At 41.7% G+C, this 144,179-nt stretch overlaps 1 protein-coding gene across 1 annotated transcript; it reads right to left on the reverse strand.

The window, feature by feature from the left end:
* Positions 1-50,765: 50,765 nt before the first annotated feature.
* On the reverse strand, positions 50,766-96,470 carry LOC148016324 (Exostosin family protein). Its single transcript, XM_087664302.1, has 9 exons — positions 95,770-96,470; positions 95,063-95,236; positions 86,456-86,613; positions 86,228-86,375; positions 85,243-85,358; positions 85,012-85,150; positions 84,721-84,831; positions 51,092-51,160; positions 50,766-51,005 (listed from the first exon to the last, which is right to left on the reverse strand). The coding sequence occupies exons 1-9, from the start codon at positions 96,277-96,279 to the stop codon at positions 50,880-50,882; spliced, it is 1,551 nt and encodes a 516-aa protein (XP_087520428.1). The 5' UTR covers positions 96,280-96,470; the 3' UTR covers positions 50,766-50,879.
* Between the last annotated feature and the right edge of the window lie 47,709 nt (positions 96,471-144,179).

Below are 144,179 nucleotides of genomic sequence, written 5' to 3' on the forward strand. Positions count from 1 at the left end.
ATAAAAAATATTTTCTTACTAAAGACACATACGATATTAATATTAATGATTATATTAACAAAAGTGTCAATATCATGAGTTGACCCATTTATGAATCGGTGAGAAAACCTAACCTAAAATATTGAGAATGTTGAAGCAAAAACAACAATAAAATACTCGACAACCCTGAAACTATCAGTATCAGAAAATTAAATAAATATCGAAGGTCTATTGGACTTATTGGACATTAATAAGAATTTGTCAATACAAATTCTAAAGTCTAAACAAGCTTGGAAAAGCATTTAAAATCCTACTAAGTGCGGGTTAGGGCAGGACACCGCATGAATTGCTTGCCATAGGCATAAATGCCCATATTATCTTTTAGGGCGAAAATAACAAATTTTTCATAAGGATAAAATAGACTTCTCATCATTAATCAAATTCACGAAATAACTTCCAAATCCTGAAATAGAGTTGCAAGTAGAAAGTGAAACCCTAAGAATAAGGTGGGACCTTAAAATAGAAACCCTATATTTGGGTGGGGCTATTTCCTATGCTAAAAACTCTTGCTGCTGTTTCTTTTTTATTTGTGCACACATTGATGGTTGCATATGAAAGATTGATTGTGCTTGCAGTAGTTAGATTTGATTGTAAATATATAATCACGATAATAAGTGGAAAGATCATGCTATGTCTCCCCCATGGCTAGACGCGGAACCCTACTCTGAGGAGGGGGGCTGTTTTGTACCACCACGAGGAGCTTTGGACCAGCCTCGACGATGAGAGGTCGCTCGGTGAGGAATCCGTTAGGCAGGAGGAGGCAAGAGTTCTAGGGGGTCTCTGGCCATAAATCTCTCGATCGCTCCTAGGAACTGTGCCTGACCCTCACATAAATTAGGATGGGATCCTAGAGTCCTCGATATACTAGTGAAAGGACTGAAATCTTGGAGGGTTTCTTTTCTTCTGCGCAGACATAAGGGATTTTTTGGTGAACAAAGGTTTATCTTCTGCATAGGAAGAAGGGAAAAATAATTGTAAATAACTTTGCAAAATAATAAATAAATATGTTTTACCAAAAGACTGCTTTCTCCATCTTTGTGTTGTGGCATAAAATTACGTGAAGGAACCTGTTATAACACGTTAATTAATGAAGCTACTTTTATATGCCATAACTTAATGTGATAGGTAATTAGAAAACTTTAGAAAACCATTTGTGGGAAGTGAGTGGGCAAGGTCCCTAACAGTTCCGTCCTATGGATGGGTGGTCCCTGAGTAGGCTAGGAGTTTCTCTCAAGAGATTGAACGAAATGTTAATTAGGAAAATTAGGTAGAGCCAAGCATTGACTTACCTAGGGTCAAGTCTTAAAACCTTGATTAGAAATTATCTTAGGGAAAAGGTGCAGTGGCTGTGCCAGAACTCCGTTAAGGTTCCTTGAATTCTAACCAGACTGGAAAAAAGCATTGCACTCCATGAACCAAGGGTAACTACGATCACTCCAGTCGGACGAGAAGCCCTTGTGGGACACCTGCAATGGATCTAGCTGATGTATCGAGACCTTAGTTGTCAAATTCGAACACCGAGCTTATAGGTTGATCCTCGTGGGGATGGCCAATACCTTCCATTATGGTGTTACTCTAGGAAACCTAGACGATAAACCCTATGCATTCTCATGAGTGTTGGGCGAAGCTGACTAGGATAGTTCCCCGATGAACCACTAAAATGTGCTGCCAATGTTAGGCAGGCACGTTACATAGTTGAAGCTCTCTTTCTTGAGATGAAGTAGAATTGCTGGAGCTCCTTAAATACCTACTCTAATACCAGTTGAAAGGGTGAGTAGGAGTGAGAGTGAGAAGAGCACAAGTGGAAGTAAGAGTTATGGCTATGGAAGTTTGAACTCAAGAGAGCAAGATCAATATGTGGAAACTCCAACATTCACAATATGTGACCTACATTTCCTTTATTATTCTATCATAGTAAAGAATAAAAAATAAAGATGACAATGATGGGTGGCCGCCACCTATAGTGTACAGGTGTGCGAGCACTGAGTATAAGGTAAATATAGGTGGCTAGGCATATGCGGCCTTTAATCCCCAATCATTTATTGGGATGGTATAGAGATGCATAGGCTAATGCTTTGATTGCATTGTCTGTTAAACGTACTTTGGTCCCACATATTCAATTATGTAAGGTAGCTACGGATGCGTGGGATACTCTTGTACATTTATATCAAGGAAAAAATGAGGCTCATATTGCTTACCTACATAAGCAATTAAAAAGTGAACATATGGATGAGGATCACTCCATGGATTTCTTGATAAAGATCAAAGATCTTAAGGAGTAGTTGATTGCTGCAGATGAGATTTTGTCAGATAGTTCACTTACGCAAATTGTTCTCCATGGTCTTCGTGATTCTTATCAAAGTCTTACATCTACTCTTCCTTTGATGATGAAAGATAATCTGAATGATTTGTCATTTCATGAGTTGGTTTTTGTTTTATAGCAATGAGAAAAATCTAGAAAAAATAGGTCCATTATGCATGTTGAGCTTTTATGGCTAGTCAAAAAGGGTCTTCCTTTTCTCCAAGAAAACTTTTTTGACCAAGTCAAGGAAATCAAGCAATATGTGGCAAAGTAGATGAGATAGAGTAGGTAAAAACACAATAGAAAGAATACACATACACACACTCTCTCTCCCTCCCTCTTTTGCTCTCCCTTACATCCACATCCACACACACACACACACACACTCTCTCTCTCTCTCTCTCTCTCTCTCTCTCTCTCTCTCTCTCTCTCTCTCTCTCTCTCTCTCTCTCTCTCTCAACATATCTCAATTTGTGAACACCTCTCTAAATAAATCATTGTAGCTTCATTAAGTAAAGTATTCATCATACATTGACTCTAAAAGGAAGCTTCATTGATGGAAATACCAAGAGAATATTAATAAAAAGATTTTTTTGAAAAGGTCATTCTTGGAAAACTCCATATGAACATCAAGGAACTTGTTTTGCTCAAATATTATTCATGATCTATATAAGATGGTTAAAAATAAATTCAATGTTTTTATCCAATTCACATGGATTCACACAAATCATCCACAAAATCACAACACCTTTATTGTAGCTCTGATAAGTCCACATCAAAGCACGGCTTACTAGCCACTCTTTTCACTATTGCTTCCGCATTTACATGCAACACACTTCCAAGAATACAACAAGAAAGCACAAAATGAGCACCTCTCCATGCCTACCCATCAATCTCTACCATCAGGTCTCTTAGTCCTTGTCATGGTCAGCATATAGAGGTGCACAACACTTTCAATTAGATGCATGCAAAGGGCTTGAAAGAGCGGTGACAAGCCCTCTACTACATATGCATGAGGGCCCATCCCTTGGCATCATACAATGAACAACATTGATAGTGCACACTACAAGAACATGAGGTGTATCAAAACATAAAGGTACTTTGGATATCAAAGAATCCATAAATACAAAAGGAAAACTTCGAGTAGCAAACCTTAGTTTTAGAATTGCTACCAACATCAAAACAATCAAAATGGGGCACATGTTCAACATCACTCAATGCCATATCTCCAAGTTAGAAATACAAGTGTATCTCTCCACCTAGCCAATGCAATCCCTTACACAAAACACAACATATAAGATAAGAAAATTGGGTGTCTCATTCAATATGTTGCAACTATGATACACATGTTTAGTTTAGAAATACAGGTAAATGATGTTATAATCAATAACCAACCACAATCTATCAATGTAGAGGCAACAAGAGAAATCCCAAAGCATACATGCTTGTTTGACAATCGATCCCATGGTCGAAATGGCTCCCCACCATGAAAGATGTCTAATGCCCACAATACCATCTTGCCCTTTTTGACTTGTTGTCTTTCAGTAGATCTCACCTACACCATGTGATCATACACTAGGGTAGATGTGGTATTCTTCACACCCCTAACAAAATCCTTTCCAATGGATACACAATCCCCAACAACAACAATGCTATTATTTCCAAGAGTGGCCATAAAAGCAGGCAGTGCATGCTTCTTTAAGTAGAAGAAGGTTTTGCTCTTTCTAAGTATTTTCCTTCTTGTTGTGGTCACCATATCCTTCTCCACATCCATACTCACTTGAATATTTGCTTCATCATTGAATCTATCTTTACCTTTACCTTCTATAAGATTCACTCCTTTAATACAATTACTCAAATTTCTCTTTCACTACAAGCTCATAAAAGTGAAATGGTCTTTAGTATTTACCTTTTACCACGTACATATCATTGTTTCTTTAGTCCATCTTTATTTTCTTGTAGGTCTCCCCTCTCCCTCTCAAGTGTGTATCTACAGTCTAGATTGATCCATCAAGGATAGCACTACAAATCCCATTTAGATAACTTGTGCATTGGGGGAGGGTACATACAAACCCCATCATTGTCAACCAACATAAACCATTGCCTAGCTTGTATAGGTGCAGCATCAAAGTGTCCTTGCTCCTTTAAAAATTTAAAGTACCCATATCCATGCTTACAATCAAAACATTGTAAGAGACCTACTTAAAGTAGACCTCTTAAGCTTTGGTAAGAATGAAGCCAGTATTACCTATACACAAGCCGCTATCAGGTCATCTAAATCAAGTCTAACTTTCTCAATTCTTTATTGTATTCCCCATTCTCCCTTGAAAATAATCTAAATTCCAAGGGGGAAAAGAACCTTCTACACTCTATCTTTAGCTCTTCAAAGAGATCATCAATTGAGAAACTATTAGGGAGGTTTAATCCACCTAGTGTGTTGGTGAAATCTACAATAACATATCTAGCCCTCACAAGTATCTACTCTAGTATGCCCTCTTGAGACAGAGCCATTTTACATAAAAGAAAAGAGGTTTAGTACATAAAAAACTAATAGCTTGTGGAACTAGTATGAAAAATATAGTATTGAAAGACTTTCAGTAAACTATGCACTCTACTATCACTCTCTGAATGTATGATCACCTCATAGAAGTCTAAACAAGTTTTTTGTGGCCTTAATTGCCTCAAATAGTGAAAGCCAAGTCAACTTTATAGCTATGGGCACCTCATTCAAACCTATCAAATTTAATTTTTCTAGCGTAGTGTAACTATCAAGACCCCACTTTAATGTAAATATACGTTCATGTCACGCCTCCAAGTTTTGGGATGAGAATATTTAGGATCTATAAGGCATAATTCAAGCAAAGGTCTCTAAAAATTTCATGGCTGACTATTGTGCATAATATATGAAGGTTTATGTATCCTTTCCAATTCTATCACCATATCATGTGGCAAGATCTCCCAATTCTTTCTTCTCTAGTGCTCCCAACTACTCCAAAGGCATGTTTGCCCTCAATTGCTCAAGCTTATGATTGAGAGATTGCATGATTTGAACCTATAATTAAATCATGGCCACTTATGAATCATGTTAGGGCATTGATTTATGAATCATCTTGATTGAAAAAGAAAACAGAGACATTCTAATTCAACCATAAGCATACCAACATATATATTGTACACAAGCTTTCCAAGTAGTGTCAAGTAAGTGGATACCAAGATTTGGACACTTTTGTTAATCTAAACAATGAAATTCTAGTCCTTATCTAGTAGCTCATCCATATAATCTTCATGGTTGGTAGAACATACATTTATGACATTTATTATGTGTCAAAGGAGGGTGGGGTCCACCAAAGCATGTGTATTTAAATGCATTAAACATTGTACTCATATATTCATTTTTGAAATATAAACTAAGAAAATGATAAAATAAACTACAAAACTTACTAATTCATTTGTTGGAGACTAGTGAGACGTGCAATCTCATTGAACATTGTGGGATAAATGAGAGTCCAAAGAACCTTGCAATGCTTGGACCTTGTATTGACAAAACTTTTCTATATAGCAATTGACCAAGTGGCTATGCTATAAGTTCCCTTCCAAACATAGAAAATCTTACCTGACAATAATTGAAACTTGTCTCTACCCCTAATCTCACTTTCAAACCCATCCTTTGGTGCATCTACTAGCTCCTCTTTGTGAATATCCAATGGTCAACATATTAGCAACACAAAGTACTTATAGAAAAAACAAGCACAAAACAACACATCAGATTTTCAACAAGAAAAATATGTCATGAACTAATGATTATAGTTATGTAAAAGTAACTATTAGAACCATGTGTTATGATCAAAAGGGAATCCCCTCATTGTAGTATACAACACTAATGGTAATCTAATAGCTCATCCATATAATCTTCATGGTTAGTAGAACATACATTTATGACATTTATTAATGTGTCACGGTGGAGGGTGGGGGCCACCAAAGCATGTGTATTTAAATTACATAAAACATTGTACTCATATATTCATTGTTGAAATATAAACTAAGAAAATGATAAAATAAACTACAAAACTTACTAATTCATTTGTTGGAGATGAGTGAGACGTGCAATCTCATTGAACATTGTGGGGTAAAGGAGAGTGCAAAGAACCTTGCAAGCTTGGACCTTGTATTGACAAAAATTTCTATATAGCAATTGACCAAGTGGCTATCCTATAAGTTCTCTTACCTGACAAGAATTGAAACTCGTCTCTGCCCCTAATCTCACTCTCAAGCCCATCCTTTATCTCCCTCCATATGGCATCCCGTCTCTCATCACACTCACAGCACCGTATTTTCAGTTTCCAGTTCTTAGCTTTTCATTCAGCACTTTTATTTTGGATAGCTGGACCTCATTAGTTGTATCACAGTTTGTCTCATAGGCCAGTTTTGGTCTTTAGAAGACGTTAATATAACTTTCTTTCTTTCTTTCTATAATGTTATCATCCACATTAGTCACTTGATTGGTGCATCTACTTAATGATACAATGAATGATGGGTCTTAGGTACATAGCCCTCCTTAGCAAAAGCTAACTTCAAGGTTGCAATTCAAACTCAACAAAGTCCAAAATTAAATAATCAACCAAGTCATATTATTTCAACAAGGAAACGATAACACAAACTTGAAACATAATCTCAAAGTCCTCTAACATGAGCATAAAGTATAAACCCATAAAGTAGTATGGTGGGGCAATGAAAATAGCTCAATATTTGAGCCTTCTTCATAATGTCTTAACCTTTATGCATGTACAACTTTGCATCATGTGTCTCAATATTGAAGGAGCCAATCTTAGGTTGAAACACGTAAGATACAATTTGTATGTTTGTTTGTCCTAGAGTACCATCATCTTCTTTGTCTTGCACCTCCTCTTGTGACCCATACTCAATGTGCCAACTCTCGGATTCATACCCTTGATCACACAGATCACCATGCTACAAGGATGCCTTCGCCACAATTACTTGATCAATCACCTCATCAGATAAAGCTGATGTCTTCCCTCTCTTCGACTCCATGTTGACTTTGCCTTTGTAAATGGGTTGTTATCACAACAAAATGGTTATGATTGTAAGGAGAGGTATGAGCCATATTACACATCAGTAGATAATAGTTAGTCACCTGGAGGAGGCTGAGCTCCTCTTTGTGAATATCCAATAGTCAACATATTAGCAACACAAAGTACTTATAGAAAAACCAAGCACAAAACAACACGTCAAATTTTCAGCAACAAAAATATGTTATGAACTAATGATTATAGTTATGTAAAAGCAACTATTAGAACTACATGCTATGATCAAAAGGGAATCCCCTCATTATAGTATACAACACTAATGATAATTCTCAAGCTATCAAACCCATAAATGAGGTTTATTGCATTGACCAAATACAATCAAGGTAAATACCCTTTGGACACATTGATTGTTGGGTTTATAGAAAAGTAGATAGTGGGGTCATATGATCATACATGAATAAGCTATGAGAAATTCAATGGTCCAAAAGTGTACTCAACTAATATTCAATACCAAGATCAAAACATTCTCTTCATGTTGTAGCTCTCATTCCTCTTCTATATTGTCTTGTTGCATTTGCACTTTGCAACATCAGACCACTTGACCTTGTTGTCCTATAGGCAAGTCTTGTGACAAGGATGCAATCAATTATGTCACAAGTCAACTATTTAACACCCATGTGGACATGTTAGAGTTCCATTACCCTAGTTTTAGAACCAAGACCTATGCTTATATAACAACTTTACGGGGTAGCTTTCCTTTGTCTAAGATAAGCTGAATTGAAGAGGTAATCATGACATATTATGCCGAGCAAAAAAGTTTAAAAATGTAAGGGTTTTCTAGCACTTTTGTCTTTATTTTGACTAGTTTTCTATGTCAAAAATCATGAAAGGTTTTTCATTTCAAGATCCCATCAATTAATGATAGGTTTCTAGACTTACTTTGTGATAAATATGCTTCTTGTCAAAAGTTATTTATGGTTGATGAATAATAATTGTTGAGTAATGATAGATTACTTTTTGGGTAAAGACTTCTTAGAAGTGTCCATTCTCAAAGCTAATTGTCATTGGTGCCTAATTGTTTACCACAGCACATAGAGGAACAAAAAATGGAGCAGAAGTGCGGAAAAAATGGAAGCTCGGAAATTCGAATGATTTAAATGACGGTGTCGCCTCAAAAAAAGAAAAGAGTAAAAGCATGCCATTAGATATGAAGGCGCTTTCGAATCTTTGTAAAAAATAGTGCCGGGCTCACTCCTGTGCAAATTGTATGCAGTAGTGGAAACAAGATGAGTGGGAACGGTGGGAAATAGGAAAAGAGGGCCTAGGCTAATGGCCAGCCATGTAAAAAAGTGTAGATGACCACCCAAAAGGTAGGCCATGTATATAAAGTTCAAAAGCGAATGAGAAGCTCATTCTTGGGTGTGGCTAAAGCTTCTTCTTCCTCTTCTCTTGCTTCTTACCTTCTTGCTTGTGCTTGAGTGAGGGATTGAGGGAATGTGAGGGAGTGAGGGAGTGAGTGTGTGAGAGTGAGGGATCGTGGAGAAGAAGCTCCCCATCTTCTCTCTTCATCTTTCCTCCCCTTTTTCTCTTCTCTCGTCTCACCCAACTATGGAGGATGGAGCTTGACAGAGAGGGCTTGAGGTTGCTTGAACTTGCTACAAGGATCGTGGAGCTATCGGAGAGAGGAGGGAACTCGATCAAGCATCAAGGTAAGCTCACTACGCACGCACGGTAGGCATTGCATGTTGATTATGTGAGAGGTAGCCTTGGCTGCTCGACTTGAAACGCTTGATCAATAAGCGGTCTGGGGTCAGAGAGCATGATCGCCTATAATCACAAGCAAAAGACTAGGAAACTCCAAGAAGACGTGGATATGTATGAGGCCCAGCGCGTGCTAGCCCTGGCTAGAGAAGCAAAGGTAGGACCAAATGCAGAGAGAGAGTGGGCAGTGGAGGCTGACTTGTCATTAAGTGAACTTGTAGCCAGGTGGCTCATGGACAACACATCCACTGAGCAGGGCGCGGCAGCCTTAGCCACAGCCTTACTCTCAGGATTAGGGGTCACACAAGGGGCAAAGGGGTAATATAGGATCCCTATAGTGGCAAAACAATTGGACAAGTATGAACCTAGCAACAAGCCATATAGCTTTGTGGAGCAGTTCGAACAAGTTTGTGAAGCAAATGACCTCAAAGACCCTGCACAATGCTCCTAAGATTTTGCGTTGTGCTTAGGTGATAAGGGGAGGGTGTGGTACACTAGCCTGGATGCAGCTGAGCGCGGGAACTTTGCCCATCTTAAAGACCACTTTATCAAGAGGTTCTCTAAGGCAGGATACTCCGACAACCTCATCGTCCGCTTGATGAATGCCAGTCAGAGGGAAAAGGAGGACATAAGAGACTACGTCACACATGCACATAGCCTCTTCAAGAGGATCTCGGCCAATGAGCAACCTAACGAGAAGGTTGCGTCTACAGTGTTCATAAATGGAATCTGTAGCGAGGAACTCTACAAGGCCTTGGCTAGTAACTCCACCCTACACAGAGATGTGCTAGCTAGGGTTTTTGATAAAGCAATAAGGGTGGATGACCAACTTAGGGAGCGAAGCATGAGGAACACCAGTCGGGACAATACAGGTCGCCAGAGGGCTTCAGAGCGGCCTACGACTTTGGGTGAGAGAGAGAGCTCTAGCGCACGGGATAAGGGAAAGGGAGTCGACCAGGGCCAGGACCTGGCCGAGGTAAGGATGGAGCTTGCAGGTTTGCAGGAACAAATAAGGAAGCCTACGTGAGCTCATGTGCAATGTATACATTGTGGTGGAAACCACCTTCCAACCGAGTGTCAAGATCCTAGATCTAGGCCGTGTTCGAACTGTGGTAGGTTCGGACATGACACATTGCACTGTAGATTGCCTAGGAGGTTTCCATATGCGCAGTAATACCACCCTCCTTACCTAGGCAACAGGCCATCTAATTTCCTTGGCAAGGGAGCCCAGATGGCACTTCTAGCACCAAACGTCACATGACCAGTCATCCCTAGGCTAGAGATGAACCCAATAGGCATACCCAAACCACCAGGACCCTATGTAACCCAACCACCGAGTGACGCTCCTGTTCACTATGTGGAGGAACCTAGTGAAGAAGAGAGCTACGTAAACCCATACATCTCCTATGACGAGGAAGGCAATCCAGTCCTGATGGATTATCAATCGGTGCCGGTGATGGCGCTGGGCAGAAGAGACAGAGGCTTTGGAGGACCAAGCCAGGACCCAATCTCATGTTGGACCTGCGGTCATCCAGGTCATATCTCATCACGCTGCCCAAAAAGGGAACATTCAAACCAGGACAAGACTGACGCCGAATGTGGGATTAGACACCTGTTTCCTGACTTCCCTAGGTGGAAATCGTCAGCCAGTCCAGCCAACATACCCTTTGTGCCCTTGGGGCTATTTGGAGTGGAGACCTTTGGCGGGGAGAACACACCCATCCCACTGCATGTCATGACGCAAGCGCAAATAAGACAAACAAGCATCTCACTGCCTGGGCCAAGTAACCTGGACGTAGCCTTGCTGGGAAAGAAAAGCCAGAGGAGAAGGAGAAAGAGAGCAGACGCAAGGATCACTCTTAAGACTGAGGAAGCTACAACCTTGGTAGTGGGAAAGGGGGTCACAGATGCCAAGGCAGAGACCTCCGCCCCCAAGATGGTGGAACTAGGTAGTGCCAAGGTGGGGGAATACCCTCATCCCAGATGGCAACTCGAGGCTATCACCAAGGTAAAGGAGTGGGTCAAGGATGCCCAAGAACACCTTAAAGATGTAGAACCCATATTGGAGGATCCGATGGAGGACCTTTCTAGTGCAAGCACCCTCGATTCGCCATCATGACCTCAATCGGGAAATGCGCTAACACCACGAGAGATGCCACAAAGGCAAGACCAATGAGAAGCTTGTCAACAAGCTAGCCACGACATGTGGCCGAAGAGTGGTGACCAAGGAGGAAGCCAACTATCTAGCAACCTCCTCACCACCTTAGTAACCACCCCAGTGACCGTGAGTTTGGGAGACCTGCTTCGGCAGCACCCTCCATTGTGGTAAGAATTGAGGCACTGGGTGGAGGAGAAGGGGGAGCATACTGCCACTAACTTGCACGAGCAAGACGCAATCACTCAAATTTCAAGCCTAACTCTGCACTCAACTCCAAGGTCACTGCACATCAACGCTTTCTAGGAAGGCACAGAGATGCATGCAATCCTACCTGTTTTAGCCTTGGGGGACGCAACACGGAAAGGAATTGTGGACACCGGCGCCGAGGTCAGTGTCTTGAGCCACGCAGTTCTACAGGCCTGGGGAAACCCACCTGTGGAAGCGCCTAGGTTTAATGTTACATTGGCCAACGGAATGAAGGTCAGACCATTCGGGGTCTTAAAAAATTGGCCAGTGAAGGTCGCAGGAGTGCAGTTTTCCGTAAATTTCACTGTCATGAAGGGGGTGGACTACGACATACTGCTAGACCGGCCACGGATGAGGAATGCACGTGGTTGAAGACTGGGAAAATAACCTCATATTCTTGGGGAATAGGACGAAAGCGGTAAGGGTTGAGATGGACACATGGAAGACTACCCCAGCCAACCTCGATGCTATCTCGACCATATTAAAAGGTAATGCCCAGGCGCACAAGCCCTATGGGATGCTGACCAAGTACATTCCCTGCCCTGAGGATGAGAGGGATTGGATGCACATCTTGGCAACCATTGACCTGCCATTCTCAGATGAGGAAGAGTTGTATAAGCAAGTGGCTAAGTCACCAAGCATGCCAGTAGAGGAGCCCACTATGCCACTCTGCATGATGGCGGGAGCTCATCGGATCCAGGGAGACCGGTCCCATTCCACACCCCCACTAACAAGCTCGAGCTTCAGGGAATCGTAGGGCACCTAACCACTAAACTGAAAGGCAACAAGGTGGCTATGGGAGCTTTCGCTCTTTCGCCAAGACCCTCAGACCGCTTATTCTTTCAAGCGTTTCAAGCGAGCTCTAATGGCTATCTCTCACCTAGCCGATGCGCCGTCGATCTTACGAGTGTAGTGAGCTTACCTTGATGCTCGGTCGAGTACCCTCCTCTCTCTTGCACTCCGGTAGCTCCACGATCCTAGATGCTAGCGCAAGCATCCTCAAGCCTCCTCCATCTCCAAGCTCCATCCTCCATAGTCGCGTGTGCAAGAGAAGAGAAGGGAAGAGAAGAGAAGAAGAGGAGAGGAGATGGTGAAGAGCTTCACCCTCTTGATCCCTCACCCTCACACACACTCACTCCCTCACAGTCTCACACTCCCTCTCTCAAGAGCACACACAAGCAAGCAGGAGAGAAGAAGAGAAGAACAAGAGGACTCCTTTTGCCACACACCAAAGAATGAGCTTCTCATTCATTTTTCAACTTTATATACAAAACCCTAAATCCCTTCCGAGCCGTCATCCCCTTTTCCTCTTTTGCATGGCCGGCCGTAGCCTAGGCGCTCTTTCCCATTTCCCACCATTCTAATTTACCCTATTCCCACTAATGCATACACTTTGCACAAGAGCGAGCCTGGCACTCTTTTACACAGATTTGGGGGCGCTCCCATATTTTGATGGTGCGCCTTTTCCTCTTTTATTGCCGTGGCCCCACATTGAAGCCTTTTGAGGGTCGTGTCTAAATATTTGAATTTTTCAGGGATTGGTTGCCAATCAAGGCACCTTTTTTGCTCTTGCGCCTTTTTTGCTCTTTTTCCTTCTTCCCAGTTTCCGCTCCTCTGTGCTGCGGTAACGTGGTCGGAAACATGGTAACATTACCCCCCTCCTAGCCAAGTGCCAGTCCCATGGCACTGCACTGGGACAAGGGCACGTTAGGTCAGCTGATAGGCGGAACAGGTAGGTGGGTGGTTAGGGATGATGACCCGGAGCGAGTCCGACGTATGGTAAGCTCCATGGAGACACTTGGCATCTGTCACATGGATGTAGTCGGTTGTCTTGTGAGTAGGAGAAGCGTTTGAAGCAATGCAATGATGGTGTGGGGGAATTTATTATGGTAAAAACCCCTTAAACTCGGTTTGGCTTGAACCCCGTGGCTTTGGTTGAAGATTTGTGCCTTGGATCTGAAGGTCCTCGGGCCAGTGGAATCAATAAGCTATCTGTGGATCTTGAGGCATAGGGCATGGATCATTGGACGATACATGTCCAAGATCTATGCTAATGGCGGACATACCTTGAGCTAGTTCGATCATAGTGGCCATCAACATCAAGCGGGTGGCTGGAGGCCGACACGCTTTGGGTCCTTAAGGGGTGCCAGGGGTGACAGTCTTTCACGGGTAGCCAGCCCCTGAGAGTCGATATAACCTGCAAAAAAATTGTGCCCTCCCCAAGGGGTGTGCTGCTTGTCGTGTAGTGTGTTGCACTCGTGGCAGTGAAACTGGGAGATGGGTCTAACCTTGGGCAAGCCCTTGGTAACGTTCCATGCTTGAGGACCCAGCTTGTGCTTCGTTGGCGGTGTGGTGCGAGCCTTAGGGTGACAGGTCTGAAAGTCCTACCCTTGATGTGCCCTAGGCGTGAAGTGGGGGAGGGGGCTAGGGAGATCCCTTGGTGCTTTTTTTTTTTTGAAGATGAGACATAGGCCCAAGTATCTTAGTTGGAATGAGGAGGAGAAGGTGGGCGGAGAGACTTGCTCAAAAATTGGCAACTCTGCATGTAATTCTTTAGATTCATGCGGACATGTAGGGAGGTAATGGAGAGGAAGGGGTGGTTGCATCTAGTGAACTGGCTGTCGTTCATGTCCTCTAGGAGGGCTAGGCAAAAAGAAGGGAGGAGGGTAGCCCTCATCATGAGACGAGCCATGGCACAATTAATTATAGCATTAGGGTCGAAGAATAGGGGAGGCAGGCCATGCTCTTGTGGAGTCGAGTCCTGCTTAAGGAGTAGCCTAAGTAGCCTAAGATAGTTACAGGTGGTTATGAAGGCGGGGTCAGGACATGAGGAAAAATCCGCAAGGAAGCGCATCATAGATGACGGGGAAGTCATAGCGCCCGTGGAGGGTGGCATCAAAATCTACGCCTACCCTTCGAGGGTACGCCATATAAGTAGGGTCGTTCCGCTCGAACGGCAAGGTATTACAAAAAGCCATCCAGGCAAGCATGCTTATGTCGCATACTCGTCTCCTCCACAGAGGTTGGTCCCTATAGTTTTACACAGTGTAGGGGATTTCAAAAACTTTATCGTGCCAGTAGTCGTCCGCTTTGGTGCCCCAAGAGGTTGGGGTATTTTCCCACTCTTCCAGCCATCTTTTCCCCAGCCGACCCACTGACTGCAATCACCTCGTCCATCACTTTGTCCAGGACCCTCCGCAGACTGTTGGGCAGGAGGAAACTGAAGGAGAATGGCTCCTTTGCTAGTTCCTGCACCTCCCACACCACCAGTTCTGCATGGAATCCCACCGTGAGATCATCTGGGCACGTAGGGAGAGGCGCGGACGGTAGCACGACTGGTTTGGCTCTCAGCTTCTGTCTGGCCTCCTCTACCAGCTTTTTTCGCCTTTCTTTAGAGATGGCTTTTCTTTCTGCAACAGCTGGGTCTACTTGTGGTGGATCTTGGGCCTGTGGCGAGGGGGGTTGTAGGACCACATCTTCCCTGAAGCGATTCACATCGATTTCCAGCTCGGCTTCTTCTCCTTGCCGTTCTGCGAGTACTGCTTCTTCCCGGAACCCGAGGACATCTATTTCCTGGGGGGTCAGGTCGGCTCTCGTTAGGGATTTCTGATGTTCCTCCACACTCAGCCTCACCTCCGCCGGTAGTGATGGCATCTGCAGTCCAGCGTGTAGAGCTCTTCTCGCCATGCCAAGCTTCCTCTGTACTGCTTCCAGCGACTCTCCTTGTGCTGTGTGGGTGGCGTCCAAGATGGTGTCGAGGAAGATCTTCTGTTGAGCACTAAAGGCCACTTGGGCTGCCTCTGCCTTGCTCTCGGCAATGATTTTCTCTTTTTCTGTTAAAGCAAGGCGGCGTGCCAGTGCCTTCACCTTCCTCTCATTATGCGCAGCCCACTCTTCTGCCCTCTTGTTTATCACTTCCAGGTGTTCCCCTTGTCTCAAGGTCAACATCATGATTTTCTGTCCATAATCCTCTAGTTCGCTAACCAGCCTCTCTTGTTTTGTCATTCATAGGTCAGCTGATCTGTTAGGCGCTTGAGCTCCTCCTCCTGCTCCTCCATGCCTCATTGCCTTTCTTTGTCCCTAGCATTCAGCTCCTCCCTGAGTGCATCCACCTTAGCAACTTTTGCAGCAAGCTCCTCGTACTGCCCTATGAGAAGCTTGTGCCCTCTTTGCATGTTTACTAACTCTTGCGTCTCATTCTCGAGTAACTGCCTCCAATGTTCCTCCCTCTCATCCCTAGCCTTCAGTTCCTGTTTCAGCTACGCAATTCCGCGCTACTGCAAGGCTATCATTCTTGTCTTGTCCAACTGGAAGGCGGCCATGGTTTCCTTCTCAGCTGCCAACTCAGCCACGGCTGTTTTGCGTTCCTCCTTCGCTCTCTCCAACTGGGAGAGCAGCTCGGCAATGTATTCGTCGTAATTAGCTGGTGGCATCATCGTTGCATAAATAGGCGAGGTGGAGGCTTCGACTTTTTGCTTTTTGGGTTCCTGCCTGGATTCTGCAACTGCGGCTGGCCTTTTCTGTCATGTGGCCGTAGTTTCCGTGCTCCACCCCTGGCCCATTTCTTTGTTGTTAAAATATTGCATCCACACCACGAAATTCGACACATTAGCTCTAGTGGGGATCTTGGGGGTGACGGTGGTGAGTTCCACGGGAGGTATCAGGAGGGTAGGGATTGGATGAAGCGGGGCCTTGCCTTTGCCTTTGGAGACTGGGGGTGGCACGAATTTTGGCGCTTGTGTGTTGGATCCAAGCCCCTCCTCTCTGCATGGGCTTAGGTTCCTTAGTTCGTCCGCTCGGCACTGTTGTTCGATGGACCGTCGTGTGGCCTCCGCCAGGTCCTCCTCTTTCCTTGGCAGCTCCTCCTCTTCTTCCTCCGCTTTCCTATTCCTTTCCTCTTGCCTTTTCTTCTGCTCCTCCTGCTTTTTTCCTTTTTGTTATTTTTCCCTCCTTTTCTCTGCTTCAGCTTCTTGTTTGGATGCCTCCTTGGCTTTCTGCAACTCCTCTCTTTCCCTCTACTCCTCTTGCTTTTTCATCCTTTCTCTCTCTTTTGCTTCTTTCGGGGACTCCTTCTTTTCCCTTTCCAAGTCCTCCCTTTCTTTCTTCCTGCCTTCATCACCCTTTTTCTTCCCCTGCGCCGCCTTTTTCTTCGTTGTTCTGATTGCCCTCTTACTAGTTGGTCCTTCCCCTTCTTCTTCTGTCTCTGTTCTGTCGGTGGACCTGTCCTTGTCCTATCGAGGGGGCGACTTCTCTGGCGTTTCTCCTTCTCCCTCCTCCAGCTCTTGTGCTGCCTTTACTGCCTCCTGAATTAGTGCAGTTAAGACTCCTCCGTAGCCGATGAAAGAGGCCTTGGAGGAGGCTTTCTTCCTTTTAGTTACCTTAGAAGCAGGAGAATTTGCTCTTGTTGGTGCACTTCCCAGGGCTAGTGCTTTGGCCGCTTGATCGATAGTCTTCCGCACGTAGTCATTCCAATCCACCTCATCTAGAGTGTGGGCTGCTACATTCTCCAGCATGGGCACACTAATTCGATGCATTAAGGAGTTGTATCGTTGGCTGGAGAAGAGCACGTGCACCAACTTGGCCTGCAGCCTGGCGTCAGTGTTGTCGGGGATATCTTGGATGCTTATGTCATCGTTTGTAAGTACCTCTTCCTTGTTCATTTTTAGCAAGGCGTAAACATCCCTTTTTTGCCACCTTTTTGTCCTAGGTGCCAATCCTAGAGCTTCTTCCACCAGGACTGGGTCCAATCGGACCGGTACCTTCTTTGCGCCCTGTCCTCGGCCTACTGTTACAGTGCCCACTTCCTGGTCCGAATTGTATGTCCTGAGGAATTCCACGCATTTGAAGTGATCAGGCTCCTGCGAGAATTTTTCAATATATTTTGTCAGGTTGCACTGTTCCACCACCCTTCTGGCTGCATCCTCCTTCACCACTACGACTCCGATGTTGTGGATGGTTCGGAACTTCAGCTGGCCGAAGGCGCGGTTTTCCAATTGGATGCAATATAGCTCCCTTTCCTCGTCAATGAATGGGAGCCGATGGGCACGGTCTTGCTGCGACATTTTCTGCTCCTGCCACAATTCATAACTTCCGTTAGTGTTTTCCATATAGCACTTTGTTGTTTTTAAACTCTTAACTAAATTTTTGGAAGCCATTTTTTCCATACTAATGCTTATGTCTTTCACTACTTTTACTTTACCATACCCCCCTTTTTATTCATTTCCTATCTGATTCCCTCCACCGTATTTCCCACTTTTCTTTTCACCGGGTTTTTGCACGTACATACCACCTTTCTTCCGGTTGAGAGAAGAATCCTTCCTAGGATTGGGAGTTAAAGGGTGGCATTGGTGCTATTTGGGTAGGAATTTACATGTGAAGAAGCCACGTGTAGAATCGTGGGTTGTATTCCATTTGCACATGACAATTGAGAGCAGCCGGTTGGATAGAGACCTGGGAGATGTAGGTCAAGACATCATGAAAGAGATCCCCAGTATTAAGGCGGCTGGCGACATGTAATTCCTCTTTGGTGAGGAGTCGGTCAATATAGGGGTGGGCGAGCACATGGTCGTCCAATTGCTAATTGCAGGTAATGGCCAAAACCCTAAATGAGATGGGTGCCACATAAGTGGGGTCGTATTCAATGGTTTTAATTGCCCTGCGTTGCTCAGCATTGGTCATTATTCGGCAACCTTTTTTCTCCCATTGGATTCGCAGAGCAAACCAGTGTTGTAAGAACGTGGAGGGCGAGCTTGCCATCTGCATGAGCTCGTGCATCTCGTGTTCAGGAACAAAGCGAGGAGGCTTTCGATATGAAGTGACTAGGCGTCTGAGCTCCGCTTGCTCCTTTGAGATTTCATCGTTAGCTATGAGTTCTGTAGCGATCTTGGGGGATTTAGTAGTTATAAGTTTGTATTCCTCCCATGTGCATGGTAATGCACGAACCCGCGAAGCAAGGGTTCTGTCAAGGAGGCCGAGGTCTAGCCTCTCATAGCTTCTAGCGAATGTGGTGAAAGTGTCATCCAACATCCTGATGCAGGTTATTAAGTCATCCCAAGAGGTCGCAGCAAGGTCGTTAGCCAAGGAGAGGAAAGGTCGGACTGCGTACGAGGGTCAAAGACCTGCTGGTGGGGATGGTGCAACTGGACTGGACAGTGGTGACTCCTTCCGCAGTGCCACAGGTTAGGCTTTGTACGCAGAAGCACATTGAGGTGCTGCAGGAAGCTCTGGGGGCCTGGGGGTTGGGTTGGGTTCTGAGTGAGCAATCATAGGGCTTTTTAAGCCCTCTGGATTAAGCAGGTTTAAGGCTTGTCTCGTTTGCTTTGGTCGATAGATGAGTTGAGGCTTACTAGCCGTTGCTGGTAATGGCGTGCTGATTATGTGCTGGTTACCCCGTGTGCAAGCCTTCCTTTCTAGGGCGATATCACTTGTAGATGAGCTTTTTAGCCGGCCATTTTTAGGCACCCAAATCCAGGGGTTGCCCTCATAGTATCCATGTGTCTGCAAGAGATCCTTATGAATCCATCACAGCATGGTTGTTTGTCTATGACAATAGCGTCTATACTGCATCCTAGGCCGGAACGGTTGACGTTTCTGGCGGTTAGTGTCCCGTTTGGGTGGTGTACCCGAATGTGGTTCCTGCCGTTTTGGCACCCACATAAGTCTGGGCTCCTTGGCCTTGTGAGCATTCTTGGTGGGTTTGGGCCTTGGGTCGAGTGCATGGCACGAAGCCACAGGTTTCTCCCGTTTAGACTGGGTCTGGGGCGTGGTGCTAGGGGTTTCTACCAGTGGCATCGTGATGGTGGAGGAATCATGACAGCCCTTGCTGAAGGTCGTTACTATACGGGTGCTGTCGATGGCAAGATGAATGCGGTTTAGGTTGTAATCCACATTACAGTGCATTAGCTTCTTAAAGGTGTGACCCAATAGTGACACATTACCGGCTTCTTTAGTGCTAGGCAACACATGGAAGAAGGCTGGTAAACTTTCAGTCTCGATGGAAACAAGTGCCTTGCACTTCCCCAGGAGTGAATAGGCAGCACCCCCAAATGGGGTGAGGTTGGCATTAGTGGGATGTAGCATCGGTTGACCTATGCGTGTCCAATGGTCATGCGTCAAGATGTTGTAATCGGCCTCTCATCAATCAAGGCGTCGAAAGAATACACCACGCCTGTTGTGATTGTGATTCGTAGATACACCGGTGCTACTGCTTCCTCATCCTGATCCGTAAGATCGGTTACAGTTGCCATTCGAATGTTCAACGGGGCTTCTAGCATCGGTGGCTCATGTAATGGATGGGAAGGAGGATAGTACTTCTTTACGCGGCTACCATTAAAAAAGCCTACTCCTTCACCGTCAAGTGTCTCCAACTCAACATTCCCGGTTCTACCAATCATGCGTACTCTAAAAGGGCCTAGCCCTCGGAACTTCATCTTCTGTTTGTGTCCTTTCACTGAGTATAGCAGAACAAGATCTCCTTGTTCGAAGTCTCGCTGCTTGACATGCTTGTCAAACCATATCTTTCGTCAAGCCTTCTCGCAGATGAGCGCGTGGGTGGCTAGAAGACGAGTCTCTGACAGGCGTTCCAACTCGATCAGGCATTGCGTCCATGCTTCCTTCCCTTCCCATCGTTCTTGGAGTGCTATTCTCAGGCTAGGGACAAAGAATTCTACCAATAGAATTGCTTCAGTCCCATAGGTCAGCCTAAAGGGGGTTTGACCGACGGCTGTTTTATAAGTTGTGCGCTAGGCCCACAAGGCTGCCATCAACTTGTTGTCCCAGTCGCTTCTCGAGGCTGAGACCACCTTAGTCAGGATATTAATAAGAATCATGTTAGTCGATTCTACCTGGCCATTAGCCTAAGGGTAGTATGGCGAGGATTTGCGATGGATGATAAGAAAGGTGGATAGGAGATGTGCTATCACCTCGTTGATGAAGTGTGTGCCTTGGTCGCTAACCAATTCGATGGGGCAACTGAAGCGCGAGATCACTTGCTCCCATAAGAACTTGGCAGTCGTTCTAGCGTCGTTTTTTCGTGTTGCTCTTGCCTCTGCCCATTTTGTGAGGTAATCCATGGCCACTACGATGTACTTGGCTTGCGAGTACTGCGCTGCGGGGCTTATTGGTCCTATGAAGTCAATTCCCCATTTTTCGAAGGGTTGGTGAGTAATAATTGGCATTAACTCCATTTGATCCTTACGAATTGGAACTTTTGCCCGCTGGCACTCGTCACAATGCTTGACAAATCGCTTGGCATCGCGGAAAAGTGTGGGCCACCATAGTTGGGACTGCAGCACCTTCCGTGTTGTTGTGTCTCCGCTAAAGTGTCCACCTGCAATGCCGCTATGCGCTTTTGAGAGCACATCATGCATCTCATGTTCACACACACACCTTCGCAGCAATCCGTCTTGCCCCAACCTATAGAGTTGGCCTGCAATCAGCTGGTAGGGCTGGAGCTTCAATATCAAGTGCCTAAGTCGTGCCTTTTCTATAGGTCGCTCAGTAATCTGTGCTTGAGCACTTGGACTATGTCATCTGCCCAGTATGGTGTCAGATCAACCTTAAATAGGTCTCTCTCTCTGGACAGGTGGAATAGGTGGGCGTCACGTAACTTGTCAATGATGCCTTGTCCAGCTGCTTCTCTTGTGGGTATACGGGACATGTGATCAGCCATGTAATGATATTTTCCCTTTCGTACCACCACGGAGAAATCGAATTCTAGGAGCAGGAGGAGCCATCGAGCTATGCGTCCTGTAGCACAAGGTTTGTTTACCAAGTAGAGCAGGGCTTGATGGTCCACGAAGAAAATGAAAGGTGTGGCTAGTAGATAGTGCCAGAATTTCTTCACGGCAAACACCATGGCTAGTCCCTCCCTTTCTGTTGTTGAATAATTCATCTCCATCTCAATGACTTGCCTGCTAGAGAAGCTCACTGGGTAGTCCAAGTTATGCTCACCCGGTTAGCACAACACTGCTCCTACGGCAAACTTAGAGGCGTCAATGTGTACATGGAAGGTAGTGGTCCAGTCTGAGTCTCGTAGAATCGGTGCCATCGTTAGAGCCTTTTTCAATTGTTCGTACGCCCGTTGGCATGCTTCGGTCCACTCGAAGACGATTAGTAGCTTGTACTTCAGTACAAACCGTCGATAGTATCCTATGTGACCTAAAAAGCATTGAACTCCCTTGTAATTACTTGGGGGTGGAAGGTCAACGATAACCCTGACCTTCGAGAAGTTTGTGGCAATGCCGTTCTTTGACACCACGTGTCCTAAGATGCATCCGTGCTTCACCCAAAACTGACATTTCAAGGGGTTCAGGGAGAGGCGATATAAGCAACACCGTTCAAAGATCGTGCGGAGTTTGTCTAGATGTTCAATCTAGGTTGAATGGACACACAGGTCATCAACAAAGACCTCCAACTCCTTACGAAGCATGTCCTTGAATATGATGCACATAAGGCGTTGAAAGGTGGCGGGGACATTGGTTAACCCAAAGGGCATGACTACGTATGCAAAGACGCCCCATTCAGTGGCAAAGGCGGTCTTATGCCTATCTGTAGGATGCACTTGCACCTGGTTGTACCCCGAGAAGCCATCCAGGAAACTGTAGGCTTCCTTACCTGCCACCCTCTCAAGTATGTGCTTTGTGTACGGCAAGGGGTAGTTGTCTCTCTTTGTAGCAGCGTTCACCTTCTTGTAATTGACGCACACTCGAATCTTGCCGTTTTTCTTCATCACAATGACTATGGGTGACACCTAGTCTGTGTGCTCAATTTCGTAAATGAATCCAGCTCTCATCAGCTTGTCGATTTCCTCCTTGACAGCATGGGTGTGCTTTGGATTCATGGGGTACGGTCGCTGCTTGACCGACGTTGCATCCGACGTCATGGGTATGTTGTGAGTCACAACACTCGGATCTACCCCTCATAGCTCATCTAAGGACCAAGCAAATACGTCTATGTACTCCCGCAAAAGAGCGACAAGACTGAACTCCTCTTCAGTAGTCAAGTCCTCGGCAATGAACACCGATCGGGGTACTTCCCCTTCCAGGGCTAGGTTTACCTCCTTGACCTTGGCTGGCCCTTCGATTGGTTCGCTTGTTTGCCCTTGGTGCTTGGCACCTAGCAGAACCACTACCCTATCCCCTTTTTTGAATTTAGTGAAGCGTTTAGGGAGGTCTTGTAGCTTTCTCTGTTCCTCTGATCGTGCATCCTTGGGGCACTTTCCCTCATCCTGTCGTAACCGTCTGCGCCTCAGGTGGACAGGTAAGTCCCCCTTGGTGCGTCTGGTCATGGGTGGCCTAGGGATTTCTGGGTCGCTATCAGAAGTAACTTTCGATTCAGAGTTAAACCCCCCACTTTCACTAGAAGAGGTGGTCCCCCCTGGTGGCCGCAGTTCAGATGGCGATTCAGTTCTAAGCAGTGATGTCGTTCCTGGTTGGGCTAGGCCAGCTTGCTCAAGGTCTACAGCTCCTATGCATTCCAACCAAGCACGATCACATTTCGTACACATGACTCCTCGGTCCATTCTAAGGGCATGCCTCTTCTGCAGCTTGGCGTCTGCCCGTATCTGCTCAATTTCTTGTCCTTCAGTGTCGTACTCTATGGTATCCACTTCACCCTCGCTTTCATCACCGAAGGATTGGCAGTCTTCTTATTCATCACAGGAATCTTTATCGCTCAACTGCTCATCATCTCCCAAGGCTTGCTCTGCCTCGTCTCGATGGTTAGGGACCAAGGCCCAGTTATACATGAGGTTCAGCTCGTGCACCCTGGTCCACTTCCACTCGGACTCCTCCAAGAGGTCCTGGAGCGGCTTGAAGTTGGCAGTTGCATTGCCTGCTAGCTAGTCCGTTAAGTACTCTAGTGTTCCCTGGAGTTCCCTTTTGTTGGAAGGCACTTGGAAGGTAACCGGCTCAGGCCCTCCATGGGGGCTTGCTGCCATCATGTAGAGTGGCGTAGGAAGTGTTCCGTTTGCCTTGCCGACCATTTTGATGGCTTGCTCGTATGCCTCCTGGTTGGAGAATGGCAGGTCAATTGTAGCGAGGACATGCATCCAATCCCGCTCATCCTCTGGGTATGGGATATACTTGGTCAAGGACTCATAGGGCTTCCTGACTTGAGTGTTCCCTTTGAGCATAGCAGAGATGGCGTCCAGGTCGACTGGTGAGGTCTTCCAGGTGTCCATTTCTATTCGTATGGCATTAGTTCTATTGCCAAGGAAGATCAAACCGTTACCCCAATCTTCAATGACTCTGGCATTGCACATCCAGGATCGGCTTAATAGGACATCGTAGTCCACTCCCTTCATGACTATAAAGTCAACGGAGAACTGGACTCCTGCGATCTTCACTAGCCAATTTTTTAGGACCCCGAATGGTTTCACTCTCATACCGTTTGCTAGCGTGACGTTAAACCTAGCAGCTTCAACATGCGGGTTTCCCCAAGTTTGCAGCACCGCCTAGCTAAGCACACTAACCTCGGCTCCCGTGTCTACGATTCCCTTTCTTGTTGCGTCACCCAGGGCTAGGACCGGCAGGACTGCGTGCATCTCAGAGCCTTCCCAAAAGGCATTGACGTGCAAAGATTTAGGTACAGAGTGCAGCGTGAGGCTGGGCAATTGTGTTTCTGCATCCTGGTCTTGAGGGTCTACTGTGACCTGCTCTTGTGAGCCCTCAACCCACTGCTTAAGGTCTTGCCATAGGGCAGGGTGATGCTTAAGCAGATCTCCCAGGCCAAATGTTACAGGGGTGATCACTAGTGTGGTCAGGAGATTGCTAAATACTCGTCCCTCCTTTAACCTGGACTGTCCAGGCCAACGGCCACGACTGATCTGCGGCTCTGTTGCGTCTAGGCTTGGTCTTAGTGGCACTGTTTGTGGCATAGTAGCCTCGGTCGACTTAGGTGGAGGTAGTGACCTTGGCATGCTTATGCTGGAGAGATCATCGATCTCATCCTCCGTGATGGGTTCAGCATCTTTGAGATGTTGTTGAGCCTCCCTCACCCATTCCTTCACCTTTTCTATGGCCTCCAACTGTCGCTTGGGGTGCGGGTATTCCCCTATCTTAGCGCTTCCCTTTTCGGCTGTCTTAGGGGCTGAGGTCTTTGCCTCCGCGTCTGAGACTTTCTTCCCAGCAATTAAAGTCGTAGCACTCTCGGTCTTCAATGCGACCTTAGCGTCCGACCTCTTCTTTTTCCGCCTGCGGCTTTTCTTCCCTATTGAGGCTGCGTTCAGGTTGCTAGGCCCTAGCAAAGAGATGCCAACCTGCTTGGTTTGGACTCGGGTCATAACTTGTAAGGAAATAGGTGTGGCCTCCCCATCGGGGTTTTCAACACCAAATAGCCCTAATGGGACGGATGGCAAATTAGATGTGCTAGAGGACGGCTTCCGCTTTGGGCAATCAACGAAAAGATGGATGATTCCGCACTCTGCGTATCTTTAATCAGCCTTGTCCCTGTTTTGCTGCTCTCTTTCAGGGCAGCGTGATGAGACATGATCGGGGTGTCCGCAAGTCCAACAAGTGACTGGATCATGTGGATGCCCTCCTAGGCCTCTACCCCGTCCTCTTCCCAATGCCATCACCAGCACGGGTCGATAATCCATGAGGACCGCATTACCCTCGTCGTCATGCGAGACATAAGGGTATATGTAGGTCTCTTCATCATTTGGCTCCTCCACGTAATGAACTGCGTCGCTTGGTGGGTGGGTCACATAAGGACCAGGCGGTCTAGGAATGCCGGTGGGATTTATGTCCATTCTAGGGACGGCAGGTTTCATATTGTTAGGCGCGGGTAGAGCCAATGGGGCTCCCCTTCCGAAGAATAGCTGCGGCCTGTTAGCTAGATAAGGCTGGCCGTACGGTTGCGAGTATGAAAACCTTCTTGGTAGTCTGCATTGCGCGGCATCGTGGTCGAACCTCCCACAGTTGGCGCAAGGTCTTGACCTAGGGTCTTGACACTCGGCCGGCAAGTGGTTTCCTCCACAGTACACGAACTGGATGTGCAGGCACGTTGGTCATCTCAGCATGTCCTGTATCTTGGCTAATTCCATCTTGACCTCCTCCAGGCCTTGGTCTGTCTCGGTGGCTTTCCCCTTATCTTGGGGTGATGGGTTCGACCGCTCACTAGAGGCTGGCGTTCTCTCCAAACTCCGCGGGTTGGTTTCTTCTAGATTTGAGCTCCTAAAGCTCCGCTCTTTCAGCTAGTCATCGACTCTGATGGCTTCCTCAAAAACCCTAGCCACCACATCTCGCTGCAAGCTTGAGTAGCCTGCCAATGCCTTATATAATTCCTCATCTCGAATTCCGCTGATGAATACAGTTAATACTGCCCTGTCAGTCGGTCGCTCGCCTAAGGGGATTCTTTTAAAGAGGCTTCTCACGTGGGTCACATAGTCACAGATGCCCTCCTTCTCCTTCTGCTTGACATTCATCAGGTGTACTAGCAGGTTGTCAGAGTATCCGGGCTCGGCAAACCTCTTGACAAAAAGATCCTTGAGGTTATTGAAGTTGGCTCGTTCTATGGCATCCAGGCTTGTATACCACGTCCTACCCTTATCACTTAAGCAAAGTCCGAATGCTTGCGAACGTTGAGTCTGGTCGTTGAGGCCATTGGCTTCGCAAACTTGCTCAAACTGCTCGACAAAGCTGTACGGATCGTCATGTGGCTGGTACTTGTCGAGTTGCTTGGCGACAATCGGTATTTTGACCTGGCTCTTTGAGCCCTGGTTTGCCCCTAACCCTGCAAGCAGTGACGTCATTAGTGCAGTGGCACTCTGCTCTACTGCAGTGTTATTGAGCAGTCGTTTCATGAGGAGCTCGCTCAGCGTCAGATCTCCCTCTAGTGCTCTTTCCTGGTCCTTTCGGTTCCAGCCAGCCAAATTTAGCACTCGATGCACCTCATGCAGCTCCATGCTTTGTCTTAGGCTCCTAGCTTGTTGATCCCTATTATACTCGGCTATGCCTTGTGGGCTAGCCTTCTCTCCTCCTCTAGGTCTGCAATGATTGCATCTACCATTCTGCCACGATGCTCGTACCGGGCATGCGCATCGTAACTGCTCACCATCTGCTATATAGCATCTGGGAATGCACTCCATCGAGCTCCTCGGCAAACCGATGGTCTGAGCCTTTCTCCGCCATGGTAGAATTCTTGCGCCTCGTTGTGCTGTCGATCAGGTTGACTAGTCGTGATAGGTCCTTGTTGTTGGCGCTCCTCGCTTGGTTCTCCTCTACGCTTTGTGTATCTATCTACGTCCTGGGTCCTCTCCTATTGGTGGGTTCCTTGAGCGATTTATCTGAGTGAGTTCCCTTAATTACTAAATACAATTCTCAATTTACCGCCACTCGGTGAGTGTGTTGTTCCTCGTGCACTTGTGCCCAATCGGGCTTTCGGTTTCCTTAAAAGTACTTCAAGTGCAAAATTCAATGTGAGGGCAGCAAGCAATTCCTCGGCGCCCCACTCACTCTCGCTCGTTTCTGGCCTGATAGGCTTGTAGGTCCATTTTTCGGCCGTTTAGTCAAGGTTTAGGGTTCCTTGTTTGTTTCCTTGTTCACTTTTGATCGATCGAGTCTTCGTGGTTCAACGGCTTGCGTTCTAGTCCGTGGATCCCTCAACTATCTACCACCCACCGCTAAGCGGCTGTGTACTACAATTTCTCTTATCCCGGGTGCCAGAATCAAGTTCTGAACGCCCGAAGAATTTCGACAAGTTGTGCTAATGCGCGTTTGCCGGTCGGGTCAAATTTCTGACAACTTTGACAAAAAGCTGCATTCGGACCAAGTGGTCCGAATTGCAGGGTCCGAGTGGGTCACTCGGACGGGCCGAATGGCATGGGGTCAAGGGCCGAATCTCCAAATCTAGCTCGGATGATTTTTACTCGGACGGGCCGAATGGCCGATTTGACCAATTCGGACAGGTCGAACCGCAGTTGGCCGAGGGTCGAATCCTAGGTGTGGCTGAGTTTCGATTTTGGAACTCGGACGGGTCGCTCGGACGGGCTTGGACGCGGTCTGAGGAGGGTCTCTCGGACGGGTTGACTTGGACAGGGTTCTGGCCGAGTGGCCGAATGGCGAGGGGCCAAAGCTCGGACGGGCTGAAAACGGCGCAACAGAAACCGTGTGATGCTGATCTTGCCCGATTCTTATGATTTACTCAACCATTACAAGTACAAACCTCCAAATACCATCTAGGGGGTTTGAGGGAGGGATTCATATGCTTGAATGGGTCGGTGAGTGCATCGATGCTGCGATCAAATCACATGGCATGGGGCTTCCTAGCTCTCTCTCTCTCTTTCTCTCACACTGGAATGGCACAAATGAGTTCTCTTTTGGCCTCCCGGTTCTTATATGCCCTTCCAGCTGTGGCGTTGACACCCCTGATCCCTCTCTTATCGATCTTAGTCGTCATCACTAGCAAGCATTTTGCGCATTTGCATGACTTTTTTCCCTGTTTTTACTCTGTTTTGAAACAGTGAACCCTACCCTTTTCCAGTTCGATCTCCTAGCTCTAACCTACGCTAAATGCAACAAAAATCCAAGACAAAAAACTGGAATAGATTCTCCATGCTTTCCAATCATCAAATAACAAAAAGATCCAAAATACTTACTTGTTCCGTAGATTAAAAGCACCCAACTTCCTACCTATCTCAAGCTCCGTTTTGGGGATGAATACCACCTACTTTAATGCTCGATGTGAGGCGCGCAAGTGCTCAAGCTTGAATCCATTGGTCCCGGTAACAAAACCAAAATGTGGGAGCTTTCGCTCTTTCGCCAAGACCCTCGGACTGCTTATTCTTTCAAGCGTTTCAAGGAGCTCTAATGGCTATCTCTCACCTAGCCGATGCGCCGTCGATCCTACGAGTGTAGTGAGCTTACCTTGATGCTCGGTCGAGTACCCTCCTCTCTCTTGCACTCTGGTAGCTCCACCATCCTAGATGCTAGCGCAAGCATCCTCAAGCCTCCTCCATCTCCAAGATCCATCCTCCATAGCCGTGCGCGCAAGAGAAGAGAAGGGAAGGGAAGAGAAGAGAAGAAGAGGAGAGGAGATGGTGAAGAGCTTCACCCTCTTGATCCCTCACCCTCACACACACTCACTCCCTCACACTCTCACACTCCCTCTCTCAAGAGCACACACAAGCAAGAAGGAGAGAAAAAGAGAAGAACAAGAGGACTCCTTTTGCCACACACCAAAGAATGATTCAACTTTATATACAAAACCCTAAATCCCTTCCGGGAGGTCATCCCCTTTTCCTATTTTACATGGCCAGCCGTAGCCTAGGCCCTCTTTCCCATTTCCCACCATTCTAATTTACCCTATTCCCACTAATGCATACACTTTGCACAGGAGCGAGCCTGGCACTCTTTTACACAAATTTGGGGGCGCTCCCATATTTTGATGGTGCGCCTTTTCCTCTTTTATTGCCGTGGCCCCACACCGAAGCCTTTTGAGGGTCGTGTCCGAATATTTGAATTTTTCAAGGATTGGTTGCCAGTCAAGGCGCCTTTTTTGCTCTTGTGCCTTTTTTGCTCTTTTTCCTTCTTCCCAGTTTTCGCTCCTCTGTGCTGCGGTAACGTGGTCGGAAACACGGTAACAGCGGCTAATCTAAAACCCCTAAGCGATCTCTTGACTCGGCTTGAATGGGAATGGACCAAAGTGCACGATCTCAACCTATTATACAACTGGGCTTTAATCACCAACGAAGAGGAGATCAGAGAGGAAAACCTAGGGGATGACGAGCAATCAGAGGGGCAAGATTCCAATGATGAGGAGTACGAGCACTATTGCTCTGAGATGGACGAGAGTGAGGAAGGGTTTAACACGATAGATTATGACACTAAAGGGAGAGCAATCGAATAGATCGAGGCAGACTCTAGGCTGAAATGGGAAAGGGCAGGTAGGAATGGAAAAGGAGTCGTGTGGATGGAATATGATAGGACCTGGCTAGAGCAGGCGGGAGCTATGGATTATGAGCAGGCAGGGGTAGCACAATCGCTGGTAGTCCCAATACTAAAGATGGATTCACCTACTGAACTACGACCCCTGGGTGAAACCCCTTCCTCAAGCAAGGGATGTGAGTTTAACTTGGAGTCTGAAGTCAGTATAGAGAGTGATCCCGAAATACCCCAACCCTCTAAGGCTAGATGCACTAAGGGGGACTTGCTAGTCCACTTAAGGCGCAGGCGAATCAAGGAGGAACCAAGAAGCAAACTAGACACTCAGAAGGAGAGCGGCAAAAGAAACCACATGACCTCCCCAAACGCATCACGAAGTTTAAGAAGGGTGATAGAGTGGTGGTCTTGCTAGGAGCAAAGAGACAAGGGCAAGCCAGTGAACCAATTGAGAGACCTGCCAGGGTCAAGGAAGTTGACCTGGTAGGGGAAGGCAAGAAACCTCGACCCGTGTTCATTGCTGATGACCTAACCAAGGAGGAGGAGGCTAGACTGGTTGCCCTCCTGTGAGAGTATGTCGATGTGTTCACCTGGTCCTTGGAGAAACTAAGAGGAGTCGATCCTAGGGTTGTGACCCATAACATTCCAATGGTCCCAGAAGCGGTGCCAACGAAGCAGCGACCTTACCTTATGAATCCCAAACATGCTCATGCGGTGAAGGAGAGATTGATAAGCTCATGAAGGTAGGATTTATATATGAGATTGAGCACACATATTGGGTATCGCCCATAGTGATCGTTATGAAAAAGAATGGCAAGATTCGAGTGTGCGTATACTGAGCACATGCTGGAGAGAGTAGCAGGCAAAGAAGCTTACAGCTTTCTGGATGGATTCTCAGGCTACAATCAAGTGCAAGTGCATCCTGACGACAAGCACAAGACTGCCTTCGCCACGAAGTGGGGTGTCTTTGCCTACATCATTATGCCCTTTGGGCTAATGAATGCTCCTGCAACCTTCCAATGATTAATGTGTACGATCTTCAAGGATATGCTGTGAGCTGGAGGTATTTGTAGACGACCTATGCATGCACTCCAGTTGGACCGAACACTTAGAGAGGCTGGGAGCCGTCTTCGAATGATGTCAATTATACAAACTCTCGCTGAACCCCTTGAAGTGCCAGTTCTGGGTGAAGCACGAATGCATCCTAGGGCATGTAGTGTCATGGAATGGCATTGCCACTGACTTCTCAAAAGTCAGGGCCATTACCGACCTCCCACTGCCCCCACCAATTACAAGGGCATCCAGTGTTTCTTCGGCCACACAAGATACTACCGACGCTTTGTACTAAACTACGCGCTGATTGCTAGACCATTGTACAAGCTACTAACTGTATTCGGGTGGACTGAGAAATGCCAATGCGTGTATGAACAATTAAAGAAGGCTCTCACCACTGCACCAATCTTGCGAGCCCTAGACTGGAGTGTAGCATTCCATGTACACATAGATGCCTCCAAATTTGCTATCAGAGCCATTCTATGCCAGCCTAGTGAACGTAGTCTTGATTACCCCATGAGCTTTGCTAGCAGGTAGCTCACCGAAACAGAAATGAACTACTCCACTACAGAAAGGGAAGGGCTAGCCATGGTGTTTTCCGTAAAGAAATTTAGGCATTACATGTTGGCCACACCCTTCATCTTTTTCATGGACCATCAAGCCCTGTTGTATCTTGTGAACAAGCCATGCACCACAGGTCGCATAGCAAGGTGGTTACTTCTCCTGCTGGAGTTTGATTTCTCAGTGATTGTGCATAAAGAAAAGCAGCACTACATGGCGGATCACATGTCTCGCATACCCACAGGGGAAGCTGCTAGCCAAGGCATCCATAACAATTTACCGAATGCGCACCTCTTTGGCCTGTCTAGCAAAGTTGGACTTGTTTAGAGCTAATTTGATGCCTTTCTGGGCAGACGATGTTGTCCAAGTGTTAGAGAACGGCCTGCCAGAGAGACCTATTGAGAAAGCCAGGCTAAGGAGACTTATCTTAAAAATCTAGTCATACCAACTAATTGCTGGCCAACTCTATAGGTTGGGACATGACGGGCTGTTTCGTAGATGTGTGTGCGAGCACGAGATGCACAATGTATTGAGAGAGGCGCACGACGGGGTAGTTGGCGGGCACTTTAGTGGGGACATGACCACCCGTAAGGTATTACAATCCCAACTCTGGTGGCCCACCCTATTCCGCGACGCTGCTAAGTTCGTCAAACATTGCGACGAGTGCCAGAGGACTAAGATGCCCATGCACAAAGATAAGATGGAGTTGACCCCCATAATAGCTCGATAGCCCTTCAAAAAATGGGGCACTGACTTCATCGAACCTATCAATCTAGCATCTCAATACTCCCAGGCACGCTACATCATTGTGGCAACGGACTACCTGACGAAGTGGGCTGAGGCACAAGCCACCAAAAGGAACGACGCTAGGACCACTGTGAAGTTCCTATGGGAACAGGTCTTTTCACAATTTGGTTGTCCAATCAAACTAGTAAGTGATCAAGGTGCAGACTTCGTTAATGAAGTAATATCCCACCTGCTCTCAATATTCTTAATCATTCATAGAAGGTCCTCCCCCTAGTACCCTCAGGCAAATGGCCAAGCGGAGTCCACAAATAAAATCCTGGTCAACGTGCTTACTAAGGTAGTATCCACATCACGAAGAGAGTAGGATAATAAACTGATGACTGCCTTGTGGGCTTATCGGACGGCTTGTAAGACGACTATCGAGCAAACGCCCTTTAGGCTGACCTACGAGACGGAGGCCATTCTACCTCTAGAATTCTTTGCCCCTAGCTTAAGAATAGCAACGCAGGAGCGTTGGGAGGGAAGAGAGGCTTGGACTAACCGCTTAGAGGAGCTAGAGCGTCTCATAGAAACTCGGCTTTAACCCATGCTCTAATCTGTGAAAAGGCATGATGAAAGCTGTGGTATGACAAGCACGTCAACCAGCGCAACTTTGATCACGGGGACCTCGTACTACTCTACTCAGTGAAAGGGCACAAACAGAAAATGAAATTTCGAGGGCTGGGGCCTTTCTAGGTGCGTGCAATTAGCAGAACGGGAAATGTCGAGTTGGAGACGCTCGAAGGGGAAGGAATAGGCTTCTTAAATGGCAGTCACATGAAAAAGTACTATCCTCCTTCCCACCCGCTGCACGGACCACCGATGTGCGAAGCCCCCATCGCCATCTGCGTGGCCACAATTACCGAACTAACCAATCACGATGAAGAAGTAGTAGCACCCACCTACCTTTGAATCACGGTCACTGCAGAACAGATATATTCTTTTGATGATCTGATCGACGAAGGGGCCGATCATAATGTCTTGACACACGACCATTGGACACGCATTGGTCAGCCTAAATTACATCCCACGAATGCGAAACTTAGCCCATTTGGGGGCAACACTTACCCTCTCTTAGGGAAATCCCAAGCAGCTGTCTTTGTCAAGTTTGGGAGTATCCCACTCGTCTTTTATGTGTTACCAAACACTAAAGGGACCGGTGATAAATCACTACTAGGGCGCACTTTCAAAAAGCAGACAAATTGCAATGTGGACTACAACCTAGACCGTATTCACCAAACCGTGGGCAATGTGCGCATAGTAACTACTTTCAGCAAGGGCCATCTTGCACCTTCTACAACTGCAGCGCCACCGATAGAGACCCCCACAACCAAGCCTAAGGAGAAGGGTATGGATATCTTACCCCGTACCCCAACCGTGAGAAGCAAACCCACCCAAGCCATCCACATGGCCAGGGAGCCCACGCACATATGGGTGCCAAAATGGTGAGCGTCGCCTCCTGGTAGACCATAGAAGCACGCTCCTAAACACAAAAATTATCAGTCAGCCTAAGAGGCAACCTAGGTGCCATCAACATGGGCGCACCGCCTCGCCACGATGGATATCGAAAGATCTGCAAGCGCAAGGATACTATGAGGGCAACCCCTGGATATGGGTGCCTAAGGTCAGACACCCAAAAGGGTCAACTTTGAGCAACCCCACTCTAGTTGGACAGACTGCAAAGCACAAGTTGCAAGGAACATCAAACCAGCAACGGTGATGGTTAAGGCCACCCAACACCTTCAATGACCAAACCGGATGATCCAGCACCATCCAGGTCAAAGGAGGTGCACACCCCCATACCAGCTCAAATGAATTGCAGCACACTTCATATGGCACGGGAGCCCGCCACAGCGTTTCCAAATGATCCAAAGTGCACAATCCCATTAACAGGACGCCTACAAGGGAGTCACTACTATCCAGCCCAACTGCTCCATCGCCACTAGCAGGTCTTAATCCTTCGTACGAAAGACGATCCTTCCTATCAATGGCCAAGGATCTTGCTGAGACCTCAAGGAATGACGTAGTGACATGCATCAAGGAGTTGGACGACACCTTCACTACATTTGCTAGAAGCTACGAGAGGCTTGACCTAGGACTTCTTCATGAACCCCTCGCTTCCAATGTTTGCTCATTGCCATGCACTTGGGAGGACTACGAGTTCATGACCCTTGAATTTCCCAAAGTTGTGGCCGAGCTAATCGCTAATGGAGAGATCTCAAAGGAACAAGCTATTCTCAGACGACTAGTCACCTCATACCACAAGCCCGCTCACTCTACTCCGGAACGTGAATTGGAGGAGCTTGTGCGGCTTGCCAGCTCTGCTTCTCCATTCCTGCAACTGTGGTACGTCTTACGACTCCAATGGGAGAAGAAAGGCCGCCGGGATCATGACTAATAATGTTGAGCAAAGGAGGGCAACCAAAACAATTGAACGCGACCCTATGTACGTGGCACCTCTTTTGTTCAGAGTTTTGGCCATTACACGCAACCTACACTTAGATGATCAGGTATTGGCCCATCCATACATTGATCAATTCCTCATAGAGGAGGAGTTGTACATTGCTAGTCGCCTCAACTCGGGGGACATCTTTCATGATGTCTTAACCTACATCACTCAAGCTTCCCTGCAAGTAGCTCACCCCACACAACCCATGCGAGCCTTCCCTCCTCCCCGTGCCACTTAGAAAAGAGGGGGGAAGAGCCAATGAACCAAGGGACTAACCAAGTGATGTAGCAAAAAGTGTAAAGGCTAACAATGCTCTACTAAATTAGGAAAGAAAGCAAGGAGAAAAAGATGTTGGTTATTAATTATTTCTAAAACATTTCATCTCCTTAAATCTACCTGGTAAATTGGCGCACACATTTTTTCTTGGGATATGCTAGGAATGAATCAAATCATAACTCTAATGTTGACTTGGGTAATGACACGCACCTACCATGGCAGGACATGGCAGACTTCCATTTACAGAAGCAGAGATGACGAAATATGGAATCAGCATCAAAACGTGGGGATTCAGCCAATTCACTTTCAAGCATACCATGAACTTGGATGAGTTTATCTCGGAGGAGCAGACCGTAAGAGAGCTGGTGGACAAATGCAGCCTCCAAAAGTACATAGAGAAAGTCGGGCAGGTTGTAGACTATAGTATGTGCGCAAATTTCTTAAGAAATTTCAATGAAGGATGAAGCTGTAGCACGGTCACGGTAAGGGTAGATAATCAAGAAAAACGGGTATAAGTGCCCCTTTTAACATAGCTACTGTCGAAAGAGCCCTGGGACTCATGCCCAAAAAAGAAAGATGCCCAAAAAGGGATGTGTAGGCCATGCTGGGAGTCAAAAAAGAAGATGTGCACACGGTCGATGGAATTAGTTTAGCCAACATTCCAGACCCAGCGATAAGAATGCAGGCTAAGATGATCCATTCTCTCTTCTCCAGCCACAGGTACAACACACTCATGAATAGAATCAGCGTGCCATTGCTGGAAAGCATTGCAACAGGAGTCCCAGAGGAGGTGGACTGGAACAGTTTCATCCAGAAGACTATAAAGAGTTCATCCGCCCTTCTAGCTCCAGCCGCAACACTAGCCGGTGGGGAATCCATGGCCTCCACCGAGCGATCCATGAGGAAAAAACCTGCCATCAAGGCCTCTACGATCAGGTACGGAGGTATCCTTACAGCAATCATTGACGAGGCTATCAAGGGTGCCGGCATGGAGAGAGAGCAAATTGAGCACCAAGGCTCATCACGTCGAGAGGAGGAAGGCTCGAGCGAAAGGATGGCTAGCGATGAAGGAGATCCTAAAGTACCACCCCCGCAAAAGGCCGGGCCTCAGAAGCAAATGAAGGACGGCAAGGGCCGAAAGAAGGGGAAGACAGTGAGCAAAGGGGAGTGGGCCGAGGTGAAGAGGGCTCAAAAAGAGTCATGTGGATTGGAAGAACAACTGTAGAAGGAGGAGGAGGAAGAACTCACATGAGTTAAAGAGGAGTCAAAAAAGGCGGAAGAGGAACGGCAAAGAAGGGTGAAAGAGGAAGCCCACGAGCTGAGCATAAAGGAACTGGCCGAGTTGGTTGAGACCACTCGCAGGTCTGTTGAAGAAACTCACAGAACATGAGAAATCAACCCCTATGATCCTCACCATGAGGCCGAAGTGAGTGGCAGCGCGAGGGCAACCCTGATGATCGCAGGCAAGGGAAAGTCGTTGTTACACCCCCTGCCTCCCTCCTTCGTGCCGATGCCAACAGACACCCCAAATGCCCCACAACCTACGCCTTCTCTGGACACGGCCCAACTGATGAGCATGATGAAAATGCTCGTCAATAAGGTGGCAGAGATTGTCCCAAAACCTGGAGCGAAAAGACTTGCCACTGCGCTGATGCTGAATCCAGGAAAGACCCTAAACGGCAAAAACTCGAAGCATCAACCACCAATCCTATCCCCCTGTCACCGGGAGCAGACTACGACGCCTACGTGGCCAAGCTCCTAGCGCAGCTGGAGGTGGCAAAGGAAGAAAAGAAGGTGGCCCTACTAGAGCTGGAAAAGGAAAGGGAAACTTCGGCGGCCCTGAAGCTCAAAGTTTCAAAACAAGAGGCTAACTGGCAAAGGGAGGTCAAGACGTTACAAGACCAACTGGAGGCAAAAAAGAAGGAGGCCCAGGACAATGAAAACCGCCTACGACAGAGGCTGGAGGATGAAAAACAAAACCTGGTGGCCGAGTAACGGAGCTTAAAGTTGCTAGTGCAGCAGTATGCTGACCTAGAGCAGAGAACAGCCAGACTGGAGGGGTATGGACTATTGGCAACTTAAGAAGGTGAACCGAGCGAGGGGCAGGGGGATGCCATGGCAAAGCTTCAGTATGAGCTCGAGGAACAAAATAGGCTAGAGAGAGAGATAGAATTCCTAGCATGGGACCAGCCCACAACCCTCGCAATGGAAGCGCAAGAACAACAATAGGAGGTACAATGGCTGCAAGGTGCGTTGGAAGTTGCCAAGGAAGACACAGAGGCCCTCATGGCCATGGCCTTCATGCAATGAAGATTGCACCTTGCAGAGATCCAGAGCCACGAGGAACTAGCACAAGAAATATCAGAATGAATCAATGAGGCAGAGCACAAATTCAGTATCACAACTCAAGCAAAAGAAATCGCCGAAGAACAGCTGGCTCGGAAGTCTAGGGAGTGGCACCAACTCTGGGCTTTAACGAACGAACAACAACAGGTGGTGACCACATAGGCGAGTGCGATGGAAGAGGAAAGAAGAAAGATGGATGAAAGGGCCAACGCTTGGGAAGCAAACAACTTTGAAAGAATCAGGCAATTAACGGAGCGCTTGGTGGTGGCAGAGTGCGAGAGAGTGCTTGCTGAATCTAGAGCTAAAGCAACTGATGTATGCACCCACACACAAAGGCAAGCCTTTCTCAGCACCGTGCTACATGTCACCCAAGCACAGGGTGATGATTCAGAGGAAAGGGTGAGAAGAAAACTGGAATGGACTACCTGAGTGCTAAGGTACGGCCTTCAAGAACAGGAGCTCCCTACTAGCACGGGACTCACCAAGGAGCAGCAATTCCACTACGTGCGCAGTGCTGGCCTCTCCACTGTTGAGCTCAAGGACCTGGGATTCGAAGAGCAAGAGCCGCCCGCACCATCACCACAAACAATCCCACTCGTGGCCAAACAAGACACCGAGGATGGCCCAGATTCGGACCAAGAGGCCAACGAAGAACTACGAAAAGCGCCCAGCCCCCCTCTACCAGACCTCCCACCAAACGAGCCTGAAGATGCCCACATGCTGGAGCGCATCGGTAGCCACAAGGAGGAAGCAGGAGCTGGCAGAGGATGCACAACGCAGAGCCTTGGTCACTACCCAAACAATTCTCTGACGAGCCAGTACCACTACGAAGGGACCCCAACCCCATTTATTGGCTACAGGAATTGGTCATCTGGCGTGACCGAGAGTTCCAGACGAGGCCTTTTGAGTTTTCCTTCTCCTACCCATGCTCGCTGGGACCGGCTATTGCCGCTCAATATCCTATCCAAAATCAAGGATCTAGCCAATGACCTGGCAAATAGATGGGAAGAAAGGAGCCTAATTATAACCAGGTGGAGGCAGGAGCCTACAGATTACTAGCAGGACAAGGTGAACCGGATTCCCAAATCCGTCCAAGGCTACAAGGCGCAGCCGAAGTGGCGGAGGAGGATTTGGGATGCCAATTTTGATGCCTGGACCACCTTCTGCAGCTCACTCCTCGAGGAACGAAATGACCCCGCATACATGCCCTACCCCCGCCGGCATGGAGTGGACTATGACCGCACCACTCATGGGGATTTTGATTTTCCTAAAATATATAATGTAAATGCCCAAACTCTTGAGGAATGCTTAGTTTTTAGACTAGAGGATGTCCTTCCATCCATCACCCGTTTCCTCGCGGACTTCTCCTCCTGCCCGGATCCTGCCTTCCTAACCACCTGCAATTATCCTAGGTTGCTCAAATTCCTATTAATACAGAAGCCTACCGCTGAGGAAGCTCACTCCCCCCCCCCCCCCCCCCCTCTTTTTTGACATCAATCTAGGAATCGATAGTAGAGCTATGACTAGATTAATGATGAGGGCATCTCTCCTTCCCTCCTTTTGCTTAGAACTCTTAGAAAACATGAATGACACCCGCTTCACAAGGTGTAACCATCCCTTTTTGTCATCCACACCTCTGAAGGCCCAAGCTGCAATTAAAGAATATCTCCAAAGCCGTGCCTTTCTATCCCAATGCTTGCGACCCCCCCGCGCTTCGGCTGATGATGATCGGCACTAGCCAAACGCCTTCTATGTATACTGCCCTTTTTTTTATAAAAAAAAATTTAAAAACACCGCACCTAGGGTTCACCCCTAGCCCCTCTCCCCACTTCACGCTTAGGGCACATCAGGGCAGGACTTTCAGACCTGTCACCCTAAGCTCTACACTGCACTGCACTTCCAACAATGCACAAATTGGGTCCTCAAGTGTGAGACATTACCAAGGGCTTGCCCAAGGTTAGACTCATCTGCTAGTTCCACTACACATGCACTTACACCTCACCAAAAGGTAGACACATCCCTTAGGGAGCGCACATCCTTCTCTTGCAGGCCGTTTTAACTCAGTCAGGGCCTACCATTGGCATAGACCTTGGAACCCCACATTTTTCCACTGTTATGGAGCCCCGATTATGACAGTCATCGCCAATGCCGAATTCCAACTGGGCAACAAAAGCCGAGCACCTTCATGAAGATCAAAACCAGTCGAAACCTCTCCAAATCATCCAGAATCACCACCCCATCATGTCTCTTTCCCAGCAGCACCATCTTGATCATGGTCATCTATCCACCAATTCCACTTAGCACCACTCCCAGCATTGTTGCTGCTCCCCACCCCAGTTCCATGGGACTGGCACTCTGCTAGGAGGGGGGTAATGTTTACCACAGCATTGAGGAACGGAAAATGGAGCAGAAGTGCGGAAAAAATGGAAGCTCAGAAATTTGAATGATTTAAGCAACGGTGTTGCCTCGAAAAAAGAAAAGAGTAAAAGCGCGCCATTAGATATGAAGGCGCTTTCGAATCTTTGTAAAAAAGAGCGTCGGGCTCACTCATGTGCAAATTGTATGCAGTAGTGGGAATAGGATGAGTGGGATCATTGGGAAATAGGAAAAGAGGACCTAGGCTAATGGCCGGCCATGTAAAAAAGTGTAGATGACCACCCAAAAGGTAGAGCATGTATATAAAGTTCAAAAGTGAATGAGAAGCTCATTCTTGGGTGTGGCTAAAGCTTCTTCTTCCTCTTCTCTTGCTTCTTACCTTCTTGCTTGTGCTTGAGTGAGGGATTGAGAGAGTGTGAGGGAGTGAGGGAGTGAGGGAGTGAGTGTGTGAGAGTGAGGGATCGTGGAGAAGAAGCTCCCCATCTTCTCTCTTCATCTTTCCTTCCCTTTTTCTCTTCTCTCGTCTCGTGCGGCTATGGAGGATGGAGCTTGACGGAGAGGGCTTGAGGTTGCTTGAACTTGCCACAAGGATCGTGGAGCTACCAAAGGGTGAGAGAGAGGAGGGAACTTGATCGAGCATCAAGGTAAGCTCACTACACCTACACGGTAGGCATTGCACGTCGACTATGTGAGAGGTAGCCTTGGCTGCTCAGCTTGAAACACTTGATCAATAAGCGGTCCGTGGGTCTCGGGGTAGAGCTTAGTAGCTACCCTACACTAATCATATCCGCAATCCTCTTAAGTTGACTAGTTTCTAGCATAGCTAGTTAAAATATGGTTTCATAAGGGGAGCCTTTAGGAGAACGAGGTCCAATCTCCATAGATGGTCCATGGCAAATGAAATAAACAAAAGAAAATTTTGAGAGAGGGTAAGAAAAAAGGCATGAATCATGAAGAAGAGAGAGAGGAAGACAATAGTCTTAAGCCCCAACTTTCCACTTAAGGTTGAATTGGAATGTCTATCCAACTAAGTGGAAGTCCTTGGCATGCAAGTAAAGTTTTCAGCTGATGTAAAGGAAACTAAGTTCCCTTCAAGATCATAGGTTTGTTTGTCTCAATGATTTGTTAGGAATTGAGAATGACAAATCCTTATTGATTGGTTTACCTATCTAGAACATAAGATACATCAAGTCTTTTTATTTGGTGCTTAAGGGTACTTTTCAAAATGCAAGCCAAGGTGTGGGGCAAGTCCTAGGCACCAACAAGCATCACAAGCTCAGGAATTCTTGCTTGTTGTTGGTAATGTCTCATTATGAAGTTGTCTGAAATTTAATTAAGGTCTTAAGGAAGTGAAAAGAGTCACCATCAATGTGCAATACCTCACCTTCTTTTGGGATTAATGGACAAGGTGGAAGGTTTTATGGCAACACAAAGTAGTAATCGATACTTGAGATAGGTAGGAAGTGAGGGAGTTGAAGAGGTATTCGATCTCCTTTACAATTAAGTTTTTCTAGTTTTTATTGCTATTTTGAATCTTATCTAGAATAAATATTATTAAAATAACACACAATTAAGTAATAGAAAAATAATGGTTGTTGTGAATGATCTTCCAAAAGAATAATAGAAGTAACATGTCGAACAAGCAAGATCTTCACCTCTTATTGTGTAGACTATTTTGTTGTTTTGTTTCTTTGTTTCTTATTTTGTGCAAAGAGAGGATATGGCTCAAGACATCAATATCTATGGCCCTCTCAAGGGGCAAAAATTGATGCTACTCTCTTAAGATAGACTACAACAATTAAGCTTTCTATCCTCAAGAGTAGTTTTAGCCTTCAAGAAAGTTATTTCTCTTTACCATCACTTGGTTTGGATCATGACTACGTGAAACTAGAACCCTCCAATGTTCCTAGTGATGAGGAAGATGGATACCTTCTTGATCAAGATGAATATCAAGTCTACAAGGTGGAAACCAGTGTTGCAAAGTGGCTTGCAAGGGGGTGGAGAAAAAAGAAGATGTTAATACTTGTTTGGTTGAAGACTTCATTAGTATCTTCGACCTTATCAAATACTTGCTTGTTAATAGTAGCTTGCATGCTGCATTTCAAAGCATGAAGGTTTTCAAATAGGTCAAAGAACTACCAAATCAATATGATGATTACATTGCCTTTGAGTTGGCCTATCATGCAAATCGTGTATGAAATGGAGTAAAGAAATGATTGCCATCCATAGAAAGAGTATGTGACTTCTAATTTTGTGATATTTTTAATGGTGTTCTTTGGTTCATTAGATGCTTAGGATATTTGAGATGTGTTAATGTAAACTACTCATTCTATGCAAGAATGTACTATGAGAATGAAACTCATTGGAGTGGAAGGTTAAGAAGAGCATGCCACATTGGTACGATTGGTCAAGATGGTCCATTACTCTCTATAGGCATTAGGACGAGGACCTAAGTGTGTTTCCATGTACCTTGATGTTATCTACTATTGCATTCCCAAATATCACGAGAAGAAAACTAGGTGTGTTCTCCATCTTGGGAATCACTACCATTCTTATGCTAGTCAGGGAGATGGGTACAAGTGGTACTGAGATTGAGGATGGGGAGCTAGAACAATTATTGCAATATGCTCTATCAATATCCAACACTAAAGTAATGGAGAAGTATTTGTATTATGCTAAGCAGACATAAAGTGTTATCTCCAAAGATTTAGAGGCTATGTTGGACCTAAAGAATAGATGTGGGTATCCTTTCATCCACAATGTGTTATTCCCAAGTCAATTGGACACTAAAGGCCAGCCTCATGTTTTCAATATGTTAACAAAGGGCCTAGGCAATGGACTAGACTTAGTGACTAGAATGAGACCTAGTGGGAATGTACAACGCATGTGGGTTCATTTCAATCATGTCCACATGGTTCAAGGATGGTGAAAATTGTCTGCACATGTGTATGATCCTTACATTTGAGAGCTTCACACAATAAAAACATGTGAATTCCAAGTGCATGACAAATTTGCTTAGATCTCATTCTAGAGAATGATCAACAATGTGCTAGAAAGGAGAGATTTCAAGAAGCCAGAGTTTTGAGGATTCATGGCTAATAAGGCATAAGCAAATTGGATCATTGTTCCTAGTGTTTACTTTCGAGGGGAAAATAATATAATGCTAGAGAAAGAGAGAAATTGTACATCTCATTGGGAACATAGCATGGTCATGCACACAAGGAGATGCATTAATCCTTCATAACACAAGAAGATTGTTAACCCCTCAAGATGTGCTATTTTTGACATAATTTTTTAGCTTCAATGTAACATTTTGTCTTGCATACATATTTTTCCCTTCAAGTCAAATCCAAAATAATGTATCATGCCATGGTTATTAGCCAATCCACAATTATAAAAACATGGTAAAACAAAACCTTCCACATGAGATGAGTGTGCAAAGTTCTACTTCTTTTCATTTGAGCTAAAAGACCTAGTTCAAAGGTCTAGCTAATAATGTAAATTGTTTTAATAAATAAATAAAGAAAAGAGAAGTTAGAAGAGCTATGTGAAGGAAGGTGGTTGAGGGTGTAACTACCTCTCACCTTTATCTTTGCATGCGTTCTCTCTTTCTCACTCTCTCTTGGCTCAAATGTGACCTCTCACCTCCTCGTGCTTCAGTTTTTTCATGGATTGTGATGAGGATGAGAGTGAAGATGCAGATCATTACGAGATTTTCTGCTAGTATGTGTTCTTGTGTGATGGTTGAGAGCACTCTCTTTGGAAAATTTTTATGGACCGGGCATTGTAGATGCCGCTTCAAGGACTAGTTCTCTGACAGATTTTGGTGCATCCTTGGGCTTCTCATTTTTTGGCAATCTTGCCAAGGGGCCTCCTCGAAGTAGTTCTAAAGATTTCAGGGGAAGTGCTCTAATTGAGTTTTGTAAGTTTGGGATATGCTTCATGTACCTACGAAAGGTTGAATAGAAAGAAATATTTTAAATCCTTCTTCTCTACGAGACTAGTAATTCCTAGATGAAGAAAAAGAAGAACCGCGAGGTTGCTTGCGTCGCTGACTTAGGATCTTGCAAAGGACGCAATATGTGGAGGTTTTAGGGCTTTCCATCTACACGCATGACAGAAGAAGAAGGAACAAAAACAATGAGAATAATCAACAATAACACTACAGTAAAAGTAGTAGAAGTCGAAGAAAAAGAAGACAAAGAAGAGTAGTATATGGCGGCCTGCCCTGCAAACGTGATGTCATCGTCAATCCATGGAGTTTGTCATGGATGTTGCCCAAGCAATCCAGCCTTGTTGGTGCCCTCCTCGATCCCTGCAAACCCACAGCAATTGTGTTATTTGCCTCTCCACGCTCTAAACATCGACAAATCTGAGAGCATAGCGATGATAGGATGCTTCTTTTGAAAAAAAAAAACCCTAAGGTTTCATTTTTTATGTTAAGATACCCCAATCTTCCAAACTCTTGACACCTCACACTTGCAATTAGGTAGGTCTAATTAATTATCAATGTAAAACATCCACACTCATGCCTTTGTGGAATCAAGCGGGAGGAGCACTTGAATGTCATATCTATTGCGAGGATAATCTGCAACGTTTAATCTTGTGATCGGGGTCCAATCCATGGAGTTTTTAGTGCTTCACTGGTGGGTGTTCTCATAACTCCTTGTGGAAGATTGTGACCTTTCTTGTGTTCATATGGGAGGAAGTTTGCTTTGCTCTTTTGAAGGCCAAAGGCAAAGGACAGTTAAGGAAGTAGAAAAGTTTTCATTGAAGAGTTCAGTGTCAAGTGAATTTGGGACGGGTACTGATTGAGGTGGTCCCAAGGAAAAGTAAAGTGAAGTGTTCATGATGTAGATTCTTCAACGACATGTTCGAGGTGTTAATTCCAAGGCCAGAGTTGGTTACATTGATATTGGGCAAGCATTATGTTGTGCGCAATGTGCTTCATCAGAAACAGAAAATGACATCACCATTAAGGAGACAAAGGTACCAAAAATAGTGTTGGAAATTTTTAGAGTCAAACCGAATAGGAAAATGATATGTTTTGATATACTATCTCATCACACTAGATGATTGGACAATATATATGCAATAATAATGAGAAATATGGTTGTTAGTGTATGTGCATCTTGCTTTTGGTTCGAGGAAAGTATCCTACTGGTGTGATTGAGGTGTTCATTTGGTTTTGTAATACCTCCAACACACATTTATGGATGGTTGATGAACATCATATTATGGGACCTCCAAGCCTTGCACGAGGGGTGTGGCCAATGGTTAGAGCACAAGTCTTCTTCCTTCAAAAATAATGATGCTTCAAAACAATGGGTTTATCTTGCAGAATGCCAGTCTTGTTGTTCATCAAGCTCTATCTCTATCTATTCTTGCAAGTGTTTCTAGTGGATATATCGACCTAGATACGAGAATGATAAAGTGGCTGAATGGAGATCAAGGTTAAACAAAGGAATTTCAAGAAAATATTCACAAGGATAGAGCTTTGGGTGCAAAAATTATTCGTGAGGCCATTGTCTTTTGCAATGAGTCACTTGTATTCTATGTTAGCATAGAAGGTAGCACTCGCATTAATTTTGAAAATCAACCCTAAAAACATACTTAATATTCTAGAATTCTAATTTTGGGATTCTTAAACTTAGTGCTTTATCCTTGAACTAAGCTTATGTAGTCATCAAGACATTGTGTGTATGTCACTCTAGCTATGAGATCAAATATGATTTTGTGCTAATGGAGAAATATGCAAATACGGCTTAGGTAAAGAAGGTTGATAAGTATGAGAAGAAAAAAGAGAGTTAGATGTTTTGTAGGCATTGTAAGGTAAAAGATTATGTCATAAATACATGTCTTAAATTGGCTATGAAAGAGGCTGAGAAGAAAGAGGCTAGCATAGCTATTGCAGATGCCTTTTCTTCTAAGCCAATATCTACAAATTGTGTAGGATACAAAATTAACATTTAGTTCACAATGCAATTATGACCCTTCTTTACATGATTGTTGCATGGTTATTGTGGACTCAAATGTATAGTACTTTGACATTGGTGCCACAAAGCATATTGCTTCTCTATATAGTTTGATCACTTCTCTTGAGCCTGCTCCTAAGGGAATACTATGACATGTGCCAATAACTCCTCTTATCCTATCAAAGGAGTTGGAAATTTTGTGTTGACTCTTGTTAATGACAGTACTTTCATACTTATGGATGCTTTGTATGTACATAGGCAAAAAGTAATTTGCTATTAACTTCTACACTTGTCAAGATTGGCTTGATTGTGTAGTTTATTGATGATAGATGTGTAGGTCATGATCTCTCTTATGGTGATACAATTATTGCATCGGTTCACTATGTCATGGGTTGTATAAGCTCAATAACTATGGAAAATGTATGGAAGACATGGCAGCATATGCTATTGTAGTTCAAAGATAGTTTCAGATGCAAAACTTTGGTATGCATGTTTTGGTCATTTGAATTTTACTAGTTTGCATCTATAGAAATTTGATAGTCTTCTTTGTCTACTCTTGAGACACCTAGAAAACACACTTATTGAAAGTTGCATATTGGATAAAATGAAACGTATGTCATTTCAAAAAGATGGTTTAGTGACTACTATTCGCCCAAGTTGCAACTTGTATACAATGATGTCCGTGGTCCAATGCAATAATATATTTTGGTAACTACATGTACTCCATGACTTTCATTGATGACTACTCTAGTCATACATAGGTATATGGTTTAAAAGCTAAGTCTGAAGTGTTTTTGTACTCCAAGTTGTTCGTTAGCATGGCTAAAAATTTATCGGGATGTAAAGTGGACACTCTCCCTTCTAATCAAAGGGGGGAGTATATGTCTAAGAAATTTAATGTATATATGTGCCATATACACCACAGTAAAATGACATAGCCCATAGAAAAAATAGAACACTTATGGAGATGGCGTGATGCATGATTACGAGTCAAGCTTTGGCACATAGTTTCTTGCTTGAAGTCGTTTTACAACATATATACTTAACAAGTATCCCACTAAGGTTTTGTGGTCTATCACTCCATATGAGGCTTGGCATAGTAAAAAGCCATATGTGGCTCACTTTTATGTTTTTGATTGCTTTGCTTACGATTTACTTCCAGTGCAACAATGCAAGAAGTTGGATGATAGGGTTGTAAAATATATTTTGGTTGGATACAATAATGAAAGCAAAGACTATATATTATACCATCCACAAAGTAAGTGTATCTTGATCAATTGTGATGTTGTCTTTGTGGAGAATGTTTTTTGGCTTTTACTTTCATGTATGAAAGAGACAAATGTACACTCATAAGATATCCATGACAATTTGTTGCCTCTTCATTGTTATACAATCACATGCAGTGTGAAATGAGGTAGTTTTCAATTACACATACTTCTCATGATAATGCAAATCAACCTATTTCTAATGCATATGTGAATGATGTACTTCTTGATGAGATGGTGGAGATTGAGCAGTCTAGGACTATGCCAAAATGGCTAGTGCAAACATTATGTGATAGTAACTTGGATGCATCGTTGGCTAGTCATACTCATTCGGGCTCTTGTTTTGGCTCTTATGCATCAAATTGTTATGCATTGGATGTTTCTAATTTGTGTGATCAGGATGAGCTTGTGATTTTTGAAGAGGCAAAAAACTCAAAATTTTGAATGGCTGATGTGCAATCTGAGTGTGATGCTCTTATAAAAAGTGGTGCTTGGTTTCTATGTGATTTACCTCTTGGTAAGAAGGCCATTTGTACTAAGTGGATTTAGGAGTTAAAGTGAAAGCTAGATGGCAGTTTTGATCACTATAAAGCTAGACTTGTGGCAAAAGATTAACTCAAGAGAAGGGGATCGATTTTGATGAGGCCTTTGCTCCCACTCACTATATGACAAGCATTCATAGCATTTTTGCATTAGCAACTCATAATGGTTGGAATGTACATCATTTGGACATCAAAAATCCATTTTTGAATGGTGATTTACATAAGAAAGTGTGTGTTTTTCAACCTCATGGTTTTGGGCAAAAGGGGGCAAGAAAACAATGTGTGCAGATTGAAAAACAATTTGTATGGTTTGAAGCAAGCACCTTGGGCTTAGTATGAAAAGATACATGCATACTTGACTGCACATGATTTTGTGAATAGTCATGCTAAGAGCACATTATATGTTAGATGTCTTTGTGGATTCATCTAGTCCAATAGTCACAGTACTTCCCTATGCATGAGTGCAAGCTTTCATTCACCGCGTCACTTGTAGGGGGGATTTGTTACCATATTTTAGTAGTGATATGTGTGAACACACTTATGATTGGTGGGACACTTTTTTTCCCCTTCAAGAGGTTTTCCAACACAACTTAAGGAACTCATTGAGTGCTAGATTTGTGGACAACTTGAACATGCAACTTCGAGGTGCCCTCAGAAAGTAGAACCACATAAGGACAATGAAGCAAATCATTGATGCCTTGAATGTGGCATAACCCACATGTATCCTAACTAGCCTAGGAGGAAAGCCAGCACAAGCAAGGCCATAATTTCATTTGTGCATGTCACTCTCTTTGAAGTGGAGATGATCAATGAAAAGAACACTATATCAAATCCTGTGAATGCCATCACATGATCACAAAGCAAGAAGGCTTGCATAAGCATCCTTAGACCCTCCAATTCTAATGGATCTATCATAGGAAAGAAGAGCACTAAGAAAAGGAAAAATAGAGCCATGGCTAACCTAACATTGAAAAGGGAGAGACTTACCACATTTCCAACTAATAAAGCTAGATCCAATGCAAAGAATTCCACCATAGCCTTCTAAATGGAAAATGTCATAGCCTCTAAAGAAAACAAATTCCCCAACATAGAAAGGTAGTTAGAGATAATAAATAAAGTCAAGAAATGGATAAAAGAACCCATGCATCAAAATAAGGACCTTAAGCTGCTCTTGATATAAGTGTTGTAGGTTTTTCTAGCATAGCACTATTGTCTCACCAAACACATAAGCATGATACAAAGAAACTATTTTCAAACCTAATCACACATAAAATAAGCTCGAGTTTGAAAATTAGTAGATAAAATTGTAGCCATGCAAACCATTGGTTCTAATGCAATGAGGTAGAACCAAACTTTGTTGCCACATTGATCTCAACCAACATGACGATGCTACTAAGGTTACTATTATGGAGCAGTTGCAATTTCTAGAAGACATTCAAACATTAGATAGAGGAAAGGATAGAACCACATTATTCCTAGAGCTAAGCAAATCTACAATTATACCAAGAGAAGGTGGAAAGCCAGGAGTACTACATCTACAAATGTAAAGCTTATAGAACAATTTGGGCTAGATACCCCACACTATTTGGAGACACCTCCCTCAAACTAGTCATGGAGTCCTTAGACCGTCACTTGGACCAATTCTTAGTCAACATTTAGACATTGGGCACATCGTTACTATAGACTAGTATGGAACAACGAGGGACATCGATCACATAGCTCACCAATTTCTTCCAAAAAATGACCACAAGCATGCACCATACAAAGAGAGGGTATTAGTCACAACATACTGATTTCTTCCGAACAATGGAGTCACCAAAGAGTTGAGGAGATCAAAGCAACACATCAACCATGGATATCGAGATATTAGGCACAAATGCTACATGACTTTAGCTCCAATAACTAAAATGGCTATCATGAGGACTATCATAGTAGTGGCTATATCAAAGGGCTGGATCATGCATCAAATGGATGTTAAAAATACCTTCTTATATAGGGAGTTACAAGAACAAGTTTATATTGAGCAACCATCCAATTATCTAGATGACAATTATCCCAATTATGTATGGAAACTTTGAATGGCTGAAGCAAGTACCTAACGCATGGTATTGTAAGATTTCAAAATACGTTGTTACTATTGAATTTCACTAAGGATAAGTTTATTACTCACTTTATGTATGTAAGAGTGATGCAAGTACTATGGCCATTTCTAAGCTAAGTCATTATTGAGGTGACACATTACCCCTAATAAACATTCTTGAACAATCAACACAAAGGCAATGCTATGATGCATGATGAATACTCTTGTTTTGTAAAATATTGTGAACGATTCTAAAAACACATTTTGGGATTCTTTCCAATACTCTATTATACTTGACACAACAATGTAACAATTTTTCCCCGATCAATTTTAAAATAAAGAAGATAAGGTTGTAAATTTGATTTTATTCATGTTCACCTTAGTAGGCCTTCCACCATTATTGTGGTGATACTACTAGATTTATTCCAAGGTTTTACATTTGTTTTCCCTCAAGTAGATATATTATATCTTACAATCCTTCCTAAGTGTCAAGTTCACATCTCTTACATGGGAATTTGTCTTTACATATGCTTATAACTATCAAACCACCTTGAAAATGGATTTGCATGTGCACTCCATGTGATCAGTGCACATAGCAAATCACACAACTACAAACAATGCATTAGTCAACAAAATATTATAGCCAATTAACAATTAGTTCAAAATTACTTTTTTATACCATTACTAAAGGTGTAATTACCTGGGCAAGCTAATGTTCTTTCCTAACAAAGACATACCAAAGAGATTGCCAAGCAAAGGTATCATTCTCAAATGTTAGCAGTGCATTAGTAGACAAGCAAAATATAGTCTTGTATTCGAGAATTCCATGGGAAAACGTTATTGCAAGATACACTAACTTGATATTTGTGAAACATGGATTTATCTTAAGAAAAGAACCAAACACATTTGAAAGGCACATGTCAAGCAGTGTGGAATTAGTCAATATGACATCACTCCATCAAAGGGCTAAGCATTTTGAATATATTCAACATGCAAGACTTCCAGTTTGCATCTAGTCTTTTGATGTTTTCTACCACTCACCAACAATAACTGCAAACTTGCAAAGTCAGCATCAAGGGTATTTACAAGGATGCTGCCCATCACAGAAAGGGCATCAACAAGTACTTTGTAATCTAGGGTAAGCAAGATAAGCATAGGGCAAAGAGAACTGCACGCACAAAGATGGAATCACACGATGTTTTTGAAGGGCTGCCCTGAGAAACTATGTAATAGCGGTAGGAATGCTGTCGCCAACTCCAATCCAGTTCCAATTTTAAAAACTGAATTCAAGATACCGAATAACTCACATGAATCATTTTGCTGTGAGACAAAACAAGGGACTGGGCTGGAGATGTTGCATTATCTTTTCAAATTTATTGAAATTCCAATAGAAGATTGCACTCTTCTGATTCCAAGTATGCAAGGAAGATTTTAACTATATTATCCCTCTTGTTGGCCCAGCCTGGACTTCCTTGCACGTGATATAAGAATGGAAAGGCAGAATTAAGGATATGCTGAGCATGGGAATAGCAGTGCCCTCACATTGTCTTCTCTAAAAAGATTTAACAAGAAAGCATTCTATCATTGCAAGGCTTGTCCTTATATCGTGCATTATACTGATAAAAATTTTGCAATGACTTCATGAATTGAGATGGAGAACATGAACTGTGTGTCAGAAGTCTCCCTCTCCCCCTTCAACAAAAAACTGCTTATATATGATACACCATGCCAAATCCTTATTCAAACCAAACCCAAGGTTTGGTTCATTGAATGTCTACAATCACAGCTACAAATGCTGCGTGAGCCTAACACTAACCTTTGAGAACGACGAACGTGTAGTTTGATCCAAGGAACTTTTGCAGCTATCTGATTACCACAAATTAAACAACTCAAACAAGAATCCTTGAAAGAATACACAGCTCTTATTGAATGTAGCTTGACAGACTACTTACCACCCGCCAGGTCATGTCTTCTGGTCCCAAAGGCTGGGCTGGACTTGAGTATTGAAAATGCTTACAGTACTGAAAAACAAACACACACACACATCTCTCTCTCTCTCTCTCTCTCTCTCTCTCTCTCTCTCTCTCTCTCTCTCTCTCTCGTAACAAAGACATAATGTCAAGATAAAAGAAGAGAATTAACAAAATGTCTTCCTCTTGAGATATTTCATAAGCGCTTTTGATAGTAGCCTTTGATATCATCTCTAATCCTAACTAAATAAGCTTTCTATACTACCAAAATTTGAGCACGACACAATTTCTTCAAAATTGCAACTATCCATGTGTATCATAGAATTGTGACAAAACACTCATTGGGATAACCTTTTATGGAACACTTGTTCTTAATTATTCTATCATAAAAGGGTCCACAAATCAAGTTTTCTTTTTTTTACATATAATTTCTTATAGAACCTAATAAAGGTTTACCCAGATGCAACATGCATGAATTAGACCATTTAACTTTACAGATAATTTGATCAATACTTTATGGTGTATCTAATCAAGAAAAATTAATAATAATTATAGTATAATAAACTTCTTGGTTGACTTGATGCTAGAACTGTTGTCGCCTGCTCCAATTTGGTCTTCTCTTGTCTTTGGTTGCCTCAGATGATCCTTCAATGGCTGCAAATCAAACCAATAGCATCTACTCTCTCTCTCTTGCAAGCTGAATGAACCAAATCCCTCTCTTCAGTCCCCAAAAACTTTTTTCAATCTTACATGAGCATTTTTGCCAAGTGGCAACCTTCTAAACTCATTTTTCAACCTTCATTCTTCAGCCCCCAACCTTTGTTGACCCTTAGAATGGCATTCATCAATTAATTAATGCTAGTCCCTAGTGTGACCACTGACACTTAGTGGCCAAACAATTGTCCTAAGGTCAAATCTAATACCAACTAACCGTCAAAACTCCATCAGCATAACTTATCACAACTTTTGCCTTTGAGAACCTGTACATCCTTGGGGTCCTTGGCCTATTACCATGAAATAACTACCATGTGCATCACATGTGCTAAACAACCTTGCACATTTGATTGATAACTTAATCAAATGTTATCAGCAAGATTAAAGCATCTCAAAATTTCACGTCCTCATGATAGACCTGTTAGCCTGCTCTTATTTAGTCTCAGTCTGTCATCTCCTGGTTGTGAGCTCCTGTCAGAGTCTGACAGGAGACAGAGGAGCTCTGTCAGTGTGTTTTCAGGCTGCCTTAGTCTGTATGCAGCCCTGGGCATTTTACAGCCCAGATCTGGGCTGTTTTTGGGGTGACTGCCCATTATTTTGGGCAGTCGGACCAGATCTGGCCAGGTCGGCCAGTTTAGCTGGTCGGCCAGTTTGCTGGCTGGGGGCTATTTATAGCTGCCCCCCCAGTCAGTCCAGCATTCATCTCATTCATGCTCTGCAGGTTCAGCACTCCTCCCTCCGTCTCCGTCTCCGGCATTGGTGCTGCCTCTGTTTCCAGTCTGTCCTGGTTCCCTCACTGACGCTCTGGGCTGCGTGCAGGGACTGTTCTGTCCATTCCAGTGTATTCAGCATTCATCTCAGTCAGTGCAGATTTTCTTCCTTCATTCTCTGCTTCCTCTCTCCTCTCCTCTGTGTTCGTGTTCTTTCGCTGCGCACTCTCACATGGTATCATCGCCTGATTGAGAGCACGGAGGACGCGAGAAATACCTTACTGCTGCTGCCCACAGTTCCACAACAGCCAGGCGATTCCCTCAGACGGCTGCCAACAGGTCTATTCCAGCCAGGTGACTGCATCAGAAGGCTGTACAGCCTGCGTTTGCTGTACACAGGGGCTGCCACGTCATCCAGTGACGCAGCAACCCTGCGTTTGCTGCCAGGCGACCTCTTCTGCTGCAGGGCGACCCTCCTCCAGCTTGCGTTTTGCTGTTTTGCAGGTCGCTCCTACCCCGGCTGCTCTTATCCTGCAGGCGACCTCTGTCTGGGCAAGTTTCCGGTGCTGGTGGTCTCGATTCTGGTATTCTGCATCAGATCTATTTGCGTTTTGCAGATCTAGGTGGTTGTAGGCACTCTCTGCCTGCATCTTGGTGGTTGGTGACCACACTGTTGGTCCTATTTCGTCAGCGGCACACCTTTCTTGGTATTTTGCAGATTGGAAGATGTCTTACCAGTTCTCAGGCTTTGAAGACTCAGAGGATGAGCTTCTTTCTCATCATTCCTCTGAGCGGAGGCGGGACTATCGTGAAGTTCGTCATCGGGAGGACCCTCCTCGCACTCGTCCTTCTTCAGTCCATGCATCTCAGAGGGTTCCATCTACTGCGATGGTTTCTTCAGTGAAGACTGCATCAACTGTGCGGATGCCTTCCCTGATCCCCTCTATACAGGTGCCGATTCTCCCTTCCTTTCCGAAGGAAGACAAGTTGGATGGTTCCAACTATTCCCTATGGTCATGCAAGGTGGCTTGCATTCTTGATACCTTTGATCTATGGGATCTTGTTTCTTCGCCCATCGACCGACCCCCCGTGGATTCGTCCGATGGCACCTCTATGGACCGTGCAGCCTTATGGGATAGGCTCAACTCGCGAGCCCGTTCCTTTCTTTTTATGAGTCTCCATGATTCAGTTCTTGTACATGTTCACAGGTTAAAGACCGCGGCGGAAGTATGGACAAAGCTTGCGTCTTTGTATCAGCACAAGACATTTGCCCACAAGATTTCCCTGGAGAAGAAGTTGCGGATGCTCAGTCTTGATGGTTCTTCTTCCATGAAGGAGCACATCACGAAGATGGAGGATATGCGAGGCGAGCTAGCCTCTCTTGGTCGTCTGATATCGTCTGAGGATATGGCGATGATTCTGTTGACTCAGCTGCCATCACCCCGATATGATGTCTTCTACACCAGCCTCATCACTACGAGAACCCGTGCGACTCTCCTATGGGAGGAGCTTTCCCCGCTTGTCTTGGAGCATGACGAGCGACTCAAAGAGGTGGGAGCCAGTGGCTCCACCAAGGCATTTACGGCTGCCACAGATGGTGACAAGAAGAAGAAACAAAAGAAGGAAAAGCCCAAGGACAAGAAGGAGGAAGATAAGAAGGATGCGAAGGAGAAGAAGCCCAAGTGTCCCCATTGTGGGAAGGGCACACATCCCGAGGAGAAGTGTTGGCAGAAGTATCCCCATTTGAAGCCTAAGGAGAAGGACTCGAAGGCGGCCCCAGCCACAACAGAATCTGCGTTTGTGCATCTCTTTGTTGAGAAAGACACTGCCCTAGCTTCTACCACACAGGAGAAGCCTTGGCTTGTCGACAGTGGAGCATCTTCACATATGACCTTCCGTCAGGATTGGCTTCAGGATCTTCGTTCCAGAGGGGGTACAGTCACCATTGGTGACAATTCTACAGTTCCTGTTCATGGAGTGGGGACTTTACCTATGTTTTCTAACAGGCGGTCTTCCTCCGCCAAAGTGCTCTATGTGCCTGATTTGGGTTTTAACCTATTATCTGTGCATGGTCTTACTCAGTTAGGTACCCGAGTCATTTTTACTCAGGATACAGTCACAGTGGAGGATGCTTCTACAGGTGATGCCCTTTGGACAGGTACACAGGAGGGTGGGCTTTATACGCTCACAGCCTTGGCTGCGCGGACTTCCCATGAGCTTGGGCTGCTCTGGCATGCTCGGTATGGTCATTTGAACCTTGATTCTCTTCGCCGGGCTTCTAGGAGGAAGATGGTGGAGGGACTTCCTGATTTCCCTCCTCTTCACACTTTGTGCCCTAGCTGCTTGAGGGGCAAGCAGCACCGGCAGCCTCACCCGCAGGTTGCTTCTAGGAGGGCTACTTCACCGCTTGAGTTGGTTCATACCGACCTTTGCGGACCTATGGACACGGCCTCCCTTGGGAAGGCCAAGTATTTGATGCTGATTGTGGACGACTTTAGTCGTTATGTTTGGCCTTATTTCTTGGAGTACAAGAGCGAGGCGTACTCCCGTTTCTGTGAGTAGCAAGTGTTTGTGGAGACCCAAACAACTTCCAAAGTCCGTGGTGTTCGAGCTGATCACGGTGGAGAGTTCACTTCTCACCTTTTCTCTCAGTTTTGCAGGGATCATGGTATTCGGGTGGAGTATTCCCATCCGAACACACCATCAGAGAATGGTGTGGTGGAGCATGCGAATCGGACCATGATTGAGATGGCCCGATCTATGCTGGAGCATAGGAGTCTTCCTCATTTCCTTTGGGGTGAGGCGGTGGCTACAGCGGTGCATATACGCAACCGCTCTCCGACTTCGGCGTTACAGGACATGACTCCATAAGAGGCTTTCTTTGGAAAGAAGCCTTCCGTGTCCCATTTTCGCATCTTTGGGTGCGATGCTTTTGTCCATGTGGACAAGAAGAAGAGGAAGACGAAGTTCGACTCTAAGTCGAGAAAGCTTATCTTCGTTGGTTATAGTACGACCACGAAGGGATATCGGCTCTACGACCCGACGACGCGACAGGTTGAGGTGAGCAGGGATGTGATCTTTGATGAGGCTTCGGCCTCTGAGGATCCTATTGATGGTTCTATTTCCGATGTTTCTTCATCATCGACGGACCCCCCCCCCCCCACCTTCTCTCCCTTCCCTTCCTTCCAGGATCACCCTTAGCACCCCCCCTATTCCTCCTCCTCCTCCTTCGGCTTCCCTTTCCCCTTTGGTGGATGTGCCTTCGTCTTCTACGAGCTCTTCTACCGCCTCTTCGGGATCTTCACGGGATATACAGCCTTCTTCAGATGTGGAGGATTTACCTTCACTTGGTGAGGGGGAGTCCCTCTCCGATTTGGGTGCTTTACAGGTTCCGGAGACCCCCCGGTCTCCCTCACAGAAGGAGTCTCTCAAGATTCCTTTATGGTATCGCCGGCTCATGCAGGATTCAAGTGTTACTCACTTTCCTGCTTCTTCTACAGGTCCTCGTCGATCAGCCCGTTTACAGGCCCAGCGGAACAGTTCACTATGTGTGAACTATGCTCTTATGTCATAGATTCTTCAGGATTCCGAGCCTTCCACTGTGGAGGAGGCTCTTGCACAGGATATTTGGAGACAGGCTATGCAGGCCGAGCTCGACTCCATCGAGCGAAACCATACGTGGGAGCTTGTTCCGCGTCCCGCAAAACGGAAGGTGATTGGTGTGAAATGGGTCTTTAAGACCAAATATCTTGCAGATGGCTCCTTGGACAAGCATAAAGCTAGGCTTGTTGCCAAGGGTTTTGCCCAGCGTGCAGGGTTGGATTACTTTGAGACTTTTGCTCCTACAGCTAGGATGTCCACCATCCGAGTGCTTTTGGCTCTTGCTGCTCACCATCGTTGGCCTGTCTATCAGATGGACGTCAAGTCTGCTATTCTGAATGGCGTTCTTGAGGAGGAGATTTATGTTTTACAGCCTCCTGGTTTTCTTGTGCAGGGGAAGGAGGATCATGTCTACAGGCTGCGGAAGGCTCTTTATGGCCTAAAGCAGGCTCCTCGTGCTTGGTACCAGCGGATTGACCGCTTCTTTCTACAGAGTGGCTTTGCGCGCTCCGCTTATGATCCCAACCTCTACTTACGGGTTGTGGATTCTCTTTCGGTGTTTCTCATCTTGTATGTGGATGATCTTATTATTACAGGGAGTGACACTCAGCAGGTGGAGCATTCTCGGTCCATTCTACAGCAGGAGTTTGACATGACTGATCTAGGGATCCTTCACTTCTTTCTAGGTCTGGAGATCTATCAGATGGCACAGGGCATTTTTATCTCGCAGCACAGGTACATCTCCGAGCTTCTTTCGGAGTTTGATATGGCTGAGTGTCGGCCTATCTTATGCCCTATGGACCCTGAGTCCAAGCTTTTGACAGCTGGAGTTCCTCTTACCAATCCCACCCGTTACAGGTGCCTTGTCGGTTCTCTTATCTGGCTGCTTCACACTCGGCCGGATATCTCCTTTGTGGTGGCTTTATTGTCTTCCTTTATGCAGACTCCTACCCAGGATCACTGGCAGGCGGCCTTGCGGGTTCTTCGCTATTTGCAGGGGACTCGATCCTTTGGGATCATGTATGGAGATGGGATTACCCTTTCTGGATGGAGTGATTCTGATTGGGCAGGTGATGTGGATTCGCGACGATCCACTACAGGTTATGCTTTCACCCTTGGATCTGGTGCTGTCTCTTGGAGCAGCAAGAAGCAGCCTACTGTGGCACTTTCTTCTACAGAGGCTGAGTATCGGGCCCTATGTTCGACCGCTATGGAGGCAGTTTGGCTCCGTCGCTTACTCGCAGAGATTGGCTTTTCCCAAACCGGACCTACGGAGCTGCGTGTGGATAACCAGAGTGCTCTTGCTCTGGCCAAGAACCCGGTGTTTCATGCTCGTACGAAGCACATTGAGGTTCAGTATCACTATGTTCGAGAGCGGATCGTGGATTCGGAGCTGGTGGTGGTCTATTGTCCTACGGCGGCCAATGCAGCTGATCTCTTTACGAAGCCTTTGCCTCAGGCTTCTTTGCTTCATCACATGCGGTTCTTGGGTCTTCAGACTCTCCCAGGAGTTGAGAGGGGGTGTTAGCCTGCTCTTATTTAGTCTCAGTCTGTCATCTCCTGGTTGTGAGCTCCTGTCAGAGTCTGACAGGAGACAGAGGAGCTCTGTCAGTGTGTTTTCAGGCTGCCTTAGTCTGTATGCAGCCCTGGGCATTTTACAGCCCAGATCTGGGCTGTTTTTGGGGTGACTGCCCATTATTTTGGGCAGTCGGACCAGTTCTGGTCAGTCGGACCAGAACTGGCCAGTCGGACCAGATCTGGCCAGGTCGGCCAGTTTGCTGGCTGGGGGCTATTTATAGCTGCCCCCCCAGTCAATCCAGCATTCATCTCATTCATGCTCTGCAGGTTCAGCACTCCTCCCTCCGTCTCCGTCTCCGGCATTGGTGCTGCCTCTGTTTCCAGTCTGTCCTGGTTCCCTCACTGACGCTCTGGGCTGCGTGCAGGGACTGTTCTGTCCATTCCAATGTATTCAGCATTCATCTCAGTCAGTGCAGATTTTCTTCCTTCATTCTCTGCTTCCTCTCTCCTCTCCTCTGTGTTCGTGTTCTTCTTTCGCTGCGCACTCTCACAAGACCTTCCCCTTGAAATCCCTGCAATCATCCTTGATTGCACTTGTACCAAAGAAAAAGCATACTACAGTGGAATTTCTACAAGGCATCACAGTCACAACATTCGCCACTGTTGTCCAACCATGCTACATGCCCCAAACCTTGTTGAAAATGACCAGCCAACATTATCATGACATAAATCCAAAAAACAGTCCAAAATCATTGCTAGGAAGCTATTGGATGCATCCATAACTGATATTTCTCAATTGTTCCGACTTCACAACCATAGTAAAATATATTTTCAGCATAGACCTGTCAGAGATCATAGCCTGTTTTCAGGCAGCAGCACGGCTGGTCCAGCAGTCGGACCACCTGCACAGTCCAGCTGCACAGTCGGACTGTGCAGTCGGACTGCCACGTGGCAGTCCGACTGCCTGCAGCCGATTTTTATCAGGCTGCGCCCTATTTTGGCGCCCTATTCCAGGCAGTTTTTCGCCTATTTATTGCTGACGTTTTCAGCAGTCTGGTGATCATTCTCTGTCGCAGATTACAGACCGGTGCCGTGCAGATCTCTGTCTCTGTTCGCAGATTTCAGACAGCAGACAGTGCAAACTGCAGCAGACTTCAAGGTGGACAGCAGGTCGCATCGTCGAGGTGGAGACACGCAGTCCAGCGCACTGCGCCCGTGTATATCTTTGTATTCAGCATTCTTTATACAGCAGATCTTCAGTGTACACTGTCTCTTTCTCTCCCTTCTCTCTCTGCGTTCTCTCTCTCTCAGTCCTACGCTTCCGCACCGCTGCACTCTGACATGGTATCAGAGCAGTGTTCGAGGGCTGACTGAGCGCAGAATCAACCTGAAGAGGAGTTTCCATCGCGACACAAATTTGCGTTTTTTGCGTTTAAGGGCAAACAGGAGGGCTGCACCTTGGAACAAGGCTGAAACGAGTGTGGGCGCACAGGAAAGGAGTACAGGTGGTGGATTTGCTGCTGTTTACTGCTGTTTGACGCGGAGAAAGTTTGAGTTTTCAACCTAAAAGTGCAGGTTTTGCTTTTTCATCGCCTCCGGCGGGTGAAGAAGCTTCGGGACGCAGAAGAGCCTTAGCAGGCTGAGTTTACACAGTCAGAGGGGGCTGCTTTTGCGTTTGAGAAGGCATTGCAGGTGAAGATGTCTACAGAGATGGACCTGGAGTTCCAGGTGATTATGGACCGGAAGGTGCCTGTCCTACCGGCTCTTCCTACAGATCAGAAGCTCGACGGCGACAACTACCGCATTTGGCGCGTTATGATGTTGGCCATTCTGGAGTCCTATGATTTGGCGGAGTTGGTACAGGAAGATATTGACCGGCCTTCGGTAAGAGATGAGTCCAAACTCTCTTCCGATGCTCGTGCGGAGTTGGCCAGGGCCCAGTCTCATTGGGACAAACTGAATGCCAGGATTCGATCCTTTCTCTTTCTATCATGCACTACAGCCGTGATCGCTCACATCGAGCACTTGACGGTGGCTCGTGAGATATGGCTGGAGCTTGATCAAATGTACAATCGGATGACCCTGATGAAGAGGGTTTCTTTGGAGGTTCAGATGCGGACCTTGTCCGTCAATAAGTCTTCTTCGCTAAGGGAACACATTAACAAGCTAAGGCAGCTACAGATGCAGGTTCAGAATGCGGGGAAGCCGATCTCCTCCGAAGACATGGCGATTACACTCTTGTCCCAGTTGCCGCCACGATTCGGTACATTTTACTCTGCCCTTATTGCTTCGGGGCGAGAGTCTACTCTTCGGTGGGAGGAGTTGGTTCCTATGGTCTTGGACCAAGAGGAACAGTTAAAGGGACAGAATGCTTCCAAGACGGAGGCATTGACAGGTCAAGCCTCTCAGAAGAAGGGGAAGGACCAAAAGAAGAAGAAGGGGGATAACAAGTCCAAGAAGGACAAGGAGAAGGACAAGGACAAAGACTCCACATGCCATATTTGTGGAAAGACTGGCCATTGGAAGAAGGATTGCCCTGACAAAGACTCGAAGGACACCAAGAAGAAGGAAACCAAGGATTCTGGAGCGGTGGCTGCACCCTCATCAGCTGCATTTCTACACTTAGTTGTCATTGAGGACGCTTCACCGAATGCTTCTGATGCTGCGATGGCGGCTTCCCAATCTCGAGAGTGGATTATTGATAGTGGTGCCTCACGGCACATGACTCCTTCATCAGATGGTGTTGCCCGGCTGCGACCTTCGCGTGGGCAGGTTCTCATAGGAGACAGCTCTTCAGTTTCTATTGCAGGTCGGGGTAAGATGCAGCTTATTCCGGATGGACGAGGTGGCACCCATACTTCAGAGGTTTTGCATGTACCAGGATTGGGGTACCATCTCCTTTCAGTCCATAAGATTTGCTCTCTTGGTCTTCTGGTGGAGTTTGACAGTTCTACAGTGCGAGTCCTTGATCGTGAATCGAGGAAGGTTCTATCATCTGGATATGAGGAGAACGGCATTTACAAACTGAAGTCTTCCACTGCCCTCTCTACTCTTCTTCTTACCTCACAGTCACAGTCTGAATTATGGCATGCTAGGTTTGGTCACCTGAACTATGACTATCTTCGGAAGGCGTCACGGGGACAGCTTGTTCGAGATATAGTGGTGAGCCAGCAGCCATGTGTCTCCTGCATAAGGGGGAAGCAGCATAGGGATGCCATTCCCCACACCGCTTCGCGGCGGTCTACTTCACCGATGGAGTTAGTATCTACGGATCTATGTGGCCCTATGAGGAATGAGTCCCTGCGTGGGAGCTCGTACTTCATGCTGATCGTGGATGACTATAGCAGGATGACATGGGCCTACTTTTTGGCACTAAAATCAGAAGCTTTCTCGCACTTCAAGGATTGGCTTCTCTTTGAGGAGAACCGATCAGGCCGGAAGTTGAAGACCTTGCGATCCGACAAGGGAGGTGAATTTGTCTCTAATGAATTTACTCGGTTTTGTGCAGATAGAGGAATTCACCAGGAGTTTGCCAATACGAATACTCCACAAGAAAATGGTATCCTCGAACGGAAGAACCGCAGTGTGATCGAGATGGCGCGCACCATGATGGAGCACCGACAGACCCCCCAGGTTTTGTGGGCCGTGGGGACCGCAGGATGGTCCGCGGCGGTCACGGAGGCACCAGGCGCATTCTTCGGAGCTTGTGTGCTCCAATTATTGTTTGATGTCCCGAGTTATGCAGGATCGAGAGCCCACCTCCGTGAAGGAGGCTTTACAGTCCGCCCCATGGAAGAAAGCTATGGAAGCTGAGTTGGAGGCTATTGAGAGGAATGGCACTTGGTCACTTGTGCCACGCCCCCCGAAGAAGAAGGTGATTGGAGTCAAGTGGGTCTTCAAGACCAAATATCTCAGTGATGGTACTTTGGATAAGCACAAGGCTCGCCTTGTTGCCAAGGGTTTTGCCCAGCGCCCAGGGATTGACTGTCATGACACCTTTGCCCCTACAGCTCGTATGGCAACCATTAGAGCTGTTCTTGCTTTGGCTGGCCATAGGAGATGGCCTGTTTATCAGCTGGATGTGAAGTCGGCCTTCTTGAATGGTGATTTGAAGGAGGAGATCTACGTTGAGCAGCCTCCTGGCTTTGGTTCTTCGGACGGGAAAGTCTACAGGTTGAAGAAGGCCCTGTATGGTCTCAAGCAGGCCCCGCGAGCGTGGAACGAGAAGATTGATTCGTTCCTCCAATCTCAGTTGGAATATCGGCGGTCCAAGGCCGATCCGCAGCTGTATGTTCACACTTCCGAGGATGGTTGTGTGCTGTTTGTATTATATGTTGATGATTTGATTGTCACAGGTGATGATGCACAGCAGGTCCAGGAGACAAAGTCAGCTTTACATCGGACGTTCGAGATGACAAATTTGGGGCTACTCCATTTCTTTTTAGGACATGAGATTTTTCAGTCTCAGAGGGGGATCTTTCTCTCCCAACAGAGATATGTACAGGAGCTCTTGGTGTCTTTTGAGATGGAAGATTGTCGGGCCCTCTCTACTCCTATGGATCCGAACTGGAAGGCCACTTCCCACTCAGCTTCTCCTTTGGCGGATGCTTCCTGCTATCGACAGTTGATAGGGTCTTTGATTTGGCTTCTCAACACCAGGGTTGATCTATGTTTTGCTGTTGGGCTCTTGGCAAGGTTCATGAGTGAACCTAAGACGGTGCATTGGCAGGCTGCTCAGAGGATCCTTCGGTATCTGAGCGGGACGTCTGATTTGGGGATTCATTACCCCGCAGGGACAGATGGGTCAGATCTTGTACTTGCAGGTTGGAGCGACTCGGATTGGGCCGGTGACGTGGACCACAGGCGGTCTACAACAGGTTACTGTTTTACTTTGGGTGCAGGTGTTATTTCTTGGAGTAGCAAGAAGCAGCCCACGGTAGCCCTTTCGTCTACTGAGGCGGAGTATCGGGCCGCGTCTTCCACCACATGCGAGGTTGTGTGGCTTCGGAGACTGTTGGAGGAGCTTGGGTGCCCCCAGACTCGTCCTACATTGCTGCGATGTGACAATGAGAGTTGCATTGCCTTGGCGAGGAACCCTGTTTTTCATGCCCGGACGAAGCACATTGAGATCCAGTACCACTTCATCCGAGAAAAGCTTTTGGATGAGACCATCACTGTGGAGTATTGCAAGACGGAGGATAATCTTGCGGATTTGTTTACGAAGGCGCTTCCTCAGGCTCTACTTCGGCAACATTCCAGATCCCTCAGGCTTCTGCCCTGTCCAGGCTCTGAGAGGGGGTGTCAGAGATCATAGCCTGTTTTCAGGCAGCAGCACAGCTGGTCCAGCAATCGGACCAGCTGCACAGTCCAGCTGCACAGTCGGACTGTGCAGTCGGACTGCCACGTGGCAGTCCGACTGCCTGCAGCCGATTTTTATCAGGCTGCGCCCTATTTTGGCGCCCTATTCCAAGCAGTTTTTCGCCTATTTATTGCTGACGTTTTCAGCAGTCTGGTGATCATTCTCTGTCGCAGATTACAGACCGGTGCTGTGCAGATCTCTGTCTCTGTTCGCAGATTTCAGACAGCAGACAGTGCAGACTGCAGCAGACTTCGAGGTGGACAGCAGGTCGCATCGTCGAGGTGGAGACACGCAGTCCAGCGCACTGCGCCCGTGTATATCTTTGTATTCAGCATTCTTTATACAGCAGATCTTCAGTGTACACTGTCTCTTTCTCTCCCTTCTCTCTCTGCGTTCTCTCTCTCTCAGTCCTACGCTTCCGTACCGCTGCACTCTGACAAGACCATGGTTGCAACTGTCAATGGCATTTACTAACATGTTGTCCATGGAACCAACTGTAAACCATTGAAAACTTATCATAAATCGATCACTTGCTGATCTGAGAAGTGATCACAAATTGTTGCAAATGTGACCCCAAACTAATCGCAAACTAATTGCGAATAACTAATGCAAAACTGATCCCACAAGTGATCATAAACGGTTCTCTAACACTAATCAAAAACTTACTAGAATTTTTGTGTCAAAACTGAGGCAAAGACTCATGCCAAACTAATCATAAACTGATGCAAAAGTATAGTTTTAGTGCCCAAGTGAAACTCATACTCATCTGCATATATCTCACACTGACTAGTACACTAGGTAGTGACCTCATGGCAAACATACTGTCAGCATATTACCTCGGGTGCATGCTAAATACATCCGAGATTCACTACATATGAGAGTTTTCCACAACTAGCAGAGTGGAAGTGTTACCTTTCCCTTGAGCATCTGGTAATGCTCCAAACCCTTGCTTCGGTAAGCCTGATTGAGTTCGAACTAAAGTCAACTCTAACTAAAAGGTATCTAGATAAAGCTGCAACAACTGAGGATGATTTGCCAAGTCATCTTTTTCCATCCATTTAGCATCCATTGATGAATATTTTTGAAATTCACCAAGTATCTCCCAAAAACTTTACCTTTGACCTTTCTTTCCTTATATGCCAAAATCTGCTCGGGTACCAAAATCTCATCCAGCTCCTCAACCTCAAGCTAGATTTCAGCAAACATGTCCTTTGGCATATCACCACGAAAAGGCCTCAACAAACTCACATGAAAGTCATTGTGTATCCGCCAATGTGAATATAATTTTAGCTCATAGTATCTCATTATCAACTTCAGATACAATCTCTCACTTCCTTTCATCTTTTTCAGCCTTGCCTTTTCAAAACACGACAATACATAACCACCTTCAGTAAACTGCAAAGCACGTCTATGGCAATCAACTACCCTATTTTGCTTTTCTTGTGATCTCTACAATTCATACTTTATCTTTGTATAGGATGCATCCAAGTTTTTCACATAACAATCATGTTCAAAGATCTTATCCCTAGTTTGCAAGATAGATGGTACCTTCTTGCCACCCTCAACCACCTCAAATGGAGCTTTGCCAACGAAACTATGCATTGTGTTGTTATAAGCAAACTCAACCAAGAGCAAATACTCCTCCCACTGTGTCTTGTGGTTTGAACCATAGCACCTCAAAAGATCTAACACTATGGAATTTACTTCCTCAAACTAACCATCTATCTATGGATGAAATGATGATAAGAATTTCAACGTGGTACCCATATTCTCAAAGAAACCTTTCAAAATAAATTGGTCATCCAAGGGTCTCGATCACTGACGATCGACTCTGCCATACCATGATACTCAAAGATGTGTTGTAAAAACAATCGTACCATATAATCAGTCTTTATTTTCTTCCTCACCGGAATGCAATGGGCTTGTTTGCTAAACCTGTAAATGATAGTCCATATCCCATCATTCCCTGTAAATGTCTTAGAAAGCTAAAAAATAAAGTCCATTGCAATGCTCTGCCAAGGCCTATCTAGAATAGGCAAGGGCTGCAACAAATCTTACATATTTTGTCTATCATGCTTCACCTTCTGACATACAATCCATATCCTAACACTCTGCTCTACATCATGCCTCAAAGCTCGCCGATAAAAGAAATGCTCCACTGCCTTGATTGTGAAATCAATACCTCTGTATTCTACATACGAAGAAGCATGACTTTCAGTGATAACTTTAGGCCTTAACTGCTTTGTGACACATAGTCGTCCATGCATTATCAAAAATCCATCTCTTAGTACAAAGTGCTCATGTCTTTGGCCATTGCAAAGCTAATCATAAACATTAGCAAAGTCTGAATCAGTAACATATTGCTTTTTCATGGCATCCAACTCGATGTAATAAACCATGCTAACAACTAAAATTTGTGGCGTACATGATAGTGCATCAACCACAACATTTTTTTTATCGTCAATATGTACAATCTAAAAATGAAACATAGAGAGAAAACTTGTCAATCTCATATGTTTCTCTAGCAACTTTATCAGCGTCAAAAAATACCTCAAAGTCTGATGGTCAATCTACATTGTGAAATTAGCCCCCAACAAATAATGTTTTCACGTAGACAATATATCAATTATAACCAAGAGCTCTTTCTCATAAATCTACAAATTATTTCTACACCATGGAGAATTCGGCTCTCATAAGCCACAACTTAGCCATCCTACATAAGAGCAGCCCCAATGTTGTTACCACATGCATCACACTGAAACACAAATGACTTTCTTAGATTAGGCAACACAAGAACAAAATTTAAAGTCATCTTTTCCTTCCATTTTTCCAATGCTGAAATTTCCACTGCTATCCATCTAAATGGCACATCCTTCTTTTGCAAGGCATGCAATGGAGATGCAATTTCAGCAAATCTATGTATATACTTCTTGTAGTAAGAACATAAACCCAAGAAGGCGGATCTCATGCACGTTTCTCAAAGGTGGTCATGATCGTATTTTCTCAACCTTTGCAGGGTCCATGTGAATGCCATCAACCAATACAATATGCCCCAAAAAGTGGATTTCATGTAAAAAGAATTCACCTTTTTTGGCATTAATAACCAACCTACAATCATACAATTCATTGAACACAATGTCCAAGTGTCTTCTATGCTTTACCTCATTCTTTATATAGGCAATCATATCATCAAAGCATAGTTGTCAGGTATGAAAGGTACGATACGGTACAGTACAATAAAATACGGTACTAAATGGTACCTTATGATTTTATAAGATACAATACGACATTAGTACAAAAAAAATTAACATGATTTTTTATAAACCATAAATCATTAAATGATAAAATATATGTTTAAAGTGAAAATAGCCATTTCATTACAAAATAAGATGAATACATGAGAATGGCCATCGCAATCGCATAGGCTATGCAAAACATGCAATACAACTACAATCTAGTACATACATGAATGATAATGCATCATAGTAGCATCATGCATGTGGATACAATGATAGTAGATACAAAAAAGAGAGAGACCTATGAATCTATGATGAGACATCACTATCATCATCATCATCATTAGAACCATTTGAGTGCTCATCAAGAGAGTCCGAAGATGACTCCTCAACATTGGATGATGAGACACACTCATACTCATCCTCACTGATGAGGTTATCATCATAATCAAATAATGGCTCCCTAGATGGTGATTGTGTAGACAAGGGAAAGATGTCATCATGAGGCACGAGATGTGACCTATCTAGAGCCCTGCCTTACATATGTCTACAAGCCACTCGAACCACCCCTCCTCCATGTTGGAGAGCGCTGAATGACCATACCCCTACTACCACCTACTCAAACTTCTCACCCACGAGTACACTGACTACAAGTGTTGGAGGGCGCCGAATGACCATACCCTTACTACCACCTACTCAAACTCCTCGCCTATAAGCATGTTAACTCCGAGTGTCGCGAGTATCTATTGCTATAAGCTCTCTATAGAGCTCTACAAAAATCATCTCCTGCTTCCCATCCACCTCTTGATACACTCAAAAGAGTGTCGTCCGTCAACTTGAATGGATCAACATTCACCTACACAATGCATATAAGGTTAGAAATGCTTAAATCTGAATTGTAAAGTATAAACTTCAAAGTTCAAGTTTCTCTCACATGCACCCGAAGAGTAATCTTGGGCAAGGCCTCTCGTGGCTAAGGGCTAAAGGATCTCCGATGCGTATCCAAAGTTTTGCCATTAAAATAGAGGCTTCACAAGTGACTCTCTCCTCCAACAAGTGGAAGAAGCAAAAGTCACATGCCCTCTCTCATTTGCATAGCATCCTAGCTCCTCCAGCACTGCATTATGGTCATTCACAAGGACTACACAAGTCAAATAAGCAAGCTAGTCCGAACAGAGCTCTCTATCATCCATGACCACTGACAACTTGTAAGCCAGATGTACCAATGCCGCAAAACCATGGATAGGCTTATACATCCATACCCATCTTCTCTTTACTATCTCTAAAACATATGCACGCTATGTCTCTATGATCACTATACAAGCATGTGCCCCCACCAATGCCGCTCTAAAAAATTGAACAAGAAGGCCCATGGTGGACCCCTCGCAATCACTCATACGTAACACCCTATAAAAGGGAGTCACGATAATAACAACGACACAAACTTTCTGCCAAAACTGTTCATTAAAGCACAAGCATTGCATGGCTTTGGCCTCCTCTGTCTCATTCTTATCCCACTCATTCCATAGAGTGAACATCATTGTTTGTGGTGCACGGTAAACCACACCTCATAATTGCGCTCTAACAATAACTACATGTAAGCAAACCAAGTCAAAGAATGCTTCTTGAACTCCAGTATGCTATGCTCACGATACATTGCGAGCACCTTTACCTTTACCATAAAGAAGGTGACAGTTGATGTAACTTTGCGAACCACCCCCTTCACCCACTTGAGCTTCACGATATCCTCCATGAGCAAGACCAACAGGCGCATAGCGACGAGGTCCAACGGGAACCAACAGAACAAGACGGCAGGCAAAGGAGAAAGCTGCACATGGCAAGGCAACGCAAGCTGCACGAGCCGACGTGACAGGCAGGTCAATGGCCCCTCTCCCCTTTTTTTTTAAGTCAAAAATTTCAGCTCATTTTTGCTTCTCCCCTTCCGGGTGTTCACACACATAAGCACAGATCATAAATCTGGGCAAATCTGCTTCGGAAAATTTAGGGCTTTTCCCAGATTTGATGTGGTTTATGCTTGATAATGACATTTGTGTCAGAAATTGCTAACATCGTACATGTTGACCTCGGTTAAATTGGGGATTTTGCCAAATTTGCTAGAATTTTGCTTATCCGAGTAAAATTTCTTGACATTGGATCTCGAAAAATTGGGGCTTTTCATGTATTGATGAAATTTTGTTTAGTTGGGTCACAATCAAGCTTCTTGTGGCCCTTCCGACCACACTGATAGCAAGTAGCATCACTCTTTTCCTTTCCTTTGCTCTTGCTTCTCCTTCTCTATCCAACATTTGCATTTTTATTTTCAATCCTGCCTCTAACATTGTAAGCTGAGTTGCTACCTTCTCCACTAGACTTACATCTAATTTCGTCATTCAAGATTGAACCCCTCACGCCATCATATGAGAGATTGGGGTTATTACTGAGAGAAACTACCAAGGTCTCCTAAGAATCAGGTTGTATCATGACCAGAAAGATTGCCCTCAAATTATCATCAAAATCCAAATTAGCATCCTTGAGCTAGCCTTGGGATATGCTTGCACGTTTGTGTCAAGGAAGAAATAAGGCCAATGTTGCTTACCTACATAAGCAATTAGAGAGTAAATGCATGGATGAGTGTCATTCTATGGATAGTTTCTTAACAAAGATCAAAGACCTCGAGAAGTAGTTAATTGCTGCAGATGAGATTTTAGCAAACTGTTCACTTTGCAAACTGCTCTCCATGGTCCTCATGATCCTTATCAAAATTTTGCATGCACTCTTTATTTAATGATGAAAGGCAATCCCAATGATTGATTGTTTGAGAAGTTGGTTTTTCTTTGGTTGCAAGAAAAACAATCACAGCAAAACACGTCTATTATGTGTATTGTAGACCAAGCTTTTGTAGCTAGTTAGAAAGGCAAAGGAAAAGCTACAGTTTTCCACTAGTAACCACAAAGCTGCAAATACTTTTGTGGCTAGTAAGGACCCTTTTCTACTAGTAAGCACAAAGCTGCAAATACTCTATTTAGATAAAGAAGGCTAATAAGGATTTAAAAAAAATTTAAAGTAAAGGCTTTTGCAAATATTATGTGGTAAGAGGTCATGTCATTAAGGATTGTCCTAAATTGATTACAAGAGGCTAAGAAGAAATAGGTTAGTGTGGTTGTGGTAGACACCTCTCCTTCTAATTCAAAATTTGCAAATGTTGTATTGAATAGAGTAGGTATTTAATGCACAATGGAGTCGTTAGCATTATATATAGCATGCTTGTATGGGCATTATACTTGAGTAGATTGAGTTTTTGTGAGGGCACCACATTTGTAGCAAGCCGACTTGATCATCGTTTTCTATTATTTTAACCTATTTAAATGCTACTTCTCCTCCATCTCACTATCGTCTGATACTAGTATATGGATTCTGTTTCCCGACTTAACATTTTCATTTCATGTATTCCTATTCTTTTGTTCAGTTCTCTGAGTATACAATAGCTTTATCTTTTTGCTTCTCTTGCTCCACATTTATCTTATGACACTTTACTACACGATTTGCTATAAAAGCATAAGTGGATAAGCCAAATCTTAAATGTCTATTGTGGATTCACATGTGTGGCACTTCAACAACAATGCCACTAAGCATATTACATAGCAACACAACTTGTTCAATTCCCTCAAGTCCAGCTCTAAGGGTCATATTGTCCCATGTACCAATAACTCCCCTTATCTTGTTAAAGGAGCTGGTAAAATTCTATTGACTGTTGTTAATGTGAAAGTGCACAAAAGAAGAAAAATGCAAACACGAGGAGAGAAGGGAAGAGAGAGATTGGTATAAATGCAAAATTTAGAAGAAAAGAACTGTAATGATGTGAATAGAAAACTGAATACAAAGCGGACTGATCAGTATCTGCATCAGCCCAAAGCATTAGTAAGGGCACCAAATTTGGCTAACGACGAAGAGTGTCTAGCACCTACAAAGGGAAAAGAGAATGAATAATCTGCCAAGGAGGCTGCTATAAATAGATAAGCAACCCCAAATCTCACTGCCCAACTACAAGAGTATGCCTTAAATCTGGCCAACCAACATTTAACACTGATCACCAACATAAAACAGCCAAAAACCAGATTGCCAACTATCACAAAGGGGGCATCAATTTTGGGGCCAACCGGGTGTCCAATGTCCAAGATTAATTGGTAACATGTGCATTTTTAGTTTATATGAATTTCATTCTTACTATAATTACTGTTTAATTAGGTTATTCACCACCCTATCCAAGAAGGCTGGTTTCAACCAGCAATGTGAACGCATGCAATGGGCAACCTAAAAGCTATACTGCATGACTTGAAATAACAACCTACCAGTGTAAACACACACCTAAACAATCTAAAATTGTAATGCAAGGGTGCCACCTCCATCAAAACACATAAAATGACAAACAGACAAAATGTCAAAGTTCCTAATGTCCTTGTTTGACTCAAATTCAAGCTCACATGTAAGAGATGGCTCTGCATGATGCACAATCAAAAACAAGTGCAATAATGGAAAGCTCCCTCCAAGTGCCCTCCTATTACATCCTTGGACATTTGGACAAACACTAGTGGCATTGGTCATAGAGGTCATGAAGTGATTTAGTACAAATGCACTAAAGATACTTCACGGTTAGGGTTGGCATCCGAGTCCTATTCATAGGACTCAAGGTCCCATTGTGCATTGGGGATTGAATAAACACCACACTTGGACTCTTGGCCTATTGCCCGACGCATCCAGTGTATAGGGTTGATTATCTACTGCACAGCTATGAGACAAAAGGATGTCGAGAGATTGAGAAACGGAACAAGATGAAAGAAAGAGAATTTAGAATTTGGAAGATTTAATGGAGACAGATAGAGGTGAAAACCGAGTGACTTCATTTTATATGGCTCAACAGGGCAATCAATTTGCAATACACCTAATAGATATGCCCAAGAAAAAGGCACATACACACACTTAGGATGATAGCCCAACACAAACTGAGACATATGGCTCAGTATCCACATTGATACATGAATAATCTCTGTTGCACATAATCCAAAAGTTGTAGGTAACACCTCAAAATGTCATACATACATCAATTTGCTAATGGTAGATGATAGGTGGCATCCACCATAGACAAGACATGTGAATAGGAATGCACAAATCCCTATAGATACACTCTACATGCCCTCAGTATCACTTCAGCCCTAAAATTACAATTTTTATTACAACAACATATAATGCTACATGTGCTGCCCCAAATTGCAAGAAAAATCTAATCTATCATGTCTAGACTATAGTTACCAAAGGTAGAGAGCACGAATCTGTTAGTAGATATGTCAGCTCATGTGTGAGTCTGAGCTGCAAAGGCTTGGGTACATTATTTAGGCTATTTAGGCATTTTTTATTGTCATTTTATGGTCATATTTGGCATTTATTACTGGCCGACCTGACATATTTTATGGCATTATTTGTCCCTATTTATTATGGGCTCCTCCTCACTTGGTCAATTCACCACCTGGAGGTCCCGTGGAGAGAGGAGCCAGTGCTAGTGCCCATGCGACCAGTGACTCACTGTTGTATGCAACAATCTCGTGTCTGATAAATGGATTCCATTTCCCGAGCATACATCTGAGTTCTCATCTATATTGTGTTTTTTCTTTCCCTTTCTCTCGTCTTGTGTTTCAACGGTTTATTACAGCTTATGTTTACGCTTCCATTGATGCACCACTTCTAACACGGTATCAGGTTTCAAGATTCATGCTCCTACTATGTTTTCTTGCTGATTTCAAGACTGTTTTCACCCTTGCTGATCAGGTGACTGCTGCTCCATATAGGCGACCTGTTTTACCTGCGTTTTCTGCAGATTTGCCATCGCATGCTGTCTACGGCCCCTCTATTGCCTGCGTTTTCAGTTTTCAGGCTGCTGCGACAGTTTTTCAGCCTATTTGTGGCAATACTCAGCCTGCATTTTGGTGTTCCTGACTCCTTCCTGGCCGGGCGACTGTACTTTCAAGCCGTTTTTGCTGTTTTTGGCAGATTGATTTTTTGATTTTTTGCAGCAGCTTGTGTCTTCTTTTGGTCAGATTTTGGGTTCTACTATATGTGAACTCGTGTTTTTTTCAGTCTGTGCTTGTATTTTGGCTATATTCCCTCTCCAAATACCTTCTTTTCTCTACTTCTCTTCTCAATCCTCTACAGAGGGCTCCTCCATGCAGATCCCCTAATGATACGCTACATGGAGATTCTCGTGAGGCTTTTGCAACTTCGAAGAGGGGTTCGAAGTCCAAGAAGTTGAAGGCCCAGTGTTACTACTGAAGGGCCATTTACGGAAGGATTGCAAAGAGTTGGCGGCTTCCAAGAAGAAAAAGGAGCAAAAGACAAAGTGGGATGCGGACTCCTCCGACGAGTCATCATCTACCTCAGATTCTGACTCAGATCCTCCAGCCAAGGTAAAGTCCAAGGCGCAGAAGGAATCCTCTTCTTCGGATCGTGGGGAGGGCTTGGTGGCCCCTTCCTCAGCTGCTTTCTAGTGGTGGTGATGAGGTCATTCCTCGCGACTCTCCAGTGCCAGAGCGGGAGTGTGAGAGGGTGGTGAGATGGGGCAACTGCACCTCATCTATATTTCTATACAAATACACATGATCCAAAGAGGGACGTCCTTGACGCATCGACCGAAGTCTGGCAAGTACAAACCTAGAGCTAGGATTGACATCCAAGTTCATGATGGGCTGAGTACTTGACAGAGAGCAGGTGGCTTTCGTCTGGAGCTCACATGAGGGGACACTTTGGCGGTCTGGACAAAGAAGAGAAAGTCATAGTCATTTATGCGTTGTGGCATCGGTGACAGGATGGTCACGTGTGCTACATCAATGGTATTGTTGACAGACATTGAGAGCTACTATGATCTTCTCTATCTTCAAGAGTTGGTACGATCAACATCGACATCAAGTTCTCTCCGAGGCACCTTGGTGGTGGCTTGATCACCCACTGCTTGGGTATCAAAGGTTCTACTTGGTGGTTCTATGTTGTATGGTTTCTGGTTCATTCTCATTGTACCATTGTATTGTATCAGATCAGCCATGATTTGAGAGAGGGTGTTCGCAGATATGTCAGCTCATGTGTGAGTCTGAGCTACAAAGGCTTGGGCACATTATTTAGGCATTTTTTACTGTGTCATTTTATGGCCATATTTGGCATTTATTACTGACCGACCTGACATATTTTATGGCATTATTTGTGCCTATTTATTATGGGCTCCTTCTCCTCACTTGGTCAGTTCACCATCTGGAGGTCCCGTGGAGAGAGGAGCCGGTGCTAGTGCCCACGTAGCCAGTGACTCACTATTGTATCCGACAGTCTAGTGTTTGATATATGGATTCCATTTTCCAAGCATACATCTAAGTTCTCATCTGTATTGTGTTCTCTCTTTCCCTTTCTCTCATCTTGTGTTTCACCAGTTTATTACAGCTTATGTTTACGCTTCCATTGCTGCACCACTTCTGTCAAGCTGTAGCCCACCAAAGCAGCCCTGTTGGAGCTTCAAAACTCCATTTCCAGAATGCAACCTTGTTCTTGACTGCTATTCACAACCCAAAACAATCCGCATGAAGAGCATAAACCCATCAAAACTCCTCTTTGACGATCGAGGAAGGTTCCCTTGATGTTCAGGACCAAGAATCCAATGAGAGATCACATCAAAGACCCTGTAAGAGATGAAGATGTTGAAGAACAGCTTGCTGCCCTGTTAATCATTACTATACACAATGAATTCCAGCCAAGAAAACACTTGAATCTCCTCTCCCAAGGTCACTGTTTACTGAGCCAAAGTATATGCTAGTTGTAAGTGAAAAGATACCTCAAAACATAGCATTTTTGAGTCCTGAAAGAGGAAGAATCTTCATGAACAGCCATAGGTATGATATACTCTGTTTTGCCCTGTTTCTCTACAGCCCATGAAGCTCTCCAACCTCACAAAACACTCCTTTGGTGTACTCCAAGTGTTTCCCCAATGATAGAGAACAAGAAACAAGCAATAGACCACTTAAGAGACCCTGTAAGTGCTTCCCAAGAGCAGGGACAGCTTGCTGCCCTCTTTTTCCCTGCAATACCCTGTCAAGAACAGACCATATACACCCTCTTCTCTCTCCAATTGCATGACCAATGAACCACATACCTTCCTTGGATAGTCCTCTAAATTTACCTTGCTATTCACTTCAGTTAGCATGCCATATATCTCCTCTTTCTTGCCACATTGCCGATCAGTCCTATTGGCGCCCCTAAAACTGCGTTGAAATGGTCTTCTTAATCTTCAAGATTACTTCTTCACCACAAGGCCCCCCTTTCCCCACTTGAGTGACTACACAAGGGTCTATTCAAGTCCATACACCAATGTAACTTCTCAAGATGCCATCTTCCTTGGCTTAGATAACTCTCTCCCATATGGTAAGCAATGAGTAAATTTCTAAGCCAAATGCTAAAAAAGACCAACTCTACTTGCCCTGCAAACATCATATCAACTCAGGCTAAAGCTAGGAAAGACCTCGCTTTCACACTATATGCAAAAAACCCCACGACATCCACCCTCTCCAAACCTGCAGATTGTCCAACATGTGCCAAAGTTTTAATCTTCAGCAATTTCAAAGCCTTCATCATCCATAACCATGTCATCCTCTTCTTCTTCTTCCACACAGTTCGAAGTAGTACTTGTATCCAGCTCATGCAATTCACATGCTGTGGACTCCCTCCTCTTCAAGTGTTTGATCTATTTACCTGCAATAGGAATTCTCAAAGCTGCGGTATCCAATTCACCAAGTGAATAGGTAGCATTGTCATGTAACTCTCTTACCACATATGGACCAAACCACTGCTTAGAGACTTTGCGAATGGCACTATGCTGATTTCCCAAGTTGCTGTTGGGAATAAAGGCCCTCATGCCTTTTAAATGTGCTCAGGTGTGAACACACCCTTAGCACTTGTACTTTCATATATATACCTATCTAAAAACCTAAAGCGGTACACTCTTGTTATTGTACCCACAAGTCGTGTTCACTCTTCCCACTACTCTCCTCTCTCTCTCTCTCACTCTCTGTTTTTCTGCTGCTAACAATCACTACGTGTCTCGATCCCCGCGCCCTATGAGCTCGACAAATTGGTATCAAAGCCCAGGTGTTCAATACTCCATCAGTCATGCAGGATGACAAAGCTGGAGTTGCAGGTTGGACTGCAGGCATCGTGGGCGACAGGACTGACGAAGTCCAAGTCAACAGACTGCTAGATGGCGTGCAACAAGTCGTGAATAGGCGACATTCACTGCAAGCATCGTGCCAATCGGATGGAGCAGGCGACAGCAACTGACAAGATGGTGGGACCAGCGGGGTGCTGACCAACGTAGCGACGACTAGCGGGGACTGATGGCCGTCTGCATCACGCGACTGATGAGCGTCTATCCTGCGCAACAGGACTGCGTGATCGCCAGGGCTGACTAGCGCGAACGGGCGCTGTCAGCCCTAACGAGTCAATGGACCCATCATCCAACATTTTTTCCCCTTCAATTTTTTTTTAAATTCCTCTTCCATTACTGAGGGTTTGCGCGCGCGAGCACAGTACGCAGATTTGTGCAGATTTAGGCCCAAAAATTTGGGGCTTTTCCAAATTGAGTGTTGTTCATGCAAAATTGAGGCATCTGCGTCAGAAATTGCAGACATTGCACGCATTTGAATTGGGGATTTCACCAAAATTATTGAAATTTTGCTCATCTAAGTGAAATTTCTCAACATTGGACCCATAAAATTTGGGGCTTTTATTGTATTGGTGAAATTCTGTTCAGCTGAGTCAGATTGGTTGACATTGATGCACATTTGAACCCCCGAGAAATTTGGGGCTTTTGCGAAACCTTGTGAAATTTTGCTAATTTTGCCCATTTGCGAAAACATGTATTAATGCAATTGGGACAAATTGTGCAATGAAAATTGGGGGTTTTGCTGAAATTGCTCTATTTTGGCAAAATTGGCCTATTCTATGCATGTCAGAGACAGTGCAAATGTATGGTAAAATTTTGGCCTTCTTTGATCGTGTGTGTCAAATATTATGCCCGTGGGTACATGTACAACAAAAATTGCAGCCAAAAATTTGGGACTTCTCATGTAATGTGATGTATTTGCCCTTGGAACAGCTGTAATCAGTTGTGGAATGCTATAACACATAATTTGGTGCTTCTAAAAATTTACTTACAGATCTGGAATTTCTGCTTCTACGTGGTCATTTGTTGCTAGTTGGCACTCGTTTGTACCTAGGTCACTTGTGTGACAGTTTGGGCCTGCATTTGCTGAATTTTTTGGTCACATTCGGGCTGAAAATCATGGCTGCCAGCAGTGACAGCAATAATCTCATGCAAATTAAAAAGCTTGAAGGAGCACATAACTTTGCAATCTAGCAAAAACAATGCTACAGTATCTTGTTGCAAAAGCAATAGGCAAAGCCGATTAAGACCAAAGGGGCAAAGACCGCAGACATGGAACAGGAAGATTGGGATGAGTTAAATGAGCTTGCATGCTCAACCATCGAGCTATCGATTTCTGATGCCTTGCTGTTTAACATTGAAGATTTGGATTTTGCATATGCTATTTGGACTCCGCTAGAAGAACTGTATGCACAGAAGACTGCCGCAAGTAAAGTGTATTGGCTGAAAAAGCTTATGGATTTGCGTATGAAAGAGGGTACAGCAATGTCTACTCACTTGAGTGAGTTTAACTCCATTTTCAGCCAGCTACGGCCTTGAAGTTCTTGATTGATGAAGAATTTAAGGTTACGTTCTTGCTTTGCACTCTGCCAGAGAGTTGGGATACATTCAAGACTACTATGAGCAATTCTAATGTGATTCTTTTGTATGCTGATGTAGAGAGAGCTCTACTCATGGAAGAAATGAATTGGCAAAACAATGCATCGAGTAAGTGTTCCAGTGCTTTGCATACTAGGGGCAAATCACAGTAGAAAGGCAAATCTGATAGCAAGGGACGCAGTAAATCAAGTGGCAAAGATGTTGAATGCCATCATTCTGGCAAGAAGGGTCACTTTAAACATGACTACTACATGTAAATGCATTTTCCTAGGATATGGTGACGAGGGTGAAATGGGGTATAGAATATGGGATCCCAAGAAAGGAAAAGTAGTACGCAGCAATGATGTTATCTTCCGGGAAGATCGCATGCATAAACAGCCCACAAAGACTGAGGAGGTCCGTAGGGTTGTATTCCGAGACGAAATACCTTTTGGACAGCAAAATGTGCCCGTTGTACAGCAACAAATACCTGCTGTAAATGAACCTGTAAATGCAAAAAACAATGCTGGAAATGATCAGCCAGCTATTGCCCATGATAATGAGCCACTATATTTGCAGGAACAACCAAGACAGCAAGCTGTTAATGCTGATTCGCAGGCTGAAATGCTAGGACAGCCAGCTGAAAATGCTCAACGGCCAGCAATGATCATTGGGTTAGGAGATCATCTAGGGCTACTAGACAACCTAATAGATTCATTCTTGGTGCAAACAATGTGGTTGATTATGTCATGTTGATAGACTGTGGTGAACCGTCTTGCTTCAAGGAAGCAATGGACAGACAGGACAGCAAGAAATGGTATAAAGCCATGTTGTCAAAAATGGAATCTCTTGAGAAAAATGGCACTCGGGACTTGGTGCAGTTGCCTAAAGGGCATGCAAATGGGTTTACAAGATGAAGGTCACTTCTGGTTCCTCACCAAAGCACAAAGCAAGATTGGTTGCCAAGGGATACAAGCAGGAACATGGAATTGACTTTGATGAGATCTTCTCTCCTATAGTTAAGATGACTACAATGAGAACCATTTTGGGCTTGGTTACAGCTAAAGATATGGAGCTCATACAAATGGATGTAAAAACTGCATTCTTACATGGTCATCTGCATGTAGACATATATATGCAAGAGCCTGAAGGGTTTGTGGAAAAAGGGAAAGAGAAGATGGTATGTAAACTCAAAAGAGTTTGTATGGACTGAAACAAGCACCAAGAGAATGGTATCATAAGTTTGCTACATTTATGCAGTCTCAAGGTTTCCATAGAAGTCAAGTGGATCACTGCTTGTACACCAAGAAGGCAGCAAATGGCAACCTGATTATCTTGGTTCTATATGTTGATGACATACTGATTGTTGGCAAGGATACTCATGCCTTGGACTCACTGAAGTAAAGTCTTCATACTAGCTTTGACATGAAGGATCTTGGTGATGCAAATCACATTCTTGGCATGCGAATCCTCAGAGATAGCTTCAGTTGTTGACAGTTTTATGTATGCTATGGTTGCTACACGTCCTGACATTGCCTTTGCAGTGGGAGTGGTTAGCAGATACGTGGCAAACCCCGATAAAAAGCATTGGAAAGCAGTGAAAGGTATTATGAGATACCTCAAAGGCACAACAGAGTTGTGCATCTGCTTTGGAAAGCAGAAGGCATCTGTTGTTGGCTTTACAGATGCAGACTATGTTGGTCATGCGGATTGCAAAAAGTCCACTTCTGGGTATGTGTTTACCTTCACAAGAGAAGCAATCTCTTGGATCTCCAGGCTACAAAAGTGTGTTGCATTGTCTACTACAAAGGCAAAGTATGTGGCTGCCACTGAGGTATGCAAGGAGGCTTTATGGCTTTCACGTCTGGTGGAAGAGCTTGGTATTACAGAGTTACCTGTTCTCCATTGTGATAGTCAAAGTGCTATCATGCTAGCACGGAATCCCGTCTTTCATACAAAGACAAAGCAAATACACGTGAAGTACCACTTCATTAGAGATGTACTTGACAGCAAGAGCATTGAACTTGTCAAAGTGCATACAGATGATAATCTTGCACACCTTCTCACGAAGGGTCTTCCAGCAGAGCAATTTGCTCAATGCCGACAGATGATGGGAGTTGGATAGATATATGTATTTCAACTTTGTACATACCTAGACTTAGCTGATTTTTTCTCCTCTCAAGGCACATTGTCTTTAGGTGGGAGGTTGTTGGGAATAAAGGCCCTCGTGCCTTTTAAATGTGCTCGGGTGTGAACACACCCTTAGCACTTGTACTTTCATATATATATATATCTAAAAACCTAAAGCGGTACACTCTCGTTATTGTACCCACAAGTCGTGTTCACTCTTCCCACTACTCTCCTCTTTCTCTCACTCTCTGTCTTTCTGCTGCCAACAATCACTACGTGTCTTGATCCCTGCACCCTATGAGCTCAACAGATGCTTTCATAAATCAGCATCCAATCACCTTCCTGTATGGCTCTTGGCCGGAGTCTATGTCTCTTATCAAACGGCTTCTTGTTTTGAAGCCTTACTGCCTTTTAACTTTTCCACTATTGCCTCAATGTCCTCTAGCCTTCTTTTCAATTGTCTTATGCGTAAATCCAACAACTCCTCTCTATTCAGCCCCTCTTCCCAAGGCACTACACTCCATATAGCAACCATCTCCTCAATCTGCATAATGGGTTTTTGGCCATACATGAATTCAATAGGCATAAAACCTCTCATTGTACTATGCGTCATCTTGTCATCCCATAGTGCAAACGGTAGCATCCTTAACCACTCCTTTATCTTGCCTTTGTATGCTTTTGCTATTGCCTTAATGATAGGTGGGTGTCCCCTTTCACTCTTTCCATTACCTTCTAGATTGTATGTTGTAGTCAAAACCAACTTTATTATCGACCATGAGAAAAACTCGCAAGCCTCATTTGCATCCAATTCCCCTCTGTCTGCTATAATCTTGCCAACATATCCATATCGACAAAACACCTCTTCCAAGAGAAATCTACAAACATCCTATGTAATCTTCATACTAAGAGCTCTCCCCTCCACCTAGGTTGTTAGATCCTCCCATGCGAGTACAAGATACCGCATCTACCAGAGACCTGTAGGCATTCTCACTAAATCAACCACCCATTTATAGTGCATGGACAACGAATAAGTGGGCTACATTCCATCTCTATGTTTCACCATAGTGTACACCTGGCAATACAACTCCACAAAGTGTGCAATGTCTTTATACATGCCTTGCCATCCATCTCTTTCTTTTATCTTCTCGAAGGTGCCCCACACACCTCTATGACTAGTCCACAAGCTCTCATGGAACTCTCGCATAACTTGTACCTATGTGGCCTTTCTCTTTATCCTTTTGAACTCCTCTTCTATCCAATCTTCCCTATTGGATTGAGTGCAGAGATATTGTCCTATTCTCAGCCATTCACCTGCATATTCATCTTCCAAAAACATCTCTATAGCTGAAACATAATATCTATGATGTTTTCTTAATCCTGTACATGCTTTTTCCAAATCAAACCAACAGCATGAGGGTGGCAAGAAGGTACCACCTATTCTACAAACTAAGGATAAGATCTTTGCAGCTAATCGTTATGTGGAAAACTTGGATGTAGCCTATGCAAAGATAAACTATGCACTTCAAAAATCGCAAGAAAAGCAAAAGAGGACAATTGATCGCCACAGACGTGCTTTGCAGTTTGCAAAGGGTGATTATGTATTGTTGTGTTTTGAAAAGGCAAGGCTGAAAAAGATAAAAGGAAGAGAAAAATTGTATCCGAAGTTGAGTATGAGATACTATGGGCCCTTCCAGGTGTTGGAGAAGATTAGCAGTGTGGCATATCGGTTAGATATGTCTATTGAAATTCAGCCTGAGGTTGAGGAGTTAGATGAAATTTTGGTACCTAAACAGATTTTGGCACATAAGGAAAGAAAGATCAAAAGTAAAGTTTCCAAGAGATGCTTAGTGAAATTTCAGAATTATTCACCAATAGATACCAAATGGATGGAAGAGGATGACTTGGCAAACCATCCTCAATTGTTGCAACTTTACCTAGATGGCTTTCAATTAGAGCCAACTTTAGTTCGAGCTCCATCAAGTTCAGTAGAGCAAGGGTCCAGAGTATTGCCTGATGCTCAAGGGGGAGATAGCACTTCCCCTCCTCCAGTTATGGACAGCTCTCATATGTAGTGGAACTCGGATGTATTCAACATCCATCCAAGGTACTGCGCTAACAGTATGTTTGCCATGAGGCCATCGGCTTATGATCAATTTGGCATGAATTTTGCCTCAATTTTGAGACAAAAATTCTGATCAGTTTCAGCTCAGTTTTTTATCAGCTTGAGAACAGTTTATGGTCACTTTTTGGATCAGTTTTTGCATTGATTACTGGTCAGTTTTTGCAATGAGTTTGTGACCAGTTTGGGGTCACATTTGCAGTAGCTTGTAACAGATCAGTAAGTCATTAGTTTATGATCAAATTATGCTCAGTTTTCAATGGTTTCCATCTAGTTCCATGGACAACAACATATGTTATGATGCCATTGATATTTTAGCCATGATTTATGCTTGGTTATGCTATGCTATGGTTTGGTTTTACCAGATGAGTTGAGCTCATGAGAAATGGATATGTCGCATGATAATCTAGCAATGTTTTTGAGATTCTTTAAGAGTCTTATGTTATGTTATGTTGACTGGTAATTTTCAGCATATGTTAGACATATGGAATGGTTGAACAGCAGTGTGCAATGTTCTGTTGACTATGATGCCCAATGGAAATTCAAGTGTAGTACTTTGCTTTTGATGAATTTGGTAGTGCAATCGAGGACGATTGCAAGGATTTCAAAGGGGAGTACTGTCATGAGGATATGTATTTCTGGAACCTCACTTAGCATGTGAATTAATTTTTAATCACATGATTAAGTAAATGTTGCACACGTGAGGTGCAACTAGGGTTAAAGTAAATTTACGAGCCTGAGACCCAAGAAAATTACGAGATGTCAAAGGCAAAAGTTGCTATAAGTTATGTTGCACGGGTACTTAAAGATATGTGGTGTCAATTGTTGGCCTAGATCATTCATTTGGCCATAAGTATCAGTTGGTAACATTAGGAAAGTGGCGTTTAATAGTACCTAACGCCAATCCGATGGTCAAAGATGGCGCAAAGACACTCAAGAATGGAAGTTGCCTAGCCAATTTAATTATTGGCCAGTCACATTATTTTTCAGGACACCGAAATAATTATTAGATAAATTTTTAGTTTTTAAAGACTGAAAAATAATATTTAATTATGAATAATGCTAAAAAAACCATTTAGAAAGGTTGCCACTTGTCAAAAATGCCCATGCAAGTCTGAAAAAAGTCTTTAGAGTCTGGAGAGAGGCATTTTTAGTGTATTTAGCCTGCAAGAGAGAAGGAAGAGATGTTGATCATCTAATTTGCAGCCATTGGACGATTTTCTGATCATGCCAAGGGCAGGAGAAGACCAATCAACAGCAAAGTGACAGTATCTACAAGCTGTTGAGACAAGGCAACAACAATAAATGACTCATTTTCTTCAGTTCTTTGCATCTACAAGCTGTTGAGACAGGGCAACAACAGTAAATGACAGATTTCTTCAGTTCTTCGCAAAGAAAGTCTGAATTTTCTCTCTCCTCAGTATTCTCTCTCATCTCCCAGCCTTTCTATAGCCTTGCTCCAAAGATTGCAACATTGAGATCACTAGAGGCTGAAAAATTTCAGATTTCTCTATTGTAAACCCTAGTTTGCAGCAGAAATTAGGGTTTAGCAACAGCCTCGGGAAGCATGCCAAACATTGGAAGCTTCAAGACTTGGATTCAACTGGGCTGAAGCTGTTTTTAGCCTATTCAAGTGGAGGGACCAGCAACTCATTGAATTTGGGGCATTTTCCATCTCCATTAAAACAGGTGAAGGCCAATTGGTTGCCCGAATCAAGAGGCAAATCCGATTGAAGACTTGCTGGTCATTTTGAACAGCAAGGCAAGTTGGAATACCGAAAGGGATTGGGAGAATCCCATTGTACATCAACTTCTTCTTCAAATAAGTTAAATAAATACCGAAAGGGGCACCAATTTTGGGGCCAACAAGGTGTCCAATGTCCAAGATTATATGGTAAAGTGTACTTTTCAATTTTGTGAGTTTGTTAATTGTTGTAAATAGTTCTTAATCATGTTATTTACCACCCTATCCGAGGAGGAAGATTGGTTACAGGTACAACCCTAGATTAGATCAAGTTCTACAATAATCCAGATTCCAATAGCTCATGATAATAATCATGGCTTCCCGTAAAGAATTGGATGAGAGGACTAGGTGTAGCCAGGTTGTCATGCCTAGCAGCACCAACAGTAAAAGTTTAGAGCCACAAGAGTGCTTGACTAAGGGGCATAGTCAAGGCAGCCAGACCCGATGCGAGCAGACTGGAATAGAGGGCTATCAAGAGATGGGCAAGAAGGGAGGGCTCTCCGCCACGGATCAGTCTAGCGAAGAGGCTGCAAATGAGAAAGGGGTGGATATTGATGAATCCAAATACATGACTAGGAACTAGATAGATCAAAAACCCTAATTCCATACTGAGGTGTTTGAGCAATGTGCAACTACGAGGGCTCTTGTTCTGCAGTAATAATATTAGGAGGGTCTACAACTTACACTTACGTTTTATATAAGTGGGTTAATGATGCTGTAGACTATTTCTACCATGTAAATATGGGTGCGCTTGTTCCGCTTTCTCCTTCGTTGAAGCTCAAGCAAGTTTCTTAAATTACCTACCTTAAAAAAAAGAAAGACGCAGTAGACAGTCAGGAGTCAGCCAAGCTGGGGCTGCATCATCAATCAGCTAGATAGGGCAGCCAGACTGGAGCTGCGCCACTTGGCTAAGTTGGATTTTGGTTTACATTCTCCTCTATTGCTGAATCTCTCAGTGTCCGTAGATCAACAAACTTATCAAATGTAAAGTCCAGTGAGACAAGGTGAAAGAGGACACACGTGCTTCTAGTGATCGTGCTCTAGACTATATAAGTTCCCCACACCATCTCTGCTGGTACTCCTACATTCTAGATTCAATGTAGTAGCCTAGCTCATAGTACTATGCCAAATGTGTTGCCAAATCAAAAAGCAACAAGATAACAAGATCTACTGATCAGCCCTCCTCAATAATGAGCCATAGTGTGGAACTATGGTCAAAGGTAGGAGAAAGAGATGAACTTAGACGGCATCAACAAACTTGCAAACAATACTGAGCAGAAAGGAACTTGCTTAAACATCAGTGAGGCACTTGACATAAACTCTCACTGTATAGAAAGCATTAAAAGTTACGTTTTGTGTGCATGCATAAAGGATATCCTTGTGTTTGAGAAGATCCATGGTTTCATTGTGCTTTCCAAGCCAATTGCACATTTTAAAAAGGCAAGGAATAAATGAGGAATTTTTTGCAAGTGCTGACGAGTTTCTTATAACTTAGTTCCAATGCTTCTCACTGAAAATGGTACTAAGATATCTGTCATGGAGACAAATGTTACTAAGAATCATCTCTAATGGTGCTAAGAACCACCTTCAGAAATACCATTTCTAAAAAACCAATGACTATGGTCCATCATATACAACTGAGGACAAAGTGTCACATACCTTCGCAAGCTGGGTTTGCAGATCTGAAATTTGTGCCGAGCTCATTGAGCGCAAATGGTTTACAAGCCATCCTGGTTGAATAGCTTGTAGTGAAGACACAAAAACCACCATCTGTTAAAAAGATGAACTTGGTAATGTCAAACACAGCTTTATAAAGTCAAACTTTCTCAAACTAATAGGCGCTGATATACCCAAAAACATGATATTCTGTATTTAGACAGCCCGTCTAATTAGGCATTGATATACCCAAAAACATGGCTGGAGAAACAAGAATGGCATTGGGTAATTTACCCTTCTATAATCCAGCAGCCCTTCAAAAGGAAGCTCCAACTCATCACTCACAACAACTGGAATGCATCCACTCACTATTGCATCGAAAAGTCTAGCTGAAGATGGTGTGTCCCCAGCTGGGCTGAGACAAAATATAGAACTGACCAGTAGCATTGTTTATGATAAGTAAACTGGGCACACAGCAACGCTACCCATCAAAATTGTAAAATCCTCACTCTTTCTGTAGATCACCTGCGCATGCCTTTTTGTGCAGCTGCTCTACCAATGTCTCCTGCAGTGCCCTCTTCAATGACAATATCACTTTCATCTTTCAGAACTGCCATCAATTTAAAGCGTATTTTACCCCCCTGCATGAGTCCAGAAAGCAGATGATAATCAAACTCGAGACAATGTTTTCTTTAAAAATTGTTGCTGAGATGGAAATGTATGTCATAAGTCGTTCACTTCAACACAAAACAACTTTCCAAGGGCCTAGTTATCTTGCATGGAATGGCAAGTATCAATCACTTGACATCCCTCATTATCAAGAAGGTGCCATCTTCAAAGTGGCAGCCGTTATATCCCCAATATCTAGATACTTCCTCTCCACATTGAGCATCCACCAACCTACAATCCTTGTCATAAGGACCTCTATGTGTTGTGACATCCTTCGCCCTGATTCTAAGCATATCATCTGTTTGATGATTTGCTGCAGCTTGTTAGCAGAGCACTTCTAGCTCTCCTACTCCTGTTCTATAACATCTCCCAGAGATGATTCTAGATGGAAATTTCTGCCAGTTCCTCTTATAAAAATCATAAAATCCATCAAAAGAGTGTTCAACCTGAATTGTCAACAATTCTGCAGTGTACACATGTTTCACCAACATGTTGGTATATGCAACCTAGTTAATAGCTTCCTCACACAGCAGTTTAAGTCCAGGTCAGTGAGAAGAAAGTGATTTTGGGTACCCCAAACACTTCAGGCAAGTCTAGGACAGCCTTAATAGTGACCAGTGGAAAGATGAGTGCATAAGAACAGCAATGCCTAAGGAGATCAACAGGACAATTCTGAAAAGCAAGTCAGTCTGCAAAACAAGCCAAACATTAACAGATTAGCTGTTTTTGTGCCTTTCAAACATAGAGGTAGAAACAAACCCACTCACAAGAACAGTCCACAAATGGATTAACACAACATGATGCATGAGAAAAGGATAAAAGTTCTCATTGGATTGCTTACAGAGTTCCGCTTGGTCCGGCCACGAAAAAAGAGAAGTGTACTCCGATGCACCTTAGAAAGCACCAGACATTGCTCATTACAGACCTCAACATTTGGAACATATGGTAGCACAAGGTCCTTCTCTAGAGAAACTTCACCTGGTTTATACCTGGCCACCAACAGACAAACAGAGATTCAAACTACATGAAAATGCCAACATCCAATGGAAGTGGGTAATCCAATACCAACCAATTTCCAGTTGAATCCATATCAGGGAGCAACCAAATTGCATGTTTCATAAATCGACGATGGGATTTGAATGACCACGGATGATGAACTGGCAGCACATGATCTCTTCCACCAGAACGCTGCCAAGCTGGCTGACTTACAATCCAATGCATTGCCTCCTGCATTCCTCAAACACATTCAAATGTCTCAAGTCAACCACCTTAGATTCTAGAATCAGAAAGAGAACAAAAGAACACTGAGCTTTAGAGCCAAGTTTTACCGATTGCAACTAGAGGAATCACTCCATGGAATATTAAGTATGCAAGTATAACTAGCAGTTAACAGGTTAAATGTTTGAAGCTTTTTTAAGAGGAAAACTATGCTTGGACTAAGATGCAAGATTAGGACACGCTATCTTTTAGAGAGCATCAACAGGATCTTTTTTATTGCAATCCAGGTCAACATCCCCTACTTTTAAGTGTCACCTACTTGTGGTCCCTAAAACATACAACTCAAAGGAGAAGTGAAACCATAGGCAGCAGTGATCCTCCTACTCACATATTACAGATGTAATTAGGTTGTATAGAAGGGTCAGGCTGTCAAAGGCTCATCCTTTCATGTCAGTTTGTGGGCAGTCATACTACTTTGTGGTTGAGACACCAAAGTCATTAAGTGCATTGTGATACATTAATTCCTTTTTTGGTCTCCATTTACATCCTCAAAAAGACTTTATTTATATTATTTATTATTACTATCTGGGCACCCTGAAGTAACCCAAGAGCCACCCTAGATGGTCCAATGACTTGTGTGCTTATAAATAGGGCATGGGCATTATTGTCCATACACCCCCCAACATTCTCAAATTCGTTCTTCATCATTCCCCCATTCATTCATTCCATCACACTTTTAGCCTCAGCCCTGCACCACTGCTGTTCACCCCCCTATCCAAGCAAATATCTCAGTTTGTGCAGCTGCCCAGCTGATCATGGCACCATGCCAGCAGGCGACTTCATTCTGGAGGTCTTCTTCACATCATGTCCTACTGCAGGCACCAGCTGCCATCATCATCTCAGCCCCTATCAAATATGTGTTTGTTGTTCCTGCCACCAGCAGGTGACAGGCTGTTCTTCACATCTCCTGCTCCGGACAGACTCCATGACAGTCTACAGCCCCTGATCTGCCATTTCCAGCTGCCGCCCTGCTCTCTTGGAGTGTTAGAACTGCTGTGTTTTATTGCAGGTCTGGTTGTACAGCTGCCGCTACTGTTTTGAAGGTCTTTGTCGGCATCCACACCCCTACAGGCCGTATTTTGCTGCCTGCCCTCGCCAACTAGTGGTTACAACATTGCGGATCTGTCTCCGGTGGACATCACACTCCAACCACATTCATTGCTCTTCCTTCCATCATTTACAACATTGATTCATTCACTTCAAAGTTCTCTTTCTTCCTTTGCTTGTGTTTGTGCTGTTGCATTTTGCGTCTAAGTTATTGTGTTTTAGTCATGTTCGTACATTCTATGCTTTTTAAGTGCAAACCCTAGCTTATCTTCACACCACTTACACAAACTTCAAAGAGATCTTCATCTGCGTTTTCTTCTCCAATTGGGTGCCCAGCAGTCACCTTGACAACAGCCTACTGCTGTCCTCCCTCTTCCATTGTCTACCTTGACACCCCACTACCCGGAGTGCATTTCACTCCCTTCATAGTACAGCTCTTTTCCTCATCATCAACCCCTCTGCTCGAAGGACTACGTTCCGCTCCCTTCATAGTGTAGATTCCTTCCAAGTGCTGCCGCCTAGTCAGCCACAAGATAGTGTAGTCATCTCCCAACTCAACTCCATTGTATCAACATCATTCAATGTTCATCATCATTCTTCATTCTTTTGTGTTTTTTGAGTTTTCTTTGCACTATGTTTCTCCCCATTGTTAGCAATCACGCATGTCTTGCACAAGCATCTCCTACCTATGAGCCTCAATAGGGACATTAGGAGCTTTGACACTCAATCTATCATGTATTTTAACGGAGGAGGCAGCTCTTTCTAGAGCATGCATTTCTTTTTCAATCGGATGTAGGAGTGCTCACCTGGCTCGTTATTTTCCATCTCACTGCATTTCTTTTCTAGTGGGTCTAGACTACATTCACAAGCGACCAGCATTTTGTTGATTATTTTATTGTTGTTGATAAGTCAGCTAGTATTTTTGGGCCCTACAAGCAGCAATCAGCTAGTTTTGGCATATTTCAGCTACTTATAGTTGTCCTCCGTACTAGCTGGTCATTTAGAGATTCAGCTTTGCATGTTTCATCACACTTTAATGTACAAGGACTCTTCTCCGTCTTCTGGTGCTGCCTTCCATCATCAGCCTAATCCAGTGCCCTCACTAACATTGTGAGCTATGTGCAAGGACTGATCAGTCCTCTTTGTATTCAGCATTCTTTTGGAGTTTAGTGCAGATTTTCTCCTTCCATTCTCTTCTTTCATTGCAATCATTCAAACCCTTCTTTCTCAAGTTCGAGTTTCCTTGTCCATTACGTACTTTGACATGGTATCATCGCCAAAGTGAGGTTTGGAGGTCCTATAAAGAGAAGACCACACTTACTACTTAGCTTGCTGTCTGGAGCAGATCTATCGCAAAGAACACAAATTTTTTGCATTGTTCAAGCCTTCTGTGAAATGTGAGGGACATCTACAGACTACAACTCCTTGCAAGATGTAGGTGATTTACTCTCCGTTCAAGCAGCCCAGCACCAAAACACAGATTTCTTGTGTGCTTGCAGGTTTTTAAGAGTTATGGACTACCAGTTTGACATATTTGATTACTAGATGCAAAGATCATTTGAGATTCAGTCTTCTGCCAATAAGCACTCGTATCAATCCAACTGTCACAAAGATCAACATTCAAAACTTTCATTCTTGCTCTGATAGATTGAGATTCTGAAGATCAGAACCTCCTTCTCCTCCTCTTGCTTCTCTGCATCTTTCTCACAAGGCCCGTAATGTAGGTCCTCGTATAGCCGTAATGGTCCCTTCAATTCAGGTGCCATGCTTCCTTCTCTCCATAGTTGCCTAGAGATTTGGAAACGGCGAAACAAAAACGTGTTTCAGAGTCGCGAAACAAAGTTTCGGCCCAAGGCCGAAACAAGGAAACAGATTTTACGTTTGTTTCTAGGAATATTTTAATATTAGACATATATAAATGGATAATACCATTTATATGTTGAATATCTATACCAAACCCCTTAAATTTCTCAATAATATAGAGTATTCATGTACATTTTAGAAGAGATTTGACAAGTATACATGATTCTACCAAAGATTTAAGATAGTAAGACTACAAAAACATAATCCATGAGTTTAAAAAACTTTCAAGATCAAGATTTAGAAGTTGAAATATAATATAAAAGACCCATCTGGCAAACTACTTCCTTTGGTCCTACAAAGCGGAGTGTATCCTTGACACCTTTAACTTGTGGGAGTTTGTCACTACCCCAATCACCCATCCAATGGAGGATCCCCCCATTGGTTTTACGATGGACCAAGAAGCCCTTTGGGATTGGCTTAATTCTAGAGTGTGATCTTCTCTCTTTGCGAGTCTACAAGATTTTGCCATTGTGGATGTAAGAAAACTTCAAACCACAACAAAGGTGTGGATGAAGCTCTCTTCCCTCCACCATCAAAAGCCTTTTGCCCACCGTATCACCATAGAGAAGAAACTTTGAATGCTCTCAATTGATGATTTCCCTCCAATGCAAAATCATATCAACAAGATGAAGGATGTGAGGGATGAGCTTGCATCCCTTAGCATGACAATCTTGTCGAAGGACATGGCAATGATTCTCATTACTCAATTGCCATCTCCCAAGTATCATGTCTTCTACACAAGCTTCCTTATCTCCAAGGTTTGGGACACTTTTCTATGGGAAGAGCTAGCTCCACTTGTTTTGGAGCATAAAGAGCAACTCTAGGAAATTGGTACTAGTGGATCTAGCCTTGCTTAGGCTTTTACTATAGGTTCAAGAGGGGGCAACAAGAAGGACAAGAAGGACACAAACAAGAAACAACAACAGGTTAAACATTCAAAGTCTTCCTTGAGCTCTGACATAAATTCAAAGCAACTTGAAGCCCTCATTGTGGGAAGGACACTCATCCTAAGGATAAGTATTGGAAGAAATACCCTCACCTTCATCCAAGAGCTAAGGGTGGATCTACATCATAGCCTCCATCTACCTTCACTTCTATACTAGTTGTTACACATAAGTGCGTTCCTTCACATCCATGAGATGGAGAAGCCCTCTTTATCAAATCAAATGTCTCATCTTTAGGGTGGCCTTGGCTTATTGACAACGGTGCTACAAGTCATATCATTCCTCGAGAAGATTTATTGCAAGATCTCATCAATCAAAGGGTACAATCACTACTGGTGACATTTGTTCGATGCCTATTAGTGGTATTGGTACTTTGCCAATATTGCCTGATTGTCCATCAAGCTCTGTTTTAGTTCTACGTGTTTGGGACTTGGGCTTCCCCCTCCTCTCAGTTTCAACTTTATGACCTTACTAGACTTGATATCCAAGTTGACTTCACTGAGCAAACCATCTTTATTAAGGATTCTTCTACATGAGCTCTTTTAGTGGCTCATTGGCAAGAGCTCCATTCCCCTTTCCTTGTTCAATGTCCTCCAAGGAATTTGTGTATTACTACACCTATTCCGCATTGTGCACCATCTATTCCACAAGTTCCATCCCATCTTCCACCATCTCCTCTAATGGTTTCCTCATACCTCTCATCCTTTTCAAAGGGGGATGATATATATGATACGGCTGTGGATTCCCTAGTCCCTTATGTTTCAGAGGGGGATTCCCAAGATTGCATCTTCTTTAGCCTTCAACCACATCCAGGATTTGAGAGGCGGTGTTAGTAGTCGTGTGTCTTACACAGTCATCTCCAATATGTGAGCCTTAGTCTAAGTCAAACGGGGACATTAGGAGCTTTAACACTCACTTTGTTATGTGTTTTGACAAAGGAGGCAGCTCTTTCTAGAGCATTCATTTCTTTTTCAGTCAGATTTAGAAGTGTTTACACTAGCTTGTTATTTTTCAACTCAATACATTTCTTTTTCAATGAGTTTGGACTACATTCACAATGGCCAGGATGGAACAACTAACATTCATGATGGCGATCAACATTTTATTTATTAATTTATTGTTTTTGATCAGTCAGCCCAACATTTTTGGCCCCTATAGGGAGTAATCGGCCACTTTTGGTATATCTCAACTATTTATAATTGTCCTCCACACTTGGTGATCATTCACACATTCAACTTGGCAAGTTTCCACACACTTCAACATAAAAGGACTCTTCTCCATCTTCCGATGCTGCCTTCTATCATCAACCTAATCCAATGCCCTCATTGACACCTTAAGTTGCATGCAAGGACTAATCAATCCTCTTTATATTCAACATTCTAATAGAGTTTAGTGTAAATTTTCTCCTTCCATTCTCTTCTTTTGTTGCAACCTCTCTCTTCCCTTCTCTCTCCATGTTCATGTTTTCTCTTCAGTTGCACTCTCTCACACCCACAAACCCTATCATTTCTCAACACAAGGCAAAAGTTTGGCACAATCCGTCACCAGGGGTGAGGGACAAGGGATCGGGAATGGGGATAGCAATCAGGAGCAGGGGCGAGGGCAAGGACAAGGGGATGCAAGAAAATAGGGGATAGGGAGCACTTGTATTATTTCTCTGATTATACTATTTTTTATAGTCTGTAGTCCGAGTACTCATTATTTAGTGTTTATTGTTGAACTTTAGGCTTTATGTCATATGGCATTTCTCAATTTTACTAAGTTTCTCGATTTATCGTGTTTCTTGTAGTCTTCATTCCAAGTACTCATTATTCAGTGTTTACCATTGGACTTTAGTCTTTATATCATATGGCATTTCTCAATCACCATTTTCGCATTGTTAATCCTACTCTTTAATTGAGTATTCATTGTTCATTTATGTTTCAACTTTCATGGCTCAAGTATTGAAGTCTTCCCTATGAAAGTTCCTATTTTTTAGTACGAGCTTTCTCAATCAAGGACCTGTTGAGAAACCCTTCACACCTCACACTTCACCCGCAATTTGTGTTTTTGCATTTCTGCGTTTTGCGTTTAGGGTTTGCAGCCCCGAAAAGGGGCGCCATCCTAGACTAACTATACCTATTTATAGGCCACTCTCTCATTCATTCCTCATGACTGATTCATTCAGTCCGTCACCTCTTCTCTCTAGCCTCTCCAGTACCCTCACATGCCTTCAGGAGGACATTGCGGTTCATGGTTCGTGGCTGTCTTCATCATCTTCCTTATGCTATGGCACCAATGTTCCCTTGTATCACATTCACTCCATGATTCAAATGTTCATCATTCCATTCATCAAAGTTTCTTCTCTACCCTCCCTTATCCAGTTTACCACACCGATACCATGGCATCTCCACCGACAAATTGCCCTTCTACTGGCCGACAAATTGCCCTTCTACTGGGTGCTCCTACTACGGCACGAATAGTCATCCCACCGAAGATTGTCAACATCGACCTTTGCTCCCACCCCTCCGAAGCATATGCGTCTTCCACCAAGCACTCCTTGTGCCACCTCTTCTTTCTGTGCCACAGAGATCATTCTACATCAACTATCAAAGTATTATGCTCAAGGCAATAAGCCGCACCTGACGCACACTAAGTCCCTTCAAGCACACGGAGGCTCTAAGACCTTACGAGACGATAAGCCCTCCTGGAGACCACCCCACCACGCAGAGATTTCCCCCACCTACTTCCGGGTACAATGGCTTCCACGGCCCACACCTCCTCTACGCAGTCCACTCTCTTGAGAGCCCGCGACTATTCCCCACCCTTAGCTCATCCTAAGTCTCCTTCCCCACCCTCTTCCACTCAGGTTCAAGAGGCCGCTTCTGGGTGCTTTCCGACTTCTTCCAAGCCCCAAATACCTTCTTCGGCACGACCGGCAGCACTTCCTTCATCATCAAATGCTTCACAACCCGTGAGCCATGAGTGATTAGATTCCTATTCTCTCAGACTGGGATTCAAAGGGGGATTTGCTTACTTCGCCCTCAGAGGGGGCTTCCAGTTCTTCTTCAGCCTTATAGGGGGCTCCTACTTCTACTCCTTCTGATTCACAGAGGGACCCTGTGTGTCATGAAGTTTTTCACACACCACCACCTTTCACTTTCGAGAAGTGGCTCTCCTTTACGCAGTCATTTCCTCTACTCATACTCAAGATCTAGAGGACCTACTTAGATCGGGCTGGCAACAACGAATGGGTTGCAAAGTTCAAATGCAGGCTGAGGAGGCCACGCAGCAGCAAATGCAAACTTCAGAAGACTCCAAGGCTGATGGTGATCACTGCAAACTGTCGCCTGCAGGCTGATGGACTATCAACCATTGAAAACACATGCCTGGAGGGCTGTAGGCTTACTCCAACGACTGATGGAGGGCTGGAAGTAGGCACCTGACTAGTGGACAGCAACTCAAACATTGATATCCACTAAGAAGGGGTGTTGACAGCATAGAATAGGGCGCCAACAATCTACAATCAAAGATAGGCTGAGTGGACAGGCTGCCTCCTATTCATTGATGAGTGGATCCTCCCAAATTAGGGTTTGGTTTATGGACATACACTCTCTCTAGGAAAGTTTATTAATAATTAAGTTTTGGGGCTATAATAAAGAGCCATTCAGTATATAATGCAATTTTTAGCTCAATTGTTATTGCATCTCTATGCTACACGGCAGCAGTTTTACAACATCACACAAGTGGATGGCTTGCAGTATTCAGGATCTATATTGAGTACAACACACTCTAGGAGCCGTTCTCAGCATCTCTAACACCCCTCTCAGCTCCCCTCTACCCAAGTCCTCAAGACATGGGGGCTAGAGCCCCTTTTGTATCATTTTCATTTCTATACACCCTCTTCTTCAATGGGCATTCACCAAATTATGTTTATTGTGTGATACATTCTACATTTTTCTCTCTTTGCCCTACAATTTTCTTACAATATTAACCCTATCTTCTCACAACTATGGAATACTACCTCGTGTCTTTTTTCCTATGCACTTCCATTGCAAGTCACAAGTATCCATGGTGCAGACTTGAGAAAAATCTTCTAAAACAAAGATATGATAAAACTTGAACATAGAATTTCAAGTGGTGACATGGAGGATGCACAAGACTGCTGGTGGTAACTGCCGCTATTTGTTGCGACGACAAGGCAAGTGAAGGTCGCCGACTAGGAGTTAGACCAAACATGGCTAGTTACACAATGCAAAAGGCACAATGTCATAGAGACAAGCAAGTGGTATTGGGCAATGCATGGCACATAAAGTGCAATGAATAAAGCTCAAACTGCACTAAACATGAATCATGAAGCATTATATGAATGCCATTCAAAGAATTTGCTAAGCAAGCAGTTACAATTACTCCCTTATAGTCAGAGATTCCTTATAGATTGACATCAGTAATAACAGCACAACAGTCATCAGAAGGAGGAAAAGAAAGTAAATCCTCACACTGTAATCTAACAGAAAACGTTCACAACTAAAGCCAAAAGAAAACCTTGGCAGGAGCGCTCACACCCTATATAGCAAACTGCGCTTCGGTTTCTCCAACAGAAAGTAGCTGATTGTGGTAAAGAATGGAATATAAAAGATGTCTGCCTCAGCTTGGTTGAACACCCGAACCACTGTCTTTAAAGAGCGTTTGGATTCTTCAGTCAGTAGGTCTGCCCATAACCAGTAGTCCACCGAATGCTGCAAAGGTCCAAAAATGGAAAAGGGCATTGGAGCCAATAACAGTTTAAACACAAAATTGTAATCCTATGCTGTACAAGCAAAAATGACTAGTCATAAGAACCAAAAAAAGGTTTGCATTTGATGAAAGAGAAACGATAATAGCAGCCCGACCTACATTTTCAGGCTATGGATTGTGTGAATATGAGTATGCATGATTGTAGATTCCTTTTACGGGAGATACAGAAGTCATTGTGTCTTAATGGTGCACCTAGGTTTTGCATGTTTCGTGTGTCTCAGCATTGCATCTGAGCTGCACATGTTTATTGATGTACAGAGTTTATTGTTGCCTTCGCATATTTCGTGTGTTTGATGGGAAACTACATAAAAAGATGTATTGGCATTGCATCTGAGCTTCAAATGTTTATTAAGCAATTCCTCTGTTGCTTGATTCAAAACAGGACAATGCTTATCTTGCTTGTAAGTACTCGATCATAGTAAAATAACATCCTTCTTATTCTAGCCAAAACCATGCCGAAGAAATCACAAGATACCTGTTCGATAAGGCGATGGACAGGGCTCCCATTGGAAGTCAGATTTGCTGTCTCTGTGTAGGTGTCATGGAAAAGCCAGAGGAGGTCATATGTGAACTTGCTGGGCATGTCGTACACATAGACTCGGAGCGGCCGCAGCAAGCCATAACTAGACAGATCAAAGGCCTCTCTGGTGCGCACTGCAATGTCAAGCTCCTGCGCAAGCTTGGCCGACGTCAATTCATCGAAGGGGAGGGGGTCTTCGGCGCTGTCTGAGCTGAAAATGTAGCTGCGGGGGGGAGCTCTGGCAGCTAGGAATGCCTGCAAGGAGCGAACGAAGGACCTTTCTGGCGGAGGAGATGGAGAGAAGGCTGGCAGGCGGGGAGAAGAAGTAGATGAAAACAAGGCGAGTGTGGCGACCAGGAGAGCGAGGAAGAGCGAGAGGATGAGGATAGATGGGAGCTTGAGCAGAGACGGCAGATGGACGCTGCTGCTGCTGCTTTTGATTATCCAGGAATTCTTACCCGCCATGGCTGACGAGAACAGCTCCACAGCATATGGATTTCAGAAGACCTGTAGAGGGAATCAATGAGGGCTGTCTGCTGGGCTTGCTTAGAAGTTAGCAACCACCTACAACCCATTACACAGCTGTGTACAGAGCAGTCTATAAGCCTTAAGGCCACTATGTGGGTTGCTTCAGCAGCAGTTCAATCCCCACGGACCACCAGGTGGTTTTCAACCTTGCTTTGGCCATTCACACACCAAGTGATGGATTCCCTTTCCCACCATCGGTGCAAGCATGCATTTTTTGAAACTGGGTATGGACATGGGCACCCTCGAAAGGACACATTTCGCTAAAAGGTAAAAAATAATAAATACATAATTGTTTAGATTATTTGCAAATGCAAAAAGTGTACCCTTGTTCGTTACTTTACAAAGTGGGCAAGGGAGATTGCTCATCCAAAAGTGGGCAATGAGTTCGCTTGTTTAGCAAGTAAACAATCAGTGTATCCTTTCTAGTGTGTAAAGGACTACGAACACCCAACCCCTAAATAAGTACTTTGATTGGTTCACTTACAAAGTGGGCATCCGCCATTTAGTATGTAATCAACCTCCTTAGATAGGCCAAGGGCCCCAGCCTCTAGGTTAGGATTTGATGTCTATCTACCCAATCAACGGCCTTGAACATGTCACATGAAGGGCATATTAAAATTGCAAGTGTTTGTAGAATAGCAAGGCTTGTAATTACTCATCCTTAAGGAAAGGTAAGACTTTAAAAGAGGAAATATCAATGGATGGCCAAGGATTAATAATGCCCATCTTAAACAAATAGTGATATGGATATTGACTATTGTTTTGGAAGCATATCAACTATACAATTAACTTAAATGAATAACTTAAGACTTATGATGACTTTAAAAATGTATTTCTCTAGAGGTGTCTACGATCTAATGTTGTAGACACCTATATTGTGTTCAATTCAAAATGTATGGACCATGACATGTAAAATATCATATCTTATACTAGCAATGAGGCATTGAGAATAGTTTGAATTGTGAATATCAAGTAATGAACACTTGTAATGTTCTAGGCTATGCCATTATCTGGCTTCCATTAGATAGTTATAGCTTATGCCATTATCCATCACCCATTAGCATTTATTTACATGACCAATATTATTGATCTTCAACTCTATTAATAATGAAAGGGTTTATCAAATAAGCTATGTAATTGTGAACATGCATTTTGCTTTCTTGGTATACTTTTTGTACCCAAGAAAATGGATTCTTAAACTAAAAGGCAATGTTCCATGGACTAGTAATGCCAAAAATTGTCATTCCTTAGAGATGGACAAGCTATAGGCATTCATCTCCTAGGAAATTCTAAAGCATGTGTCAAATCCTAACTTGGCTAGGTTCAATTCCCATGAATGACATGTGAATTTCAAATTGTACCTTTATGGGGCATTGTGAGGGTGTCTAAGGGTGGGTTCAAACTGCACAAACACACATTTAGAAAGTATTTAGTACAAGAACATCTCATTGACATGGCACAAGTGAATTGATTGATTGACATCATGCCCACCATGTGCTTTGTATGTCTTACTGTATGAGGGTAGACAAGAAGCATCACCATCATTCCTCAAAAGTTTTATTTTGATTCTGTTTCCGGGACTAATAGATTCAAGCTTGAGTACTTGGATGCTCTAAATCGAGTGACTAAGTAGATTAATAGGAATTGAACATGCATCCTCTTGCAACCATTCCATGTTTACTATTGTAAGCCAAATAATTGCCAACAACATCATATTAAATACAAATGTCCACCATTATATTCACACGAGACTATGAGCCCACACCAGTCAATAAAGGCACCTGGCCACTTAATCCGAACCCACCCTAATAATTTGCCAGAATTGGTATCACATGGCTACCAAAAATGCTACCATGGTGAGCACTTTAGTGACATGGCAATTTAACCATGCCCTCCCTAATAACCACATTGAGAACCCATATTCATGATCAACCCTAATGATTGATTATAGTAACTAGGCCATATGTCACAAATATATTTAGCGGTCATTCAATAGTGGAATCCATGGCAATGAATGATTCACCACTACATTCTCCTCCCTCCCTATGTGTGAGGGATGTCGTGCCTAGATTTCCCATCAGTGTAAGTCACTTTGCTTCAAATTGTGTATATTGTTATGTCAATTGTGGACTTTATCCTTGTGTAACACTTCAATTTTGTCAATTGTAGGATGTAAGAAATGCTCATTTATAGTGAATTTTCCATATAGAAAGGGTTTCTTTATCATCAATGTGGTCATCAAGCTTTCTAATTGTTGGATTTTCAAGATTATAATCAAGTGCACCACTAATTTTTTGGTTGTGCATGTTATCTAGTGTGCATTATAAGCAATGATTTGTGTATACATATATAGTGCTAACCAATAGAGCAACCTTGCATTATGCCCTTACACATTCTAATATGCATTTTCTTATTTGCATAAATATGTAATCACACTTGCATCCCTCATTAACAAGGGTATGTCAGCAGAATGAGAAATTGACTTAATGGTTTTATTAGATTTTATTTAGGATGAACTTTAATTCTAGTACCCCTAGCTCTTAGCATGGTGACCATTGCACTTGCAATGAAGGATTTGACATCGACCAATAAACAAGTATACAAGTTATGTAAGGATAGGGCAAAAAGAAACTTGCAAAATGTGCAATTTCCAAAGGAACCTAGAAAATGTGCAATTTTGCTAAGGTTTATTGATCGCTTGAAAGTGTCACCTAGTAAGCAAATCACTTAAGTTATGAAAGGTGTGATGCTTAAGTTTCGTACAATGAGCAACTCACTCATTAATCTTTTTTTTATTAGTCAACCCTCAATCAAAATCAATCTTTGATTAAATAGTAGCTAGTTACTCATTTTGAAAGTTGATCGTGGCTATTTGGAGTGTCTCTCTCTCATTTGAGTAGCGCAAGCTTGGAGACAACTATTGGTGTAAATGCCAATGGCCAAAGGTTGAGCAATCACCCCTTCTACAATCATATATAAATGAATATAACAATGAAGAATATAACAATGAAGAAGAATATCTTAGTATCCACTAGAAAACTTATTTTGTGCTCTCTCTCTCTCTCTCTCTCTCTCTCTCTCTCTCTCTCTCTCTCTCTCTCTCTCTCTCTCTCTCTCTCTCTCTCTCTCTCTCTCTCTCTGCTTCATCTATCACTTCCTCTCAACAACCATCCTTCTCATCAGTTGTAGAAACCATAGGTTTCAACAATGCAATACGAGTTGACAGCATGCATGGAGTCAAGATGATAGCCAATCTTCTTCTCTTTGCATGGGGTATCCATTGGGAAACTCTATAACTAATTAGGCTCAAATGTTGGTTGCCATTTTTGAGGTTTGGCAGGATGTTGTATCTATGTGTATTTTTGAACACTTTAAAATTGGTTAGAGACAGACATCAATGTGGCCAAGGTCATTAAACCCTATGAATTAGTTTTGTCATGTGAAAACAATAAAATATATTCATTTGTAACTAATTTGAAGCATATCAAAGTGATATTACAAATTTCTATCATGAGAAATGCATAGGGAAACTATGGAAATATAAGATAAGACCTAATGGAATGCATATAGCAAGAATTAGCATGATTGTCCCTTGTTTTTTGGCATGAAATAAATGTTGGTTTACTATGGCAGTAGTGCAAGTCAGAATTTACTTGGTTTGATGGTACATTGGGTCATGCAAAGAACTAGGATTGATGCATGGACAAGGTTGAGACATTGTACAATAGATTGAATTAGTTTGGAACTAAGAATAGCCTATATTATAAATTGTTTTTAGTGTGCAACTACGTTTGCACCTCCAATGTCACTCTTGCAAGTCAATTGGATTGAGAATAGCATGTAGTCATGTGCAATACACTTGTTAGAGTATGAATGAATAGATTTGCACATTTCATCAATGTTGGTGTTAGCAAGTGAAAACATTGCATGTTAAATACAAGTTTAGGTTGATTCAAAAGCAAGGTACATACTAAGAGAGCATTGACTTGTGACAAATCACTCATGATTTGTGCATTTTTGGATCAAATTTGAAACCATGGGATAGTAGATCGAATCAAGAGGCATCACTTGGATTGTGGAGTCACTTGCATGCTCATCGAGTGACAATAACTATAATGTGATAAGTGAGTAGGTGAGCTTTTGTAAGTTTGTGGAGCTAAGAAGATGAGTCAATTTGCAAGGTGAAGTGGAAGGTGCATGATTGTATGATGAAGTTGAAGCAAGGTTGTCTCGATGACCTCAGGAAGAGGAGTCTTATCTCCTCCCATGCTAGAAATTGTATACCCACCAAATGCAATATGGGGGATTGTTCCCTACCCCTACCCCTAGATGCAAACAATGCTACAATATAGTTCATTGAATCCATAGAGGCCAAAAATAGTAGTGCCTCAAATGATGGTTTAACCACAAAAGCAATGGCCTCAAACAGTTCCCCCAATGGTAAATCAACAACAATAGTGGAACCCTACCAACTCAAACCAACAACGAATAGTCTCAATAGGAGCTCTAAATTAGAATGAGAACTTTTCTTAGTAGATTGACAAGTGCTTGGTTGTATTGAGGACAAGTATAGGAAGCTCAGTGAGAGATAATGTAGCCCTTGAAGCAATAAAAGTTTAGTTTAAGTCCCAAACCTAAGAAAAAAGCCTAATGCTTTGATTCCATTTTGCTAGAAAAAAGATGGAATCGATCATTGAGGTTCTTGCACTCTTACCATGTAATAGAATAAGAGGATTGTCAATGATGTGGGTACTCCAAAATGTTCATGGCTAGGTTAAGAAGGATGGATCAAGATGGTATTGATTTGTTTGTTTGGTTGTTGATTAGATTAGGGTAGCTTTGAAGGATAGGAAGATGAAAAAAATGCATAAAACTCAACAAATTATTAGAAATATACAAAAAAAACTCTTATTCTCTATGGATAACTCACTATAAACCCACAAGATTCACCCATGCAAATTCCACTCACCCATGTGCCTAGAACTCGCTCGCCCAGGAATAGACTAAGCATAGATCCACAATTTTGGAAAGAAAAATCTAGTGCTTTTTCGGAGAGGAGATTGACAATAGGAGAAGAAGCCTTTCTTGCTTTTGCTTTTTGGATTGAGCATTGGTAGGAAGGCTACATATTAGCAAGTCGAGAGCAAGAGAACAAGGAAGAGAAGAGAAAAAAGAGAGGATAGAAGACGAGCAAGGGAGGAGAGAAGCATTGTCATAATCATCTTCTTCTTTGTCAATTCCAAGTATGCACTCTCACCCTCTTAGTTGTTTGGTTCTATGTGTTCATTGAGAAAGAGGATATATGGATTCCAAGATAGTTCAAGATAGTTATCACCATAATCGCCATCACATTGACGATTTGTCGATTGCTATGCTTACCTTGGAAGGCCATAACCTCATGGCCACCTTGTCCTGTAAGGCCCTTACACTTGGTTGATAAGGCCATAATCATATGGCCGTGGCCCTTGTGGCCTTCATAATCAAAGTATAGTTGATCTCATAGCCAGGATCATGGTCACCCTACCATCGGCACACTAGTCGATTGCTCATCCTCGTAGCTTATATCCCAACCTCATGCCCTTATCAATTCAGTGGGCTACCCAACCTTATTCTTTGGTTGCCTTTTTAGCACCACATAAGGCAATGGTCATGTACACAAAGTTGACAAGCTGGTCACACCACCCCTCCAATATTACATGAGCTCATCACATATTTGGCACTAGCATGTAAACTCAATCTCACACACAAGAATGCTAGTAACCATGCACGAGCATGTAGAGCACAAAAACAGATGCTTAGCATGCCCTTAAGGCATGTAACAACCTTGCACATGCACACACCCTTAGAGCATGAGCACATCTCTTATTCTAGTTTTGCATGAAGCCAATCTAGTCTAGGGATTTAGTAAGGGTGTGTTAGGACATACTAACTTGGAGAAGAGCTGCAAGTGTTGCCTATAAAGGACCCAAGCTTACACACTTCTTAGTGGTACCACATTATCACTAGTGAATCATCTAACCAAGGTAGATCTTGCACTCACTAGGCAGCTCTTGTTCACTCTCGCATAAGTAGTACATGACCTTTGTCTCACACTTACCTCAAACACTTTCCCATCAGCCAAGCCTAACTTGGGTGCTCATAGATCCTGAATAACTCACCCCATACCATCGTTAGACTCCCAAGTAGACACATCAACCTTAGGAGCTCCATGACTAACTTGAGGTAACCCATTTGCATTATGCCATAAACATACATCACATAGGATACCGCCTCACTAGTTGCACTTAATACTAGGCTCACTATAGGAGACAAAGCCCTAGATCCCATCACACACATGTGCCTTGATTAGTTGCACCTCAAAAGTGTTGGTGTCACAGAGCTAGGGTTAGGATTTTGCAAGGTTGGAAAATAACCTCTCATGTGTCTTGTAGTGTAAGGCTAGCCTGCATTGACTACCCCCTTAGGTCACACCCATTGGTGCATTAGGACCATATGAAATTAGGAGTTCCACCCTTTGGCTAGCTAGTACTACACACAAGGAGCCAAAGTGTACCAATCCTACCAGGCTCACTAACTCCAACACACTAAGGTTATAAGCTCACACTTGAATCCATTTAGCACAGGCAAGAGGTGACTCCTTGTGAACTACAAAATTGAGGCAAGTGTGCTGCAAGCTATAAGGAAACAATGCATGTAAAGATTTAAAGACCCATCCAAACTCCTCTAGCATATTGGAAGGAGCTCAAATATGAAGGCATACATCATCACTCTTGTAAGAAGGCTTGTCAACTTGAAACCCCCAAGAGTTTCTAGTTGCACTTGTGGTCTCGAGGCTTTTGATGCATAATCCAACTTAGGGTTAACTACGTGTTGCACCGAGGAACACACACACCTCCCTCATTAGAAACACTTTGTAGCCATAGTCACCCCCTTCTAAGAAGCAAGGTATCTTAGGTCATCATCCCAAATGTCATCTCACATTAAAACTCAATATCAAGGCACCTTGGACCTTAAGATATTGTGTAGTGCATCAAATATAACATCTCAGGAGCTTTGTAATTGCAGAACTTTCCTTTAAGTCCTTAGTGTGATTGAGAGAATGTCTCAATTCAAACAAGGAGTATTGAGACTCGTGTTACCTTGAGGAGTGAGATCCCAATTATCCAATAATCAGGATCCTCATTCTTTAGTGCATTGACTCGCATCAACATCAACATAGAGAATCAAACTTAAGGCTTAGATAGTTGTAGATTAGAGTCAAACATGTTATCGCACCATAAGCACATCATAATCTAGAATTGCACCACCAACTCATGCATTTGCTTTAGGACTAGCACATCCAACCATAAGGCATCAAGAGTAGAATGTTTTGCAATTGTGCACGGAACCAATACTTTGTAACAAAAGTGCCAAAGAATTAAAGTTCAAGTGGAAAGGGTTGTGATTCCTCGCTTTGCATGCATTGGAAAGATTGTTTGAACAATTACAGATTGTTTGGGAAAGAAGAAAACATGTTTGTGCACATTGATTCATGTTAATCACTTTTGAACACATTTTATTTGGAAGCAAAGAAAGCTTGCTTGAGCATGAGAACAAAATTAAGGTTGTTGAATCAAAGTGATTCATTGAAACTATGAACAAGACCTAAAAACCAATTGAACATCTGTAAGAGACTAAAACAACTTAAAAAGGGATCCAAAACAAAACCACAAACCATGCTATAACTACCCAAGGGGAGCTACCAAATTGCCCTACTAAGGTACAAAATATCATTAGAGTTTAGCAACTCACATTTATAATGTGTGTCAACATTAGCATAATAGTCAATTTTAATCACTTAAGTGAATCATACCACTCAATCAATCAACACTTAATCTCAATGTTATCCATCTATTGCATATAGTAAGGCAATTATTTTAAGATAATAGAATGTAACATTGTGCACGTTATTGAATGAAGCATGGCCACATTCTCAATGCCAATATTCATAATGAGCTCAAAAGTGTCACAACAATCTAATCTGAAAAAGTTTTTCACTCCTACAAGCTTTGGAAGATACTCACACCATGGGATTCTACCTTAAGGATAAATATATTCAACCAAGGCACTAGGTAGCTTTGGGCTACTACTAGAAAGAACATTAATGAAATGTCATCATATGGTATAGGGAATGAAAACCAAGCTTTGGTTGGAAAAAGTAAAGAAACCTTGGAGATATGGTCTCACATACTCTCCCCCTCCTATTACTGCTATAGGATCATGTGGTTGTCCCATCTCTTGCTTCCACAAAATGCACGATGAGCAGTGTCTGGCCTAGTAAGCCAAGTCCTCTTTTGCCACCTAAGCAAAGTCTAAATACTTGTGTCTTCTTCGTGTCGAAGATGAGGTTATTAGCCTTGTAAACTTTCTCAAATGCTCTATGAAGCTATAAGGGTCATCCCTTATTCCATACTTCTCTATTTACTTAGCAACTAAGGGAACTTTTGTTTGACCCTTGGAACTACATGTGACACCTAGTCCTATGAGCAAAGAATTGGCCATGTAGATTTTGAGATGAAAAGCATAGGAATTGTCAAGTAGTCTCTTTTGCATTAAGTCAGTGTGATTGAGTTATTATTTGAATACCTTGTGAGCCTTGCATTTTGTAGTAGTCTCCTTATGTCATTTATCTCTCACTGCATGCTCTTCTCGTTTTGTGCAGCTATGGTAAATTCGTTTGTGATCTCCATGAGTTTGCAAAAAGTGTGAATATTACTATATTTTCATAGTGATGTGTGTAAACAAATCTAGGACCGCCAATGCACTTTTTTCCCTCTTTAGGAGGTTTTTTAAGTTTTGTAAATCTTCTCTATTGATACCTCTCAATACACTTTGAGTTGTGCTCTCTCAAGCTTCATCTTCTCCAAGTTGTGCAGCTATATTCCTTAGTGACGTGTACAAACACTTAGGATAGCTAAGGCACTTTTTTCCCTCTTTATTATTATTTTTCTTTGGCCTTGTATATATGTCTATTCACTTTTAGGGCATACTTAGCGTTATAAATCTTCTATATTGATACATCTCAATGCACTTTGAGTTGTACTCTCTCGAGCTTCTTCTTCTCCAAGTTGTGTGCTTGGATTCTTTAGTGATGTGTGTGAACACACTTAGGACCACCAAGGCGCTTTTTTCCCTTTGTAGCAGGTTATTTATCCCTAGACTTATATATATGCCTATTCACTTTTAGGGCATACTTAGTCTTGTAAAACTTCTTTGTTGATATCTCTCAATGTACTTTGAGTTGTGCTCTCTCAAGCTTCTTCTTTTCCAAGCAGTGTATTCACATTTCTACAACCCTAAATCCAACAAATTGGTTATTGAGGACAAGTTGGATGGAACCAACTATCCATTGTGGACTTAGTGACAATGGGCTTACCACCCTACATATGGAATTGCTCAAGTATCCTATGAATGCACACACTTTTTGCAATAGGTAGAGAAGTCCCTAGAGCGGTTACCATAATGCACATACCAATTATATGAGAAGCATGCCCCATGTCCTTCATCTCAAAGCTCCTCTTGAGCTAAGTCTTCAAAGCATTCAACTCATCATGAGCACTCCTAGTAAATTAGTATATCATTAACATATAAGACCAAAATAATAAGGGTACCATCATGGGCCTTCTAACTTAAAAGACACGGATCCATAGCGTTGTGGGTATAGGGCTATGAATGCATAAAGGCGTCAAACTTATTATGATATCATTCTTTAGGTGCTTGCTTAAGTCCATCAAGACTCTTTCTCAACTCGCACTCTAGATGTTCCTTGCCCTTTTTCACAAAGCCCTTTAGCTACTACATATAGATATTGTCATGTAGGTCCCCATGTAGAAAAGCTATCTTAACATCCATCTAGTACAAAGTCCACATCTAATTGTGTAACTAAGTCCAAAACCTTTCGAAGAGCAATCATTTTGACTGTACGAGAGAAGATCTCATCAAACTCAACTTCCTTTTTTTAGTTAAAAACTCTTTGCAACCAATCGAGCCTTATATGCTAGCTTAGTGGTGCAACAAAGGGTGCTCTTCAACTTATCATCCACTTGTATGGCAATGCACGTTTTTCATTAGGCAAGGAAATCAAATCCCAAGTATGGTTCTTTTACAATAAGTTAAACTTAGATTGCATAGCCCTCTCCTAAGAAAAATTGTCTCACATTTTCACATAGCCTCCTCATAAGTAAGGGGTTCAATAGAATTTGTCACCATGACATCATGCATAAAGGGCTTGTAACAATGAGTGTTGCAAAATTAATTGTGGAGTTGGTACACCTTGTCCTCTCTATCCATCATCAACATGATCTTACATAACAAGTAGATCTCATGGGTCATTAGAGTATCAACAACAAGTGTAGGTTGTCTTTAGGGGACTTGTTGTATAGTAACAAGGGGTTCCTCCTAAAAGATCAACCTATGTACCTCAATCACCCGCTTAGGTTTCTTATGCATCTTATCCTCATGAAATACACATCATGGCTACGGATAACTTTCTAAGCATATAGACTCCAAAGGCAATAGCCCATCTCACCTACATCACTATATCTAAGAAAGATGCATTTGCCAAGACTTTGGATCCAACCTGTTATGCTTGCCTTTGGGAATATGGCAGAATGCCTCACATCTAAAGACTTTGAAGTATGCATATGAGGGAGGTTTACTAGACCATACCTCCTTTGCAATTCTATCACCAAGAGTAGTCCATGGGGATCTATTAATCAAATGAACTACAGTAGTAACTACCTCAACCCAAAATATACGAGGTAAGCTTGCATGACTAAGCATACTATGGACTCTCTTCTAAATGGTCCTATTCATACACTCTGTAACACTATTTTGGGGGCGGAGTTTAAGAAGTAATCAAATAATGCTTAATGTCACGATCATTCACAAAATTGCTCAAAGGTATGTGAGACATACTCACCCCCACTATCAAATCTTAGGATTAGCCTATACCCAAAACTACTTATCAACTGATGCAACAAAGTGTTGAAAATGGCTAAAACCTCTAACTTTTGCTTTATGGGGTAGGCCTAGAATTTATGTGAAAAATCATCAATAAATGTGACAAAATGCTTAGCACCTCCCAAAGACTGACAAGTTATGGGATCACAATCACCCAAACGAACAATAGCCAAGGGCTCATCAAAGTGCATAGAGTCAGAATTCTTATGAGTATTATATATCCACATGCCATATAAATAATGATTACAAGGGGCAGGAGATACTGCAAATGAGTCAAACTTTCATTCCTCTAAGTGATATGTAAGGTGATAATGCAACATAGATACATGAGGAACATGAGAAACAATCAACACATGATTAGTGGATCTACAAACAAGCAAAGGATAAAGACTACAAATTTTGGAACCTCCACCAAAAATGAGGCTGTTGGGAGTGATTTCCCCCGCAAAATCACAAAAAGAAACATGATAACCAACATTATCCAACTATCCAACAGAGATAAGGCTTTTGATCAAAGCCCGGACATGATGTACATTGTGAAAAACAAAATAAGTACCAGTAGAAAACTGCAACATACATCATGGATGCCAACAATATCACATAACTAATCATTTCCTAGGCATACTGAACCAAAAATGGTACAGTAAATATAGAACCGATTGCAATGCAAGATCACATGAAAGGAAGCCCCAAAATTAAGTAACTAGTAATGATAGAAGGAAGATTGAACATCAACCAACTATGTGGCACTAAGTGAAGAAGCAGTTAATATATAACCATATGAACTATACTCCAATGCATTAGTCTTCTCAATGTTGACAATGGATTTAGTGATGCGCTGATCATATGCGAACTTACGATTATCATGTGCTTTCCCTTTGCCTTTATTGCACATATTTTGGTGCATCTTATGTCAATTTGATTGGATATATCCTTACTGTCCGCAATTCGACACATAAGATAATAGTTAAGACCACAAGATTTACTGCAACCTAGCCCATGAGATCTAGACTTAGATATATTTTGTTGTGGGTTTCTACCACGATGGTTATAACTACCTCTAGCATTAATATTGTCTCTAACTATGAGAGCATAAGAAGCATGTGTTGCATTACCATTCTTCCTATTGACCTTCTCAATGAGTAAAGCTCCCTCTACATTTGAGCATTTAAAACCATCCTTAGGAGCACTAATGCTAATGGTAGTATAGAATGTATCCCATGACTCAGGGAGAGTGATAAGCCAAAACATGGAATTAATATCATTATCAAAGATGAACTTTTGCGATGTAAGTTGGCTACAAATAGAGTGAAACTCATTCAAATGAGTAGATATAGGAGTATCTTCCTTCATAGAAAGGTCCACAAAGCTTTTTGAGCCAATACAACCGTGAAGTCGAGCTTTGCTTATCATAAAGATCACATATTTTTTTCCACAACTGCCATGCATCACCAATGGTCTTAATGACATTAAAATATACCAACTTAGGCAAAAACATAATGATTGCATAACTCATCAATCTCCTCCCAAACATCAATATCCATATTTTCTAGCTTTATGCCTTTGGCTTAATTTGCTTCTTTTGCACAAAAACTTGTCAAATGTAGGTTTTCTAGTAGTTTGTTATTGCCATCCAACTTATTAATGTTAAAGATAGCATTGTCCACAGAGGCACTAGAAGCACTTGCCATTATGGATACATAATAAAAAGAGAATGGTTTGTTGTAATGTTAGTAAAACAACCCAAAAATTGTGTCCAAAAAGAAGAGTATAAATCAATATACTATTGTCCACAAAGTAGAAGCACTAGAGTGCTTGAAACAAGTGTTTGCTCTCAATAAAATAGCTCAGAGCCGAATTACAACAATGATATCCCTAAACTATAGTAAATGATATGTGAATTGTAGACAAATGTCCAAGATCAGATGCTCCCACTACAGAGAAGTTTAGATAGCAATAGGACTAACAATGAAACTAGTAGTGACCAAAAGAGTATGCAACTCCAAGTATCAAATACTATCATTGAATACAAAAGTGTCAAATACATAGATGCATCCCGAACAAAGGGGTAGCCAAGTACATAAGGTAACTATGCATAAGAGATCTCCAAGTAATGGTGAGATCTACCAAGCTAACCAATACATAATAAAACATGTATCCCCATGATGACTAACAATGCATGTGATTGGAGGAAGTACCGAATAAGCAAATATTAAAGAAATTTAGGAAAAACAATGATCAATAGCTATACAATAACTACGTCTATATAAATCGATGAGCGTATAGCAAAATCCCACGGTCTCTAAAAGCCAAGCTTTGAAATAAAAAATAGAAAGTACTCCCATTAGAAGCATGAAAGCAGTGAGCCTTGAAGTGGAAGCATGGAACGGAAGCAAGAGCTATGGTGGAAGGAGCAAAAGCAAGAGAGAGAGAGACACACACAAGATGTGGGAACTCCAATAGTCACAATATGTGATTGGCATTCCCTTTATTTAAATATAATTGAAAGAATAAAGAAGGAAGTGACAATGATGGGTGCTTGCCACCTACTGCTGCAGTGCGTAGGTATGCAGGTACTATCAATAAAACTAATACACGGGTGGCTAGGCATAAGCGCCTTTACCCCTAACAACCTCCCACTTATAGGCGAATGTTTTTCAACTTTAAAAATTGAAAAAAATTTACAAAAATGTGTAAAAATTTTCAAGATAATATCAAGATTATTTTAGGAAAACATGGTTATGACAAATAAATTAAAAAAGTATTTAACAATTGATTTAATTCTTAATAATTAATATAAAAGCCATTAAAATTGAGAATATTTTTTTTAAAAATAACCAAAACTAAAAAATATTTTATAATCAACAAAATAATTCAAGAAATTAGTTTTATATCGATCAAAATACCATAAAATAAATCTTTAAAATCTAAAATAATTTATGTTAATCAAGAAAATCCTAAATAATTCATTTAAAAGCATTAGTTGGCATAGTTTAATGACTTTTGGCAAAAAAGTACGATAAATAAGGCTATATTAAATATATTCCTTTGCAAAATATTGGGTATGTTACAAGTTAGGTCTATGTAGAGGGAGGTTGGAGGTATTTGGATCAAGATGAAGCTCCTTATGCATGAAAACATGCTAACACACACCTCATTGATTGTTCTCTTGGAGCTACCAAGCCTAGAATCCATTACCCCCTGTCCTTCTAGCATGATAAGAAAGGATTAATTGTCGAGGATCTCTTCCACCTTTTTCACTCTATGATTATCTAATTTTCCTTTGTTATGGTCAAGGGAACCCACCTGTCTTGCTCATCGAGCGCATTGGAAACACTTGGTTTTCGGCACCGAGCAGATGCCTCCATGGAGTAGGAAGATGGAGAGCAAACATGTGCGACAAAGTGGAGAGAAAAAAAAGAGGAACTCCAAGGGCTGTGGAGTGGAGGAAAGAGAGGAGGAAATGAATACTGAAAGATTTCAAACATGAGGATTCCACTAAATTTTTTTTCCTAAATAAGAGAAATGACTAAAATGCAACGGCAAAACATTACTATTGGAAAATAATAACAACTTCAACCTATCTTAGCACAACTAACAATTAATCAACTTTACTACTAAAAAGTGAGAATTACTTGAGCCATTTCAATAAAACTAACAAATTTAAAATATCAAAATTATTTTTGGGAAAAAAGTTATGTAACGGAAGCCTTCTCCTCATTAGTGGAGTGCACTCTCTCTCCTCCTACTAAAAGTTTGAAAACTAAGCTTAAACTCATACTATTGTGCTTTCCATATATACAATGCACACAAATAGAAATATAAAAATAATTAAGAGAAGGTAAGTAATCCAAATGAGATATAATTTTCATTTCTTTTTTGAATATACGTCCCAACTGACAATGCCACAAAGATACATTTGATTGCTTGATTACTATAATTATGTGATTTTTGGCAAAAAGATACATGTAGGGAATACAAAGTTTCACATTTGGCTCCTTTAACAACAACAAATGACCCCTTGTTTTGTGAGCTTTCCATGTGAATGACTCACAAAAGTAGTAGAATATCCCAAGCCATCAAGCTAATCAATAGATATCAAGCTCTTAGTAAGGTTGGATACATGGTGTACATTCCAAATAGTAAAGGTAGATTCATTTTGAAAATTAAACTACACATCCCTTGTATCAACTATAGCATATATATAATCATTACCAAGATGAATTGATCTATGCTTTCTATTGGTATCATATAAATAGCACCACTCCTTATGAGGAGTGACATGAAAAGGTACATACCAAAATCAAGTATCCAATCTTGACCTAGTTGTCAATCTACTGCAATTAACATGTGTATAAGAAGAGTAGAAATAAAGAACACTTCATATTTGTAGTCATTACATTTATTTCTTCAATCTTCACCTTTCCTTTACTTTCTTTCCTATTAACATCCTTATCATTCTTCTTCTCATCTTTTTGCTCTTACTTTCATTTGTAATAAGCCTCACAATATGACCTATTTTACCATATTGAAAGCACTCAATGTTTTTCTTGGAGTTAACCACAAGTAGCAAGGAGCCTAAAGGAGTGCATTTTTTGGATTAGAATCATGCCATGAAAAATAAAGGATTAATTGTATGTAATGTGCATGAAGCAGTTGCACAATTAAATCACTAAGCAGTCACACCATTGTATTAATTTATCATGAAAATCAAAAGCCGAGCATGATCCTGCTCAAGTTATACTAATAGCATAGGCTCTCAAGGAAAAACCACAAATGTTCTATTTCATTGTCCCTATAGGAAAATCATAAAGTAAAAGATGATCGGTCTTAAGGCCCAAAAAGCGGAGTGAATACCCAAGAGGGATGGGGAAACTCTAACCCTAGAAAAGTGTATAAAAAGGATGAGAATAAATAAAACAAGCTATTGATGTGTGTGCAAACTTTGTGGACTTGCCTTCTTGCTTTCTTTGAGAGAGAGAGAGAGAGAGAGAGAGAGAGAGAGAGAGAGAGAGAGAGAGAGAGAAGGGGGGTGAAGCTCTCCTATTCTTCACTTTAAGCACTATCTCTTGCCATACCAATGCTGAATCTTTCATATGTTGAAGTTGTAGAGGGTTGAGGGATGAAGGAACACTCACTTGGATCATGGAGCTTGCACGTGCACCCATTGTGGTTGGTGGCATGCTATGCAATACTCACTACAATTAGTTTTCGATCCACATGCAAGTGGCTAGGTGAGAGATAAGCCAAGGATTTCATGCATTGAAGCTTCTGAAATAATAGGAGTGTGTCCAATGGTTCCAAGACTTTAAGCATGCATTGCCCAATATTTTGGTTTCATTGTTGAGACTAAGGACACATCAACCGCAAAGTCACTCACTTGGTTCTTCATTTGTAGAATAGGAGAGATGCTTATGCATTGACTCTGAAACATATACAAAGAATAGTTTAAGTTTTTTCATTTTTTGTTTATTGTGGAATAGAAGGGGTGCATGTGGGTACCAACTTCCAAATGCACACTGTTAACAAGTTAATGAATAGGATTTAATTGTTTGTTTGGTAGTTTTAATATTTTCTATTATTTAGGCTTTTAAAAATATATATTTATTAAGTTTTCTTGTGATGGGATGGTTGGTCTTTGTCAATATGCTATCTAGGGTCATGTTCATTGACTCTACTTGGCCATTAGTATATGGGTAGTATGGTGTCAAAACTGGATGAATGACTAGGAACATGTAGGTGCTCTACTACTTCATTGATGAAGTGACTTCCTTTGTTGCTAACTATTTCTATCAAGATTTGTTCCCATAAGAACCTCATAAGAACTTAGCTATAGTTCTTCTATGTTGCTCTTGTCTCAACCCGTTTCAGCATGTAGTTTGTGTATTGACTATGATATATCATGCTTGGGAATATTATGCTATAAGGCTAATTGGTGCCATGAAGTCAATCCTCTATGTTCAAAGGGTTGGCAAACCAAAACTAGCACTAGCTCCTTTTTTTCTTGATAGGTACCTTCATGGTTACCATTCATCCTAGTGCTTTACAAATTGTGCCGCACCCTTGAATAGTGTCAACCACTAGGGTTGTGATTATAGTACCTTGCCAGCCATGATGGTGGCATCAAAGTGACCTCTAGCTATTTTGACTTGTGCCTCCTATAATATACCCTTGTATTCGTGCTTGCATACATACCATTGAATAATCCCTCTTATCCTAGCATGTACAAACTATATTGCAATCTCGATAGGGCATCATATTAATAAATAGGCATGTAAGTCAATATTTCTCTAGTGGGAATTTTGGTAATTTTTGTTTTCATATATCCACAATCTCATTGGGTCAATAGGGGGTTAGATTAACATGCAATCAATGATATAGTGCTGCTTGACTTTTCACACAACAACATTAAATATCAAATTTTGGTGGTAGTAATAGCCATCTTATAATGCGACCTATGGCACATAGTTTGTTTATCACATACAATAATGCTTGATGATCTATGAAGAAGGTGAAGGGAGTGGCTAGGAGATAATGGGAAAATTTTGCTATAGCATACACCATGCCATCCCTCACATTCTATGATAGAATAACTCATTCTAGTTTTTAGGGGTTGTTGCCTTGCAAACTCGTAGGATAATCCATATTATATTGTCTTTGCTTGTAGCTAAAGCATTACTTTAATTGTGATTTTTGATATATCAATGTGCACACAAAACATAATCTTCTAATCAAGGGCTCATAAGATGGGTGTGCTTATTAGAGTTTTTTAAATGTTTTTAATGCTTGTTGACACTCCTTAATCCCCTCCTAGTTTAGGAAGCACTTGTAGAACAATCGAGCAAGTGCTACATAATTAAGCACAAAGTGTTTATAGGAGCCAATCTATTAAAGGAAGCATTGCACACCTTTGGCATCCTCTAGGAGCAACAACCCCCAAATGACCCAAATCTATAAAGTGTCAATCACAATACTAAGATATTATATGGACTAGAATGATGCCATGCTTTACCCATAACTAGCATTTTAGTGGATTTAAGGAGAGTTGGTATTTCCTACATCATTTAAAGACTTCTCAAAGCTTCCTTAAGTTCTCCTTCCATAAAGATTTAACATAGAGGTCATCAACGAATACATTGAAAAGCATATCCTAGGTGGATTTATCAACTTGAAGGGCATGACTACATACTTGAAGACTGCCCATTCGATGCAGTGAAGGTGGTTTTGTGCTAGTCATCAAGGTAGACCTACACCTAATTATATCTCAAAGAAGCTATCTAGGAAGCTACATGCCTCCTTACCTACCATGTGCTCAATCATGTGCTTGGTGTATGGCCTCTTTGCATTTGCCTTCTTGTAACTTAGATATAATTGAATCTCTCCATTCATTTTTTAGTACAACCACTATGGGTGATACTCAGTCTATCTGCTCTATTTTACAATTTAGGCATTCTCAATTCTTTTCATTCTTGTTTAGTATAACCACTATGAGCGATACCCAATATATTTGCTCTACTTATTAGTAAATGAACCCTACCTTGATAAGCTTGTCCAATTCTTCTTGTACAATATGTGTTATCTAGGGTTCATCAAGTAGGACCTCTATTTTGTAGGTTTGACGTTTGGGTCCATTGATATCATGTGGGTAAGTATTTTTTGTGGTAATTCTTGAAGGTTGGTATATTTTCATTGAATACATCTTGAGATTCTTTGAGTAGCTTGATAAGTTTCCTCTCATCCCTCTTTAAAAGGTCATCGATAATGTATACCGAATTGGGAGACTCCCTCCCCAGTGAGATTCACTTCCTTGAACTTCATGGGTCCCTGAGTAGATTCCTTGGGTTTTTCTTCTCATTAGATTAGGTAGGCTATGGAATCTCCAAATCAATGTTCATGCTATCATCTAACTCTGAGCTTATCATGTTTAAATCCTACATGGAGTCTTTTTGCTCTCTCTGGCTCCTTTTGTTGGCAAGAACTTCGAGGGCAACGATAAGTTTTAAGGGTTGAACCCTATTCATTCATGGTCAAGGACCTCCAAATACTCTTGCCATTACAATTCTGACTTCACTCTCTAGGATCTATTGGTAGTTCTTCCACCTTTCTAGGCTTGGGATCTACTACAATCTACTCTATGGTTTTGCTATTAGAATTGTAACCTCAAGATTTGTTGTCCTATTCATCATCACTTTCCTCCTTGGAAAAATACTCTTCAACATCAGTGAATTATTTTTTATCTTATATTTCCATGGGTGATATTACTAGGCTATTATGATAGTCGAATAAGGTTTGGTGCAACTTAGTCTACTTCCATTTGTGTTGTGGAAGCAACTCTTGAAAAATGAGTAGGTTGGCCTTGTCCTTGAGACACACCACCACGAAGTGAGGATTTTCCTAAACTTTAAGTGTCTAGCGAGAACATTAAACCCTACCATGATGGGTTAGATAGCTTTGACTCATCATCAAGATAGATCTCGTCAATTTGATTATGATAAGCTCAACCATATGTGTCATGAGCTCATCTCCACCTAATTGACTCATCAATCCAATTAAGCTAGGCTCAAGTATATGTGCCATGAGTTCATCTCTCCATCTGATCGACTCATTTTCTCACACACTTTTTCATGTTCTTCTTCTTCCATGAACGGTAAGTCAAGTGTGGTGAGGATGCACATCTAATCTTGCTCATCATTTGGATAAGAGATATATTTACTAGGTGAGCTAGTAGTGGTTGTGTAGTTTGTATCTCCTTGAAGCATGCTAGAAATGATGTTTAGGTTTACTGGTGTGATTTTCTAGCTTCTTATTTTTACCCTAATTTCCTCACACATATTACCCAAGAAGACCAATTCATTACCCTAGTCCTCAATGAGTCGAGCATTTCGTATCTAGGGGTGGCCTAGCAATAGCTCATATTCCACACCTTTCATGACCACAAAGTTAACAGTGAAGTTAATCCTTGTGATTGACAAGCCAGTCCTTCGACACTTCTAGTTGCCCTCCTAGTCTCGATCTCAAGCTAATGAGAGGATGCCCTATGTTGGTCAATGGCTACTTGCATCTCATGTGGTATGTATAAACTCATTCTATTTTGTGATACTCATCTAACCTATACTTAAATTCATATTGATTTGTGAGTATGAAAAAAATATTTTTCAATAAGATTTTTTTCATTTGTGAGATTCATATTTTACATCATCCATTTGAAATGTATCCACTGAGCATACATGTGGACAAGAATATATCTTCTTGTTAATAAACAAAGGTACATTAGGATGCATTAGAGTGTTACCTTGTTATGGGAAAAAGAAACAAAAGGTGGTTGTGGGCTCCTATTGAGCATATGAAACCATGTAAAAAGAGAAGAAAAAGTACCATTAAAAAACAAAAAAATGAAAGGAAGCATTGGGGAAAGTAGGGTTGAGGATGCTTCTTTAGTTTGATGACCTTAGAAGAGTTTTACATGCTTGTTTATTAGAGCATTTTTGTCTTTTGGTTTTGTTAACTATAACAAAAAGCAAAGACTTCTACCTCCTTGTTCCATTATTATGGTAAGATTATATATGTCAAAATTCTGGAAAAATTAATGAAACAAGATCAAATGTTGTTGTGCTCTAGAGCACTGCCCATTGGACAATAAAAAAGTTAGAATGCATAGGCTAACAAAAGCAAGGTAGGTGCATAAGTTTTTGAGGTGAGGTAGACATATCCACCTCATGTCCCACATAATTTTACCATCTAACTATGTCAACTTTGGTAACTATCTTGTTTAATTACTCATGCTCTCACCTCTTCCTCCTTGAATAATACCTTGTGGTAATACATATAACAAGCGTCTCTTACAATCTTATGGTAAGAAAATTTAATGTAGGATGACAATGTTAAGCTAAAATATTTAAGGGAAGGGCTAAGAGTACCAATGTTAAACTATGATTTAGCATTTCAATTAGTAAATATTAGCTTCAACAAATTATTAAATGGTAGAGCATTTCGAGTTGTTCTATCATCCCCAAGTTCTTTTTACAATTAGTGCTTATGGAAATCATATAAGGTACTTTTATAAACATTTGTATCAAGTCAACCAATAATTTTATTATACTATAATTATTATTAAGAATATTTTCATGATCAGATACACCATAAAGTATTGATCAAATAATCCATAAAGTTAAATGGTTTAATTCATGCATGTTACATCTGGATAAACCTTTATTAGGTTCTATAATAAATTATATGTAAAAAGAAGAAAACTTGATTTGTGGATATACACCCTTTTATGATAGAATAATTAAGAACTTCAAGTGTTCCATAAAAGGTTATCCCAATGATTGTTTGTCACAACTCTATGATATACATGGATAGTTGCAATTTTGAAGAAACTTTGTGTTGTGCTCAAATTTTGGTAGTATAGAAAGCTTATTTAGTTAGGATTAGAGATGATATCAAAGGCTACTATCAAAAGGGCATATTAAATATCTTAAGAGAAAGACATTTTGTTAATAGGTGGCATTTTTCTTCTTTTATATTGGCATGATATGTCTTTGTTAACGAGAGAGAGAGAGAGAGAGAGAGAGAGAGAGAGAGAGAGAGAGAGAGAGAGAGAGAGAGAGAGAGAGAGAGAGAGAGAGAGAGAGAGAGAGAGAGAGAGAGAGAGAGAGAGAGAGAGAGAGAGAGAGAGAGAGAGAGAGAGAGAGAGAGAGAGAGAGAGAGAGAGAGAGAGAGAGAGAGAGAGAGAGAGAGAGAGAGAGATGTGTGTGTGTTTTTCAGTATTGTAAGCATTTTCAATATTCACGTCCAGCCGCCCAGCCTTTGGGACCAAAGGACATGACTTGGTAGGTGGTAAGTAGTGTGACAAGCTACAAATAATAAGAGCTATGTATTCTTTCAAGGGATTCTTATTTGAGTTGTTTAATTTGTGGGAATCAGATAGCTGCAAAAGTTCCTTGGATCAAACTGCACGTTTGTCATTCTCAAAGGTTAGTGTCCTTCATTTGTAGCTGTGATTGTAGACATTCATTGCAAACCAAACCCTTGGTTTGGTTTGAATAAGGATTTGGCATGGCGTATCATATATAAGTAGTTTTTTGTTGAAGGGGGAGAGAGAGACTTCTAAGACATAGTTCACGTTGTTCTCAATCTCAATTTATGAAGTCATTGCAAATTTTTTATCAATATAATGCACAATATAAGGACAAGCCTTGCAATGATAAAATGCTTTCTTGTTAAATCTTTTTAGAGAAGACAATGTGAGGGCAGTGTTATTCCCATGCTCAACATATCCTTAATTCTTCCTTTCCATTCTTATATCACGTGCAAGAAAGTCTAGGCTGGGGCAACAAGAGGGAGAATATAGTTAAAATCTTCCTTGCATACTTGGAATCGAAAGAGTACAATCTTCTATTGGAATTTAAATTAATTTGAAAAGACAATGCAACATCTCCAGCCCAGTCCCTTGTTTTGTCTCTCACAGCAAAATGATTCATGTAAGCTATTTAGTATCTTAAATTCAATTTTTAAAATTGGAATTGTATTGGAGTTGGCAACATCATGCCTACAACTATTACATAGTTTCTCAAGGCAGCCATTCAAAAACATCGTGTAATTTCATTTTTGTGTGTGTTGTTCTCTTTGCCCTATGCTACTCTTGCTTACCCTAGAATACAAAGTACTCTTTGATGCCCATTTTGTGATGGGCAGCATCCTTGTAAATACCCTTGATGATGACTTTGCAAGTTTGTAGCTATTGTTGGTGAGTGGTAGAAAACATCAAAAGACTAGATGCAAACTAGAAGTATTGCATGTTGAATATATTCAAAATGCCTAGCCTTTGATGGATTGATGTCATATTGACTAATTCCACACTGTTTGACATGTGCCTTACAAATGTGTTTGGTTCTTTTCTTAAGATGAATTCATGTTTCACAAATATAAAGTCAGTGTATCTTGCAATAACGTGCTCCCATGGAATTCAAGAATGCAAGACTATATTTTGCTTGTCTACTAATGCACTGCTAACATTTGAGAATGATACCTTTTCTTGGCAATCTCTTTGGTATGTCTTCGTTAGGAAATAACATTAGCTTGCTCAGGTTATTGCACCTTTAGTAGTGGTATGAAAAAGTCATTTTGAACTAATTGTTAATTGGCTATAATATTTTGCTGACTAATGCTCATGCCCATGTCTAGTTAGTCCATACCCACATTTGGATCCACTATGTAGACTTCCGGCATGCATGGTGGGCATTCTAGGATGAATTCCCAAGTGTACTCCACTCCATTCCCCTGCCCCCCTACCTACCCTACCCACATTGTCCTTATAGCACTACCACTCCTATTGCTATGACCAAAGGGGTGCTTCATCCTCATCCTCATCATCATGGTTCTTGGCACCACATGAAGACCGACATCAAGTTCCTCTTTCTGCTTTGGCATTGACATCTAGGATTAAGAGGGTGTTCCTACCCTTTCTTAGTATTCTATGAGATTCAACACTTGTCTTTGACATCGACCTTCCTCCCCTATTGTACATTCTCCTTTGCATTGCATGATTCATCATCTTTGTAAATGGAGCTTGGGCAAGGCAACAATGTCCTCGTGAGGAGCAGTGTCGAAGCTGCACCTATTACATGTGTGTTCTCATCATGTAGCAAAGTACTATGCATCTCATTATGCAGAGCATACTTAGTCGGTCCCCATGAGTGGTTCTTTACCACCTTCCTACCACATCGTCATTCTTCATCATTGATACCCTCGAGTGATAGGGTTAGCTTGTTTGTTTTGTGATGTGCTAGATCTAACCATCCCTTTTCATTCTCTCCATGAGGCACAATTAGTTGAAAGGTTGCAAACCATATCTATTCTCACCCACCTAAAAAAAACTTTAAAAAAAACAATGCAATTCCATCTGCCTTTGCAGGACTTGGTAAGCTATTGGTCAACTAACGAGCACCCTCCTTTATCCAATGCCTTGTCCTCTTTGGGTGGGGTGGCTACTTGGAATCCCTTAGTAAGATAACCATTGCCTCTATAGTCTTGGTAGGCCACTGGGCTAGTCGACATGCACCCTTTGTCTGATGCAATAGCTACTTTGGGGTGGGGTGCCTTGGGATAAAAAATGGGCTTGAGCTGCTCTTCTAGTCCCTTCTTGGTTCCAATTTTGGGCGTGTGAGGGGATGCTAAGATAAAAATTAATTACCCTTTGATTAGCTCTTTAAAGCAACCCCAAACTCAAGGTAAACTACCCCCCTCCCTAGTTGGTAGCTTGGGTTCATCCTTAAAGCCATCCTACACTAAGGAAAGTTTTGAAGAGTCTCAACAGCCCTAAGGGACATTCTCAATTCCTAGCTTAGGGTCGAAAGTTTCATCCCAAGGGGCAAAAATGTCATTAGTTTCAAAGGGTTTGGTACATTTGGACACCATCTAGTCATGGACACTAGGATGTAACTAGGCAAGGTTAAAGTTGACTAAGACTAGAGTTGGAATTTATTGCCAAAACTAATCTCAAGGTGGAAAATTAGGCCACCCTTAGGATGAAAACATTAGGGTGAAAGATTGCTTTAACACTCAAATCCATCCCTCGCTTTGGTAGCTTGGGTGAGTAGAGCTTAGTAGAGCATATCCAGCTATACTCAAGTACATAGAACCAACTCAAGCAGTTGAACTAAAAGAAAAGAAAGTAAAAATCATAAGGAATATAATGGGAAATCAAATTTAGTAGTAGTACATGCAACTGTGGAGTGGATCTAAGTGACCTAAACCATTAGACCCTCTAGTCCAACATTTGATCCAAACCGGCCAATTCTCTTCTTTAGATAGAACATGTTCGAGATATAATAAGCCAAAGTGAAATTCTTGTAGATTTAGCTAGCCTAGACATGGATCCAACCATTAAGCACCTAATGGAGTTGGAAATTTTTGAAAAAGTGAAGGACTTCATATGACTCCTCTATGACCTAGCAAATAGAAGTATGAACAAAGTACCATAGAAGAACTAAGGGACCATATTTGAGTATATTTGGACTTAGACCTATGAAACTGTAGCAAGAGTGGTGTTCATAAGAACAAATCACCATCTAAGAGGGTTGAAGAGAAATTTTGAGTGATTAAAACATCATAGATGTTAGTGCTAGGGATGGGTGATTCAACTAAGGAGCAAGCCAAATGCCCTTAGTGGCTAAGAAATCGAAAAAGTATGGATTGGGTGATAGACTCTTATATTTTAGTAAAAAGTTTTGAGAAAATTTGCGAAGCAATGTCAAATGCACATTTTTGCTAGCAATCACTTGGCACTGGGAACATGATGTGGTACACATGAACATGATGTGGTAGTTTGTGAAGCCTTGTGATGCTTGTCCTACCATGAAAATCCATGCCCTATAGGTAGGCCTTCAACTGAATAAACACCCAACACACTAGGAATAAGAGTTTGGAATTTGAAGGGCATTGAGCCCTCAATGTAACCCATTGTTCGAGTAGCATTTGTGCCCATTATATTGAAGAATTGATAGACAATGACTTATACACAAATCCTTATGTACCTTACGATAATAAGGACAATATAGTCTTGATTGATTATAGGCCTGACCATCCTAGTAGTAGTGATAGGAAGAAGACGAGAAAGGGGTATATTAATTCTTATTCAAGTTCACTATCAACTCCACACCTATTACTAAATACAGGTTGATTTTGGAGATATATGCTAAATCTTCCCCAAGGTTAGCCACTAAGCTCTTCACCAAGGAGGTGCTTGTCTGCTTTGGATAGTAGAGATGGTGCTAGAAGTGAGAAGTCTCTCCATAGTAGTTAGCTAGGAGGCGCTAAGAAGCTAGGGAGAATCTAGTTGTCTTAGGTGTGCTAGGACTAGTCTAACCCCCTATGAGCTCGAGATATGCCTCCCAGAGAGGCCTATGCTAGCAAAGGGTGGATTGGTAGTTTTGCCTTTTGGTAGAGTTGTCCTTATGGGTTGGATATTGATGCATTAAAGCAAATATTATAGACTTCTTTTGGAATAAAGGTCTATGCTTTATCAAAGATTGTTTTTATACTGCTATTTGTGTTTGTGCTAAAATTATGTGAATGAATGTGTTCTACTGAGTCTAATTAAAGAAACTTTTTGTATAACAGAAGAATTGGTTAATTTTTGTTGGGAGAGATGATTTGGCATTGAAACACCGCTAGATCTAAATCTCTCCCCTCCAGATCCAGTTACCAATGACCAAATTGGTGAGGGGAATGGTTAGGATGGCTCAGCAGGATTAGTAGAAAAATTAGATGCCCTTTTTCTTTTTGTTTTGCACATCGGCAAGCTGGGCTTTGCAATATTATCGTGGAACAATAGGTTGGTCACTAGTTGCTTGCTTTCAAGGATAATAAAAAGTGTAGGAAATGGTAGTAGGCTGGCCTGGCTCTAGCAAGGCATGAGATGGAAAATCAACCAGGTTGGCTGCTCATGCACCTATATTGTTGGTTTGAAAATGCCTTGAAAAAAGGAGCTTTGTCTCTGAAGTCAAGATTTGTTATTCAGCACCTAAAAAAACAAAGATTATCGGCTGGTTGCCAAGAGTTGGTATAGAAAGTGCTATAAACGTGGATGCAGAGCCCTAATCTTGCCATTCTATTTACTCAATTTTCTATCCTTCCTTTTTCCCGACCTCACTTTGTTTTATTGAAAGAAAAGGGTTCAAGAAGTTCTTTTTCATATTGAGCAACCTATGTTTTTCTTTTTGTGTACGGCTCTGTTTTTAACGGGATTGATTGTCCCCAGATTTGCAATTGAGGTGCTTGTTCATGGTTTTTTTTGTTTTGTAGAAAAAACTAGATTAGTATTGAATCCAAATCTATGATATACTAATTTAGCTTGCGACATGGTCTCTTCACCGAGTTTTCGTTGAGTGGCTTGGATCTACTTTACAGTGGGCACCCTATTCTTTACTTTAAAGTCGTAATTTTTGATTGGTCAAGGGTTTAATTCCATTATAGCTAGGTGTACAAGCAACGTAGTAACCAAGACAACCGTAAAATAAGGTAGCTGCCAATTGATTGGCATTTAATGGCTTAATTAGGGTCAGCCAGGGTGAGAACCGCGGCGTGTTAGAATTAACAATCATGCTCTCATCTTTCAAATCAGTCTTTACGGGGTCAATGAGCTAGCTTGTAGCTATGAGAAGGATTTCCTAAGAATGAGGTTATGGAGGACCTTAGAGTGGGAACAAGAGCCGGTGGGATCCTCAACTATTTAAGTGTTGGTTGTCTTGGCATATTTTTGTTTGGGTTGATGTTAGCCAATCGAGGTTCCTACCAAACTTGATTTGCTTTCATCTCAAGACTCAGTCCGCTTTATTTCTTGTTGAAGGCTAAAACACTCGACTGCAACAAAGGGAGAGAAGCTTTCACAACTTCCCATGGTATGGCCATTATTCTTAGAAACAACTAATTTAAGTGATAGGAAAAAGGCTAAATGGCCTTAAAACCACTCCCTAACCCAGATTTAGACCGATAATTGAAATAGAGTAAGTTGAAATTATATGAATAAGGGATACTCTTGTGCGTGTAAAAAAAAGAGCGTTACTTTCCATTATGATCGTTTCGGATATTCTTTAAAGCTGATCTAGGCATAAGAGAAACCAATGATTTAGACTATAAAAGAAAGATCGGGTGAAAACATGCCGTCCTAATGTAGCCAAAAGTTTTGTCATTTCGCATTACATAGGGTATGCCATTTCGATATTTTATTTCTGTATGTAAAAGGATAGCGGTTGATTAGGGCGTTTATTTAGACAACTGATTAAACAAAGCATTGTTTAGGATGTAACCCCATTATAGCTTCGAGCTGTGTACATAGGCTTCTTAACCTTATTGTTTGTTAACATTGAAATGAAGTTCCTTAGCATTGGCCTTTTCGATGTAACTTTATTGACATTTATTAGTTATGAGCTTATAGGCTTAAAATATATTAAGCTAGATCACAACAACGGATACTGGATTATTACTTTTATGGCTATAGTATAGCGAAGTTGTTGTTGAGCTAGCTTATTTGAAATGATACTTATGGCTATAGTATAGCGGAGTTGTTGTTGAGCTAGCTGTGTACATAAGGTTCTTAACCTTATTGTTTGTTAACATTGAAATGAAGTTCCTTAGCATTGGCCTTTTCGATGTAACTTTATTGACATTTATTAGTTATGAGCTTATAGGCTTAAAAGATATTAAGCTTGATCACAACAACGGATACTAGATTATTACTTTTATGGCTATAGTATAGCGGAGTTGTTGTTGAGCTAGCTTATTTGAAACGATACTTTTGTTTCATAAAAGCTATTAGCGACCTTTAAGCAAGCAAGCAAATAATATTTCTATTAAATCACGTAAGAGACCAATAATCACTTTCCCAGTTGAAACCACTGGCTTGAACATAAAAGCATATGATGACAGAAACAATTAGGCTCTTCTCCATATCTTAACCATTTATTGGTTGCCATATTAGTAACTTAAAGTCAGTATTGTTAAAGATATTGCCTTGTCACTTCGGTTCCATAATTTGAAGTTTTGGTTGTGTCTAGCATATCATTAGCTAAGAATCTAATTTCAGTGGTCATAGTCGCTTAGGAGTGGACTCGAATCTCTTACTTAAAGATTTTCAGTCTTTTGCTCTAGCCAACTAAGCTACTATAAGAATGGCAGACAAACCATTGATATTATTATTTAAGATTACTCAAAAAAGCACGTATTAATGATTAAAGCTAGCCAAATAGGTTATGAAGTTGGTTTATGAAAAGGAATTTAAGTTCGTTCCATTGCTTGTGACAAATTGATCGAATTGATAGTGCGCTATGGGCTTATAGTTTGAATGGTTAAAACATGCCGCTCATAACGCCAATATTGTAGGTTCGAATCCTGCTAAGCCCATATTTGTGATGGAAGCTCAAATTTTTCGTCTCTGGCCTTGCATTTTTTTTTTTTTTGGGTTACCTTTCTATGGAGGATCGCCAAGTGGTAAGGCATCAGTTTTTGATACCAACAAGCAAAAGTTCGAATCCTTTTACTTCAGCTCTATATGACTATTATTTGTTTCTAAGGGTCATCATTTACCAAAAGTGTAAATTGTCCCTTTTCGCAATTCCTTTAGGCATGAAAGTTAAGAGGTTTCATTTTGCCATATTATTGGATTTATTTCTTAGAAATGTAGAAGCTAAAGGGTTAATGCATATTTGTTTATAAGTTAAGGTATTGGTTTTAGTTAGCAAAACCGTCTGATTTACTTGGCTAATAAGGATTTCATACAAAAAAACTACAAACAATAAAGGTAAAATAAAGTCAATTATCCACCCCAAAGGATTAACTCCGTTATCAAATGGAAAAATAAACAAGTTGCAAATATGCCACTACTACGAACAACAAACAGACACGAGTACAAAAATGAGAAAAAACCTGTCATCCACGATATAGATGAAGTATAACAGAATCCCTTAAATCTCTGAGTGAAGTATTTATATCCGTTAAGTTTTGATGAATTCCTATTCCTAACTCATTACTCTCAAGGAGAATTATATCTATAGGTATTTTATCTATTTTTGCATATAAATGTATTGTACTTTGATAAATAGAATTGTATTTGCATAGAAGATATTTCGGGACAGGTTGATAACATGACCAACTTGTAAACTCTTTTCAATAGATTCAGAATCCATGAGAACCCGACTAGCTAAACCATTTAAATCAACAAAGATTTTAGATTTATTTCTATCTTATGTAGTTACTTCTATAATATTTCCACCAAATTTCTTAACTATTAGATCATTTACCAACTGAAGCCATTCTCTAATCCCTTGATTATGTTGGCCAATAGCCATGATATTCTCATAGTTAAGAAAAAGACAAAAACCATTATGAATAACATCTGAGCATTCTTTATCATATATTTTGATAGAATTGTATATTTCCAAAATATTAATTAATTTCTAATAGCAATAAAGAGAATTCCTGTTATTCATTAAATTCTTTGGTTTATATGCATATAGTCCCGCGAGGAGGCAAAGCCTGCCCCTTCAATAGAAGCTTTAACAACAATGCCTTATATTTGCTTGTTTCAGTGTATTTTGTGGATAGTTTCTCAAAAATCTATAGCATTTTGTTGGAACACAAGTTGTCTTTTAAACTTCGTAGTTCTATGCATAGTTGATATTATAGCTCCAATCATGGCTACTAGCAAAATAAGACTAGACATTGGAAATGGGACCAGATAATTGGTATAAAGTAAATTGCCCAATGCTTGCAAATTTGTCCAACCTTATATCTTTTCAGCATACACTGTATATCTTGGATAGATTGTATTTGAATGGCTAGATAATACTGGGATGTAATCATTATCTAGAATGACAAAGATTTCTAACCGAGAAATTAATCCAATAGTACCACCTACCAGTAAATAGCACAACATATTTTCATGAATTTTTGCTATTTTAATGTCTAACATCATCACTACAAATAATACGGCAATAACACCTATATAAACTATTGAATAGATCATAGCAAAGAACTTAAGACCTGGCAAAAGCAGTGAACCAGAAGTGTTGCAAGAAACGAGGATGGGAAGGGAAATAGAATGGACAGAGTTTCTAGCACATATGCCCATAATAGTAAAAACTAAACTCAAGCTCACAAAGACGTCACAAAGTAGAATGGTTTTTTCATTTATTTTTATTATCATATATTAATGACGGTTTGTTCTTATGTCAAATTTGACCCTAAAGATTTGGCAATCACTACGTAGCACCAACCTTATCATTACTTGGGGAAGACCTAATGCGCTAAGGATACACAATTGAACGCCAAATTGATTTGCATAACCGCAAATGGCAAGCCATCCAGGCATGTTCCATTTGGTGACGGTGGTTGTTCAAGACTAGTTTCCTTTATAGCCAAAAGCTCTCCAAAAGTATGAAAAGCTGGAGGACTTTATATCATCCATTCCAGTGTGGTTGAATCTTATTCAGTAGCCCAAGGACTTGAAGCACACTTGTCTTCACTACTCAAAGTTTAAAGAACAACTACAAAAAGACAAAAGATATCCAATACAAAGACATAAAAGCCAAAACTACTTAAAGCATCCCATTCACCGTAAGCATCTGGATAATCGAGAATGCGACAGGGCATACCCGAAAGCCCTAAAAAATGCATTGGAAAAAAATTCATATTTACACCTTTATTCTATTTATTGTGTGTGGTTCTTTGCATTTTACATTCCATTTTGTACCTTTTTTAAAGTCACTCTGTAAAAGAAAAGTCTCCCCTCCTGTGTTGGTCGAAGTAACAAAAGTCACTTTGGACTCTCAAAAATGTGCAAAAGTCTCGAAATTCTCTTTCAATTATGAAGGTTCCTTTGACAAAAGAGTGGTGGCAATTGAAGAGTGAAATTCTATCCAATTTCTCTTTACTTTGACGAGATAATTAGTAGAGATCATCATAGCAAGTTTTTCAAAAAATTTATACATAATGCGCTCCTGTAAGGCGCTTCACGTCAAATAAGTAACATATGTCAACTCTTGAGTCAGGAAAGATCTACTAGATTTGTTCTCATTCCGTGTATTTACATGTTTTTAACCACAAAAGTTCTCTTTTGCTGATTCAACATTCCCGATTGAATTAAGAGATGTCTTTGAGATTACAGAAATTTCATGTGGTTTAGGGACTTCCAAGATATGATTGTAATTAGTTTTTGATGGCGAATCTTGACATGATGCATTTTCATAATAGGAACAAAGTATACTTACGGTAAGCGTAAGGAAGCTCTTTTTATTTCATTATTTATGTAAAAATTGTAATGCAAAATAGATCATCCACTCTAAAAGCGGGCTCTTATCGCCTCGTTCACTATGTGAATGGAAGAGCCAGGAATAAAGGCTAACTATCTAATTCCTTTATAATAACTTGAAAGTAGCTGAGTCTCTTTGAAGACCAATTTACAGTTGAAAATATGGCAATGACAACATTATGAGGTTTAATTGTTTATATGATATTGCTTTATTTGGAAAATTTCTTACCTTGACGCTGTTCAAAGTCCTAAAAACAATGAGCCCTTTCTATCTAATTTAGATTAGGTTTTATCGTCTTTTTCGATTGGATAAAAGGTCATGAGACGAGTGGTTGAATAGTTTGGTTTTCTAAAAAAGGGATTCTACCTGGATCTGTTGGTAAAGTTTTTTAACTTAATCGATAGGTTACATGGCTTGCTTGTTGTTGAGTCGGCCAGAGTGGCGTAATATGAAATCTTCTTAGTTCACGTAAGTGAATTACCCCATGAACCAATAATATCAATAGCGTAAGAGCTTAACATGTCGACAAGCCATTATGATGTCTTTTAGTCATCCCATATATACATAGATATATAGAGAAGTTGCTTTTTATGATCATCCTAAGGCGAATTGCCTTTTTTTCCATCATTGTTTAGTTTATAAAAGTGTATCGGAATGCACGGCACGATTTTCCATTGAACTAAAAAACACAAAAGGATTCTTTTTTTTAATTTGCACCTGTCATTAGTAGTTAAGCAAAGGTTTTTCTTTTTATCCTTCTTGGTGCAGAGCAGGGCAATTGGTTTGCTTCTATTCCATTAGATGCATAATCCAAGCATACATTTTTGCCAGACAAATTGAATTGCCATAGATATCGGGAGGTGATAAAAGGAATTCATCAAATAAATAACATGAGCGTTTCTCAAGAACATCCCTATCATTTGGTTGATCCAAGTCCATGGCCTTTATTAGGTTTAATAGGAGCTTTAGCTAGTACCACATGTGCGGTTATGTATATGCATTCATTTACGGGAGGTGGAATATTTTTGAGTCCTGGTTCGGGATCAATCATGCATACTATGCTTATATGGTGGTGCGATATTGTACATGAATTTACCTATGAGGGACATTACACCAAAGTGGTATAATTAGGACTTTGTTATGACTCTCTTTCCTTTATTGCTTTGGAGGTTATGCTTTTTTTAGTTTTTTTCTAGGCCTTTTTTCATTCCTTTTTAGCGCCCACAGTAGAAATTGGAGCTATTTGGCCTCTTAAAGGGTTTCAGGTCTTAGACCCTTGGAGAATTTCTTTTCTAAAAACTATTATTTTATTGTTCTTTGGAGTTACTGTAACTTGGGCCCATCACGCTATACTTGTGGGTTTAAAGTAAGAAGCGATTTATGCTTTAATAGCTACAATTTAGTTGGCTTTGGTTTTTACTAGGTTCTAAGGGATGGAACATTATGAAGCACTTTTTATAGTTTTTGATGGTATTTGTGGTTTTACTTAACTGGGTTTTATGGATTTTATGTTATTATAGGGACCATTTTTTAAATAATATGCAATATTTGTCAATATATGGGTTATTTTAGCCCCTCACATCACTTCGGTTTTGAAGCAATTGCTTGGTATTGGCATTTCATGGACGTGCAGGTTTGGTTATTTTTATTTGTTTCTATTTATTGGTGGGGAGGTTTCTAAATAGGCATGGGTCTGGCCTCACCATCTTTTAAGCGAAAGAAAAATAGTCACTAAACCTACTTAACAAAATAGAAACGCTCAGCTTTCCAAATTTGGCAAACTATCACAATATTTACTCAAAAAGGAAGGGTTTCCTTAATTAAAAAGGGGATGACCCTTATGGGCTATTTTTTGGTATGATCAATTGATAGAGAACTAGATACGGGCAAAAATCCTTTGCGACGAGTAACAATAATATTCTTAAAGAAATCAACATCCAATGCCGTGTGACTTCATGGTGGACATAATCTACTAGAATCTCTTCCATCCCTATATGAATATGCCAGAATAAAAGAATATTAAATAATATCAAACTAGAAATATTGGTTACTATAAAAATGGGGCTAGACAAGCTGCAGTGCCTTTTTAAACAAGCCAATGTTTTAAGGGTGCTCTATGAACCTCCATCATTTCTTTGCTGTATCTATGTATCTACGCATTTTCACTTATTTGCACCCATCTGAGCGAGGGTAGTTTATCATTGGTTTTTATCTTATCAAGGGATAGCATATACTTTTCTGATAAGATAGTTTCATATTAAGACTTTTCTTTGCTCCATCAGGGGGAAGGGGAGGACTTGAAGAGATCCTGCCCTGCCCATATAACCCAAATCAATAATCGATAGAAAATAGGGATCATTCTCGTCCATAGCTGATTTCTATAAAGTATATATTTGCATAATGATTTGTCTGTTCCTTTGTTGTGCATATTATTAGTTTAATAGAGTGATTTTTTTCATTCTGCTTTTCTTTTACATCAAGCAAATGTCAGCTAACAAATTACTTCTTTTCTATGGAAAAAACTATGCTAGGTTGGCTAAGAAAGCTGGAAAATTCTGCACCCACTGGAAAGCGAAAAAAACTTACTATTTTGTCTCATTCTCAAAGGCAGCTCTTGAATAGCTACCAGTGCTTTCAACTAAACTTCCATTTTTTAATGCAACAAAGCATATACTGTTTGTTCATATTCCTTGGATTCAAACCATAAAGTTTCCTAAATAGTAAGAAAATGCTACAAATATGTTTAGATGGCTTTGCTTCTTGCCTCAGAAATGGTTTTAACAAAGTTTCTTAAAGTATTTTAACAAAAGAGAACAAAACCCACTAGATGAATGACAACCGATATTTCCTCATCGTACATTGATATTCATCCATAACTCAAAACACTGAAAATTAAAATGGAAAATAAAAGCTACTTGCACGTAAAATTTTCTTATATTCCTTTGCCCTTTTTCCTCTATTTCCAAAATTCATGAAAGTTTGCTGGTGAGCCAATAAACACAGAAAATGACAAGCTTATTTTTAGACTCGTTTCGAGGTAAAAGGTTCGAAAAAATGAAATAGCATTTATTGCACCAATACGGCAAAAACAATACAAAAAGCAACAATGTTTCATTCAAAAGGGCTTTGAGTGCATATAAAGCTTCTAGCCTTAGTCAGACAAATAGATTGGCTAGGGTTGCAGAAAGCGAAAGTGCCTAGCTTTCATTTCGCTGAATAAAAAATAGAAATAAAAACCCAATGTAAATAAGATTTGTCAATATTAGAAGTTTAGGTAAACCTTTTTTTATTTTGCTTCCATTACAAGAAAAATACATACTAATAATAAAGCTAAATTCTCGTTTTCAAATTATTGCCCGCCATTGTAACATTTAAGTAGAAAGTCATAAGTACAAATGCACCGATTATGTAAAGTGTTTAGCTCTTGTCCACAGAAAGAAGTCCTGTTTCATTTCTAACAGCACTAATGCATTTAAAGCACTCTCTATTACCATAAACACATTTTAGTTACGCCTAGGCCTCATGAGTTCACTGAAAGCATGCTCTATCCTTGTAGATGTACCAGTTGAGAAGTTAGGCAAAAGGCTTTTATGGTGTTTGGTTTGCATTATTAGAACCGAAGGCAACCTCGTGAATTTTTGTGTTTGTGCCATTTTATTAAATTTTTTTATATGGAGATAAAGTAAGGTAAATAAGTGGAAATGAGAGTACAGATAGATTGTAATGCTCCCGGATACACGACAGGAAAAACCAACTTTTAGGCCTTATTCTTGCTTATTTGCAAATATACGTTGTAAAAAACCAGCTTTGCTAGCCTCATTATTGTCGACATTACTTTTGTTGATTAGCTGGCCGATCTTATTTTTTGCAAGTAAATTTTTGTTATTGTCTTCTACTGTTGGATTGAATTGATTTAACATCAATATGTAGAGGACCAGAATATGCCATTGAGGCAAAGATGAGTGTTCATCTCAGAAAGTTCATATGATTTTGTATCTACATAGTTTAATGACTTAAACCATTACTGATAGAAGGATTTGAACCTTCACGACTAAAGCCACTAGAACCTAAACCTAGCGTGTCTACCAATTTCACCATATCCACAGGCTATCTATGTAGTAATAGCTAATAAGAACCTAAACTTTTGTTCATTAGATAGGACCCACGCTTTAAACAAAAAAAAAGTTAATGTCTCATCCCACGCGCCAACGCTACCAAAAAAGTTGAAATACTATGTCAATCTCCTTGATTGACTCGTTTGTTAGCTTATTAAGAAAGAAAATACTATGTAAGCCTTTAGAAAAGATAACTTCGTTCATAAATGATATAAATCACTCTTAGGAGTAAAGGACAAATTGCATGAGAATGCCAACTTATTTGTACACATCATAATTGTGAATGAAGAAGGATTTGAACTTTTGGTATTTTTACAAATATCTTGATTTTCAAGATCGTTCAGATATCCATTTCTTGTATTTTACCAAATGTTACACTTAAAATTGGCCATAATTGACTATACTGTCAGATAACCATTCTAATGACAATATATAGGAACAAGCTTTAAAGAAAAAAGGAAAATAGTGTTATGCCTACTATCGAATCAAATCCTTTCCTAGCAAAGTGAAAGAAGTTAACACGTCTTTTTCGTCATTCAAGATCCCACAACAGGCAGGTCTCTTATTGAACTTATTGCCCTGATTCAAATATGAAAGGATTGTTTGCTTAGTTTCAGGCACTTTGCTTCTCGTTTAACTAAAGCACTCATGTAAGTTTAATTACTATTACCTTCTTATATATTTAATTTTTTGTTTTTATGAAATGAGGTTTACATTAAGGACTAAGTGAGTAGTAAAGGATGCTACTTCCTTTAAAGTTATTGGCTTTGGCATTATAATTAGTTTTTAATTTACTATAGCTACTATATTTTTTGTTAATGTGTTATTGTTGCTTGAAACTTTTTCCTATCCTCCTTTTAATTTTCTCCAAGCCATTTTAGTTCCCCTTCTCGTTTTACATCTTTTAGCTTGCTTACATCTTTTTATAGTAGCCTGGTTTTTGTTAACATAAAAACTTAAGATATGATTGTAAAAAAACTATTTCTTGATGCAATTACAAAATTAATTGTGTTGTTTTCGTGTAATATTTCCACACAATAAAAGTTAGTTGGTTAGTTCAAAAGTTAGTTAGTTAATTAATAAGTTAGTAAGATTACTAACTAAAGACTAACTAAGGTAAAAACTAACTAACATTAATTATTAATAATTTTTATTTAATTTAAAATATTTTATTTAGAAAAATCAAGAGTCGTAAATTCGATATTTTTTTCGAATTGGCAAGGACCGTGGCCATCCTTCGCGTAAATTACAACGTGAACGAAACTTATGAGTTATATTAATCACTAGGATAATGTGTATAGTTTGGATGGTCTAAAAATATTAGACTTTTGGACAAGACTAGAATATTTTAGATATTTTAGAGATTATCTTAATTTTTTTTAAAAAAAAGAGATATGGAGATTTCTAGAACTAGATGTCATTTAAAAGAAAAAAACAAGTGATGTGTTAGTTTGAAGATTTTATAAAAAGAAAAATGACTGGCGAAATCGCGCGCGCCGCGATCATAGTTTACATGCAGTAGACAGCACTTCGAACAGAGAAAAGAAGAAGGAGTGAACATAGAGCTTTCTAACCAAGTGTCTTGGCGTTTTACCCCCCTTTCGGAGCCAATGGAACCATCAGATTTATGATCTGAGCATCACATCACTAATCTTTCCAAGATCCCCCTCCACAAAGAGCTCCACTTCTCAACCACAAGCCCTCTTCCCCAATTCACTATAAATATGAGGCATGGGAGAGGCATAAGGGACATAAGGAGACCCCGAGAGGCTGCGAGAGAGAAGAAGAGAGAAGGAAGAATACTCCTTCAAGAGGCTGCGAGAAGCTAGAGAGAGAGAGAAAGAGAGAGAGAGAGAGAGAAAGAGAAAGAGGAAGAGAGTTAGCTCAAACCCCTTGTCTCGATCTTTAACTAAGCCATATTCTCTACCCTCTCTCATCTAAAATCTATCCCACCTTCCCTATCTCTCAAACTCCTCGTGGATGATGGATCCAAAGCGACGAAGTGGAAAAGCTATGGAAATCAATGCAACCGGTCAAGCAACGGGTATTGCCAATGATACGGGAGTGCCCGAGGTTGCGGGAATTGCCACCACAATTGGAACATCGGGTGTGGCTAATGCGAGCGTGAGTAAAGATGAAGTTCCTAATGTCGTCATGCCGCCAAACGAGGTTATTCATTACTAGATTATCAATTTTACAATATAAGATAAATTACATAGGATATTAGCTTTCATATTCTTTGCTTACACATTAAACTGATAACTCATCCAGAAAGACATATTAGTTCAAGCATAAAACGATTAATCACTATGATTTCTAGCTAGAATAGTTGGGATACTAAGGCATTGAATCATGATAGAATTAATTGCCAAAGGTTATTGTACATATGTCTTTATGCGTATTCAATATAGTTATGATCAAATGCGACAAGGTTAAGAACTAATTAGTGAAGGTTATAGAAACTGGTTATCTATTTAGAAATCCTAAAGATCATCTCGTTGAGTTTATTGACACAATATATTTCCTTAAGGGATTTTGCTTATGTTAGATAAGTGAATCCAAATGGAAAACTCATGCCCTGCTTAACATGTTTTAAGAGGTGTATTCATCACTTCTTTATGGGGAGAAGAATCCTCATTAGAATGAAAGGTTACCTTAGGATAAGGTCTACCTTGGCTATGTGAAACTGTGATTTACATGTTGGGATGATTGTCATTGCACTATTTGATACATATTTGAAAGGACTGTTTGTGTTTGCTAGAATCTAGATTTTGATTGAAATTATTGCCAACGGAATAAAAGGAAGGATCGCGCTAGGCTACCCCCAAGCCAGCGGCGAGACCCTACTCCAAGGGGGTCATGATTATCGCTACGAGAGGCTTGGACCGGCTTCGTAGGTGAAAGCTCTGTCAGTAGGGATAGTCTCGGGCAGTAGGAATTGTAGGTGCCAGAGGGGGCTCAGGCTGTAAATCCTGCATTGTTCCAAGAATCTGACAAGCCCCTTTGTGACCCAGGATGGGATCCTGGAACCCTAAATACTAGTTATGAGGGTGAAATCTTGGTGGACAGAATGTCCTTATGGAATTCTGTGTATCTTCCGCTGGGACGGAATGATGGAAATTGTAATAGACTTCCAATATAATAAAGAAGTTTGCTTTACTGTTCGAATTGTATGCGTGTTAGTGAGATAAATTATGTGAAGGAACGTGTGACTAAATGGACTAATTAAGGAAGCTGGTTGTATATGTTCCAATAAATGTGTTGTAGGTAATTAAAAAACTAAAGATGACCCATCATCAGAGGAAAGCGGGTGGGCGTAACCCCTGACGGGTCCGTCCAATGGTAGGGTGGTCCCGGTTAGATGGGAGCTTTTCTACATCGGATATAGAAATAGGAAGACGATAAATTGACCAAGTAGTCATTAGGTAGAACCGACTTGCATTGTTTTAGGGGACCGGAATGGGATTTTGCCTTATGGGCAGGAGGGTTGACGTACCACACTCCCCTCCGTCTCCCATTCTCTTTGAACCAAGTGCAATGGCAAGTCCGCTTCAGATTGAGTAATCCTCTAAAAAGTGGAACTCGAAATTACTGACGCTAGCTGGCTGCTAGGAGACCCATCCGATTTTAGGAACCCAAGTCTTCAGGTCGATCCTAGTGGGTTCGGCCAGAACTCTCCCATTGCGAAGTAGACTCGATAGGGCCTCAGTGACAATCCCGTGATGTTCCAAGGGAGCACCGGGTGGCATCATTTATGGAAAAACCTACTGATGGACTACTAAAAGGTGTGCCGTGGATTGGGACTAGCGGACACCTCACATTTCGTCAGTTGCCAGATTTTTTATTTTGTAAATTAGCTAAGGATACACAAACCATTTATACCAATTGAGGCATAGAAAAGAGATTTTAGTAGATACCTTAAATATGGCACATACGCACGCATGGAAACCAAGTGAAACAAAAAGGGTTTTGTTATAAATTAAAGTCTTCCTTAACTCCAAAATAAGATACTACAACCACACAACCACATTCGATTCCTTTGTGGTCTTTGAGAGAAGTGCTGAATGAAACTAGAATATCCTTATCCATTGACGATTCGATCCCTTATTATTTTATCTTTTCTTTGTTATTGCAATAGATTAATCATCAGTGTTGATAGAACTTGTAAAGGATCTACTTCATTTCCTTTTTGTCTCATAAAAAATGGAATCAATGGGTTATTTATATACGTTTAGGGAAATCTATTTTTGAAAACATTACATGTAGCCAAAATAACATAAAGTTATTTGCTTGCACAACGAGCATAAGTTTCTTAATTTCAAACTACTAAGTGAAGTGGTCTTAAACCAATTAATCATTACAAAAGATCTTGTGGCTGTCCTTGTGGTTGGATGTTGGGGGAATAGTTTAACATGGCAGAACACTAGTCTCCAAAACCATTGGTTAAGGGTTCAAGTCCCTTTTCTCTTAAGCACCCAATTCAGCAGATAATAGTATCTAATTGGATATGAGCTACATAGTGTAAAGAAACAATTAACGAAGATCTTCTAATGCCTAGCTTAGTTGGATGAAGTGACTGCTCACTAAAAAAAAAAGTGAACTATATGATGTAATATAAGCAAAAGTACATTAAATTATAAATTAATCAAATTTATTTATTTGTAAAAACATAAAATAGAAAAGTATATTGTTAATTCTATACCATAAAACTAGAATCGTAAATTAAATTTTTATCATGATTTTATTGCATCCATTCATTTAGTAGTTATCCTTTGTGGTTTTTGTTGCATTGTTATCTTAAAATCTTTTTTTTTGGTGGTTTCCGCTGCATTGTTTTACTCAAGGATTGTTTGAATTGTATGTGTGTCCATGAGACAAATTATGTGAAGGAACTTGTGATCTAACGGATTAATTAAGGAAGATGGTTGTATAGATTTCAATAAATGTGTTGTAGGTAATTAAAAAAACTAAAGATGATACCGTCATCGAAGGAAAGCGGGTGGGCATGACCCTCGACGGGTCCGTCCAATGGTAGGGTGGTCTTGGTTAGCTGGGAGGTTTTCTAAATTTGTGATAGGAATAGGAAAATGATAAAACGACCAACTAGTTGTGAAAGTAGAACCGACTTGCATTGTTTTAGGGGCCAAAATGGGATTTTGCCTTATGGGCAGGAGGGTTGACATCGCACTTCCCTTCGTCTCCCATTCTCTTTGAACCAAGTGCAATGGAAAATCTGCTTTAGTTTGAGTGATCCTGTAAGAAGTGAAAACTTGAATTATTGACGCTAGTTGGCTGTTAGGAGACCCAACAGACTTTAGGAACCCGAAATTCAGGTTGTTCCTAGTGGGTTCAGTTGGAACTCTTTCATTGTGATGTAGACTCAGTAGGGTCTAAGTGACAAGTCCTATGCTACTCCAAGGGAGTGCTAGGCAGCATCATTTGGAAAAACCAATGATGGACTACAAAATGTGTGCCTTGGAATGAGCTCGACGCGCACACTATAGTTGGTATCGGAGTGCATGTTAGTATAGAATACGATGTGAGCTTAAAATTTTTATTGGATTGTAAATACAGCTTAGGTTTTTTTTTTCCTTAAAAGAGAATTATTCTCTTTGTTAATGTATGTTTTTGAATTCTGGCAGAGTAACGAACCTTGGAAATTCTTGATCTTCCAAGTAATGTTTATGTCATGTATGCATTCATCTAGTGGAGAAATCGGATAATGCAGATATTAGACTAGTTGTACAACCCCTGGCATCTGTATCGTGAGAGATGGTGGATGATTAGCTGTCTAGATTATCTTCAGAATAATTTGAAAAGGGTGAAATGGATGGAAGATCTTAAAGTTGTCAAGATCTATTTATTTTATGAGGCTAGTGTAAACTCAACCCTGGATACTAGAGGCGAGAAGATCAAACTAAACCGGTATATCTATGAGGAAGCTACAAAGATATTTTCAGCTAATAGAGTAAAAGTCATAGGTCGCTCTAGCCACTGCAACTACGAGAAGGACAAATTTCTTGATCTCCCTCAAAAGTATAGATTCCTAGATATCTACTCTCAAAGTCCAAGTTATTTCATAAAGGATGTATCAGAGTGTCATGCTTAGATTGTAGTAGGGAATCCTTTTCTAAAAAATAAGATGAGCTTGTGAGCTATCTAAATAATGTATTTCTTCCCATTGATTACCTTTATGTCCGCTATAAATAAACAAATGATTGATACTTTATCAATTAGATAAATAATGGAACCTTACTTTTTTCTTGGAACCTTTGAATTGTAATTGGACTTAGCTATATGCGATGGAAAAAGAGCTTTATTTGAAATTGTTTCAACAGATTAAGCAAGAAATATTATGAGTATCAAACTCTAATATTAATGCTATTTAAATTTCATGAAGGTTAACTTGGAAATTGTTGAAAATTTCCCAAAATCTTGTGCCCACAATAATTCCCAACGAAGCCCAAGAAAAGAGGAATCTTTTGAAGCAAGTCAAACGTCTAGAATTTGATGGGAGAGGCAAGAATGTGGAAACCGATGCAAAAATTTGGATTAAATCCATGGAAGATTATTTTATTACTATTGGAACTGTCCCAGCCAACTAGGCCATGATAGCTAAGCTAAAATTAATTGGCGAGGCTTGACTCTAGTGGAAGCAATGGCGTCGAGATCAAGATGTCCCTGAAAATACCATTACTTGGGATTTGCTGAAAGAAGCTGTAAGAGGAAGGTATTTACCTCCAGCTTATTTCACCCAGAAAATGAATTTCTTTAATTTGAAGCAAATGGGATTGACCTTGGAGGCATATTACTCCAAGTTTGTTTCACCTCTTAAATATGCACCCTCCATGGATACTGCTCAACAAGTGTCCAAGTTTTGCAACAATGGGGTAAATTCTCCTTTGAATACTCATCTGGAATCAATGCGCCCACCAACAGACCTCCAAGATGCTTTGATTCAAGCTGCTCTTATTGTACATGAAGTACAATCAAAGCCTAGAAATAATAAGTTCTGGAGCTACAATAACTAGAACAAAGGAAGATTCAAAGGTCAAGCAAAGAGAACCCAAGGTCAATTTCACCAAGGTTAGAAGAAAAGTAGTTGTAAATTTTGTTCCTACCTAGGGAAGTAGGGATGGTCTTAGGTGCTTGCACCATAATGAGCTAGGACATTTCAGGAGAGATTCCAAAGCTTGGTGGAAACCATTGCCAAGGCCAATGTCGAGGTCAAGGTGGCAGAGTTACCCAAGGCCAAGGTCAAGTAGCCATGGCAAGAGAAAGAACGTCAAATATTACCCTTAAAAGATTAATAAGGAGGAAGACCCTACTATGGAATAAGATATTGAAATAGCAACTGTTCATGCTACACTCCACAAGAGGGGTCCAAATTTTCAATGTTCGGTAATACAGACACTAGCTAGTCCACTGAGGTAAATTAGTTAAAGTATTGATTGACTTTGGAAGTACACACTCATTTATTTCGCCCACGCGTGCCAAGAAGTTAGGGATAGACACAATAAATGCATCAAGACTGCTTGTGGAATTAGCAAATGGAAAGGAAGTACTTTCTACACAGCAAACTACCAGGTTAGTCTAGGAGAAAACCTTTCAAGTATGAGGTTCATGGATAATGAACTTAGGAGCTTATGAGTGTTTACTGGGGATGGATTGGCTGATGCCCAATGATACTCATATCCATTGTGGAAAAGGTCAGGTCACATTTCAGGATTTGAATGGTGAAATAGTGACTACACAAGGTAAAACAGGGAAACCTAAGGTTCAACTAGCAAAAGCTTCTCGAATTGTGAAAGGCCTAAAGAAAGGATTACTTGTTTACTTGATCAAGCTTAATAAGGTAAATCAAGATGGTCAGACGGAAGAAGAAGCATCCTGGTTAAAAGAATGCATCGATGCATATCCTAAAGAGCTAACTGAGTTACCTCTGAAAAGAGAAGTTGATCATGAAATCAAACTTGTTCCAGGAGCTGCTCCAATGGTAAAAAGACCTTACAAAATGTCTATTCTTGAAGCCATCGAACTGAAAGAGCAACTCAAACAATTGCAATATCAAGGGTATATTCGGCCAAGTAGTTCACCTTGGGAGCCCCAGTACTATTCCATAAGAAAAAATATGAAACTCTCCATCTTTGTATCGACTAGCGAGGGCTAAACTAGGTAACAGTGAAGAATAAGTACCCGATCTTGAGAATAGACAAGCTTCTTAATCATCTACAAGGAGAAAGGATCTTTTCTAAGATCGATCTTTGATCATGATATTATCAGATTAGAATCAAGGATGAAGATATTCCTAAAACCGCCTTCAATACAAGATATGGTCATTTTGAATTCATTGTGATGTCATCTGGGCTGACGAATGCTCCAGCCACCTTCAACAGGCTAATGCATGACATTTTCAGACCTCATCTCGATGATTTTGTTCCTGTATTCTTTAATGACATCCTAACTTATTCTAAGGAGGAAGAAGATAATGAACCACATCTTTGCATTGTCCTAGAGACAATGAGAACACATAAGTTGTATGCCAAGAAGAGAAAGTGTGCCTTCTTCAAAAGGAAGATTGAATACTTGGGATTCATAGTGTTTGTTGAAGGTATGTTAGTAGATCCTTCCAAGGTCAAGGATGTTCAAGATCGGCCACCCCCAACCATTATCAATGAAGTGAGAAGTTTTCTAGGTCTAACAGGATGGTATAGGATATTCATAAAAAACTATGCCAAATTTGTAGCACCTCTTACAGACCTACTCAAAAAGCAAGTTGCTATTATCTTGATGCCAATTGAACAATCTAACTTTGAGCAACTAAAGCATAGTTTGATAATTGCTCCTATCTTAAGGCTACCTGACTTAAGCAAGGAATTTGAGGTTGTCACAGATGCCAGCTCTCCCGCATTAGGATGCATACTGATGCAAGAAAGTCATCCTGTAGCTTACTCTTCGAGAAAATTGAAAGTCCATGAAAAGAGTTATGCTACTTATGACTTGGAGTTGTTAGCTATGATTCATGCTCTCAAATTATGGAGATATTACTTGCTTGGAAATAAGTTTTCCTTAGTCATAGATCATAAAAGTCTTAAGTGGATTTTTACTTAGCCTGATCTTAATATGAGTCAACGATGATGGATCAAAATTTTGTAGGAGTATGACTTTGAAATTAAGTTCAGACCTAGTAAAGAAAATGTAGTAGCAAATGCCCTTAGTCATAAAGCCTTCCTTAATGCTCTTTATCACTGAAGAACAATCTAGGGCAGAAACTCTGGCTACAATTGGTGCGCAGATCGGTCGCAGATAGCTCACGTGGTGAATCCCGGAAGGTCCCCAAGAACAAAGTACTCTACTTTTTAGCACAAAAACCCATGTAAAAGCAAGCACGACATGAGGCAAGAGACAAATTGGGTTCAATCTCCCCCATGCCTTGTGTGAGCGCTTCACAAAGCATGTATTTAATGTATATTTCCAATCTTCATGCTCAAAAATAGCCCAATTACAAAAATATGACAAGCTTTTAGCTTTTGAGTTTGCTTTCTACCAAAAATAAGAAAATAAAGCTAATGGACGGTGCCCATAGAGTCTGGCACACCCAATCTCAATGTCCAAATAGAAATAACATATCCAGGCGCATAAGCGCATACAAAATAATAATAAATAATCAATGTCTCTATAGACATAACAAAATATAGGCGTGGCGCCTATCAAAATATAATCCAAAGGTCGAAAACCCGCTAGACTCCAATGCTTTCCTCCGCCACTGCTGCTATCTCTACACATCAACTGAAGCATTCACAATCGTTAGTAAAATAACACAATTAAACCGACAAAAGTGAATACCTAGCAGTCTTCAGCTACATAAATAAATCAACTGGTTAGAAATAAATCCTAACCTTAATTTATTACGAGTGCGCACTCTAAACTCATAAACGCTTATTAATTTAATATGCATTTTGCGGAATCACCCGCTATGGAATCACCCATGTACACACTAAATTAATGAAACGCCCGAAAAGGACAGGCGTCCCCATCAACTTGTCGCACAAAGAATCCTCTTTGCGTATGAGCCCCGGTCATCTAAGTTTACGGAATCCACCGTAAAACCTCACGAAATCCACCGTGGAATATGCCTCCTGGCATCATACCCCCGGGGTGGGATAGCAATTGACCTCAATTGCTATTAGCTCAATGTGGAGCTAACAGAGTGGGGAAAGCATTTAGGTCTCTAGCGTGCATCCATTGTGCTTCCTCTACAGGATGGTTCTTAAATTTCACGAGATATCTAGAGTACCTTCGGCCAGTTCTAGTGGTCATGTAATCAGTGTCTATGATGGCTTCTGGTTCAAGGATTTCAGTCTCTTCTTCTAGTAAAGGTGGGTTTTCATAGACAGGGTGGATAGGTAATTGTCCTCTAAATGGTCTCAATAAACTAATATGAAATGTATTATGAATTTTCCAATGTGATGGGAGTTCTAACTTGAATGCATTGTCATTAATCTTATGAATGATTCTAAATGGTCCGTAGAATCTAGGGGCTAATTTGACAACTGGATGTCTATCTACACTTTGCAGTCTACGCTTTTCTATTCTAAGCCAAACATAATCATCAACTTTGAAATTCATGGCTTGTCTTTTCTTGTTGGCTTGTTTGGTATATGATTGTTGGGCTTTAGCAATCATATCCTTGACCTCATAAAAAATAGTGTTATGCATAACAGCAATATCATCGGCACTTTGTATTCTATTAGACAAAGAGGCAACATGTGTAGATAATCTATATCCATAAATAACTTCAAAAGGTGCTTTCTTTGTAGATGTGTGCGGTGTATTGTTATATGCAAACTGTAATAAATGCAAATGAGTATCCCATGTCTGAGGTTTAGAGATAGTGTATGCACGTAAAAGATCTAAAATGGTGCTATTTGTGGCTTCTGTTTGTCCATTTGTTTCTGGATGAAATGCAGATGAGAAATCAATCTTTGTGCCTAGATTTGCAAACAGTGTAATCCAAAAATTATTACAAAATCTAGAATCTCTATCTGAAATAATCACTTTCGGCAATCCATGGTTAGTAAAAACAGTTTTCAAAAATAACTGTGCTGCTTGTGATGCTGTTAAAGTTTTCTTACATGCAATGAAATATGCTTGCTTACTAAATCTATCTACAATTGTCCAAATCATGTCATGGTTAGATTTAGTATTTGGTAAGCCAGTAATGAAATCCATAGATATATGTTCCCAAGGTTTAGATGGAATAGATAAAGGCATTAATAATCCATACTATTTACCATGATGTCTCTTTATTCTTTGACAAATCAGACATTCAGAAACAAAATTAGACACATCTGCATCCATATGCGGCCAATAAAAATCTTCAGTTAACATGCGTAATGTAGAAATGATACCTCTATGACCTTGATATGGGGGACAATGAATTTCATTCAAAACAAAAGATCGGAATGGAATAGTAACACACAGTCTCTTTTCAAAGAACATGAATCCATCATTATATGACAATGAATCAACAGGAATGAAATTATTTTGAACTAATTTTTTCCAATCAGAATGAAAAGTAATATCCTGGTGATATGTGTCTTTCATAGCAATTAAAGAATCAAAAGATATGATAGAAATGTTATGAATTGCAGGTCTTCTACTTAATGCATCAACAACTACATTTTCTTTTCCAGGTTGGTATTGAATGATAGGATGGAAACTTTGAATGAATGAAGCCCATTTGATATGACGGTCAGAAATTTGGGGTTGGCTAAGTAGATGTCTAATGCTTTGCTGGTCGGTCTTTATCATGAATTCTGAACCCATTAAATAATGCTTCCATTGTTTTAATGCTTGTACAACTGCTAAGAGTTCCTTGTCATAGGTGGAATATTTGAGGTCAGAGGGT

This window comes from Lygodium microphyllum, chromosome 23 (assembly GCF_053477565.2).
Source record: "Lygodium microphyllum isolate KBCC chromosome 23, Lygodium_microphyllum_v1.1.10, whole genome shotgun sequence".
NCBI classification, from domain to species: domain Eukaryota; kingdom Viridiplantae; phylum Streptophyta; class Polypodiopsida; order Schizaeales; family Lygodiaceae; genus Lygodium; species Lygodium microphyllum.

Excerpts from the sequence above, each read along its gene's own strand:
- LOC148016324 (XM_087664302.1), bottom strand. The coding sequence starts at position 96,279 with ATGGCGGGTAAGAATTCCTGGATAATCAAAAGCAGCAGCAGCAGCGTC. Across the intron at positions 86,614-95,062 it reads AGCGCAGTTTGCTATATAGG|GAGGCAATGCATTGGATTGT; the intron begins GTGTGAGCGCTC and ends TGAGGAATGCAG. Across the intron at positions 85,151-85,242 it reads GCACAAAAAGGCATGCGCAG|TTCTATATTTTGTCTCAGCC; the intron begins GTGATCTACAGA and ends GCTACTGGTCAG.